This window comes from Rhinopithecus roxellana, chromosome 15 (assembly GCF_007565055.1).
Source record: "Rhinopithecus roxellana isolate Shanxi Qingling chromosome 15, ASM756505v1, whole genome shotgun sequence".
Lineage (NCBI taxonomy): Eukaryota > Metazoa > Chordata > Mammalia > Primates > Cercopithecidae > Rhinopithecus > Rhinopithecus roxellana.
Window position 1 is genome coordinate 90,355,770 of NC_044563.1, and position 144,179 is coordinate 90,499,948.

Sequence of the window (144,179 nt, forward strand, 5' to 3'; positions counted from 1 at the left end):
TTAGTATTAAATTAATATTATTAATGACATCTAGATACCTTCTCATCACAACAGCTTTCTTCTTACCTGAATTAATTATGAATATAATGAATTAATTAGAATATAAAACAGAACAAGACAGTAATAAAGATTATCTTAAAAACCAAAATAGAAGAGATTAGAAATCCTCTGTGGAATAGGAATTTTGAAGCTACTTTGCAGCAGAATAAGGAAACCTTTATTTTTCTTACATATAAAAAGGTATGAGAAAAATATTTCTAGGAAACCACATGTATAAATAGTAAGAGTTATGGAAGAAGAAACCATTAAGTTTTTTATAAGTTTTATGAGTTTTTTATAAGAAGAAGGATCATTTTGCCATGAGTCTTGTAATTTATATGTTCCGGTTTTCATAGTTTTTTAAATAAGTATTTTCCATTTAAAGAAAACACAGAGGCTTTGATAAATTCTAATAAACATGGTTCTGTAGTGAAGATCGGGAAAATTGGAGACTTTTGGAAGGGCATATTTTTTCATGTATTTATTTATTTATTTTTGAGGTGGAGTCTTGCTCTATTGCCAGGCTAGAGTGCAGTGGCACAATCTCGGCTCACTGCAACTTCTGACTCCCAGGTTCAAGTGATTCTCGTGCCTCAGCCTCCCGAGTATCTGGGACTACAGGTGCGTGCCACCACGCCCAGCCAATTTTTGTATTTTTAGTAGAGATGAGGTTTCACTATGTTGGCCAGGATGGTCTCAATCTTCCTGTGGGAATATATGAGGAAGACCCTGAGTGGCTATGGATTATAAACATTTTTTACTTTCTGTATGTAATTCATAAAATCATAAAGTTGAAAAAAGCTGCCTAACAATCACCTGGTCCAATATTCTTCTTTTAGAGGTGAGGAAGCTGAGACCCAAAGATGGAAAGTGATTCATCTAAGGACTACAGAGCAAGTTAATTAAACTGGGCTAGAATCCAGATTTCTTGGCCACTAGTCTAGTGCTTTTCCTAACAATTCATTACTGCTTTTAATTCTATCAGTGTAGAATAAGAGGAACACCTAGTCACCTACAATTAAGATGAAAGCTTCATCATTTTCTAGGACTTCGAAGCTTTTCTATCTCATTGATTTCTTCTTTCTGCCTGCATCTACTCAAAGTTTGTTCTCAGCCCTCTGCTCTAATTTTTTAAATGTTTGTGAGGGGTGGGGCAGGACTCGTGCACTCACAGCTTTAATTTTCAGCAGAATTCAGATGGTTTCCAAATCTACATTGCCAATTATTATCTTTCATTGGTGTTCTAATCCTGTATTTCCATATTTACACATAATATCTTCCATAGGAATGAATGTACCACAGCAAGGGTGCCTTGATTTCCATACTAAAGTGGTTTCAGAATTCCAGCGTATCCATGCTGGTGTCAGTCAATAGCAACCACAATAGTACTTGACAGAGATGGCAGAGCCTGGAGAATTCTGTGGTTGCTGTAGGAAAAGGCAACAGTCTCCAGTGGACAAGACATCATGTAGAGAAGTAGCACTGTTACTTGGTAGATGCCACCTAGGATATTACCAGGGAATCAGCAGTAGAGTCTGGCAGAGTCAGCAGTGCCTTGTGGGTGTGGCAGTGCCCAGAAGATATAGAAGCAGCTAGATGTGGTGATACCTAGAGGAAATAGTTATGGAGGAAAATAGACAAAACAAGTGGAAGTGGTCAGTATGCCTAGTGAGAGATATGATAGTACTCACTGGAGTAGAATTAGATCAAGAGCAGTGGGAAAACACAATGCCATATGGAAGCTGATCACACTTGTTTGTGAGCATATTTGAGTCACCTGCTTCCAGATATTTTAGAAGTTTGTTGTGTTGTGGGGAGCAGGATTCTGCTTTAATCGATTCAGAGAAAAGGTTACATTGGCACATCCCAAGCCATCATTCTGCGAAAGGAGAATAAAAGAAGTTTGGATATTACAACAAAAATAATTATCTTTGCCTCAATCCATACTTCATTAATATCAACTAATAACCCTCAGTACAGAGTTCTCTGAGAAAACTCTTTTAAGCATGTGGCTTAGGCCTGGAGGCCTAAGTAGGATCCACAAAGAGAAAGATGCAACAGGGGCTATGAGTCTAGCTATCTAACTCCATATGTAGAATAGAAGTAATGGTAGAAAGTGGCTAACCTGCCTCTAGGGCTCAAGTCCTGCCAGAGGCGGAGACAGGAAGCAGACAAGTGAGTACCATGAATGGATGCTGAGCTTTAAGGTAGCTCAGCTACCTAGAAGTTTAAGGATAACCTCACGCATCAGTAAAATGTGTGTGCTTACCAGTAAAAGTCTTGGTCTTTATCGGTAGGCTTAGCAACTCCTCTTCCTATGAGGGGGGAATTGGAAAGTGGACATGAAGAAGTGGGAGCAAGGATGGGAATATTCAATTGCTTATGTTACAGTCTGAAGTGTTCCCCAGCTCCGATTGTCACCACATGAGTTTTTTCCTTCAAGCAGATGCAGACTCCCCAGCTTTCCCACTGACTACTGAATGATTATTATGTCGTTTTGATTGAGTATATTGGTGCTTTGATCTACCTGCCTTGGGGTTTCAGGCTTGGGGCAAGATCTCTTGCAGGCAAAGTCTTGTTTCTGTCCCAATCAGGATCAAGTTTGCCTCTTGCCTCTGCCCAGATGCCAGTCAATACCAAGTGTGAGTTGACATCATCTCTGATGTCTTCTAATGGTGTATGCCTCATCCCACCCTCCTTTCCAGATTGACCACCCAGACATATTTTCCATGCTGGATCTTCAGATTTAAATATTCTTTCCCGATATTTTTACTACATAGAAATTTCTGTTATGTTCTCTAACTTGCTAGTATATCTTTGATACATTCTTTTACTAATATTTACTAATGGAGAAAACATAACATGATTTTAAGATATTTGGTTATACTATAACATCGTATCGATGTTATATAACATCAATGTTTTACAACATTGAAGTCTTTGTTATTACCGTTATCATTTATGATGTTGACTTTGCTGAAATGGTGATGATCTTCGTAGGTAAAAATATGCACAGTGGAGTCCTGAATTAGGTCTTTTGGTATTTTTTTTTTTCCGAGATGGAGTCTTGTTCTGTCGCCCAGGCTGGAGTGCAGTGGCTCAATCTCCGCTCACTGCAAGCTCCGCCTCCCGGGTTCACACCATTCTCCTGCCTCAGCCTCCTGAGTAGCTGGGACTACAGGCGCCCGCCACCACGTCTGGCAAGTTTTTTGTATTTTTAGTAGAGACGGGGTTTCACCGTGTTAGCCAGGATGGTCTCCATCTCCTGACCTTGTGATCCGCCCGCCTCAGCCTCCCAAAGTGCTGGGGTTACAGGCATGAGCCACCACACTTGGCTGGTCTTTTGGTATTCTTAATTGGTTTTGTCTTTTTTCTATCACAAAAATATTTTCAACTTCACTGAAGGCAAAATTCAAACGAAATAACAGTGGTGTTGTAAAATGAGTCTGGAAGTTATCAGAAAGGATTCTAATTTTCAGAAAATGATAGCATGTAGTGGAGAATTTCAGATTGCCAAGAAAGCATCCTAGGCTTCAAACACTAAAATAGAAATATGGAGACCAAGGAATCAAATTTTTGCCAATACTTACTAGCTTTGTTGTTACTGAGGGAACTCAATTTGTTCTTACTTATCCACAGTCCAAAACACACTGCAGTTTAGTTTCTCTATTAAGATAAATATCAGTTTGACTCACAGAAGTGAGTCAATGGCCAACTCAGAGAGTAAAGTTCAAGTATAGTAGCCTTTATGCATTCTTCTGGCTTGTTCGCAGTTGCATTCTACACCAAAATAAAGTCTTCAAGAAGAACAAAATTTAAGTGGACAGAAACAGTCCTGTACTGAGTGATCTTAGCACTTAATGCAGATAACTGGATAAAGGTATAACTTGCAGCTCATGAAATCTTAATGAATGAATGTATACATGATGAATGTATATACATGTATTCATTCACAATGTTTATTCACAGCCTACTCAGTAAATGTGCTAGATTTACATATACTATCCAAGTGCTAAGAATGCAAGGAAAAATAAAATATGTACACACTTAACATAATAGAATGTGGCATATAACACTGATATATAAACAAATTTTAAAAAGAAGGAATGAGAAAAATTCATTAATGTGGTAGGAGGCAGCCTTCTAAAATGGCTCCCAATGATCTCCACATCTTGGTATTCATGCCCTTCTATAATCCCCTCCCCTTAAACATGGGCTGGACATAGTGACTTGCTTCCAATGAATAAAATATGGCAAAAATAATTGGATGTCACTTCGAAGATCACATCTAAAAGATGATGACTTTCAACTTGCTTGCACACACTTCCTCTCTGGCTCTTCTTGCTTGTTGCGCTGATGAAGCAAACTGCTATTTTGTGAGCTGTGTCAAAGGAGAGGTCTGCTAGGAAAGAACTGAGGGAGGACTTTGGCCAACTGCAAACAGGGAACTAAATCCTGTCAACAACCACGTGAGTGAACTTGGAAGTTAATTCTATTCCAGTCAAGTCCTGAGATGACTAAGCTCTGGCAGACACTTGAATTGCAGCTTCGTGAGAGACCCTGAAGCAGGGGACCCAGGTACCCATGCCTGGTTTCCTAACCCACAACAATGTTAAATAATAAATGTTGTAAAAGTTATGAAGTTTTCAGATAATTTGTTTTGTAACAATTGATAACTCATACAATTAGGAAGAAAAGGAAGGTGATTAAAATAGAAGGAATGGCAGTTGCAAAATGAGAGGGCATTGTAGAGATTAAATTTTAGAATGGTAAATGGATTTGTGTAGCCATAGCATGAAGTATCCTTGCAGGAATGAATAAGGTTTGAGAAGAGGATTCAAGGTCAAATTGTAAAATGCACTCAGCGTCATTTATTTTAGTTTTCTCTTACAGAAACCTCGCCAACTATTTTAAACAACAAAAAAAAGTTTAAGACAGGAAATTAGGTACTTATAAAATCATTGGAAAGGCTGGAGTAATTCTAGTCTCAGCCCCAGGAATGCTCCCAGAACAATTATCTCTGAATGGGTCTACTAGGGAAGTTTCCATCTCCTCCATAATAAGAAAAGTAGGGAAGCAGGAGATGCAACTGTAATAGGTCTGTTGCTCAATGTGCATGGGAAGTCAATATGCCAAGACATGGGGGCTGCAGCAGAGAAAGAGGTTTAATCATACACAGGGCTGCTGAACGAGGAGACAGAAGGAAACTTCAAATCTGTCTCCTCAGGGAATTTGAGGCTAAGGTTTTTAAGGGTTTTGGAATGGGCCAGAGTATGGAGATCATTGACTGGTCAAGGAGTGTGGGGAAGTCATGTGACAGGAAGGTAAAGAAATGATATTTTCTCTCTCTAAAGAAAAGGAGGGAGCAAGAATTCCTTGAAGAAATGATTGATTCTAGAACCAGGGCAAAATAAGATACAAAAAAAAGATACAAAATAAGGGACACTGGAGCATCTTGTAGTGCCAGAAAGTAAGGAAGTGCCCAATAAAAACACAAAGAAGGGAGTATGTCAAAGGGATACAGGAGCAAATGGAAAGAGCTCCCAATAGTCAGTCTTGGAAAAAATTGAGCAACAGCATAAATAAAATAGTATTGTATTATTACCTAAAGTAGAAAATATTCTTGAGTCCATAGTGATATGAATAAATTATTTAAAGCATAAATTAATGAGGGGGAATAGATGAATCTCCTGTGCAGGAAAAGCCCAAATAATTTATGTAGATATTCCACTTTAGAGGAAGCAGAGCATAACTCCTGTCTAATTAGGTATGGGTTGTGCATAGTGATGTCTTTCCAAAGAATATGGTATAGAGAAGAGTAACTTTACAGTGGAGAAACCTGACAAACACTACCTCAGCGAGGTGCGTAAGGTGAACATCAGCAGTGATAGATCATGTGGATATTATGTACCCTTGATATAACACCATGAAAACGGCACTGTATTTCTGTGGTCTTCCTTCCCAAAACATATAGCCCCAGTGTAGTCATAAGAAAACATCAGAGAAATCCCAGCTGAGAGATATCCTATATAATACCCAAATAGTACACGTCAGAACTGACAAAATTATCAAGAGCAAGAAAAGTCAGAGAAGTTGTCACAGCCAAGAGGACACATGATGACTAAATGTAACGTGGTGTGCTGGGTGGGATATTGGAACAGTGAAAGGACATTAGGTAAAAACCAAGGAAATCGGAACAAAGCATGGACTTCAGTTAATAATAGCATATCAGCATTGTTTCATTAGTTGTTACAAGTGCACCATACTAATATCAGATAATGATAACAGGGGAAACTGGTGTGGGTATATGGGAACTCTTTGCACTATTTTCACATTTTTTTGGTAAATTTATTCTGAAATAAGTTAATTTTTTAAAAAGTAAGTAGTCTTCTAGATGCTAAAGGAGGAGATCTTAAATCACATCAGCACTGTTTGGAAATTTGGGCATTTCCTGAGGAACATAGAGAGAGGAGAGAATTCCTATTTGATTTCAGTATTACGAAAAATGCTCTTACATCAAACTTGACCTTATACATAGACTATTACAGGAGTAACCCACTAAATTTTATTTACTTTAACTAGAAAATCCAACTAACAAATAATTGCTTTTCCTCCTGTTTGGAGGCTATGATGTTATGATTATATAAATATTAATATATTGGTTTTTATCCACAGTTCCTGGCTCATAGCTCCCAGAGTCCTTGTTACAGTCTTTTGTTACAATGTTGAGGTGCTTTAGGGCTCAGGAGCAGGTCTCAGGAAACAGAATCTCTCTCTCTCTTTTTTTTTTTTTTGGAGATGGAGTCTCACTCTGTCACCTAGGCTGGAGTGTAGTGGTGCAATCTCGGCTCACTGCAACCTCTGCCTCCTGGGTTCAAGCAATTCTCCTGCCTCAGCCTCCCAAGGAGTTGGGACTATAGGTGCACGCCGCCATGCCTGGCGAATTTTTTTGTATTTTTGTAGAGACAGGGTTTCACCGTGTTGCCCAGGCTCATCTTGAACTCCTGGGCTCAGGCAATCTGCTTGCCTCAGCCTCCCAAAGTGCTAGGATTATAGGCGTGAGCCACCGCGCCCAGCCAACAGAATCTCTTTCTCTGACCTTCTCCTGTCCCCCTTTTACCTGCTTCAAGGCAGGACTCTAATCTGATTGTGGATCAAAAGACCATCATTCCAGACAGAGTTCTGACCCATACTCTGGAGGAAGAAAAGCTGCACAGAGAGGCCAAGGGGAACCCCAGGCAGAACATGTGGTGTTTGGTTTTCTGTCCTTGTGATAGTTTGCTCAGAATGATGGTTTCCAGCTTCAACAAGTATGCCTTGCTGGGCTTCCCAACTCAGTCTATTCATATGAGGTCATGCCCTTTTTGTCCAATCACATTTCTACTCAGTTGTCAATCATGCCTATGTGAAAAACAAAAAGGACAGGGTTTGGAGAACTTCTGGATGGCTGAACACATAGAGATTACTGGAGGATGACAAGGGCATGGAATCTCTGTGCCCCTTCCTCCCTACCTGGGCCTATGCATCTCTTCAAGGTTATCCTTTGTAACAACCTTTATAACAAATCTGTAAATGTGTTTATCTGAGTTCTGTGAGCAGCTCCAGCAAATTAATTGAACCCAAAGAGGGGGTCATGAGAACCCCTACTTAAAGCGGGTCATTGGGAGTTCTGGAGGCCCAGACTTGCGACTGGTGTCTGTGGGGTGGGGGGCAATTTTGGGGTCCGAGCCTTCACCCTGTGGGATCTGACGCTATCTCCAGGTAGATAGTGTCAGAATTTAATTAAAGGATACCCAGCTGGTGTCTGCTGCTTGGTGTATGGGGAAAAACCCCCTTACCTTTGGTCATTGAGTTCTTTGTTGATGACTGTTTTGGTGGTGTGAGAGCAGAGGAAAACCAAGGCTCAGGAGTTTTTCTGAAACAGAGGCTTAAAACATTTTCTTTTTTCTTTTCTTTTCTTTCTTTCTTTTTTTTTTTTTTTGTACAAGCATGATATTTATTTTTTGTCTTTTTTTGTTATTATACTTTAAGTTCTAGGGTACATGTGCACAACGTGCAGGTTTGTTTCATATGTATACGTGTGCCATGTTGATGTGCTGCACCCATTAACTCGTCATTTACATTAGGTATATCTCCTAATGCTATCCTTCCCCTCTCCCCCCACTCCATGACAGGCCCTGGTGTGTGATGTTCCCTACCCTGTGTTCAAGTGTTCTCAGTGTTCAATTGCCACCTATGAGTGAGAATATGCGATGTTTTGTTTTCTGTTCTTGCGACAGTTTGCTCAGAATGATGGTTTCCAGCTTCATCCATGTCCCTACAAAGGACATGAACTCATCCTTTTTTATGGCTGCATAGTATTCCATGGTGTATGTGTGCCACATTTTCTTAATCCAGTCTACCACTGATGGACATTTGGGTTGTTTCCAAGTCTTTACTATCTAGAACTAGAAATACCATTTGACCCAGCCATCCCATGACTGGGTATATACCCAAATGATTATACATCATGCTGCTATAAAGACACATGCACATGTATGTTTATTGCGGCACTGTTCACAATAGTAAAACATTTTCTTTTTGGTGTGAGAGACCCTCTCATTCTTTAGTAAAAACATATTTACTTGCATGTTATTATTGTCCTTACAAACTTGTTTTTCCCAAGAGCAATTGATTTTGCTTTAGGTACCAGCTGAAGGTCTAGAGGCGATACAATTTAGGATTCTTGTCTAGAAATCAGTATGATTCAATTCTGTTCAAGCCAAATGATATCCGTAGACTCCAATTGTGTGCAAGCCCTGTGTGGAGCCTCAAGTCATCTGCGTTAGTCCAGCTTCCTATTCTTGGAAATCAGCTTTGCTTGATTGGACCTATATTGGCAAGTTAATGTTTGATAGTGGCCTGGCCTTTATAAAAGCATACAATTTTGCAGACGACTCCTTCTCAGGCTAGAGTATCTTTGCTTGAAGGAGTGGATTTATTCTGTGTGAGCCAGGGAAGCAGGCATGAAGAAGGGGCATTCTGAAAGGGCAGGGAAGATCTTTTGCACCAGCTGAAAATGCCATCACATGGCTCTCCACCTGCCTCTTTTGAAGACTGGCTGTGGAGAGGTGGACTGTAGGTCTGAAGTGGGGAGATACCTTGTATTCTTCCAATTTCTCTTTGTTCAGTGGAGAATAAAGAAAATTTAAATACAGAGGAGATTTCTAGACCAAGCGCTAACTTTAGTTATCTGTGACATTGGGCTTCATTTTATTTACTCTGTGAATGAAGGGTTTAGAGGAAATTATTCTGGATCCTTCTAAGTCTTACATTTTCTGACCCTATGAGCTGGCTCAGGTAGGTCTTTGTTGAGGTTGGTATCTACATCAATGAGGAGGCAGTTCTCAAAGTTCTTTAGTGGTTCTCTTTTTCTTCTTGTCATTGCCAATGGATTTAAGATAGATTCTGTGAAGTTGACACAGGAGTCCTAAATTGTTTTCCTTACTTCACCCCTGTTGTTTTTGGTAAGTGTCCAATTTCAAGCTTGCATATCGGAATAGTTTACATTTCTATATTGTCATTTGCAAGAGAAGCACTGTGGTGTAGGGAAAGGAGCATGGGCTTTGCAGTCACTCTGACCTTTACCATTTAACTAGACCTGTGACCGCAGAAAGTAATTTAACTTCTCTAAACATCCAGTTTTCTAATTAATAAAAATGGCAGTAATTATCTTCACCTCTCAGGGAAAGTGTAGAGATTAAATGGGGCAACATGAAAAATGACTATCAGTAGATGCTCCATAAATCACCCCCCCCGCCTCCCCCCTCCCCCGTCCAATCCCCCCTCCAAGCTACCGCCTTCCTCCACGAAGAATCGGAATTCCTTCAGTCCTTACTTCCTTTACACCACCGAAGAACCGAATTTCTTCTGCGACCTCCCAGGCATCCTTACGGTCCTTTCGTTTGTGTCGTTTTCCTCCTTCCTTTCTTCCTCCTCCCTTCCTCTCCTTCCCCTCCCCTCCCTTCCCTCCTCTCCCTTCCCCTCCCCCTGCCCTCCTCTCCTTCTTCCTCTCCCCTTTCCTTCCTTTCCTTCCTTCCTTCCTTCCTTCCTTCCTTCCTTCCTTCCTTCCTTCCTTCCATAATGATGGAAGGTACATTTTTATCAGTATGTTTGCACATATTTGGGCTATCGAGTGATTCTATGTGGCTGGGTGGGGTTTTTCTTCTCCCCGCTTCCTCCTCCTGGATAGGGCACAAACCTGTTTAACAGGAGAAGATGGTAGCATTCTAATCTGTAGTAGATGCCCACAAGATGGGAGACGTGGTGTGGGAGATCTGGTTTTTTCAGCTAACACACAGAGGGAAGACCACTACTTAGGTGCTTTCCCTCTTTTCTTCACTCCCTGAGAACTGGACGAAGCCGATAAAGCTTAAGGATGGACAAACCAGTTTCAAACTCATAGACCTACAGGGCCAGGCAGGTGATATATATGAGGGACATGGGCTGGGTGTGAAAAAAAAGGCAACAGCATTACAAAGTTCATAGGAAAGGACACCTTTACTTTGGCATGAGTGTGCAATAGAGACTCATGGGGACTGTGCTGAAACAGAAAGAGCAGACCCCACTGAAAGGGGACAGCCACTACTCAGTATCAGATAATGATTGCTATGAGGGAACATGGGTTCTTTACTTCCAGATCTTTCCATTTTTAGAGGGAACCTAGAAATGTAAACATGTGAAATCTCTTGATTTTTAGTGCCTGGCAATGAAACCAAATTTTAAGATTATACTCCGTGGGCCAACTGAAAAAGATTATGCCAGTAGGTTGTGGCATCTGGGCTAAAGGAACCACGGAGCTGTGGGGGTCACTGGTGAGGGGAAGAAGATAATTAGCAGTCTAAGGGGGAGGGAAAGAGAAAACTAGAGAAGCAGGGCTGTCAAAAGTAAGACAAGTGAGCCATCCTGAATCTTTAGCTCCCTGGTGAATTCTGAAATGGATGGAAATGTAGGGCCAGCATCTCGAGTAAAGGACTGTTTAATGTGTATGTACTTGGCCAACTCAAAATAAAATGTTTGGAGCATGAGTAGCCCCATATGATATATGCTGTTTGGTTGACATATGCTTGTATTTTAACAACCAATGTTGTCCCTTTTATTTTTGCAAACAATATGGTATGATCTGGTCCTCACTTTAATTTTACATGAAAGGTATAATGCATCTGTGTAAATAAGAGAGCAAAGAAGTTTTCTAAATGCTTTAATTTTTTGTCACAAATATTTCTGCCTCTCTCAGGCCCTCCTTGCTGGAAAATGGAGGGCTAGTGACACATTTGTTAATGGCACTCTAAAAATGTGCTTTGGTATATAGAGGTAACAATGTACTTCTTGGGTATGTTAATAATAAATTGAGGTTATAATGGTTGCCATATTAGAGAAAATGAATAAGATTAGCCTCAGCAAAAGTAAAAATTAGTTTGGAAGTAGATAAGCTAGGGATATCAAAACTGAAAAAAACAATAGCTTCCCAGATAGCATTCTACTATATGCAATTTTTTGATGAATAATATTCAATTACAGAGTGTAATACCTTGCACAGCACTTGACATATAGTAGCTATTCAGCAAATGTTTTTGAATTTTATTACTTTTTAAACAAATTACTGAGTAATTTTCCTCAGTAATCATTTCTGTAACTCAGATAAAAATAGAAATTTATAAAAATTTTTATTTTCATTACTTATAAAAGTATATTTCCTAGAGAAAGTATCAGCAGTGGTAGAGACCAGAAAAAGTAAGTGTGTGTGTTCTAAACAGTGATTCCAACTCAGTGTGTTCAGAGAAGAACACTTTGACCCTGTCTGTGTTTACAGTCCCTGGTGACAGTGTTCTGTCGGTTTCCTCAGCCTTGTTGTATTTCTTTCTTTATTTTGGCTTTACAGAGATTAGGTCTCAAGTTATGAGAATCTCCATGGCCTTCAGGACCTAAACTTTTCTGTCATTCTTTTGCTCTTACTGGGCTCAGAAGGACATGCCAGGTGGGATACGTGTTTCTCTTTCAGAGCTGAAGAACGGGTCTGAGCTGTGGAATCAGTAGAGAAAGCCTTGGTCTCAGTGACCCCTTGGTTTTCAACCCACCTAGCCTCAGGCAGCCGGGAAGCCCTTTTACCGCTGGATACTGATGAGATGTTTTAGGTCCTTGCGCTTTGCAAAATTCCTTTCTCCCAGTGGGATATTATTAGGACATAGCCAGGCTAGAAAGGCCATGGGAAGCTTTGGAGGTAGGAGGATAGGATCCAGACAGGGTTGCAATAAGAAGTAGGGCATTCTCTTTGGTGCACTCCATAGTCCAACGGCAGTCCTGAGCTGATTCCAGTAAGGAACCAAGGGTGGACTTTCTTCTTTGGTTCTTTGGCCCTTTTGATTTCCTCAGCTGGGGCAGGGTGAGGATCGTGAAAGAAACCAGCCTCAGGTGTGTCTCCTCATGTCTGTCTCATCTAAACTTCAGCTTCCAGGCATCGCACGGTAGTTTTGCTTGGGCTCTTGGGCTCTTCTGGGTTTTTATCTGTTTTCTTTGATTCTTCATTAGGGTTGATATCATCGGTCTTCTCCTCCTTTACTACTTTGGTTTCAATCATTTCCTTCTGCTGATTCTTGTTTGTAAAAGGGAAGGCCTTCACATACCTTTAGGCATAAACATGAAATTAAAGTGAGAGACTCTGTGTAACACACATAATAATAGATAACACTTTTTTGGTCATGGTACATATTGGCACAGTACACTGGATACCTTTATTTCAGGGTGATGCTAGCACATGCATGCTCGAATATATTAACACATCACTACCTTAATGGATTCATTTAAATGGGACAATATGTTTGCAGGCCAGACTTTAGGCTGACCACATAATTTTTCCCACAAAAACAAAGAACCCAAAATCAAATAGAGCATATAAATTTTCCCCAGATGTCAATTTTTTTTATTTCTTGATTTTCAAAGGACACTCATTGACTGACAGCTGGATGACATGCATGTGCTGAAATAGAAAAGATTGGGTGGAGGGGAGAGAGATGAGATGAGGGAGAAATTTACAGTATAAGAGGACTGCTATCTCCATTTTGATCGGCAAAATGCCAATAGTGACCTTGAAAAAGCACAGGATAGAAACTTGACAAAGATTACAAGACTAGCAGTGCACCAGCAACCCTACCTTTTGACATAGCAAAATCCAAGACCAGCTGCAGCACCAAAAAAGAGGAGAGCAAGCACTAGCAGAGCCGTGGGGACACCTGCAAGGAACAGAGACATGGCCTGTTGGTCCTTCACTTAAACATTGTGTGTAATGCTCATTGAATGATCCAGGTGATTGAGACAGTACATAGTGCAGGAGAAAAACCTTCTCTGTAGCCCTTTATGATATTGGGCCCACACCAGCTTCTTTGCTTCATGCTTGTAGAATCATTGGCCTTGTCTCTCATACTCTGTCAATTCCATCAGTTGCAATATGACAGAGTTCATTTCTCCTCCATGGCCTTGAGACCTACTCTAGTCAACAAGCCTGCCTGAGAAAGAGATGACTAGAATAAAGTTATAGGCCTTTAGGGTATATATTTTAAAAAGAACTTCTACATAGGAACAGATAGTGATTTATTTTTAGAAGTCTTGAGTTGTCAACAGTGACATTCTTTTATACTTATACTTTTTCGCGTAATCACTAAGGTTCTTTACCCCTCTCAGATTCTATGACTAAGAAAGTTGAGTTTGTGTTAAGCTTTTATTAGTATTTGGCAGGTCCTGAGTGCCTCATCTAGAGACAGGCAGGATTCTACGAACTGTCTGTTATACATGAACATACATACACATGTAACATAGACACAGAAACCATTTACCTCCAAACCCAGCAGCTTCATTCTTGAATGCTGCTTTATTTTCAACAAATGGTTCAGTTTCTGTAGACATGGTGCTAGTTTCCATAAAAACTTCTGTAATGCAAATCAATTTTTTTCTCCGTGGAATAGAAGTGGAAGCTGGAGCAGGAGTAGTAGTAGGGGCAGGTGTTGTAGAGTAAGGGGACGTCACCGAGTAGGTACTGTCACTGACAATAAATTCTGTTGTGTGTGTTGCAGTTTGAGTGTTGAATATGGGATCTTTGGTGGTGATAATTTCTGGAATGCACGAGTTAGTCCAAGTATCTGTCGGGAGAGAGAAACATGAAATAAAAGTATTGCAACAGCCTCCTAACTGTTCTTCTTGCCTCTAGTCTTACTACCTCCAAACCCCTTATACTGCAGCTGGAATGGTCTTTAAAAAGCACATCTAATCATATCACTTCCATCCTTAGAAGCTTTAGTGGCTATCTCTGTTGTATGGCCTACAAGGCCTTCTGTGATTTGGCCCCTGCTGACATGCCAGCCTCATCTGCTCTTTTTCTCTCATTGCCCCTGCCATACTGAAATTACTTGAAATTCCTTGATACGCTTTATCTTACATCCAAGCCTTGCACCACGATGCTTTATTCACCTTTATAACTCTTTGCCTCTCTTTAATTAGCTTACTCTGACTCATCCCTCAGGTCTCAGATTGACCCTCTGTTTTTCTCAGGCAGACTTGTTGACTTGATTGGGTCCCTAGGCATATGTTCTTGTACCTCCTTGTCACAGTTCTCATTACACTGTTCCCCACTGGACTGCAAGCTGGCTGGAAGCAGAAACCCCATCTGTCTTGGTCATCATGGTATTAGCACTGTGTGTGGTACACAGCACGGGCTCAATAACTATTTGATGAATAGGGAAGGAAGGAAAAGGAAAAAGAAGGAAAGTATAGATTGGAAGACCAAATATACACATGTGGTGTCACTTCAGGACAAAGATATGCTAAGACCTATTATTTTTGGGCTCATTAAAAAAAAAAAGTGAACAAAAAGGGGCCAGGAGAAAGATAAGGGTTTGCTTTCCAATCTGTTGAATATGCTAGAGAGGAAACACTTGTTAAAGCATCTTAATCTGAGTTGACCATGGCAGTAAGTGTTTAAACAGGTATCTCATTGAACAATATTATCAAACCCTTGTTTACACAGGAGGGAACTGAAGTTTCGAGAAATTGAATAACTTGCCCAAAGTCACATAGCTAGTAAATGGCAGAGCCATACAATATATTATAATATAAATTTACATATATTTTAAGTCCCTAATTATTTATGGCAGTGGGTAGCATCAGCTGAAATGTTTGCTATGAAGAAATCATTATTCTATTAAGTTGATTCATTTTTGAAAATTAAAATAAATACCAATCAAAATAATGATACTATTGATAAAACATTTTGACCACATGTGTACTGTTTTTATGCTATTCATTTTACTTTGAAAAGACTTCCATTCAAATACATATAATCCTTGGCCTTATCTTCCCTGAACTGTTAACTACATTTCTCATTTTTAGCACATGCTAAGCCCTTCCCTCAGAAAATGAACATTTTTGAGTGTCAGGGGCAAAAAACATACTGAGCTCAATATAACATGTTGGAAACTGAAAATACAGAGAAAAATAAGACATCGCTCCCACATCCAGAAGAACAGAGGATGCATTTTGATAAGGATGGGGGAGATCACTAGGGAGTCAGAGGGCATGGCATTTGGGCAGAGTATGGAGGATTAATGTGTTCATTCTACAAATGCTTATGGAGCACTTACTCTGTGCCAGGCATGGTTCTAGGTGCTAGGGACATGGAGCAAACAAGACAAAGGGTCATTCATGCTATTGGAAGGATAGAGATAATAAAAAATAGTAATAAATAAGCCAGAAATTTCAGAGGATGATAAATGTTGAAAGGAAAATTAAGCAGGAGATGAATTAGACTGATGAGGTGGATAACGGAGGACAGAGGGTGATAAGAGAAGGTCTCTTGGGGAGGCGATATTTACACTGAGTCCTGAATGATGAGAAGAAGTCAGTCATTGAAGATCTGGGGCAGAAGCATTCAAAGGAAAGAGAACAGAAAGTTCAAGAGCCCATTTGATGAATAAGAAGGCCAGGATGGTTGAAACAGAGAAGGAGCACATCTAGTATAGAAGAGGGAATAGAATATCCCAGTCAATAGGAATAGCATGATCTGAGAATCCAGAAGTTTTAATGTGTAGTTATGTTAGAAAAATGACAATGAGCAAGTGTGACTGGAATGTAGGGTGTGTGTGTGTGTAAATGGAGATATGAAAGACTGCAAGCAAGAGATGAGACTGGGAAGATAGATTGGAGTCATAGACTATCAAGATTTATAATTGCTATGTTAAAGAATTTGGAATTTATTTTGTAGAAGAGGGAATTTTCAACTGAGTTTCACAAATCTTCCAAATTATATACAAAAGTCCTCATATATATCCACTTTTATGTACAAAATGCTTCACAATTTACATCATATTCTCTAATGGGAAGTTATCTGAGGCTATGGAGCAGAGCGGTAAAATAATTATCAATGGAAGTGTGTGGAGGATGAGATGCAGAGCAGAGAGGGTATAGTCCAGGAGCAAAGAAGGAGGTTATTGCAATTCCGCCGAAATAGGAAAAGCAGAAGTTTCTGGACTTCTAAAACCTAGAGATCTTCTAAAGAGGAGAGGTGATTCCCACCTCTGGCTGCAGGTTAGAATCACCTGAGAAGCTTCTAAAAACTACTGATGTCCAGGACTCACCCCAGGCCTTGTATATTACTGATGTGTGGTCATCATCCTGGAAGGTGCTACACTGAAATAGCATGACTCAATACAGTTTAGCTCAAGATTTAAATCCTGGCTCTGCCCCTTATTGACCATGACCACAAGGAAGGTACACTCTAAGCATCAATTGCTGCTCCTGAAAGTAGAAATGATTCACAGGTTTCATTTTACTGAGGATCAATGAGATAGTAAATGTCTAGGGCCTGGTATAATGTCTGGGCGTAATGGTAAGATCTGCAAGAATTTGTTTCCTTGACCTCTCCGTTCATACATGTACCTGAGAAGGACACAGTATGAAGGAGTAAAAGCAATTGGTGGTCCCTAACTGATTAAGAGTACAATGTATCTCACCTGGAAGTGAGATGCTCTCCTTCCCCTCCAAACTACAAATAATTTCTCTAGAATGTGCTGAGTGCTCTGTTAGATATTAAACACAGGGTGCAGTGGGAGCCCAAAGGGAGAGAGAGGGTTATGGAAAATGCATCTGGAGAAGATGGCACTTGATATGTGAATGAAGAGTAGGAGCTGGCCAGGTGTAGGAGCTGGCCAGATGAAGAGTAGGAGCTGGTCAGATGAAGAGGATGGGCATTGTGGCAGCAGGAACAGCACTACACAAGTGGTGTGTGCAAAGCATTAACAGCGCTTTGATCCCCAGACCTCACAGTAACAGCAATAAAAAAATAAAGTTAGGACTAGGAGTGGGGTTTGATCCCCTGTTCTCACAAGGATAGCAACAAGAAAGACAATTAGGATAAGGTTTGTATGGGGGGTCAGGGTTACTCCGATCCTCAAATCTCACAAGATAGCAATAAAAAGGAAATTACGAAAACAAAGAAAATCAAGGTAAGGTCAGGATTAGCATTAGGATCAGGGTTAGGGAACCCTAATTTTCACCAAGAAGTCAATGGACACACACACACATGCACACGCACGTGTGCACACACACACACACACACATTTTGAACATCTAGGTTTCTATCCTGATGATATATCTCCATAGATGTGAAACAACGTATTTTCAAGGTTATATACCTTAGAATTACTTTGAATAGAAAAAGATTGGAAATAGCTCAAAAGTCCATTAATAGAGGACTGGTTGAATAAACTATGATACAGCCACCCAATGGAGTACTATGCAGTCGTTAATAAAAGAGACAAGTCTGTATGAACCAATATGGAGTAATTTCTAAGACTTGAGTGGAAACAGCTAGGTGCAAAGTGGTGTATATAGTATGCTAGTTTTTGTAAGAAAGGGCAACAAGACCACATACAAACACACTCCTTTATACACAAAGCAACACAGAGGGATAAACCAGAAATGAATGAAAATGGTAGGTGGAAACTGTGGAAGGCATGAGAATAAGACTTCTTTGAATACACTTTTTAAAAAGTGCATTTTGGACCATTGAACCATGTAAATATTTTAGTTATTCAAAAAATAAAAATAGGACAAAAGTCAAACCCTAAAATTGATTACAAAGAGAAGTGAATGAACCTCAGCTATTTCAAAATGATAATATAATTACACAGAGAAGCAAATTTTTAAAGTCACTCCTACACACAATTCACTGACTGTACATCCTTAGAGGAATATCTTCTAAGGACTAAAAGATAGGCAAAGAAGTCTTAATTTTACTCAGTAGGTTTATTATTCCTAATGTTGGTTTTGTAAGTTTGAAACTTGTAGGATAAGACAATATATTAATATTATTCATTGTGAATTAATATTTTCATTATAAGAGACACAAACATAAAACAAAGTAGACTAACAAAGAACTTGAATTGTTAAATTTGAGTTGGAACTATCAATATAAACTTATGTACATAAAATTGTCTATCTGTCCACTGCTAGGACTGAAAAGCAATGAAAACTCCAGGAGGAATGAGAACAACTTGTATCCAAATCTTGGTTTCTAATTAACACTTCCCTTTAAAAGGAACTAAGGCTCCTTGGAGAAATAAGTAGCTGATTCCATGCCCGAGATACAGAAAGTATGAAGTGAGCCTGGGACATGGTATTGTGTATGGAAACCAGGAATTACCTAAAAGCAAATGGGATAAAGGACACACAAATCAACTAGAAGGGGCTCCCACTTGCCAGATTCAGGACAATTTGAGCATCCAAACAAACAAAAGAATAATAATTGTAAAATGGATTATAAGACATTGAACATATTGAATAAGTAAAATGCATGTGCCCATGATAGTGTAAGAGGGAGAAAAAAAGGGTGTGTGTGTGCATCTGTGTAGGTGTGTGTGTTTGAGAGAGAGAGAGACAGAGAGAGAAAGATTCTTCATCAAAGATGCCAACTAATAAATGTAAAAGGAAGGATAGATTTAGAAAAATCGCCATTTTCAGTCCCCCATATAATAACTGATTCCAAGAAGGATCATCAATGACTGCTTAAATGTCTAGATAAAAAGTAGTTGAAGATCAAGATATTTGCATGGTGTCAAAATATCACATTGTAGATCACCCACTAATTGCAAAGGGAAAGATACAGTGTTACAGTTTCATAAGCGAGATAGGGCAGTTGCCACTTTAATCAAACAATCAAAGTTAGCATAATTAGTAGTGGGAAATACTGACATTAAGTGTCTTTTGTTGTGATGTGATCCAAAATACATAATATCATCTATGAAGTACTTTTGCCAAAAATATTGAATATGAGCCTAATCAAGCCTCTAGACTTAACTTTCAGCATAAGAAATACACAGAAAATGTGGCACATACACACCATGGAATACTATGCGGCCATAAAAAAGAATGAGTTCATGTCCTTTGCAGGGACATGGATGAAGCTGGAAACCATCATTCTCAGCAAACTAACACAGGAACAGAAAACCAAACATCACATGTTCTCACTCATAAGTGGGAGTTGAACAATGAGAACACATGGACACAGGAAGGGGAACATCAGACACTGGGGCCTGTTGGGGGGTAGGGGGCTAGCGAAGGGATAGCATTAGGAGAAATACCTAACGTAGGTGATGGGTTGATGGGTGCGGCAAACCACCATGGCGCATGTATACCCATGTAACAAACCTGCACGTTCTGCACTTGTATCCCAGAACTTAAAGTATAATAAAAATAAAATTATAAAATAAAATTATCTCTGGAAAAAAAAAAAAAGAAATACATGGGATAGGAGTACAAGTTAAACGAAACCATGAGGAAATAGACAAATCCAAGTCCTCCTTCTCTGGCTCTTCTCTGTTTAGTCAGAGAGCTGGGTATCATCACATTGCGGGCTGGCAGGAAGGCAGTTAAAAAGCAAAGCCATTTGACAGGCATGGGCTGGCTATGAGGTATGCAGGCATGTAGCTTACCAATTCCCCAGCCAGTGATGATAGACCAAAGAGGCAGAGAAGGGAAGGAGGATGGCAAATACAATGTTAGGAGAAGCCCTATGTTCCAGTCTTGATTCTGCCACTAACTGACTGTAGGACCTTGAACGAGCTAAATCCCTGTTCTGAATTGTAGTTGTTTCATCCATGAAGTGAAGGAACTGGTCAAAGTTTCTCCATGGGCCTTTTCTGTGCCAAAGCCCTCTGGATCAGGGAACTACTTGGATCCTATATTGACTTTCTGGGACAGCTTTTGCTAATATTGGCTGGTGCAAATTTATCTCTGGGATCTTAGAGAATGATTTTGAAATCTATCCTGCGTATGACCTCTCAGCCACCTAACCTTCAGAAGGTCAGATAGATAAGTAAGTGTGAAGAGTAATAATCAGACAGGGGTCCTTATGACAAACTGAGAACAAGTGAGTATTTAGCAAAAGAAAAACTTTCTGAGAAGTACTTAGGTGAAGCACTTGGGCTAAGGCAGCCAAGGTCTTCAAGCAAGGTTAGTGGGTGACTTCATGACCACGAACAAATCAGTGCTACCCTCCAGGTGTCAATCTCTTCCTTCATAAAACGGAGACTGGGTCTGGTTCTTAAAATTATAAAGGAATGTTGAACAGTGGAAAGAGCGTGGCTTGAGTTAGACCTGAGTCTGAACCTTTACAGTAATGAGACCTTAGACAAATGCGCTTAAATCCTTTGAACTCGGTTTCTTTTTTTTTCTTTTCTTTTTTCTTTTCTTTTTTTTTTTTTGAGACAGAGTCTCACTCTGTCGCCCAGGCTGGTGTGCAGTGGCTTGATCCCAGCTCACTGCAAGCTCTGCCTCCTGGGTTCACGCCATTCCCCTGCCTCAGTCTCCCGAGTAGCTGGGACTACAGGCACCCACCATCACGCTCGGCTAATTTTTTGTATTTTTAGTAGAGATGGGGTTTCACTGTGTTAACCAGGATGGTCTCAATCTCCTGACCTCGTGATCTGCCCGTCTCGGCCTCCCAAAGTGCTGGGATTACAGGCGTGAGCACTGTGTCTGGCCTGAACTCGGTTTCTTTATCTGCAAAATGGGGATGATAAAGCATACCTCACAGGGAAGTTGTCAAGGTTCAGTGAGATATCCTAGTACAGTAAGCCCTATGGATCTATAGGTTCCATGTAGGCGGAATCAACCAACCTTGGATTGAAAATATTTGGAAAAAAAAAAAAAAGAACAATACAATGATAAAAAAGCAAATAATACAGTACAATGACTATATAGCATCTACATTGTATTAGGTATTATAAATAGCTTAGAGATGATTTAAAGTGTACAGGAGGATACGTGTAGGTTATATGCAAATACAACCCCACTTTATATCAGGGACTTGGGCATCTGCGGATTTTTGTATATGATGGGGTGCCGGAACCAATCCGCCACTGACATTGAGGGATGACTGTGCATTGCTTTGTCCATAATGGATGCATTACATAACATCTGTACCTTTGTTTCCTTCCCTTCTGCCTGCTTATCTTATAGGATGCAGGGATGGCAGCAGTGGTAATTGAGCCTCCTGAATGTCTTCTCCTGTGTTGCCATTCAGTCACATTTGTCCTAACTTTTTCCTCTGAGGGGCATATTGCCACCCCTAGCCTGGCCAGAGAGACAGTTCTGGGAGAATCAGATGACCGTGGCTGTGATTGTTTCTGCTGCTGCTCAGGGTTACTCTTCCCAGACAGGTCTCAGATTGAGAGATACCCAGAGAATGCCACATGGAAAGGCTGCAGATCAGACTCACCAGATGAGTTGTAACAATAGGCTGCAAACTGTCGGTTCACTGCAACTTTCCAAATCAGGACGCTCACCCCATTTTTCCCACACTTGGGATTTGGGCTAATCCTAGAGATGACCACGAATCCATCTCCAACCCAGCCATAGCTGTAAAAGAATACACACTAGTTGAACAGAAAAATGATTAGAAGGCATCATCTCTATTGCTGAACAAGAACACAGAGCTAAAAAAGAACTCCAGCAGTGACAGTGAAACCAGCTGTTTCTCACCTGCAAGTCTCGAAGCTAGCCTTCCAGGCTGTTTCAACTTGGTCTTTGCTGGCCAGAGTTAGTCCCAGCAGCCTACAGGCCTCCTTAGCTTCTGTGAAATTCAGCTGCGGGTTTGCTTTTTTGCTCACAAGGGTGATCCCCATAATTCTGCATGACACCTGGATGGAAAGCTCTGCAAAGGAATCACATAAGTCCTCAGTTTGCTGCTGTCCTTGTTTCCAGCCCTTAGACTCTCCTTCCTAGCAGAGCATATTGTCTTGATGCAGCAGGGAGGTCTATCTGGCTGGGACTGGGGTTTAGAATAACAGGACATAGACCAGGCATTTTCCACAAGGACCATCTGCTGGGCTAGATGGATGCTTGTTCTTGTCCAAGCTGTAAATGTCACCTGATCAAAGTCTATCCCATCCCACTGCATTAAGATGCCTTGCCTTGCTCACCACATGGGGGCTCTGGCGGTAGCCAAAGTTGTTGGGGTGCAGTCTAAGGGATGAAGTTACTGCAAACCTTTCTGGAGTCTATAAAATGAAGCATCTGAGACTTCGAGAAAGACAGAATTCAGGGCTCTAGTTAATAGAATAGTTAGCAATACTCCAAACCAATGTGGTTTGGGGACACTACTGTTTGTGAGATGGGCTGAAAATGTCACACTTGTTTTAAAAGAATGTGAGTGCTCTCAGTTCCAGGTCTTTTGGCCATTGGGGGGCAGGCTTACTCAGAAGTTCCTGGAGGAGCTGGCAGTAAACCTTGAATGGCAGAAAAACTAAATAAAGAAAGCAGAATTTTAGAGTCAGACTTGGGCTTAGATCTAGCATATGTCACTTGCTAGCTCTGTGACCTTAGCCCAGATACTTCATCTCTTTAATCTTCAGCTCTTTGAGCCTCCTTATTTATAAATCAAGAGAGTCACAGTGTCTACTGAACAGGGTAGTGAAAGTTACTTGAGTAAATTCTAATACAAATGTTTAGCATAGTGCCTGCCACATGGTAGGTGCTTAATAAATCACACATAACATTATCATTGTCTTTAAAGCATTTTCGTTTTGGTCTGCTAATGATTGATTACCCCGCAGAAGCTGAGGCTGTTGAATAGGTAAGATATGAATAATATTTCTACTCAAAATCTAATGGATTTGGGAATTCTTTTGAACCCTTTTCTCTGGGTTCTGGGATGTATAGACCTATATGTAATTGCCAAGCTGTATTGTATTCAAGTACATTATTCCTACTGGGCTTCATCCATGAACATTCATAAAAGGGCATTTAAATCTCTCAAATAATTTCTTGTATACAGCTCTGTGTATTGGATGCTCAAATGCTTTGACCACTTTCCAGGTTGATATCTAATGGAAGTTTCTTTTTGAAAACATGAAAGGAGCATTTCTAAGTCCTCCATGTGAACCTTGCTGTGGTGGCAGATTAGGAGCACACACTCAATTATGCCTGATTCTAAAACCCCAGTTCCTTTTCTTTCCTTCTTCTTTCCCGAGAGATGGATCTTGCTGTGTTGCCCAGGCTGGTCGTAAATTTCTGGGGTCAAGCCATCCTCCCGCCTCAGCCTCCCTGAGTAGCTGGAACTACAGTGTGCACCAGTACGGCCAAGCAAGAACCCCAGTTCTTTTTTTTTTTTTTTTTGAGACAGAGTTTTGCTCTTGTTGTCCAGGCTAGAGTGCAATGGCATGATCTTGGCTCACCGTAACCTCCACCTCCTGGGTTCAAGCAATTCTCCTGCCTCAGCCTCCCGAGTAGCTGGGATTACAGGCATGTGACACCACACCCAGCTAATTTTGTATTTTTAGTAGAGACAGGGTTTCTCCCTGTTGGTCAGGCTGGTCTTGAACTCCTGACCTCAGGTGATCCGCCCGTCTCGGCCTCCCAAAGTGCTGGAACTACAAGCGTGAGCCTCTGTGCCTGACCTTTTTTTTCTTTTTTTGAAACAGAGTCTCATCCTGTCACCCAGGCTGGAGTGCAGTGGCATGATCTTGGCTCACTGCAACCTCTGCCCCCCGGGTCCAAGCAACTCTTGTGCCTCAGCCTCCTGAGTAGCTGGGACTACAGATGCGAGACACCACGCCCAGCTAATTTTTGTATTTTAGTAAAGATGGGGTTTCACCATGTTGGCCAGGCTGGTCTCAAACTCCTGACCTCAGGTGATCCACCCACCTCGGCCTCCCAAAGTGCACAGATTATAGGCCCAACCCAGCCCCCAGTTCTTAACTATGACACTGTTTTACCTTTCACCGTGCTATAAGGAAATGAACACACACACACACACACACACACACACACACACACACACCCCTAGGCTGAACTCCCTGAACACACCATTTACCCTGAAATTTGGCTCTTTTAGCTCACGAGATTGCTATTGCTCAGGTCTCTTATAGCTATTTCTTTGGGAATGGATTGCAGAGGTTTATCTGTCACATTATCAGGTGGTCTTACTACCCTCTCATCATATGTCATTTGTACTCTAAATACTATTATTTAGAGCAGTGATAGACTTATTCTAGGTGAATAGACTTAGCTTTGAATATTTTTTTCTCTTGTTAACTGTCTGTTGGGACATCAAGTCAGCATTCTCATCTGAAAATGGGGATGGATATATCTTCTTCACGTGATTTTTATCAGAATTAAATTAGATAACTTGTACCTAGCAGAGGCGGGGCCCAGTAGGAAGTCAACAACATTAGTCATTTTATGCTTTCCTATTTCATTTAGGGATCAAAAGAGGCAGCTGGAATCTAAGGGGGACTCCAGTAACTCCTCCCTTAAGATTTCTCAGGAAACAGCAAACATAGTAGAAATAGTGTATGCTTAGGAGTTAGATATAAGGATGTGGAATCAGATAATAGCATATGCTTAGGACTCAGATAGGGCTGAATTCAAACCCATTATTTATTATGTACTGCCTGCATGACATTGGGCAAGTCACTTCACCTATAAACTGTCTTCTTGAAAGGATTAAATGAAATTGTATATACACACCTAGCTCTGGATCGCTATATAATTGGCCCTCAAAAATAGTTCCCACCCCCATTCACTTACCTTCATCAGCTACTTTATTCTGCAGTCATGGTTATGATGACTTTTGGTTGTTGCCAAAAATGTAATTTCCTTAGGAATTTTTTTTCCCTTGCTGAGTGTAGTCCAGAGTGTGATGGAGTCATTTTCAAAAAACAGTGTCCAATAGTTTGAATAATGGCAGCATTGTGGGGAAAAATAGTCTCCCCAGAGCATTTAAAAGAAGACCAAACTTATTTGAAAGTAACAGTATTTAAAAAAAACTAATCATATAACTCTGATCTCCTTATAAAATGTAATGCAACAATACATAAATCAACTCTGGATGTCTGTTTCTAGCGTATTTTATATCTCAGGTCATCTTCCAGCATAGGAACACACATTTTCCTATTAAAGTGCTCAGATTTTCATTTGCCCAGAGCTGCAATGAGTGATTTGTGGTTACAATTTTTTGCCTACAGTGCAAAATGAGGTTTCCATTTAGGCATCTCAAAAGTCCAGCAATCACTTTAAGTCATTCCTTTAGTAGACAGCCGATGGCTTAATTTTCAAACTTACATTTTTACAGATTTTTTTCCTGTTAACTTGCTATTTACTGAATATTTTTTTGAAAACATTGCACTTCATTCATGGTATGATAAAATTAAAATTAAAATAATTATGCTAACACTCCCAAAAACATAAAAATAGGCCGATTTTAGTGAAAGTTACCCATTATTCCCAAGCTTAGTGATTGCTTTACAGTTTTTACAATCATGGTTTCCTTCTTCAATGAAATACTTAAAAAAAATTATTACTTCTGGATGTAGTGGCTCCTGCCTGTAATCCTAGTACTTTGGTAGGCTGAGGCGGGAAGATCCCTTGAAGTCAGGAGTTCAAGACCAGCCTGGGCAACAAAGCGAGATCCCATTGCTACAAAAAATTTAAACACCACCCATACAAAAAAGAGTAAAAATCAAATGGTTTCTCTTCAATGTTTTATTTCAAAATGTCCTCATTAAAAATATTCCATAACCAAAAGTAAAAGTCAAGATGATACAAAGGTAAATGTCAATCATTTTGGTGAAGCTGACAATATGGTAAAATACTTTTGCCAGAGCAATACCACCAATTAGACCTGCTGTTGACATTGAGGGTCACCTTCATTCCCAGAAATCCATAGTCAACAGCTTAGGAGGCTTAGGACAGTTTGCAAGATCTTGCCTTGCTTCAGTTTGGAAATCTGGTAAGAAACCTACCTTCTGCATGCAAAGAGCCTTGGACCAGGAGCCTCGTGGTCCAGATGGAAGCGAGAAGCAACACCAGGGTGAAGCACCTGGCCATCGTGCCTACCCCTTCAGAGCCAGGGAAACACCTCAGATGGCCACTGGTGGTATGAGAGGCAGATGCTCAATCACTAGTCTGGATGGAGAGTTCTGGAACTATGCTGAGGCTCACGCTCACTGCTCCACTTCATAACCGAGACATCCGGATTTCCCTGCTTTCAAGCTTCTGACTTGTCAAGGTCACTGGGGGAAATGAGTGACGTCCCTTGAACGCCCAGGCTGTACTTTGTGGATGGTCTTCTGGAAAATTTAGCTAATGCTGACTCAGAAAACACACAAATGAGGAAGGCAGATAGCACAGTGTGAACTGCTAAAGGTTCTCCCAATTCCCATATTCCCTGCTGTTCCTCCTCCCCCAGCAGCTCAGTTCTCACACCATTCACTGTTACTGCCTGTTGAGTCCATCATTTATGTACTCCTAGAAACATCTCTGTCCCTAAAGGAGACTGAGCATAGGTTGTGCCTCTTTTCCTCTGACAATTAGTGATTTTTCCACCCAGCTGTTCAGCCTTGTGATCTGCAGGGTATGATGCTGAAGCTCATGAAAGTAAATGTCCATTGAAATACTGAGTCTAGAACCTTCTGCCTTCCTTTGAGTCTCCTTTTACACATTTGAAATCTCTACATCACTACAGGTGATTCCTTTTTCAAAGAAAGCAGGCACATATAAACATTCACACTTAACATAACACAACTAGGAGGGCAATTTACAAAATTAAACGTCTTACACTTTCCCCAAGGATTTTTAACTTTACAATAGTAACCACCGCAGGGGTGCTTTATAAAATAACTTTCTCTTAATAACTCCTTTAATATACTGGTAGGCCAGAATTCAAGTCAGACTCCACCTTTCTTGTTCGATGAACATGAGGTTTATCTGTGCTGTGTACTAGCAGAGTGTACTCTATGTTTTTCCAGCCGGATTTTCAGTGGTTTGTGCTTCATGGTAATTATGGAGTTCTGGCTTGTAAGCAATGCCTTGGGCAAAGGTTTATGAGATTTTCCCAAAATGAATGTCTTTTATAGAAAAAGTATATGGATAATGAATTCTTTTTTATATAAGTGGTACTGGTGATAAAGTTAGATATTTTTGTGAAAAATATCAATAAAAAAAAGAATCTGCTCTAAACAAATGCAGGGAACTTCTAAGAGACCAGGGAAACAGCCCTTACACATCTCCAATACAGACCTCATGACCTGGGTGAGCACAAGCTCCAGTTTCCCAGAGACATGCATGAGTCTATCATCACAGTACCAGGGAGGCAGACAGGCAGAGTCCTGGCCTCTTCATGATTATTCTTAAAACCTAACACCATGCCCGAAAGAGAGCTAGCTTTCTAGCATTTGTTCACTTATTACAATAAGAACGAAGGAAGACAGGAAGGGGAAGAATGAATCATGGAAGGCAAGGCTTTGTGTCAAGGAGGAGAATGAGAGCCACAGCGATCAGCAGCCATAGAATTTCTGGAATACCAACGAAGAGGCCTGAGAAAGGCCGCTGTGCCAGCTTTCTATTGCTGTCCAAAAAATTACGATAGACTTAGTGGCTTAAACAGTACTCATTTATCATTTCACAGCTTCTATATATCAGAGGTCTGAGTGGGTTCAATTGGGTCTTCTGCTTTGGGTCTCAAGAAACTGACATTAAGGTGCTAGGTGGGCTGGGCTCTTACTCGGAGGCTCTGGGGAAGAATCCACTTCCAAGCGCATTCAGGTTGTTGGCAGAATTCATTTCTTTGAGGTTGTGGGAATGAGGTCCCTGTTTCCTTGCAGGGTGTCGGCCGGGGACCATTCTCTTCTCCCAGAGCCCTTCCATTTTCAAAGCACCAATGATGCACTGAGTCCTTCTCATACTTCTAGTCTTTCTTTCACTTCTACAGTTAGCCAGAGAAAGCTCTCTGCTCTTTTAAGAGACAGGGTCTTGCTCTGTTGGCTGGAGTGCAGTGGCGCCATTGTGGCTCACTGCAGCATCTACCTCCTGGGCTCAAGCAGAGTTCTCTGCTTTTAAGGACTCATCGGCCCACCTGGATAACCTCCCTATCTGAAGGTCAACTGTACCATCTAATGTAACACAAGAGTGATAGCTCCCATTCAAAGGCTCCAGGGACTGGGGTGGGACATTTTTGGAGGGCTATTCTAGAAATTCCGCCTTCCACAGTCACTTAACCTTGATTTGATTCTGATCTGCTTTCTGAGAGAAACTCCCACATCCACTGTTTTCCTCAGTCCTTTGCATCCCTCTGGGAGATTAATTTGTATATAATATTCCTTGTCCACATTTGAAGTGGATATTAGGGAGTATGGCCTCCTTGGGAATAGCACAGCCTTTGCAGTCCGCTTCCTGCTGGCGTAAGCTAAGATCCTAAAAGTCTTCTTAATTTTTTTAAAATTTTATTTTTAATCAATACATAATTATACACATGTACATTTTGATGTTTCCATACAAACAAGATGTAGTGATCAGATCAGGCTAATTAGCATATTCATCATCTCATTTATCCTTTGTGTTCGGGGTGTTCAATATCTTCTCTTCCAGCTATTTGAAAATGTTATCATTATCTACAGTCATCCTATAGTGTCATAAAACACTACAACTTGTTCCTCCTAAATATAATTTTATGTACTTTAGCAAATCTGTCTTTTCCTTTTCTCTTCCCTTTCCAGCTACTAGTATCCTCCATTCTGTTTTTTTACTTCCATGAGGTCTTTTGTTAGCTTCCATGAATTAGAACATGTGGTAACTTTCTGTTCATGGCTTATTTTACTTCACATAATGGCCTCCATTTCCATCTATGTTGCTGTGAACGTCAGGATTTTATTTTTTACAGCCGAATACTATTCCATTGTGTATGTACACCATGTTTTCTTTATCTGTTGCTGGACACATGTTAATACCACATCTTGGCGATTGTGAATAGTGCTGCAATAAACATGAGGGTGCAGGTATCTCTTTGGTATATTTTCTTTCCTCCCAAAAGCTGTTTCCTCACTTGAACAATCAAAGGGGATTTTAGTCCTGACTTTTTCTTTGTAAATTTCCTCACAGAGTTAGATTTATGCTTCCATGTGCCAATAATCATACCCCAAATCCTTTCCCAGTCATAATTCCCAGAAGTATTTCTTGTTTCTCAGAACCATACCCCTCAAATTTAGTGGTGAATACACTAAGTTCATTTGTGCTTACAAAGGGCCACATCCTTAAACTAGCCTTTGCCATAAGGCTGAGTTGATCTGTTCGACTGAGAAATTTTATTGGCTCCCACTCAAAGCTCTTTTTAGTCTGGGATTTAGAAGTGGTCAGATTTTCTCACCCTTCAATCTTTCACATTTCTGAATACTCTATATTATTTTTCATTTCTGCTCCCACATAGCCAATTATTTCTCCTGTAATACCTTGCTAAAGGCAGCCGAGTTTCCATACTCCAACACTGATTCTTTCCACCATTTATAAAGCAATAGGCTAACCATGAGATGCTTTCCAAGTAATCACAGGTAAGACTTTACCATCTTACCATCTTTCTAGCAGTTTTCTTGTTTCTTTCCACGTAGCTAGTAAGCTAGAACCTCATATTTTGGAATTTTGCTATTAAAGTACCCAATTTCTGGTTCAAATGTATGCATTAGTAGGGTAGGCTAACTATTATAAACATCCTGGAATCTCTGTGGCTTAATACATAAAAATCTTATCTCTTATTCATGTCATAGTTCAAAATTGGGAGTGCTCATTCAAAGACCCAGCTTCCATCTAGTGGTTCTGCCATGTTCTTGGGTCTCAGTGTTCTCATCTGAATCCTTTGGCTTTGGTAGGCAAAGAAGGGAGTAAAAAAAGGTGTGAGGTATTGGGCAGGAGAGTTTATTTTTAGGGAACTAGATTTGGAGAGTCCACATTCCCCTGCAGCTAACTGTAAGAAAGACCAAAAAACAGTTCAGCTGTGGAAATCAGGTTGGTTAAAAACTCAGCAGACTCAATCACAGCAAAATGTGTTAATTAAAAAAATCATAGACCAGGAAGATACAGGAGACTAGGATCAGGAATGGGGAAGGGAAGAGGAGTAGGAACTGATCCAGTCCCTGTGAGGTAGCCCATAGTACAACGACCAAGGGTTGGGGACCTCTGACTTGGTTCTGGGATGCACTAATATATCCAAAGGCATCTAATTCTTGGTTGGGGTAAGACTGTAACTCAGCTCCATAAAATGAGGAGGCATTTGGCTGCTGCCAGAGGTTTGGAAATGTGCTTTTATTTTCAAACTCAGGTATGTGACACTCTACAGTTCAATGCTAGCACACCTGTGTGAGGCCTAACAACATGAGGAACTGACAGCCAGTGATACACAAATCCAGCACTCCCTCTCCATTTACTCTGTCAGGCTGTATATGGGGAGCAACACATATGGCTTTGTGGCAGCCAGAAAGTGAAGGTCTTTTTAGGAGGTGACATCAACAATGACACAAACACATCACTCTGCAACTGAAGGCAGGAAACCAGACTCCTAGGGCTAAGCAGAGATGTCAGACTTCAGAGGCATTTGGGGGACTCTTCTTTCAGATCCATATCCTCATTGAAAATCCAGGGCCTGTTTCTCTCCAGTTCACTACTGCCTGGGCAGCAGCTCCCACTGCTTCAGGCTGGTCTTTGCTTTCCAGAAAAGATGGACCCACGAGCACTTTTTCAGTCATGCCCTTGTACATATGGCTACTCTTATGCTCCCTTTTGGAGATGTCCTTTTCGTTGACCTCCCTTCTTACAAATGGAATAGGGTGGGAGAGGGCCTGTGCCTGGAAGTACTCTTGCAGGCCTTTCTGTGGGGCAGCTGGAGGTGCAGGAGTTCTCTACATCTGCCTTCCTGGCCTTTACTCATCCAGAAACAAAGGTGGGAAAATTGTGACCAAGTGAACAATGGGGCCAGTAGATCCTGGCCCTTCTTTAAGAGAGGCAGAGATTGAACATTCCCCACCCAGAGTCTTGCTTCCATGGCCACTCTCTGGAACTCCATTTGCATCCTGTCTTTGGCTCTGAGGGCCTCATGTAGCTAAAGCTCCTTCAGTTGTATCCAGACCCCCTGGAAGAGGCCGGGAAAATCATCCACTTGTGCCCCCAAAGTCCCTCTGCCCTGCTCTGTAACTCTTTACCTTAATGGCACATCCTTGATCAACCCTGGCTTGGGCCTCAGTCATTTTCTAGCTACTGTAAAGGATGCCCCCTTTGGTAAACATCCGGCTTTAAAGTGGGGCATGCTTGGGGTGGGGGTCTCTCTGAAGGAGTGACTGCATTGAGCCCAGTCCTTGAGCTTGGAAATGATGTTGCTAGTCTGGTCTCATTCCTGCTCTCTCACAGAGTAGACTGAGAAACAGAATAAGCTGAGGTTAAGAAAGATGTTGCTTTTTGCATTGTGATGGTGGTGATGGTGCTGGTACTGGGAAGCATGCAGCATGTCAGCTGTCCCCAGGCTGCTCTCCACCACCTTGAATGTTTGTTTGTTCTTTTGAACAACATTTACCGACCAACATTTGAACAACGCTCCCAAGCGTCAGCCACCATGCTAGGCACTCACCTGAGAGATGAGTAAGACATGGTTCTTTTCTTTGAGGAAAAATGCTAGGGGAAACATAAATAAATAGGCTGTGATATACTATAGGTAAAGGTCAATAATAATAATGTTTAAAAAGTGCCAGAAAACACGGAGGAGGGTGTGTCCTATTACATTGTGGCTAGTAAGGAGTATGGAAGGAAGGTCATCAAAGTTGGTATGGAGGGGATAATTTTTGCACTTGGTCGAGAAGAGTAACCTGAAGAAAAGAGAAGAACAGCTAGAGACAAACTAGTGAGTGGAGGTCCAGTGCTATGAGAGAAACTGTTTAGTTTGGGAGCCAGAGATGGAGTAGCTGATGGGCCACTTTGGGGAGTGAGACTGGAATGTGAGGCTTCCAGCTAGGAGACCAACAGAAGAGTCAAGGAGAGCACAGCTCTGGAGCCAGCCTACCCTGGGGTTGAGCTCCAGTCCCATGATTTACTAGTTCGGTGTCCTTGTCAAGTTACTTGTTCTTTTTGTGCTTCAGTTTCCTTATTTGAAAATGGGAAGGGTAGTATCCACTTCATATTTTTTTTCTTTTTCTTTAGGACTTAAATGAATTCATGCCTATATAATACTGAGAACAGTGCTTGGTTCATAGTAAGTCATATATGAGTTTTAGCAATGAAAGCAAACAATATCAATAACAAAACAAAAACGCAAAACAATGACAATAAAACCCACATGGAAATCAACACCCCTACAAAACTGATGAAGGCAGTGGCTGTAAAAGTGGGGAGAGAAGTCGGAGAGGGGATGTGCTCCTTCCATTTTGTGCTAAACAACTGGGGATGCTCTGAAACATCGCCAGTTATACTTGGGTTGGAAATCCTGTTTGAACTGAAGCACTGAGGTGTAAGTTTACCCTTGCATGTAGTCACACACAGAGTAAGAGACTGAAGCAGAAAGCACATCTTCTCTCCTCATTCACCTGTGAAGTGGGTTAACTGTTTTCAAAGAGAGAATAGGGAATAGATTGTGCTGTACAGCAGCTCAGAGTCAGCATTTGAAATGGAGACTAGTGAGTCTGCCATTGAAGCCATGAGTTTTCAGTGTTTTTAAAACATCTTCAATCCATGTGGACAGCTCATTGAACAGGTGCCTGGTAACTGCCCCACACTAGTGAAAATCTGTGGGTTGGCTTGGCATGCATCTTATTTATCCAGAGGTACACACCCAGAGCACACTTTTGAAGGGTTTTTGGCTCTGTGCATATGCATGTTGTATGTGTGTACACAACAGTGTGTGTGGACAGATGCATATATATAATAATTCATATCTTCCCATTTCAAGCACTGAGCTAAATTCAGCCTATACTTCTTTTTCTGAGAGCCTTTCCTACTTCTGTAAAAAGAAACTCTCATTCCAAAGGAGAGAATGGGAGGCTGAAGTTATTGAAAATGAGATGGGAAATGGGAAGACAGTCACTTTGCAACTCCAAATTCCAGGTCTGATCCTTAGGGTATTAATCATTAAGCAAATTCTTCCTGATAACCGATTACAGAGAGGAAAAAAGAGAGTAAGTTTTTTACTGCCCGCTACCTCCTTCCCCCCTATGCCCCGCTCCCTACCCTCAACCACCAGTGAAGGTGTTTTAGTTCTCCCCAGCCACCTGAGCTAGGGGCAGGAGACCTTCCCTTCCAATAGAGCTCCTTGGCGAAGGTGACTTCTTTATCCACTGGATGCTTTCCCAGGGCAGTTTTGTTGATCCTCAAAGAATATCAAGTCACTGTGTATGAATAGCTCCCACAGAAGTGCCGAATGTTAAAAGAACCCTTCCTCATGACCTGATGGGATGGGATGGGATGGGATGGGCGGCAGTGTATCCACACCTGGGCCTGACGTTATACTTGGGGAAAGGGTGGTAGTCTGAGTGTCTCACAGCAGGGCACTGGCTAGGTGTAAGGTTTCCTACTGCTCTGTAGGCTGCTCGTGCTGGAGTCCTGAGCTCCACCAGGAGTCCCTCTGGGCTGCCGAGCAAGTGGATCTTCCAAGGGGCCCATCAGCCTGCTCTGCACAAGAGTTATAGGAATTGTAGAGCCCCAGCACAACAGTCAAGACCAGCATCACTGCAGCCATCATCCAGATCACTTGCCAGTGCTGACACAGTTTGGGATACATGACTTGTAAGAAATGGACCAATTCTTCAAATTTGCTGTCAATGAAAAAAACAGGCAGAGGCTTTAGTATACGGGGCACACATATGATACGCAGACCCATAGTTCTCTCTGCGGATAGCTTCTATGCTGTCTTGAGCAATAGTTCTCAAACTCAGCTGTGCCTAGATTAGGTTGGCAGTAATTGTTCAAAATACTCCAAGCATACTGAATGAGGATATCCAAAGTTATGGTCTAGGAATCATTGGCTACACTTTCCCGGGTGATTTTGATTCCACCAGTCCACAGCCTTGATGTTGAGAGCTACTTGTCTAGATCATTCTACCTACTTGTTTGATCATCCATGCATACATGCCCTCATCTATTCATGGGGCGATTCCTGATATCTGCATTCTCCCAAGCCTGGGAGTACAGGTTTGGCTGGCCATGCATCTTTTTAGCACCTAGTTGCATTAATGGTCAGTTCCAAGCTCTAATCTGTCCCTTGCCTCAGATGCACAATTCATTGTTCTCAGTTCCACATCTAACTGTGTCCAGAGTGGAAGGACTGTGCTAAACTCTAAGAAGCTTGATATCTAGTGATAAATGACAAGGGACTAGATCAACCTCAAGAGTTCCCTTCAAAACATTCAAGAGCAGGCAGAAGATTAGAAGCCTCTTGCAATGTCTGGGTGGTTTGTTCATGATGTTATCTCGACCTCATTAATATTTATTCTCTAATTTCTCCCTCTTCCTCCTTTTCTTCCTTCACTCTCTCCACACTTCTTTCTCCTTCCCTTTCATCTGTCTCTTCCTCTCCATTTTTGCCCCTTTCCCCTCTTGATTCCTTCCCAACTGTCTTTCATTTTGTCCTCTCTCTCTCTCTCTCTCTCTCTCTCTCTCTGTGGTGTGGTGAAAAGACAACAGGCAGATGGCCTGCTTTGACAAGTCCATTCTAGAGCTCTCTGAAGAAGCCCTGAGCCCCTTCATCAAGCTAGGATTTCCTGCTGTTTTTAACCTCTAATTCAATTTAAAAAAATAATATGAAAAATGAGAATACTGAGGATTCCTAAACCAAGGAGGTGGGGAAAGTGACGGAAGTGCTTTCTGAAGATCCTGAGGCTCACACGCACACTGCAATGACCAAGCCATTGGCTGAGAAGCAGAGAGCTCAAATTTAGAGCTAGCAGAAAATGCATGACTTGCAATGGATTGAAAGACCCAATAAATGCCATCCTTAGAAAGGGACCAGATGCTCAGAGTGCCTGCCTTGGATGCTAAGGCCACAGGGAACATTGACAGGTTTCTCTTCCATGCGGGAACCCCATCAGATCATTTCAGTCACAATTAAGGGAAGCACGAAAGTGAGCACATTTGCTGATTTGAAAATCATTAACTATTTTCACAACTGTTGGGAAGGGAGGGTTTAGTAGTGGAAGCTTTTTTTCTCTCAGCCATTGGTAGATTCTCTAGATTCTATTTAGACAGAGTTGGATGCTAAAATGGAGACTTTGGGACTGTATTTCCATCCTCCAAAACAAGCTGCCGGAGTGGCCTCTCCCTACTCTAAACCCACTCTTAATTGTGGCTCCAAAGGAAGAGACTAAGATCTGGCTGTGTGACCTTAGCTGATCACCCCATGCCTGGCCTATAAAAGAGGTTAGAAATAGATTAGAAATAGAATTTCTTTAGAAGTCAATTTTTGGCTGTTATGAGTAAACTTCTGTTTCCTGAGAGTTATTGGAAAAGTAAAGGAACCAACATGTCCTCTTAACCCCACAAAGCTGGTTTGAACAGCTGTTGGGAGAAAAGACAAAAGTTTTATTTTGTCCCCTTATGAGTCTCACTTGTTCAATGTCAGAAGGCTGTGCTCTCTGTTTTAACATGGTTAAGATATTGGGGTTCACCCAAAGTTTATTTAAACTGATCCTCAGGAGAGCAATATTTGTAATATAAATTGTTATATATAACAGATATGTGACTCAGACAAAAAGACTTTAATGTGTGATGTTGAATCTCTTAAGTGATCAGCAGCTGGGCTGAACCCAGTGTTTTAAAAATGCACTAAGTAGGACATGGAACTTTTAATAACCTCAAACCTTGCTTGTGAGTGCGGTACCAACATTTCAGTGGAGAAATCATGTTTGAGAGCAGGTGCATGATAAATGTTACAGGCACCATTGCCACACACTGATGACCAGGAGCTGGACAGAAAGGAACCAACCTAAGCCTTACTTCCCCGGGGGTTTCATGAAATGGGAGTGAGCCAACAATTGCCTGAGATTGAACTAGCTAGATAAGACATTGATCGCCTTGCTTTGCAAACCAGACTGTTTATATTCCATGTACTTTCTCTCTCCCTCTGTTTATTTCTCTTTTGTTCTTTCTCAGTGTTTGGAAGTGTTAGAGGTTCCGGTTGGTTTCTGCTGTATTCACGGGTGCCAGAGGAAGGGCTTTTTGTCCAGGGCTTTGGTTGACCGCATTAAAGGAGAGGAGGGCAATGTGGTGGCCTGAGAAATATGAGCAGAGAACCCTCAGGAGGGAGGTGAAGCCTAAGGAGAACAGGATCTGGTTGCTTGGAGTAGGGATTGCACTTTAATTGTTAAACTTGGAGGTTCTTTCACTGGGGAGGCAGTGTGTGATTTGTTTTCAGTGGAGAAGCATTTCTCCAGTTCTCCTAGTGGCTCTTCCCTTGAATAATGGGGTTGACCTGCATGGGTGGAGACCTCTCACTTTAGCTGAATCCTGCACCAACTGGGCTCTGTTGGTAGCTCCTGTGTGCCTATCCATTTTGCTTCTAATCTTCACTTCATTACCTATTTGTTGCATGCATGTGGTTTCCAGAGTTTTCCAGCAATGAGGCACAGATACATACCTGGATTAGATAATATTTCAGCAGCTGATTAAATATTTTGTCTGGAGCTGCCCTGGACCCCAAGATAGCCCAGGGTTCTAAAAGCAAAGATTTTGGTGAAGTTTTTCCAAGGTGGCTATTACTACATTTTAAAAAATCAAAATTCAAGACTTGTGGTTTAAATACACTAATAGAGACAACACAGCTGAATAAATGAAATTGGGCTGTCCTGAAAATCCAGAATGTTGGCATGGTTATTATATCTATGGGGTAGAGTGTACCTCTTCTATGGGTGCTAGTCTATCCTATCCCTAAGCATGTACTTCTGCGGGATAATTCAGGCCAGGTGGGGCAAGACCTCATTCCCATAATACTTTATTGCATGGAGTGCCCTGGAACTAAATGAGGTCATTTCTATGATTCTGCATCCTAAAGGCCAGGCAGGAACCACAAGTGGGACAAGATACAGGTCTATATTCTCTTTATCTACATGTTATATCCTCCCCCAACTTAGGGGAACGTACCTTTGAAATAGAAAGTATTTTAAAAGAAAACCCCAAGTATTTCCAAACTAAAGTGAAAACACCATCTGGGTGACCAAGCTTGACTCACCTTTGCCACTGAGCTGAGTTTGCCCTCTATTCCATGTGTCCTCCCTGTCCCTGTTCTTGTAAGAAACACACTCCAGGCCTTCAAGTCAACTCTCTTGGTCTTGGGCCTTTTCATGGGGTGGCTACCCATAATTTCATCTGGGAAATGGGCTAACCATGGCTGGGCTGGGAGGAACTCCACTTAGGGCCCTTCTCCCTTCCCATGACTACCCCTGACCTCTCAAGCTCTTGCAAACTTCTCATTGCTAGCTATCTTGGCTCTTTGGGATTTCCTCTACTTCCTTCCCCACATGCATGCCCTCTTGGTTTCTTTGGCGACTCACTGGGGCCCGAGATTCACTGCTGCCCTGGACTGGCAATTCCAAATTAGACGAATTGTAACCCATTTCAGCAATGGCAAGGACTCCAAACACAGGCTTCCCACCTGCTTCTTGGGCCCTTTTCCTCTTCCTCAGTTTCTTCTACCTCTTCAGTTTCCTCAGGACTCTCACTCTTCTGTTCTTCCTCCTCCTCCTTCAGGTCCTGAAGTTCTTTGGTCTTCTTTAGACCTTCTTGGAATCTGGGGGGCAAAAAGGAACAGTTGAGTCTGGAAAGGCCAGGTGCAGTGCATCCTCTCCTGAGTTCCTAGGGGAGGGGACTTGAGCAGCTCCTCCAATAATTATGCACTTCCTGTGGTTCCACAAAACAGGAAAAAGCTGGGAAGTTCCACTGAATCCCAAGACAGCTCACGCCAGTACCATTTCCCCTCACTCCTCAGTCATCCTTCCTGTTTACGTGAAAGTGTGATAAAACTGACAGGGAAAAAATGTGGCACAGGGTCTCCTGACTGGGTTCTTAACCCACAAAACATTCTGTAGGGCTGAGATTGTATTTGTTCTCCACGTGACCGTGGAGCTTCAGCCTCTCATCTGTAAAAGAGGGAGGGTGACACTCATTTCGCAGGGTGTTGGAATGTTTTTTGGAAGTGCCAGGCGCATGGCTTAACCTAGAGAGGTACTCAGTAAATGTTTACAAAACCAATGAAGGAGTTTATGCCTATGCATTCCAAGGATAGAGGACAGTGGTGGGTGAAAAAGGCAGGCTTTCCAAGAGAAACCCTTGTGGTTTTTCTCCCCCAGGATCAATATTACCCCAAACATACTCTGTTCACTTGTCCTACGCTGAGTGTCTAACACTAGCAGTTTGGCTGGGCAAACCTACCACTGAAGTCCATGGGTTCTGTGTCAGTGGGAAGCTACGTCTTCCTCATGAGCTATGGAGACAGGAGACGCTTAGGGCACCATACATGGTTGGAGGTGATTCTCTACCTTGAGGCTTGGGCCCTGCTCAGGACTTGGTCTCTCCAGTGCTGACAACTGGCCATGGGTGCTATTGAAGCTCAAATGGAGGAGGAAGCAGTTGGAAGTTGAAGAGACTCCATTTATAGGAGGAAGGAGTAACCAAAGCAGTTCTAGGAAGCAGAGCTGCAGCTGCTCCTGGACACTGCTGGCTGCAACATGACTGCTCTGAGCACGTGTCAGGAAGCCTCAGGCACCACCAAGAGGAACCCACCCAGGGCCCCTGATTTCCAGACTATTCTGAGCGGTGGCATTCTGGTGGCTCTCTGCCTAAAAAGAGGGCAGTCTCGTTATTGTCTAACCACACCCTCTGACCCTGCTTCCTCCTGTCCTTCCTGTGGAACAGTTTTGCTCTTTCCAATGTAGTTCCTTCCTGTGGCAAGGAGGTCCTGTGGCCACTGGTTACTTCCCTAAAGCCTCTAAGAAATGGGAAGGACCTGTGGGAAGGCATCCTCTGAGACCTGCCAGGTGCCCTCGGGGTGGCTGAGGTCTGACTCACCCCTTGCTGTAGGCTTCTTCCTCCATCCTGGCCTTGGTCTCCTGACTAAGCTCCTCTAGGCAGCTCAGGGTCAGTGCAGGAGCACAGGCTTCACAATCTGGGTCCCCGTTTGTCTTTCCACTAGTGAGAAGAGGGAAGTACAGGGCATCATTTCAGAAAAAGGTGGAGGCCTAAAAACAAAACCATGTTTTTGGCCCGATTCCTGATGAGGAGTGAGGAAACTCAGGCTTTTTCAGTAGCTTTCAGATTTTTTCTCAATCCTTCTACCCTGAGACAAGATTTTATAAAGGTCCTAGTCCATGAATAGTCCTCAGCCCATTAAATACCTCACCAGCTCTCCTTCTCCTCATGCTCCCAAACTGGCGTTTATTCTTATTCCAGGAGGTGCTGTAATGGGTGCTCTACAGCACTGAGATGAGGAAAATGGGGGCAGACCAGCATGTTTAAGGTCATTCCATTCCTGTTGTCTTTCACCAAAAGACCCTCACTCATTTTTTCAAATATTCACTGAGCATGACTAAGCCACAGGCACATTGTAATGTGCTGGGGGCACATTAGAAAATAAAGAAATGGTTTTTACCAACATGGAACTTAGCAGAAGGAAAAACCCTAAAAAAGGAAAGAAAAAATATGTGATTAATTACAAATTATGACTTTTATGAAAGAAATTCTGTACAATGACAGAAAATAACAAGGAGAGAATGTGTTTAGAGTGAATAGTTAGAAAAGGCCTCTTTGAGGTGCTGAAGTTGAAGTACAGGCCTGAAGGATGAGAAGTCAGATGTATTAATAGCAGACAAGAGGGCTGGGAGCGGTGGCTCATGCCTGTAATCCCGGCACTTTGGGAGGCCGAGGCAGGTGGATCACCTGAGGTCAGGAGTTCGAGACCAGCCTGGCCAACATAGTGAAACCCCATCTCTACAAAAAATTCAAAAATTAGCCAGGTGTGGCAACACACGCCTTTAATCCCAGCTACTCGGGAGGCTGAGGCAGGAGAATCACTTGAACCTAGGAGGCAGAGGCTGCAGTGAGCCGAGATCGCACCATTGCACTCCAGCCTGGATGCCAAAGCAAAACTCAGTAAAAAAGCAGAGGAGAGATCATTCCAGGAAGATAATGCAGGTTATTTAAGGACTCTGAGACACAAAAGGTGCTGCGATGTTTGAGAACTTAAAAAGAGGCAGAGTGGCAGGAGTTAACTTTTGGACAAGAGATATTTGCAATGCCTGTGAGGTATCCAAAGGGAGATGTCAAGTATACAGTTGAATTCATCAAAGTGAGTCAGGGAAGAGTTTTAGGCTGGAGGTATTCATTTGGTATCATCAGAACATAAATGTTACTTAAAGCCATGGGGATGGACAAGATTGCTTAGGGAGATAATTGAGGAAAGACAAGAAGAGGACCCAGGACCAAGCCATGAGGCTTTGCCACACTTGGCTCAGGTGGAAAAGAAGGCATCTTCAGAGGAGGCTGAGCACTAGCAGCCTGAGAGGTAGGAGGAAACCCAGGAACGGGTGGAGTCTTGGGAGCCAGGAGATAAGAGCACATCAAGGCGGGAAGAGTTAACAGTGCCACACACTTCTGAGTTTGAAGCACACAGACAAGGTGACTATTAGATTTGATAATACAGAGGTCAAGAGGAGCCTCTATGTAATGGTGGGAGCCAAGCACAGGATGGAATGTAAAGTAAAGAAGGGGAGGTGGGAAAGGGGAAGTCACAGACACAGCAATTCGAGTAGGAAGGAGTGTAGAGGTGTGTGTTGGAGGGAGTGTGCAGCTGAAGTAGGTCAAGGGAGGATGCACATTTGAAGGTAGGAAGAAATGATCCAGTAGAGAGGATGAGAGAAAGGGATGCCCAAAGGAACTCAGTCTTCGCAAAACGAAATAGTGACAGACTTTGGAAAAGTAGAGAGTCTCTCCTTGTTTCTAACAAAGGGAAGATGATGATGAAGTTGTTGGGCTGGAGATCTGGTGAAGGAAAGTGAGAGGGCTCCTGTGGGAATGTAGCTTAGGTATTCTCTATAAAGTAGAGAGCAAGGTCATCTGCTGAGAGTGACAGGTAGAGGGGTCTAGGAAGGTCTGTGGAGAGAGGAGAGATATAAAAGAGTTATATGAGAAAGAAGAAAAACAGACATGCTAGAACATCATGGTAGGATGTCTGGGTGGTGCTGGGAGATCATTGCGGGTATGAGATTACAAGTTTAAAGGAAGTATCCAGACGGCTATGCTTTCCCTAGAAATCCTGCAGCCCACCTTCGTGTCCTGATTCTCAATGGGAGCAATGTCGTCATGGAGGAGTCCTCCAACAAGGCAACACTGTGAGCAGAGCTTTCTAGCCAGGACTCTGAAAGATCACAGCTGCCACCCCCCCTGACCTCTCAGACAGGGTTTATGAGTGAGCCTTGTATCTTCTCCTCATTCTTGGCATCAGTTTCCCATCTCTCAGTTTTCCTCAGACCTTTTAAAATTTACATTTAGTCAGGCTGGAAACCACAACCCATTGTGAACAAGAAAGATAACGCTCTAAAAATACCAGCTATTCATAACATTTCTCCTTTTGCAAATTACATTATCCACTCCCTTCCATGTGACCTTGGCCTAATGTGCAGTTTCCTATTTATCCAAATCACTACAGCAAGAGGAGAAAAACATAGCTACAGCCAAGGGCAGGGAAAGTAATTCTTTCATTATATATATATATATATATATATATATATATATATATATATATATGAAATGAGATACTGGTATCAGACTTTTGATTTATACACAGCTGTCAGCCTTAGAGGTTCCTTAAGGTTAAGCATGCATGAAGGAGGACAGTGTAGTATAGAGGAAAAAAACTTGCCTGAGGCAAACTTGGATTCAAATCCCAGCTCCAAGACATGCAAATTATTTAATCTTCCTGAACTTCAGATTCCTCAACTGTAAAATGGGGATAGTAATACATACCTGATGGTGGGGGTGTAAGAATTAATGAAGAAATGTAAATAAACTTTCTGGAATATGGTACTCAACAAATTATTATATCTGATATTATTATTGTTATATAGTAAATGTATTGGTTCATTTTGGGAGCAATCTGAGCTACCTCCAAATATGACTCATAAAAAATCCAGGCAATTATTTATATCATCAAGGAAGAATTTGTTATATATTACTGAGACACGTCAGAGTCAGAGGAACCCTAAATGTGAACCAATTTAAGGTATGGTAAAATTAACATTACATTTTCATAAAATGGCTTTAGGAAATTTCTCAGGTGCACATGTATTGTGTGTCATCACACACTATGCACCTTAGAATTTTGCAGAAGAGTGACCGTAAACAAAGCTTTCATTGTCCTTGGGTCATTGATCTCTAGAGAAGAAAACTTTTCCTTAGCAGGGCCAGGAAGCCCATTTCCTTGACCCTTTTACATGCAGATCTTCTGTCCATTTCAGCTCCCCTATAGGGCTCTCATATACATCCTCTCACTTGATCTTTCCAATGATGAGAAGAGCTAAAAATTAACTTATATGTATCAGACTGTGGTCTAACATCTCACTTATGGCTCACAAATGACCCAAGAAGGTATTATTGTTTTCTGTTTGACAGATGAGGAAACCAAGGCTCAGAAAAATTAGGCTGAGGCATGAGGATCGCATTTCAAGTGATTTCATATCTGTCATATGATCTTGGGACCAGCCCAAGATCATACAACCAGTGTGTGGTAGAACTCAAATTTTACCCTGTGCAGTCTGATATGCACCCATTCTTCTGACTGCACTATCTGCCACCTAGGTGGGGTATTACCCCATTTCACAGATAAGAAACCCGAGCTCAGGATGATTAGGTGACTTGCCTAAATTCACGTTATTGGTGCTGGGACTCTCATCTTGGTCTTCTACCTTTGTGTCAAGATGGACTTTCCAGCCCCCATGAACCCCTGCCTTTCTTTCAATAGAAGTCTCTTCCTTTCACTCTGGTGAGTGAAGCCCTTTCTGCCCTCAGACTGGACTGTGGCTTCTATGCTGTCCCTCTTTTCAAGACTGCTTGTCTAGAGTGTAAGTGGTTGGGAGGGCCTTTGTTTAATGTGTGTGTGTGGGGTAGAGGGGAGTGGAGGGGTTGTGGGTAGGGTGGGAAGTGGGGAAAACACAATATGTAAAATGTTTGCTGTCCTCTCCTGACCTCTGACTTGAGCTTGTAGTTTTTTAAATATCTTATCTAACTATCTGGAAGTTTCTCCCTAAGCATCTTTAAGACTAAGCTCAAATGCCTTCTCCTCTGTGAAACCTTTGCGGGTGTTCTCCCCTCCCCCACACCCTCTGGTTAAAGTTGATCTCTCCTTTTTTTTTTTTTTCTTGAGACAGGGTCTTGCTCTGTCACTCAGGCTGGAGTGTGGTGGCATGATCTTGGCTCACTGCAACCTCCATCTCCCAGGTTCAAGCGATTCTCCTGCCTCAGCCTCCCAAGTAGCTGAGATTACAGGAGTGCACCATCATGCCTGGCTAATATTTGTATTTTTAGTAGAAATGGGGTTTCACCATGTTGGCCAGGCTGGTCTCGAACTCCTGGCCTCAAGTGATCCACCTGCCTTGGCCTCCCAAAGTGCTGGTGTTACAGGTGTGAGCCACCGCACCTGGCCCTCTCTCTCCCTTTATTCTGCAACCACACCTCTGTGACATCATGACTCACAGGGAGGGCACTGATGTTTCAGATACCTGCATATGACTGTAATCATAGGAAGGAGGACTGTGTTTGGATCAGAATAGTGCCTGGCACACAGTGGGTACCTTTAAGTGCCTGTCAAGTTGCATCGGTTTCACTATGACTTATCCAGTCCCTACCTAGGAATGTTTTTAAAGGCACAAGTCCTCTCTGTAAATGGTTATTTCCTGAGAACCCAGTGTTTGGGTTGGGCTAAAGAAATCTGTAATCATGGCTGTAAACTGGAGCTGAGCACAGCCTGTGCCTACCCTACGGATTTCTGGCCCAAACGCTCATGGATCTTGGCATCTGTCCCCTGCCTGAAATCCTATGTGCTTTCTTTGAGATGATTCATGGAAATGAGGCTCATTGTTCTCACACATGCACCAGGTCAAAAATGTTTGTCATTGTGCTCAGCTCTCAGTAATGTGAAGAACTAGTTAGTCAAAATATGTTTTTGGGCAGGCAGGTATATTAGATTCAACTTTTCCCATGTGGAAAACAATATTTGAAAGTGACTACTATCCTTTGTGATGGGCATATCTTCTTGGGCTCAGCAATGTTTCCAAGTCACCCCCACTGCCATGGTTCCCTCTGACAAGCCCAGCACAGGGAACCCAAGCTTCCTTACTCCCCGTTACTCAGTCCTAGATACCTGGGGTCCTCCACAAGTTTATTGGGGTGGTGGCAGTGGGGGGGGGGGAATTCACTCCAAAATACCACCAGCAAAGGGGAGTTGCTGACTGTACAAATTTAGCGTCCTATGAAATCTTTAAGGAATTTACCCTGGGTGCTTCAAGAGTATAGAAACATGGCTAGTTTTAGACAGTTAAAATTGCTCTGTGCTACATTAACATAATAACCCCTTTTTGACACTAACCCTGTGCATCATCTACATCCTGGTTTTGCTGATCCCTCTGTGAACGGTTCCACGCATACCCTGTCTCTCACCCCAACTCTGCTCTCCACTCCATGCCCAGTCGGTCACCAGGCTCTTTCAAAAATAGCTCTTAAATTCATCCTCTTCTCTATGGTCACACTGAACTTCGTTTTATCCTTCCAGTTAGGCAGTCTATTAAAAGGGTAAGGGCATGTGCTCTGCTATCTACCAGCTTTGTAACCTCAGGCAAGTGACGATTTCTCTGAGCTTCAGTTTCCTCATCTATAAAACAGAGATATTAATAGTATACCTACCTCATGGGATTACTGTGAGGATTAACTGAGATTCTTAATACAAAGCAATTAGTAAAGCACTTGGCATAAAACGAGGTGCAGTAAATAGTTAGCAGTAATTGCCATTGTCAACAGTGCAGTAAATAGTCAACAGTAATTACCATTGTCATCGGTTATCATTGTCGTTGGTTATCATTGTCATCCTTATCATTATCATCATTCCTTGAATACTCCATACTTTGTCACATGGACAAAGCCTGAAATGTTGTTAACCTCCTGGTCACCTAGTTAATTATGTACCCTTTAGATCTTACTTTAAAAGTAAGTTCCTAGAGGGAAATTTTTTTTTTTTTTTTTTTTTTTTTTTTTTTTTTTTTTTTTTTTTTTTTTGAGACAGGGTCTTGTTCTGTTGCTCAGGCTCCAGGCTGCAGCGCAGTGGTGCAATCTCAGTTCGCTGAAACTTCTGCCTCCTGGGGTCAAGTCATCCTCCCACCTCAGCCTCTCGAGTAGCTGGGACTGCAGGTGCATGCCACCATGCCTGGCTAATTTTTATATTTTTTATAGAGATGGGGTTTCATTACATTGCCCAGGCTAGTCTCAAACTCTTGAGCTCAAGTGATTCACTCGCCTTGGCCTCCCAAAGTGCTGGGATTACAGGCGTGAGCCACTGCCCAGCTAAGGGGAATCATTTCCTAAACTCCCTCTTCCCCCTACTTCCCCACTTCCCCCAACCTTACACCAAAATCGGGTTAGGTGCTCATTTTCTGCTGCGTCATTCCCTTAGCAACCTACACTTCCTACGATCCCACCCGTCGTGTTGTATTAGAATAGGCTGCTTCCCATCTGTCTTTCCCGCTAGACTGTGAGCTCCCTGAGTACATATTATGTGCCTGGCCCTTGGGGATTAATTGTTAAAGGAATGAAAGAACAAAAGACTACAATTACATAGCTATTTCTACTTGCAGAACTGCTCTTGGGCTTTTGTTTTCTCTTCAAGACTAATTTTAAATATCACTCTCCACTCATATGTTTAAGTCTACAGGTTTCTAGGCCCTTGTTGAGTGTTCATTACGAAATGACCTCCAAGAACAAGGCTCAGCATTCTCTGAAATCTCATGGAGCAGTGTAATCAGCTCTCAAGTATTTATCTGTAAACTAGCCTCAGGGTATTTGATCTTCTTATCCTTTGCTTAGCCAGCACCCTTCCTGCTTCGTCACTGTATGCTTAGGAAAGGTGAAATCATTTTAATACGAAGCTGAATACAACAATCTCTGAAGCAATGTATATTAAACTATAACACATTATTTCTCTTTCACAATATGGCAAGGGCAGCTAGAATTGACTAAGTATTTGTGTATAGGACAGAAGATAAGAATTCACTTTTACTCATATATTGTCTCATTGTTAGTCCATTGGGAATCAAGTAAATGTTTCTAGTTTTTATTTATTTATGTATTTATTTATTTGCGTTTTTAGTAGAGACAAGGGTTTCACCATCTTGGCCAGGCTGGTCTTGAACTCCTGACCTTGTGATCCACCTGCCTCGGCCTCTCAAAGTGCTGGGATTACAGGTGTGAGCCACCAGGCCTGGCCATGTTTCCAGTTTTAAATGGAAATCACTTAACATCTTTGAGAAATCCAGAAGGGGAAGCTGTTGTTCATCCTGAACCCCTCTTAATCTGAAGATGCCCTCCCCTCTTTCCAACCATTCTTACATGGGTATATTCCCACCTGGAGAGTCAACCCCAGTGTGCTTGACTTGCCTTAATTCCCACTCTGTCCCTATCTCTTCAGGTTCTATAAACCCCTGGAAAGGTGATGGCACTATTGATCATTACCCATTGATGCTCCTAATTTGGGGCTGCTGCTTATTGTCTCCAATTTTGTACCTCAGTTTCCCTTACCAAGGATAATTCATGTTTTCATGATCCCCACTGCCTTGGACAGAAGTGCTCAACTGCCCTGGCATAAGTTCTACAGAGTTCAGGCTCTGCTCTGTCATGATTAGAGTCTGTTGCAGAGATCTTCTGCCTTGAGTGGCTTTGCAGGCCTAGAGTTGGGAATGGGGCTAGAGTTGAGGGTTCTCTGAAGTAGGGATTCGTGCACCCAAAGGGAAGGTTGGCAAGGAGAATTTTAGTGGGTTTCTCAGTCAGAGCATCAGGTGACCATTTCTGGAGAGATTCAGAGACCCTGGATGAGGCCCTATGACTCTAGGGACTTGGTAAGTTTCTGTAAACTCAGTCACTTCCACGTGGTCCACATGGTGGTGGTTGTGTCACCTCTTGACAATTTCCCTGTAGTGATCAAGAAAAGACAGAGAGAGAGACCCCAAGAGACCTTCTATAACACGAAGGACCTGTGAGCTTATGGGGGTGAGGTGGTAAAGAGAAGAAATGCTGGGCAAACTTCAAGACTAACAGGGGACAAATCACTGGGTGATAAGCTGGTGGCTGCACATAATGAGAGATGTAGGAAACAGGCTGGGTCTGGAGGTGGGAGCCTGTCTGTATTGAAAAGGGTCCCAACATACACTTTCCCGGCCAGATAGCAAAACTTTTCTGACAGCAAAGAAAAATGAAGGACTCAAGCTGTCTTGAGGCAAGAAAGAAGGAAGAATAAGGTATATGTTCTACCAAGTGAGAAAAGACACAAGGGGAAAATTCTGAGAGGCAGCAGGTGTGATCCAGATGTTTTTCAGCAAGCAAATGACAGAATTTGAAAAGTAATCTATGAAGTCCTCTGAGTGCATAGAAACAGCCTGCCTTACTCTGGCTGAGGATGAAAAGATCTGCACATTGCACAGATGCCTAGAAAATAACAGACACTGATGGCTGCTAATCCAATATGCATTTTCCTTCCTAGTTCCCAACAGCAACATGATTCTGCACAGGAATTTACTCTTCTTCATGGAGTCATTTTGCTTTTTGGGAAGCTGACCCTCTCACCAACCCCAGGGAATAGTGTAAATCCCATGATGACAATCCCATTCCCAAAGTGATTCTTTTAGAAAGGGACCTCCTTCCAGATTTGTCAATGAGATAATAGGGAAGACTGGTGAAAGGTTTCTAGGTTTATTCCTAGGAAAGGAACACGGCAAGAAACAGTCCCTTTCTTCCTCTAGGTATTGTCCTGTCTGGAGGGGATGCCAGGAACTACCTGCCGTTTGCCACAATCCTGACGATGAAGTTAACATACAACATGGCCAGAGGCAAGGAAGTTATAGGCATGCTGAGCTAGAGCCCTGCTATGCCGTACCAGAAGCAGCTCTACCTCTGGACTTACTAAGTCCCATTGAGTTGGGGCTTTCTTTTGTCTATAGCCCAAAGAATCCCAACTGGCAGAGAAGGCTCCAGTCTTCTCTGGGCTTTCTCAGATTGGGTACACTTGGCCTCAGTCAGGGCATCTTCCCGGTTCAAGAATCTTGCAAGCGGATTCTGAAATCTTTGTGGATCTCAAACTCTCATTCATTTCCCTTAAAACTTAATTTGCTTTCCACTGCATTTTGGGGATAAAAATGGGAGGAAGGAAAGTAAAATGGGGAAATTTTCCTGAGGGATCCCTGAAGCAAAGAGGAAAATCAACAAACTTACTTTTCCAAAAGTGCAGGCAGTGCTGAAGTGACAGGTAGGCTGCCTTTCCCATTGGGTGATTCCGACTGAATGAAAAACAGAAGACAGAGAACTGAGGGTGTGCTATGCAAGGAAGAAGCCAGAGCTGCTGGGTTTCTGATGATGCTGGGAGGGGGGCTGCTGCTTCTCCTTTTTCCTCCATGCCCCCACTTTCCAATCTTCATCTGAGCCCAGACCTTGGCCCTTTCCCTCGGGACTTCCCTGTCCTCCTTTCCTCAGCATTCCTTTCCTCTGCGGCACACGCAGCTTGCTCCTTTTCCTTCGCCTCTGCTAAGTTTCCTTAAGTGAAGAGGAGAGGTTACATCTTGAGGCTCCATTCTGGAGAGGAGCCATCAGTTTTTCTCTGTCCTGTTTACTGACTGTGACTGAACACCAGTGGGCCTCCTACAAGTGCAGGTCCCAGGCTCCCTGTGATAGAGTCTCACAAGCCCATCACTGTCCCGAGAGACACAGCTCCAGGTACAATTCTCAAGAGATGCCAGTCACTATTGAAAGCTCAATCAGAAATTTCATTACAATATGTTCCCAGGATTTCCACGTTGTGTTGTTGCAATGGATTTGGTTTAAGTAATGGTTCTCAATGTTGGCTGCACATTAGAATCACCTGGGGGAGGTTTTAAAAAAGTATTGATCCACTCCAGAATCTTGGTGTGGGGCCTGGGGGAAGAATGTTTTAAAAGTACCCTGTGTGGTTTTTAATCTATGGCCCTGATTGCCAGCCCCTAGTCTAAAGGAATATATATTTGGAAAATAAATTTATGCTTTTAGGCAAAATATGGGAAATAGATCTGTTAAAACACACTAACCAGTCCTCTCCAATATCCTTAAACATTTTTTTCAGGTTGTTCTATTTTAGTGGGTAATTTGGGAGTTTAGGTTGATTTCATACATGATTGAAATGCTTGAGGCAGGAAACAGTGAGTACCACCCATTGGTATTACATAGAGCTTGAATTTCCAATTGCTTACACAATCAGATTGTTTCCTTATAGGGTAGTGCTAGTCATAGGCAGGGGATAGAGAAACCACTGAAGAAAGAATTAGAGAGAATTAGCCAGATGCACAAAGGTCTGGGATACAGAAAATATTTTGTTATATCCAAACTGTCTTTGCCTAAAAGAAATGGAAATGTATTTTTCCGGTATATTACTAATATATTCGTATTATAGAAATATAAAAAGGCATCAGGAAGAAAATAGAAATGAACTATTTTACCATTGCCTAGAGATAACCATTATTAGCTGTTTCACGTATCTTCTACCAGAAATTTCTGTCTATGCAGAGAAACATACTCTTTTAAAAAGTACAAAACAGAATTATACTGTTTATACACTAGGCTTTGTATATCCTATTTTACTTGCTCTTGATTCATAATAAGTTATGGACCATTCTACAGAAACCCCTTATAGGGATATCCATTTGCTTAACCAGTCTCTTATTAGTGAACACGGAGTTGTTTCCTGCTTTTCATTGTTATGAACAATGCTACAATGAACTGAGGCAGGAGAACAATGGGTTGAAGAACTCAGGCTCCCGAAACAGAGAACCTAGGGTTCAAAGCTGTTCTACCACCTATCACACATTACAAACTTCAGCTACTTAAGCCCACTGCAGAGTAGAAAAAAATTATAACCACCTTGGCGGATTGTGGTGTAAGCACAAAAAGAGTTATCATTTGCAAAGAACGCTGAGCTGCCAATACCATGCTCAAGGGCAGTAGGACTTCCCAGAGTAGTAGAATACATGCAGCCTGGTCTATATTGGGTTTTTGAGCCATCACTCAGATTCTATTCTGGAAATTTCCTCTCCTTGTTGACCCTGCCCCCATTTGGTCACCCCCCTAGGACTGAGTGTGAAGGAAAGGTTATTTTACTATTCCATGCTGGGAGGCAGGCATCATCATACTTACCAAGGCTGGTAAGGAGGGGATGGGTGATGAACTGGGAGTTTGGCCAGGCAGATTCAGGGCATTAAACTTAGGAACAACGGCAACGCTGACCCTCCGGCGAGGCATATTCTGTGGGGAGAGAAGTGACCAGGCTCATTGTCTTGGAGGTAGCAATAGCCATAATTCAGAAGGGCTTGGGAAAAAAACCTACTCATTTCTAATGCTGAAATGGCATTCACTGGATATTTTGGTTTTGCAGTAGCAATGATAGAATTGGTGTGGAGAGAGTGGCCAAAGTTGACCCAAATTTTCTGTTGGTGGTGAGTGAACGCTCAATCTGTTCTATTTTAGCTTATGAGATCTTGGAGATACAGAATGGAAATGACCCCACAGTCTCTGGGTAACACCCTGGAGACTGTATTAAAGCTGCCTGTAGCAATATGAAGGCTTATGATCATTTCATGTTGATTTAAGGCACGTATACATAGTTAAGGAAACCACGAGCAAGAAAGGTAAGATGTCAGAGGCTAAACTTGAGACTGTGGGAAGCCAAATAGAAACTCTGTTCAGAGATTCTCTGGTATCCATGGATCCCAGAATGAATGATTGTTTGGGTGACCATGGAAACTTCTGTCATACTCTTTCCAGGAGCCCTGGTATTCCTTGAACATGCATACCTTTCCCAGCGTGAGGGACATGGACCGTGCCGTGCGAGGGACCCCATCTTCTGCAGCAGGAGGGAGCAGAGAAGAGAACACAAGTAAGTTTCAGACTAGGCACCAGCAGGAAACAGAAACTAGGCTATGGTATCTATGAGCCAGAACTGGCCCTCAAGGGATAGCCCAAGGATCTGGGTGTTGGGGACACTGAGTTTGGCACTTCATCCTTTGAGATTGGGCTGCAGAGTGGAGGTTTTTTTTGGACAAAACCTTTATCCTAACTCCGCTTCTCACTATAGGAAGCCCCAGTCTTGGACCTCTGATCTTTATCTGACCCCACTAAACACACTCTGCATAACACCCTAGATAGTGTATGACAACTACTCAGCAATACCAAGACTTATTGGGTTATTTTATGCTCGTTCAAGGATGTACAGTCAGAGAAACTATGAGCAAGGAAGGTGTGGTGCCAGTAAAAAATGAAAACTTGCTGACAGAAGTAGTTTCAATATGTTACCTACCAAATGACTCAGAACAAAGGAAGCTACCACCCCAGGATTTTCTTCTCCTTACTACGTACATTAAGTGATATAACTCATGTAATATGTTTAGCTTCGTGCCTGAATACTACTACTACTGGGAAACACCCGAGTACTTTCAGAGGCAGGTATTTGCTAGCTCAATTCAATTTGATTCAGTTTGACCAATATTATTTAGCCTGCATCTCTCTCTCTTTCATATCCATGTATTTTTGGTGTGTCTCTTGAAAAGCACATAGCTGTTTTTTTTTTGAGACTCTCTCCCTCTGTCACGAAGGCTGGAGTGCAGTGGCACGATCTTGGCTCACTCAACCTTCGGCTCCTGGGTTTATATGATTCTCGTGCCTCAGCCTCCCGAGTAGCTGGGATTACAGATGTGTGCCACTATGTCTGGCTAATTTTTGTATTTTTAGTAGAAACAGCGTTTTGCCATGTTGGCCAGGCTGGTCTCCAACTCCTGAGCTTAAAGTATCTGTCTGCCTTGGCTGCCCAAAGTGCTGGAATTACAGGCATGAGCCACCATGCGTGGCCTGTTTTTTTATAATCTAATCTGAGATTCTCTATTAACCAATAGGTTTATACTAGTTATAGTTCTTGTGATTAATATATTTGTATTTATTTCTACCATGTAATTTTATATTTTCTATTTGTTTTATTCATTGACTTTTTCCACCCCTCCTCCCACCCTACACATTTGTTTGGAACTTATACATTCTATTTTTAACCTTCAGCATGTCCTCTTAACTTTTGAACATATTGACTTTAACTTTAAAATTAAACAAGATCTCTATTCTTTTCTTGAATAAACCTTAAAATAATAACCCTCCCTCTTAATTATATTGCTTTCCAGTATTTTTATCTCACCTTGCTTTTGTATTCCTAAATTATTCATTATGTTTGTTGATTTCTACAGAGAGTGCTTATTTAGATTTACCTACATGTTTACAAATGTCTTTGTTGACTATTCCTTCGTGTATCCTACTTGTTTCTTTTGAGCTCAATTTTTTTTTAACTTTTATTTTAGGTTCAGGGTACATGTGCAGGTGCATAAACTTGTCATGAGGATTTGTTGTACAGATTATTTCATCACCCAGGTACTAAGCATAGTAGACAGTATTTATTTTTTCCGTTCCTCTCCCTCCTCCTACTTTCTACCCTCAAGTAGGCCCTGGTACCTGTTGTTCCCTTGTTTGTGGCCATATGTACTCAATGTTTAGCTCCCACTTCTTAGTGAGAACATGCAGTATTTGGTTTTCTGTTCCTGTGTTAGTTTGCAAAAGATAAGGCCCTCCAGCTCCACCCATGTTCCTGCAAAAGAGGTGATCTCATTCTTTTTTATGGCTGCATAGTATTCCATGGTGTATATGTACCATATTTTCTTTATCCAGTCTGTCATTGATGGGCATTTAGGTTGATTCTATGTCTTTTCTATTGTGAAAAGTGCTGCAATGAACATTTGTGAGCATGTGTTTGAATTCAATTTCAATCTTCCTTAGGTACATCCTCTAGTTGTTCTTTCAGCGAGGGTCTGTGAGAGGTAAACTTTCTCAATTGTCTCCAAATGGTCTTTACCAAGCCCTCAGTCCTGCATGGTATCTTAGCCATTTGTGTTATCTCTAGGTTGACCATTATTTTCTCTTAGTTCTTTTAAGAGTTTATTCCACTGTCTTCTTCTACTATTGCCATTGAGAATTGTCATTCCTTTGTAAATAATCTTCTCTCTGATGACTTTTAAGATCTTCCCTTTGTCTGTACTGTTCTGTAGTTTCTCTTTGGTGTGTTTTATTTTTCCTGGTTGGAATTCACTATATTTTCTGAATCCAATGATTGATGACTTTCCTTAGTTCTGGAAAATCCTCAGCCATTCTTTCTTGGAATATTTTCTCTCATTGGCTTTCCCCTTAAGGGTGGCCTAATAAATGTATTTGGGACTTTCTCATTCTACATTCTATATCCCATATCTCAATGCTTCTTTCATAATTTTAATCAATTTATTTCTCTGAACTGTACATTGGGTAACTTCCTCAAACCTATCTTCAAGTTAACTAATTTTTCTTCAGCTGTGCCCAGTTTGATTTAAATGTTATAATCAATCAGGATAAGCTAGGTTATACTAGTTTAATAGCATAGTAATAATACGCAACTCCAAAGTATCAGTGGCTGATAACAAGGAAGATGTGATTTGCTTATGCTACATGCCCATTTACTTCTGAGTCTGTAGCAGGCTTGGTTCAGTGTTTCCTCATTCTGGACTCAGCCTAATACTGGCCTTCTAGTATTCTGGAGCAATGATGGTTATCACGTTAGGAGAAGAAGCAGGGCAGACTGCATACTAGTTCTTGAAGGCCTAGGTTCAGATGTGATACGTCCTTCTACTCACATTTCATTCACCAAAGCAAGTCCCATGGCCTTGCCTTGTGACTTTAAGGGGATGGGAAAATGTGCCCAGAAGGAGATCCGGAATAATGAAGAATAGCCTCAAATATAGTAACTAACACACCTAAACTCGTGAGTTTTTAATTTCCGTGACTTTATTCCCCTCACTTTGAGAAGTTCTATTTTATTCTTCTTTGATAACTGTTTTCTTTTACTCTGTTTTTGATCCATTCTTTTATGTCTCCAATAATTTTTAAGTTAGAGATAGGGTCTCACTCTGTCATCCAGGATGAAGTGCAGTGGCACGATCACAGCTTACTGCAGCCTCGACTTCCTGGGCTCAAGCGATCCTCCCACCTTAGCCTCCTGAGAAGCTAGAACTATAGGTGCCCACCACCACATCCAACTAATTGCTTTTTTTTTTTATTTTTTGTAGAGACAGGGTCTCACTTTGTTGCCCAGGCTGGTCTCAACCTCCTGGCCTCAAGCAATCCTTTCACCTTGGTCTCCCAAAGTGTTAGGATTATAGACGTAAGCCGCTGTACCCAGCTACCCCTAATAATTTTAAGCTTATCTTTAAAAAAATTATTAGATCATTTTATTTTCCGAGGTTCTTAGGATATGATCCTATTCTTTGGTGTACCTGATGATTTTTGTTCATGATGAATTGTTTTCTTGCGTATTTTATAATTTTAGGTTGTGAAGTCATCTTCAGTGAAGCTTTATTAGAGGAATCCTGTGTGTCTGGGTGCAGCATCTGTCTCTCCAGAGTGCTTTTCTACTTATTTCTAACATGTCTTAGAGGCACCATCTTGCTGTTCTTTTCAAATCCTCTGCATATTGCATCATCACTGCTGTCACTTTGTGAGTATGTACTTTTCCTATGAGGAAGGAGAAAGTGTTTTTTCCTACTAGAGCCCAGGGTGAAAGAAATTTCCTTGTTTCTCTGCTGGTTGGTGATTATTATTTTTCCTTATCCAAATTCCATCTGAGGATCTAGTCTTTGGACAGCCTTAACTTTCTGTGGGAATCTGTATCAACTCTCTACCATAGGTGTTCCAGGCCTTGTCTCAGATCACAGGCAAGTGTAAAAGCTCAGCTCCCAGATAACTGAGGCTGCCACTTGTCCCCAAGGAAGCTGCAGGGTCAGCTTGGTTTCAGTTCTCTTTTCTTTTCTTGTATCTGGGTATTTCAATTTCTTTTCTTGTGGATTCAGCTATTTAGACATAGGTTTGCTTTATTTTGTCCAGCAGAAATTTCTAAGTGCTTGTGGTCAAAAGATTTTCAAGTTTTCCAGTCAGCCAAAACAGCAGAACCAGAGAATATTCTTTACATGTGAAGAGTTCATATACATTAGTAAACTACCAAGCTTACAAGTGGGCAAAGATCATAAATACAGAATTTTTAAAAGTAGAAATACAAATGTTCCATAAACATTTGGAAAGGCCAAGAAATACAATTAAACCAGTAAGATAAGACACAATTTTGGCCTATCGAAGTCATGGATACTTACAAAAAGAAAGAACAAGAATGGTGTCAATGGCACAGTGAATTGAGTATTGTAACCCATTCAGTGAAAACATAAATGGGTTATTTGAAAACAATTTGCTTTAAGAGCCTTAAAAAATTTCTTTCCCCGAGCTAGTATTTATACTTCTAGAAATCTACATTAAGGAAATAATCCAAAATGCAGACAATTGGTAAATTTCATATTCAGAAAGAAACATATTTTTTAAAAAAATGTATATCACCTTCCTTGAAATCAGGGATATTTTATTTACTGTAGTCTTCAAAACCCCAGGCATAGACAAAGATTGCAGAGGTTGTATAAAAGGCTTAAGACACAAACACTATTAGGGAACAGTCATAGAGTGTCTTATGGAAACACCTGCTGAGTGGTTATGACCCCTCTGCCTAGCCCAAGCTGAGGTATAGCTTGGAAGAACAACTAGAGTGGAAACAAATATTGGAAAAACATGTACAGCTATCGTTGACCTTTGCTATGGTAAGCGTTTTATCATCCTCCTAGACTGAATATGGGACTCTGTCGTGTGTTCTCCTTGGAAGTCTGCTTTCTTCTGTCATAGTACTGGCTACACTGCCTTGACTTCCCACAGGTTGGGAGCTCCTTTGGGTCTGTGACTGTGTGCCCTTTACCTCTATATTCCAGTATTATATAGGGCAAACCAAAGGTACTCAGTAAATGTCTGTAGAATGAATGAATGAGACTCATGGGTAACTGCTTATCCTATAAATCTTAGACAACGTAGTCTGCAGGAGGCCTTGTGCAGCAATAAATGTAGGAGCCCATGGCATCAGGATTCCTTTGACGGCAACTTCCCCAGCTTCCAACACTGACGGAAAATGGTTTGTTAGAAGCCCAGGTGCATGTGGGTCAGGAGCCTTGCTGACAGATCCAAAGCAGACAGTCTGGAGCATGTGTGCATGCTGCCTTTGGACTCTGGGACGTGTCACTGATATTCTCCAGGAAACTTGTGAAACCTCCTGTTTATAAAGGTTTCTCCATCTGTTATACTTTCTGTACTTTCCCTTCTGCAGCTCTTGGTAACACAGATGTTTGCATTCCACAGGGATTCCTGTTGCTAAAAGGTCTGTTTTCTCCTGCTGGCCACCCTCATCAGCCAGAGTCTAGACCCTGACAGTGCCCACAGAGATATCTGGTCCAAGGCACCAACCTCTTCCTGCTGGACTGAGAAAGAGTCTCCTACTGTGTCTCTCTTTACCTCAGCTTTTGCACACCTCCAATATATTGTCCACTGAAGTCAGAATAATCTAAAAATAAAGCCTGATTACATCATGAGGTATAAACTTACCATTGACTCCCCATTGCCTAGAAGTTTAAATTGCTAGCATGGCCTGGCATGTGGCCCTGGTCTACCAAGTCTCAACTTTCAACCTGTCACTACCACACCCCGACACTGCCACTATGGAAAATTGCTTGTTTCATCTTCTTTTCACCCCCAATCTCCACACCTTTGTCCATGCTGGTTTCTCCACCTGGGATGTATCTTCCTCTATTGACTGGAGAACTCCTATTTTTACTTTAAAACACCAAGATACCATCCCTCTTTGAAGCCTTCCTTGTCTCCCTTCAAGCAGAATCAGGTGGGCCCTCCTCTGTGCTCCTATAGCAATTCATATAGAACTTCTAAACAAGAATATTTCTTTGAAACATTTGTCTTATCCATGAGTCTGCTGTTTTTCTCCATAACATCTTCAGCCAGACTCTCACGCCACCCTAGCTGCCCAGGTTTCGCCCCTCACCTGGACTGTTGCAAGAACATCCTCATGGAGTTTTCTGTCCCTGGTTTGTCCCAGTAATGTAATTGCCACACCATAGTTCAAGGGAATCTTCTTAAGCTACATATATGATCAAGTCATTTTCTTGATTAAAATCATTGGCTGGATCCCTAATGCTTTCCAGAATAAAGCCCAAATTCCTTAGCATGTGCTGCCTAAAAGGGGGTCCCAAAGCACACAGACTTACAGGGTCTAGGGTCACTCTCAGACGCTATAAGTCCAAGAGTTCTAGTAGCCTGTGGGCTTTGTATCCATGGTCAGCCACTGTGATTTATTGCTTTGGGAGTTAGGAAGTCACTTTGGGAATGCTCATGTTTCCTGGTTCCAGACTGCCCTGCCAGGCCCACTGAAGGAGCTGCTGAGAGGCCCCTGTGGACAGTACTGGACAGGGGTGCTGCTCAACTGGAAATAAGTCATGGGGCTGCTCTGACAGCTCTAATCCTAGCCAAGAGCTCTTGGAAGTCTACCTTGTAGGGCCAAGATGGAGCAGAAGCCTAGGTCCTTACCAGAGGGGCCACAGCTGCGGCTTGAATTCTGATTTGCAAGCTTTTTAAACTCCATGAGCTCTGCATGGTCCTTCTCATACGTCCTCTTTAGATTCTCCACATACTGCATCATCACTTCTGTTGCTTTCGACATGCGCTTTTCCTGCAGGGATGGAGTGTGTGAGTACATGAGGCCACTGGAGGAAAGGCTCCATTGGCACTTATTTGCTCTGACCAAGCCCAAGGGTCTGGGCTAGGAGAATCAAAAGGATACAGGGACAAGACTCTGCCTGAGCTGAGAGGTGGATTCAGCACCTGCACTCAGGGAGAATGAGAAAAACACAGCCACTACACTGCAGGAGATGAGAGGCAGAGGAGAGTTGTTTCTGCTTGCAGAGAACAGGTCAGGGGAGGCTTCATGGAGATGGAATGAAGTGGATATAGAATGTGAGCAGCATCTGAACACATAGACAAGGGCAGAAGGGACAGAGCATTCAGGCCAGGGAACTCTAAGAGGATTCTAGAGGCAGGGAAGCACAGGGCTTATATGTAGATGAGGTTTCATCCTCTGGACAGGAGTCCTCTGGAGAGTGAAGAAAGGCACTATGACAAATTGTGCTGGGACAATCGACATAAACCAGGGCTGCCCAGAAAGCCCAGACACTACAGGTCTCCTGCCTCTGTAGGAATCAGCAAGCAGTTGGGTCAGTTTGTAAGTCTGGGTTGTGAAGGACCTCGAATGCTAGACAAAGGAACTTGAACTTACTCTGAAGGAAAAGGGAAGCCATTGAATATCTCCCTTAAAGTAAGAGAGTAACATAATCAGGTCACAGATAGAGATGGGACTCAAGGGAGTGAGACTGGTGGCAGTGAGAGCAGCACGGAAAGACCGAATGAAGCCTGACCTGGCCCAGTGGAGCCAGAGAGGAAGGCGAAGACTGAGGCATAGAAGCCAAGACGAGGGAGCCATTTGGAGAAGGGAGCAGATGGCATGAGTGGCAGTTGGGCTTAGGCACACCTTTGGGAAGCCTGCACACAATGAGAACAATTTCTTTCTGCTCATACCCTGGTTAGATCCCTCAGAGGATCTAGCTCAGGCCCTGCCTGGCCACAGAGGGACACACCCAGTGGCTTTGCAGGAACAGGTCCCACAGCCATGCATGGCTGAGACCAGCCACTTCCCTAGAGTCCTCCTGTGTTGCTGCTCCCAGCTGGAGTGACTTCCTGGGCACCACTGCTGAGTCAGGTGTTCTTGTCCTGAAGGACACAGGGTGGCACCGCCCAGCCGCAGGTCCTTTTATTTAACAGGAACTGCTCAGGGCTGCACCACCCCAAGAACCTCCTCTCTTGTAACCAGAGCAGCAGGACATATATTCATGTCATAGCAACATAATAACAACATCCAAACGCTTTACAAGTCTTTACAAGTACGGCAGCAACCCCCTATGGGAAATACTGTGACCATCCTCATTTTATACTTGAAAAGACTGAAGCAGAGAGACCTCGGTAAGCGGCCCAAGGTCACACAGCGAATGAAGGGTGGAGCCCAGATTGGAACTCAGGCAGTGTGCTCCTGCTAAAACATGCAGGGCCAGGGCAGGGCTCTCTGTGGTTCAGGACTTCAAAGGGGCCAAGAGAGAGCCAGACCTGGGCCTGTGTCCCACTCCGCCACTCACTAGTGCTTTTACTTTCTGAGACTCTGCATCTTCATCTGAGAAACAGGATATCTATAGGGTTGCTGGGTGGATTTAATGAGACAAAGCAGGTTTTCCTAAAGCATGTTTTGCCAAATACTAGCTCCATGGGAGTTGAATAGGTATTTTTTGAGAAAAATAAAATGGAGGGCTGTGGGGGGAATTCTTCAGTTAAATATGTTTGGGAACTACGTAGGTAAAGTGAACCAGCCTTCTCCACCACAGCCTTGATTAGGCCAATGTGTTAGACACCACTATCCTCCAATCAAAGCCTTGATTAGGCCAATGTGTTAGAAATTTCCAAGAAAGAAAGATAGCATGCAGTAGTACCCAAACTTGTGCGTTCACAGAAACCTTTTTCCACAAAGCACCTTGAGGGTTCAGTGATCTGTCAAAAATACTCTGAATAATACTGCAATGATGTACATAGGATGCCTGGCCCAGAGGAAGCCACCTCTAAGTGGTATCTGTAGTTGCCGCTGCTTGGGTGATTGCTCTACTTTATGTAGGTGGAGCAGAGTCCGCAAGACTGGGGGCTGGAGAGGCTCACCTGGCGGACGGCACCCACCACCTCAGCTCGACTGGAGAGGCGGGCAGCCAGGCGGTGCAGGACAGCGATGTCCTCCAGCAACTTCTGGTAGGTCTCCCGGTGCTCACAGTGGTGCCAGAGTGAAGCTGAGGACTGAAGAGGAGTAGGAGCATCAACTGGGGTCCTCAAATAGTGTTATGGAGTAAATCAGCAGTCCCCAACCTTTTCAGCCTCAGGGACCAGTTTCATGGAAGACAATTTTTCCACAAACCTGGTGGGGGCGATGGTTTGGGGATGAAACTATTCCACCTCAGATCATTAGATTCTTATGAGGAGGGTACAACCTAGATCCTTCGCATGTTCGGTTCACAATAGGGGTCATGACCCAACGGGAATGGAATGCTGCTGCTGATCTGACAGGAGGTGGAGCTCAGGTCACGCTCTCAGTCAGCTCACCTCCTACTATGCAGCCTGGTTATGGTTCGGTACTGGTTTGCAGCCTAGCCCAGGGGTTGGGGACCACTGGGCTAAATGTGCCCCCTACAAAATCATCTGCTGACTTTTGGGGGGACATATCCTAACTCCTCAATGTGATAGTGAAGTGGGGCCTGGGCGAGGTGATTAGGTGAGGAGGGTGGAGCCCCCGTGAATGTAATTAGTGCTCTTATAAAAGGGACCCCAGAGAGTTCTGTTCTCTTTCCACCACGTAGGATATAATGGAAAGGTGGTAGTCTGCAAGCCAGAGAGGGTCCTCACCAGAACCCAACCGTGCTGGTGCCCTGATCTTGGACTTCCAGCCTCCAGAACTATGAGAAATAAATGTTTGCCATTTAAGCCACACAATCCATGGCCCTTTGTTACAGCAACTCAAACTCACTAAGACACATACCAAGCCTAGACTCAGCTCTCACGAAACCAGCTCTGGGCCCCATCCAGGCTGAGAGAAGTGGCCTCTGCCAGGCCTGGGCCACAGTTTCTTCTGGTGCTTGGAGAAGCTCGATGTGAACACACTATCCCTGGCTGGTCTGAAAGGAGGAGTCATACCCAGGCCACCCTGCCCCCTTCTGAGAAGCTCCCATGGGTTTGGAGGACCTGCCCACAGCCTTGAGGGAACCAGGCCTTTGGGATCTCTGCCTCAGTTCCCCCCAGCTCTCTGAGGAACACTCTGTCAGAGTCTTGGCTCAATTTTTCACTTCAGGAGACTCTACTTGGTACCTGAGAGAAGGATGACACCTTGTATGGCCCTTGGAGACAGTTCCTGCTCCAAGGATTCCTCACAGCAGGCTCCACAATTACCGTAATGGAAGCTTTGAAGTTTTCCAGTTCCTTCTCAGTGTTCTCCTCTGTCAGGTTGCGTTCCCTTTCAGCCTGGTTAATTCTAGATTCCAGAGTGTAGCTGTCATTTCTAAAGGCCAAGGACAGTTGTACAAACACGTTCTGTTGGGAACAAGAGTGTGAGAGAGGTGCTAGGAGGAGTTATTGCAGAGGACAAGGCTACAGGTGTGTTCCTTGTACGAGCATTTTGCAGCAGTCCCTGGAACCAGCTGCCAAAGCAGCCATGTGCAAGTGAAATGCTCACTTCACAGGAAACCACAAAAAAGATGGTAAAGCAGTAACCCAAGGTCCGGGCCCTTCCCAGAACTAGAGGGCCAAATGTATTCTACCAAAAAATAAGAAGAGAATAACACTTCACTTTTCCCTGAATTTTAAGAAAATAACATCCTGTATCTGGATTTAGATAAACTCAGGCCAGCACAGCTAATTGTGTAAGCATTTGGATTTATGCTGGGATTTATTGCATAGGGGGTTTTGGAGATTTTGCATGAAAATACTGTGTTGAAAGAAACTCCATGTGAGATTTAAGCATTGGTGACTTAAAGCAAACTTCAACCAGCATCTAGCCCGAGTATTCCAAATTGTATATCGATAGAAGCTTTAAGTAGCTGCCAGGATATTAAATAAGGCCAGGTATGATTCTGTTAGGTTAAGCTTTCTGGAATAAATAAATATTTCATGCCAAAATTGCAGGCTGCATGAACAGACTTTGAAAAGGTAGTATTGGTTATACATGGAATTCCCAGAATAGTAGGAAACTACTAGGGAGAAGAAATAGACAGATGGACGTCACTCAGGAAGGAAGCAATGGTCTTCAATTTTTTAGCCATCATCTGCCCTGAGTGGTAGCAGATTTATACCCTGTGGGGTTAGTAACCACAGGGGCTTCTGAAGTTCATGTAACATGGCCCATGGAAGGCAATCATCTCCAGATACAGAACTGAAGGCACAGAATTGACCCAATGATGATGTTTATGGCAATATTGAAAACTACCCCTTGTTGAGCATCTACTATATGCCAGCACTGCTATTCACTCTACAAATTCATGTGATCTCACAATAACCCTCTGGGGTGGGAACTGTTATACCTGTTTATGGGTAAAGAGACCAAGACCAGAAACATCATTAACTTGTTCAAGGTGACACAGGGAGTAATGGAGCCAGGATTTAACCTCTGACTATCTGATTTGAAAGCCTGTTTCATTTCCACCATGCTGAAAGCTGTGTCCATATACATCTGCGGTCAGCATTTGCACATTAAACAAACCGCCCATGGCCCAGCTTCACAAATGTCAGTGGGTGGGCTTTGAACTCATAGCCCAGTGATGGAAATTTTCTGCCTTACCCTGCCTTGGTCAAGTCTATGAATAATGCTCAATGCTTAATTTTCTATACCTTGATTACCCCTTAACAGCAGTGTGACAAAATAAGTTCTGAATTCAGTGAGAACACTTGGATCCAGGTCTTGGTTTTGCCAACTACAGTATCTAGAAACTTGGTGTGGTTATTTACTCACTCAGTTTTCTCTTTTGTGCTGATTCTTGCTTCTTGTCAGAGCTGCTGGGAGGATCGGCTGAAAGGATGGCTATGAGTGTGTTATAGACTGCAAGTGCAATGCCTATGTGCAAGTTATTGATACTATCTGTGGTAGATACTTCATACTGTCTGTCTTCCTCTGCTCATCTGGTCCACATCAGCAGTTCTCACTGTCTCACCTCTGATAAGTTCTCTTTGTCCACCACAGAATGAAATGCAGATTCCCCTCAGCTCTCTCACAACCCTGCTGGGACAAGGAGGCCCCAGTGAGGAATCGGGGAAGGCCGGATTGCTGACAGCACAGCTTCCTGGCTCCGCTGAGCTGGCATTCTTGTAGCTGAAACCCTGAGGTGGCCAGCCCCCTTTCCCACTAAACCAAAGCTTAGAACTTGAAATCTGATCATTTTTCAGTAATTCTGAAATAAATTTGAAACAATTCCACAGGCTCCCAGCTGGTTTTGTGTATCTAAGTCGCACATTTAAAGAATATAAACAATCCTTACAGAAATGTAAAATTTCCAGCTACCTTCTCCCCTCTGCCCAAATTTGTCAAAATCTTCCATGAACGGACGTGGGAATGGGGATCTCATGGTTCAAGAGGGCTGGTCATGAATGTTCATATTATCCCACAGTCACTCTTTCTCATTTTTGTCTAAAAATGTCAGGGCTAGAGTCTGGAGGAAGAAATGTTTTGAATAAGCCCAGTCAAGCACAGGCACTAAATTTCATAACACACTTGAGCCACTTACCTCAACTTCCTTTTCAGTGAGTGGAGGGGCACTGTGAAAAAGAAAACACACAGTTGAACTTTATGCAATCTAGTCAGTAGACCCAAAGGTGACTGTGAATGACCAGCAGACCATGTGTTTCCAGGGGTGGTGTAAGCTGTGTTGGTGAGAAGGAAAAGATGCAATGTCCCCTTGCCTGTGCTCTGTCACCTGTGAGATACTGACTCTTACAGCACCACAACTATCTCTGTGACTTTGGACAAGTTATTTAATGTCTCTAAGCCCGGGCTTGCTCATCTGCAAAATGGGAATCATATCACCTACCTTACAGAGGTGTTATAAGCACTATATGTACTCATGTATATGTGTATATGTGTTTGTATGCATAAATATATGGCATCCACACTCAGTGGGCTCTCAGGAAATGTGACCTGTTCATGTTGACTATGAACTCACAGCCTTGCTGTAAGAAATAAGAAAATGCCTGTGATAAAGACTTTATAACTCACACACATCTAAGTTGCCATATAGTTGTTCTGGGGATATCCACCCAGGTCTGCAAAGCCTCACCCTCCTCAGTCTCTGAGGGCCATGACAAAGGTGCATGCAGGCCAGAGAATAAATGGTAGGAGAGAGTGACCAGGGTTCTTCTCCACAGCAAGAACTTCTGATGGCTAGAATCACAGAGTGGCAAGAAAGCCCCAGCTGACACAGAGGTGTCCTTTTGAGCAGCTCCTCCTCTGTGCCATTCCTACAGCCAGGGCTCTCCAGCCATAGGCTGTTCCTGCATCTGCACATCCACTTGGTGTTGCTGCTGCTGCTGCTCTTGCTGGTAACTAAAGCTGGTCCCATCTGAAGCCCAGACAATGTAAATAATACACAGGCCCTTTCCTGTGCTGGGGCGGGGAGGCTTGGGAGGGGTCCTACCAGCGTCACAGAACTTGGCAACAGAGCATGCCATTGATAAGCTTCTCAGGAAACACAGCTTCCTCTCTTGAACGGGTGTGAAGGGACCCCAAGAGCAAAGGTAAGGGTCAGCCATCTCTGCAAGGGGCTGGTTCTCACCCTAGGGAATGATATGAGTGCCTTCCTGTCAGGATGAGGTGACTAGACCCCATGGCCATGAAGTCAGCAGAGTCCAGAACACGGGACAAACAGCTGCAGGGATGTTTGATGCTTACAGTTCTTGTCACACCCATCAGGCCCTTGCCTTAACTGTCATCTACAGCATACACATGTGATTTAAATGATTTGGCAAAACTTGCCAAGTTTGTTTCTGACTCCTGGGTTTGTTGGGATATTATGTGAAATGTACGTATTTTCATAAATTATAAACCAAACATTTTTCTATTTCAATGACTAACATTCTGCTTTTTTGCTATAGAAGACACCCACCTTATTTTTATTTTATTTATTTTTGGGGACAGGGTCTTGCTCTGCTGCCCAGGCTGGAGTGCAGTGGCAGGATCACTGCAGAGGTGGCTTACTGCAGCCTTGAACTCCTGGTTTCAAGCAATCCTCCTGTCTCAGCCACCAGAGTAGCTGGGACTATGGGTGCATGCCACTACACCTGGCTAATTTTTTCTTTTATTTTTTCTTTTTGTAGAAACAGAGTTTCACTCTGTTGTCCAGGCTGGTCTTAAACTCTTGGCCTCAAGTGATCCTCTTGCCTCAAGCCTACAAAGTGCTGGGATTACAGGTGAGTGAGCCACCACACCCAGTTAGAATATACCCACCTTAAAAAAAAAAGTGGGGGTCGGGGGGAAGCTCTGAGGACTCAGAGAAGTATGATTTAGGCAGAGGAGCCACATGGCATGTCTGGTGTCTGATACAGATAACTGTGCCTCATAAATGAGCATAGGTACCCGGGGGCAGAACTGTGAGCCTCTAAAAGGACAGAGCATCTTTTTATGTGACCATTTGTATATCTTCTCTGAAGAAATGTCTATTTAAATCCTTTCCCCATTTTGAAAAATTGGTTATCTTTTTATTGAGTTGTAAGACTTCTTTATATGCTCTAGAAACAAGTTCCTTTTCCGATAAGTGATTTGCAAATATTTCATTCTGTGGGTTGCCTTTCACTTTCTTGACATTGTTTGCAGCACAGAAGTTTTTATTTTGAGGAAGTACTATCTATTTTTAAAATCTTGTCTTTTGTGTTTTTGGTGCCGCATCTAGAAAACCCAAAGACATGAAGACTTACATTTTTTCTTTGAAGAGTCTTATAGTGTTCTCTCTGACATTTAGGTCTATGATCCATTATGAGTTAATTCGTGTGTTTTGTGTGAGGTAGGGGTCCAACTTCACTCTTTTGTATGTGGCTATCCAGTTGTCCCAGCACCATTTGTTAAAATTATGATTTTTTCCTCTGTAAATGTTACCAAAACCCTTGCATGAGTGGCTTCTTTTTGTCATTTGTCATTTGCACATCTCAAATTATTACTTTATCACAGAGGCCTTCCTTGACCTCCTACCTAATGTCCCACTCCCATGCTATTCTCTAGATGTGCCCTATTTCATGGTCTTTCTACCAACTTTACTCTTTCAAATCATTCATTTGGTTACTTAAATGTTATTTGTACTTTGGGAGGCTGAGGTAGAAGGATCACTTGAGGCCAGGAGTTCAAGATTATCTTGGGCAACATAGCAAGACTCTATCTCTACAAAAAATTTTTGAAAACTTAACTAGTCATGGGTAAATGGTGTATCTGGGATTGAAACCCATGACTCCTGGCTCAAAGTCCATTCTCTGTTGCCATGAGCTTCTGGTGACCCTCATGCCTTCATGAGCTGTGCCCACCTAAGAAACCCACTGGGTCTTTGAGTTGAAAACACCCAGCCTGGCCTTTCATTATTCTTTTTGTTTTGAATGCATTATCCCTATCTAGACAATTGGACTTTGGCCCTTCTGGGTTCAAGAATTAATACTGGTGTTCCTCTGTGTCCCACCTAGAATCCAACACAGGGGCCACTCCGTACAGGGTCTTCTGTAACCCACATCCTGATTTTACCTTCCAGGGAGACTCTTGTGGACCCGCAGTTTGCGCAGCAGTATATCAGAAATATTAGGCATGACATCTAAGCCACTCTTTGACTCTTCTTCCTCAATAGCTGGGGAGAGTTCAGAAGGAAGCCCTGAAAAAAAAGTGCTTACTTATGAAATGTCTCTTTGAAATTACAGTAGTACTGTTGGCAGTTAGCTTCAGGGGGCAAGGAAGAGCTTTAACATTTATAAGTATCCAGTTCTATGTTAAGGGTTTTTAAATTGTTATCTTACATTATCCTCACAATGAGCTAGAATTTAGTCATCCCATTTTACATGTGGATAAGCCAAGGCTCAGCAAGGTTAAGTCACTTGCTCAAGATTACAGAACTAGCAAATGGCATGGCCAGACTTCAAGGTCTACCTGCTTCAAATGTTATGTTCTTCCCTTTGCTTCTCACAGTATTAAGCTGGCAATTGGAAGCTGGTTGGCTCTTTGGCTATAATGTTTGGGAAAAAAACCTACTCCTTGGCAGGCTTCTCAGGAGACCTGTTGTGCAATTATTCCTCCTCAGATAAATTCAATTGTTCTATATTCTGTATACTACTTAGAAATTAGCATCTGATTCCATACCCCATAGATAAGAGATTTTCCAGAGTAAACCTAAGGTTGCTAGACCTTTTACAGATCTCAGAAACATAAGTGCCTCCTAGTCAACAGAGACAATGAACAGCTTTTTGTTTTTTAACCTTCTAAAACTATCTTGGGTCTGTGCTTTGAAGACAGAATGAACAAACCAAGTATTCTCTTTTCCATGAATCTTTCTCCTGTTTGAAAATAGCTCCTGTGCCTCTCTAAAGCTTCTCTTCTCCAGACTCTAGCTCCATTTTTCCAACAGCTCACTGTGGTCCACTGTGGCCCATGGTCTCTAGACACCATCCCATTCCTGCACACATTCTGATTTGTTGCTGTTCCAGAGGCCCAGATGTTCTCTAACAAGCTCTTAGCGCAGGAGGACTTTGGTAAATGTCCCTGGCATTAATGTTTGTTATCCATGCAGCACAGATTTTGTATGCCTGACTACAGGCTTACAATATACTTAGCATTAAGCAAAACTCTCAACCTCTTTAGTTGACCCAAATCAGGCATCCTCATCCTGTACAATGGTTACTTTCCATTTGCATGCAGAACTTCATATTTATCCATGTTTTACTCTTTCTCATAGATTTTAACCTAGTATTTCTCCAATCTGCTCAGTCATTTTCCAGGATCCTAGGCTAGGCCAGAGACCAGGACTATAGGCATAGTTATAGCCACCTAAAGAGTTAAGATTGGGAATCATGTGAACAGAAAGAAGTCTCACCAAGGGAGACCATGAAGAAACAAGAGGATATCTAGTTTGGCTCAAGGTAAAATATGTTTAAATACTTTGAACTTGCCAATAAGAGAATGGTAGGCATGGATTCCTTGGTACTCAAGGTATCCAAGTGAGTTGAAGGATCATCTGTCAGAGATGGGTCAGTTAGCAATTCTTCTTTGGATATAAGATTAAACTAGAAGTTATCTTAGCTACCTGTTACCTCTGTGGTTCTGTCCTGGCATTTATAGCTCCCTGACAAGGTTTCTGCGGTAAACCTTGCGGCACCCCTGGCATCATTCTACCTTTATCTTTGTATCCCTACCACACTCAACAGAGAGTCAACTGAGCAGCAAACTCCTGAGATATCTATAGGATGATTGAAACATGTGAGGTCTAATAAAGTGAAATCCATACCAGGGTTTTTGCCTAGAAAAGTTTCCCAAAATGGTGCCTGAAGAGTAATGCCAGAATTGGTGGGTTCCAGGAACCAACCTCCTTCCTCTTGAATTCAACCAAATTAACAACAAAACATTTCAGAACAAAGAAAAAATATACCAGAAACTCTAAGATACAAGAAAAGGCAATAGTCTTTAAAAACATTGACTACAGAAAGAATAAACATGACTAGGAATAAACGTAGGGCTTCCACCCATGATAGCCCTTTCTTCTTCTCCAAAGAAACAGTATTGAAAGGAAGATGGGAGAGAAAAAATTCTTACAAAGAGTGCAATACCACAGAATAGAGAGGGAAAGGGATGGAGGGGGCAAGTAGGCAGTTGTCAGAGGAGATTCAGAAAGTTTCCCTAGAATAGAAGGTTCGCCATTCCATCTTGCCCGCATTTCAAAGAGAGAAAAAAACTGCCTGGGCTGCCTGCCATTTTGCTTTTCTTACTGATGAGAAGAAGAGAGGAAAGTCAGAATGATTGCACAGAGTGGATTATCTTGAATGATATGAAGGGATTTACAAGGAAGGAAGACTAAAGATAAAGTAAATAAAACATGCCCCTCTGAAGGAGTGAATGGCAGGAGACACATGGAAAGTCCCAAACACCATGTTCTCCCCCAACTCCTGAAAAACAGTGGCTAAACTCCTTGGAATTGTCTTTTTTTCCCTTCCTTTCCTGGCGGAGGAGTGAGAGGCTGTTGGGAAGCATTGGGTCAAGTCTGGAAAATAAACCCACGGACAGCCTGTCTCTACAATTCCAACCTAAATTGGTGAAACAATCTGAAACCCACTACTAACCACCTCCAAAGGAATAAGATGTGCCCCCAATTTGGTATAACAAACTCATGTTTTGGACTATGAACAGAGTTATGGAAAAAGAGCAGAAACCAATTCTACAAACAGCTTTATCTTAACTTCCCCTTTCCCCACTACCCAAGCAGTAACAAAACAAACACAAAATATACAATCCTCAACTAAAGCACTAAAGGGAAGGCAAAGAGATCTCAGCTAAGGTGGGAAGGAGTCAACAAAAATTAACCTAAAATACAATATATCTAGGGAAAGGGAATCAAGGTAGAAATGTACAAATCAGAAAGAAAGAAAAGGAAAACAGATGGCATGGCAACTATACAAAAATACGATAGACAAAAGAGGAAGGATGGTAGAAAGGAAGGAAAAGGGAAACTTGAAGGAGACAGATGTCAGGATGGAAACATAGTTGCAAGAAATACATCAAAAAATGCAAAAGTACACTTCTGTGCAAAATATATACCATAAATACTTTGACTCTAGAAAAAATAAGAACCTGAAAAAAAATTAAGAAATTAGAGTTGGGATGAGAAGATCATGCAAAGATGGAAGATGATTGCTATTTAAGGAAGCAAATTGAAGCCCAAAATAAAAGGACTAATCAAGAATTTGGGAAATATACAACCAACCAATTTATTGGAAAAATGAAGGAATAAAGCAGATATAGCTTCAAATGGAATTACAGGAGGGTGGTAGAGATTGGGTAATCATAAGGAATGCAAAGAAGGAAAGAAAGATTGAGGTATATAGAGATAAAATAATGGACCTGGAGTTGAGACACTGATGACCAATCTATGCATTATGTCGTCTCCAAAGTAGTGAACAAAACAAATGGAACAAAGGACATATTCAAAGATATAACAGAAGAAAAATTTTCCTCACCTGAGGAGAAAGTTGAACCCTTCAGGTTGACAGACCACACCATGTTGAAAAATATATTCAAATGCTTCATACAAAAAAAAAAAAAAAAAAAGACAGACATCTACAAGGGAAAGTGAAGATTAAGAGGTGCTAGAAATCAGCTGGTCCCAGCCTTCTCCATAACTTTGAATACAGTGGAGCAACATCTACACAGTTCCAAGGAAAACAGTCACCCAAGAATTTTATAACCATGCAAGATGTCCTTCAAGAATTAAGACAAAATTTTCAAAGGTGATAGAATTCAGGGAACATAGCACCTCTGACCTCTTTCCGGAAAATTGTTGGAAAACAAAATCCAGCTAAACAAGACATAAATCAGAATAAATTTGGGAAATATGAACCATGGTAAAAGGACCAGTGGTGAACATGAGATCCTTTTACATTTAAGTCTAAGGCTAAATAACTGTGGAAACCATAATTACAGAACATGGAATGTAAATGTTATAACCTTGATGATGTACAAAGAAGAATTCAAGATGTGTAGAGGTAGAAATGGAAAGGTAGGAAGAAACGTGAAGGTGGGAAGATATTCGGCCATTCTCATCTTTTCCTGCAGGAAGTCAGTAGGTACCACTGTAGTGACTAAATATTCTTATCTTCTGTATTCTTGATGTTCTGTCACTTGATGCCTTAATCCTGGAGAGACAGCCCCTCTCAAGGTTAGCTAATTCTTAGAGTTAGGAAACAACTCTCTTTCAAGTGCATCTTTGAAATACAAACCAATCAATACAGAACCCATACCTGCAAACATCGCCTTTATCAAATTCTCACACACCAAGCCAATACTCCCCCTAAATCACCCCAGGGCCAGTACCTGACAACTGGGGGCAACCCCTATAGCCTAGAACCTACCAAAATTATTCAAACTAGCCAACTGTAAACATACTCAGGGTACCTACCCTGCCTCTACCTTTCCTTCCCAAGAAAACCCCAGTAGAGGCTTGGGGCCATCGCTCCCCTTACCATTTCTGCCTTCTGACCCACCCTGGTCCTTCCCCAAGGGGCTCTGTGTGATGTGCCACATGTCCTGCTATTAGGGATCTGTGAGTACAAACCTATTCCTTCATGAGAATCATTTGCAGGTCTCTATGTCATGCCATACCTGATTAAAACAAATGCCAGGTCCAAAGTTTAGATCAAATTTAAAACATATAGTACAAAAACACTACCTCAGTAACTCCAAACCCTTTATGCATTTTATAATACATTTTTTGTACTTTTAGAAACCAATTTCTCTTTTTTGGAGGAAGCAATTATCAAAATTCAGCAAGTCTTATAGTTCTACTTCAAGTTCAGTAAATTCTAATACTTTTAATTTCAAAAAAGTATATGTAGTATAACCTCCCTCTTTTTCCCTTCCTCCTTCTGTATTTGTGGGGAAGGAGGTGTTTAGTGTAAGCTGTTTTTACTTTCTTCCTTGTATTTTTCACTATTGGTTGAATTTTTAGATATGAAGATAAGCCACTTTCAACAAAAGTAATATAATTATTTTCAAATATATCTCCCAGTACTAGCTCATTCCAATGAAAATATTTGTTTCTGACCATGTCAGCAACTTGCAAAAATTGCTTTTGGGGCTCTGGTTAAAGATGCTCTGAGTCCCAGGATGGTTCCTAAAAGTCAAAGCTGCTAGTTGGGGATAAACTTTCTTTACCTCTTTCTTCTTAGGGAGGCCTCTTTCCTGCCCGAGACCTGAGGCTCTGAGTCTAGACTGGGGGTTTTGGAAGGACTGTCCATTCAATGTACTTCTCTGCCTCAGCCTACGTGTCCCTCAAAATCCAGGTCCAGATAGCCAACTACCTCCTAGATATTGGCACCTGGATAAGGGGAATAAAAAATTTCAAGAGCCACCATTTACTGAACATCAACTATGCAGTAGATACACTTTGTTATTTCTTACAATAGTCCTGCAAATAAAAAATAGCTTAAACACGTCCTTACCCACAAATACAGAAGTAGCAAGGGAAAAAGAGGGAGATTCTACTAGACATACTTTCTTGAAATTAAAAGTATTAGAATTTAATTGAACTTGAAGTGAAGTGAAACTGTAGGACTTGCTGAATTTTGGAATTGCTTCCTCCGAAGAAGAGAAATTGGTTTCTAAAAGTACAAAGAATGTATTATGAAATGTATCTTCTGGAGAAACTGAAGCTCAGCTAAGTTAAAGTGATTTTCTAGGGTCCAGCTCATCGCTGTAGAGCCAGAATGCAAAACCACGTTTGTCTGTTGCATTCAAGCTGCTTTCCATGGGCATTTGACATGTCCAAACTCAAATTCACTGTCTTCCTTCTCAAGCAAACTCCTCCTCCTGCCTCACAATTCATAACCCTCACAGCCATACAGACAGGTACCTGGTGGTATTCCTGGTCTGCCTCTCAGCTCCATCTCCTCGTCAAGTCCTGACAAGCTGATCTCCAATAGCTGTCAAACTGTCATGTCCACATTCACTACCACCTCATCACCTCTCACCAGGCTATTTCCCTATCCTTTTACCTGGTGTCTCCCTGTCTTTAGCCTCTCCTGTTTCAGGCCAGCTCTCACAATCTGTTCAGAAGAATTATTCTAAAATATAGATTTGATCCTGATATTTCCTTACCTGCAGGCTTCTCTGACTTTCCAAAGTGTCCTAAATGAAATTCAAACACATTAATTGGCCTTCAAAGCCTCCACTTACCCTGGTCCCAGCCCACTCTTCCCACCGTGTTGCCCATCTCTCTGGGACATGTAGCTCACACTTAGTTCACATGACATTCCTTCTGTTCCTGAAGTATGCCAAGCACTAGAAGATGCCTACATGCTTTTGCTTCTGCTGTCCCCCGCTTGGGATGACTTTCTCTTCCCCAGATCAAGGTGGCTTCTCCTGAAAACCTTCCCTGACTCAACCCCACTGAGCTAGCTGCTTCTTCCTCTTTGTTCCTAGGTACTTTACGGCCTGTTAAAGTTTTATCATAATTTATTGTAGTGACTTTGTCTATTCTTATGTCTCCTCTCCTAGACAGTGAAGGTGAGCTCATTTGTTCACACATTTATTTAATGTTTATTGAGTGTTTACTATGTCCCTGGCAATGAGCTGGGAGCTAAGGATACAATGCTAGGCAAAACTGACATGCCACATACTCTGGAGCTCATTGTCCAGGGGGACACAGATTAATCAGAGAAACATCCAAACAATTTCACATGAGAGATTTTACAAAAGAGAAGGGATCTGAAGGTACCAGCAAACCCTTCCCAAGAAAAGTGACGTGAGCAGTTATCTAAAGATTGAGTGGGAGTTCATTAGGCAAAGAGGGAGAGAGGAAGAACATTCCACGCCGAAGACAGCATGTGCCATGCCTAAGAAGAGGAAAGAATGAGCTGCTGAAGGCAGGCCAAAATATTATGAGTGAGAGAGAGTATGGCCCTAGAATATGCTGGGGAAGTGGGTGGGGTTAACCACCCAGGAACTTGCAGGTTCTACTGAGGATTCAGAGCAGAATGAAGCCTCTGAAGATGCTGAAACAGATTTGCCTTTTAGAGATCCCTGCGGCTGCTATGTTGGCCATGGTGTGAGCTGGGTTGGGGGTTGGGAGTGCAGGGAGAGGAATCAGGTTGCAGGCTGTCGCGATAGCCAAGGGGACTGATAATGGTAGCTGGGACAAGGCCTTCTCCCTGATGGTGGGGCCTGAACCCTTTCCACTTAATGCATCCCCAGCACACAACCTAAGAACTGGCCCAGTGTCAGTCACATCTTTGGCTTGAAATAACCTGCAAATGATCAAAGATCAAAACAGCATACAATAGAGTTTCTGAGAAGGGAACTGATTGCGTTGTTGGAAAGACTAGATGCTGCACAGAAATGAGCCTCTCAGTCCTCACAAACTGAAGGAGACCCAAAATTCTTCAGACTCCAGAATGTTCTGATAAGTATCTTTTCCCATTTCTCAAAGGAACAGCCAACAACCATCATAAGAGACTGGAGTTTTCCCCACGAGTTCATATGCAGGGTTGTATTTAGAGCCTATAAACGTAATCTGAGCCAGCTCTCATAAAATGCTCCCAAAGCCTTTTATCCTGGGTATGGGAGGGGATGGGGCTCTTTGATGGGGCTTTCAGAACATGAGAAAAGAAAGTCACAAGTCTGCAAGTATTCATTAAACACAGAGGGTTGCCCACCACATCTCTAGCACTGTGGAGCACAGTGTACGAGAATATCCATTTGGCTGGCAAGATAAGAGTTCTGCAACCTAAATGACAGAAATGAAAATGTATGCCAGGTTCCTGCTGGAATAAAGACCAGTATCACATGCAAACATTACAGCAGCTTAGTGAAGTAGGTACTATTATTAACCTCCTTTTAAAGATGAACAAACTGAAGCGTGGAGAGAATTAGAACCTTGACCAAGGCCTTGCAGCTGGTAAGTGACGCAGTTTGAGCTCTTAAGCATCCAGATCCTAGAACTGACAGAAAATGAGAGGGAGTGTATATTGCTGGACACTGACCATGGTTAATTTTAGTTTTAAAATTTGTTGCTTATAGGAATCAAATTCATTTGCCTGATAATTTTACTTCTAAGATCCATCTTATGCCCTATTAATATTGGATAATAAAGTTTTGCTGTAGGTAGTGGATGTCTAAATTGGTATATTTTTTGTAAGTTAATCTGGCAGTATGCACATATATAGTTAAAAGTAAATACTTTTAATAAATCAATTGCAATTCTAGAATAGTAGCCCATGGAAAAAACAGATCTCTATAAAGATCTATGTAAGAGTGTATTCATTATAACATTGTTTTTAATAGAGAAAAAAGTGGAAAAACATAAATATTAATGAGATAGGTCAAACAATACAGTGTTTCTTACATAATACAATAAAACAGTTAAAAACGTTTAAAGTTCCATATGCTTTAAATGAGAAACTGTCTACAGTATGTTGTTCAGTAGAAACGACAATGCGACAGAAGCACCTAGTCATCCTCCAACATGTCTTGTCTGCCTTCCATGTGAATGGAGTTTAATTTGGGCATAGGGCCAGCTGTCCCGCCAGCAGCCACATTCCCCAGCTTCCCTTGCTGCTAGGTATGGACACGTGACCATCTTGTCACCCATGCAGTGGGAGCTGAAGGGGTATGTGCAACTCCTGTGCTAAGAAAGGAAGCTTGGACTTCCATTCTCTTCCCTTCCCTCACATGAGAAGCCAGATTTGCCCATAATCCAGCTTCGACCTTGTATCAAGTCTGACACCTCAGGGCATGGCAAAATGACAACAGGGAAGGAGTGAGGGTCCCCAAATGATCATATGGAGCACTGCCTGCCGCTAACCTGATCAGTTCACCTTGGAGTTGTTTCTTGAGAGTGAAACAATCTTCTCTCTCCTATACATTATTGTATTTGGGCCTCTATGTTATAGCAACTTAGATGTTATCTTAACTAATGCAGGAAAGTTGCAGAGTACTTTAAAAAAAATACTCATATATAGAATTTGGTAGTACATATAAAAGAAATAAACTATGATCAAATGAGTTTCACTGTCACACCACAAGGGTTTATTTCTATGGAAAATCATTTTCATATATGGGAAATATTTAATATATTAAATATAATACACGATTTTTTTCAGTAGATATCCAAAGCACATTTAACAAAATTCAACATATATCTTGAAACTTGAAAAATATTTTCTTAAAGAAATAAAAAGTATAAATTCTGTATTTTAATATTTTATATTACCTATCATATACTTTAGTTTATAACTATAAAATAAAAATTGAAATTGTGCCTCTATTTAGTAACAAGATACAACATGATGCTTGAGAGAAAAATATAAAAAACAACTCAGTTAAAAAGAGAAACAAGGCCGGGCGCGGTGGCTCACACCTGTAATCCCAGCACTTTGGGAGGCCGAGGCAGGCGGATCACGAGGTCAGGAAATCGAGACCATCCTGGCTAACATGGTGAAACCCTGTCTCTACTAAAAATACAGAAAATTAGCTGGGCATGGTGGCGGGCACCTGTAGTCCCAGCTACTCGGGAGACTGAGGCAGGAGAATGGCGTGAACGTGGGAGGCAGAGCTTGCAGTGAGCTGAGGTCATGCCATTGCACTCCAGCCTGGTTGACAGAGCGAGACTCCATTTCAAAAAAAAAAAAAATCAAGGCACATGTTCTCCTTATCACCATTATTGAATTACGGAATATTGCCAAAGTAGTAAAACATATACAGATACACACTGAGAAATACACACACACACACACACACAAGCATACAACTAAGACAAATGGCGAATTGGATAAAATAAAAATAACAGATGGTTTGATTGTGAATTTGAAAAAGAAAGGTGTTCTGCAAAGTGGTCAAGAGTCTTTTAAGTTAGACACATCTGGGCGCCAGTTCTGGCTTTAGCAATTAATAACCATGTGACCTTAACTTCCCCAAACCTCGATTTCCTTATTTGTAAAATGAGTGTAATAAGGTCACCTCCCAAGACTGTTGTGAGCATTAGGTATCAGAAGGCACTTAGCACAGTATCTGGCATGTAGTAATCACTCTAGTAATAATAATCACACTGATTAATCACTATAGTAATCACTCTACCATTTGGTAACAATATTTTTTATGCAAGAAACATGTATGACACCAAGCACCATTCACCTATGCCACAAATTATTAGCTAGAAAATCTAATATGAAAAGAGTCTTAAGCAAAAAGCTACATAGAATGTGCCCCAGTAAGAGAGATGGAAGATGTATACAATAGAGGAGAAAGAAGGAAATATGTAAATTAATAGAGGAACAAACCATGTGCCTGAATGAGAACTAAACGTCTGCAAAGTACTTTAAAGGTCTATAAACTGTAAAGCAAACAGAACTTAGACACTTCTTCTGAATTCAATGTGTAGGTTTACAGCAAACACAATTAGAATGTTATACAAAATAGTGTACATTTCAAATGGGAATGGAGGCCCACAGAGGTGGAGGAACACATTTAAGGACTCTGTTAATTGGTGTCTGGACTGGGACATGAGCTCAAATCTCCTGACTTATAGTCCAATTGCTCTGTTATTTTGCACTGAATCACTGTATCTAGAATATCAATGAATATTCTGAAAAAGAAGAGCAATGAGGAAAAACTAACCCCATTGCACACTAAAATATAAGGCAGCAGTAATTAAAATGGGTGGTATTGATCCCAATAAAATAGAATCAGGAGCCCAGAACTAGTTTTTGGTGTATATATATAAAAAAGAATGTAACATATGACTAAGCCACAAGAGAACTATAAACACTATTAAAATATTATTGAGGTAAAAAGACCTTAAATCTTAAAATACATATATATTAAAATAAGTTTCAGAGGTATTAGCAAAATAAATATAAACTAGTAAAAAATAGATCTATTATTACAACTGGGGAGAAGTAGTATTTTTATAATGATTGAAATAATAGAAGACTTCTCAAAGGGAAAGATAGGCAAACATGATTATATAAACTCTTTAAAATTCCTCTAAAAAAACACAAAACTTACTAAAAAGCAAAAAAAAAAAAAAAAAAAAAAAGACTGAATGAAAATATATTAAAATACAGACCCCAAAAAGAAATAAAGCCAGTTAAGGGCTATTATCTATAATATATCAAGTTTACATATATTACCAACAAAAAACAAACAAATCAATGAAAAATCCCAGACCCAAATGGATACATGGGCAAAGAAGTGAGAAGTTAATTCACCCAAAAAGAAAATAAAATGACTATTTTAACGTTTTAAGTTTGAGCTTCCTAGCAAATTAATTGAAATAATAATGAAATTTCACACTAATAATAATAAAGTTATAACAATGATAATTACTGATTATTCCTAATATATTCTGAATAACAAGGAGCAGAAGCAAACACCAGTGCGGGTAACGCATAAGAGAAAGATGTCCATTCAGTCTTTGTCAGTAGCATTATTCATTGCAAGTAATTTGGGAAATGCAAAGGTTTCTACTCTTTAACTTTGTGATTCTCAAGTCTGAACATTTATCTCAAGGGAATAATTTAAAGGAAGAAAGAAAAACAACTAACATTCCATAATTGTTTATACTAGTGTTGTTCATCCTAGTTTAAAGAACAACAGATATGTTAATACAAAAGGAATTATGCACCCATTAAATCATAACTGAGGAGAAGTTACTGAGTATAAAATAATAAGAAAAAGAAGCCATATCTATTCATCGAATCAACTGAAAACATTATAAATACAGGCAAATATTGCAAAGGAATAAAATTGTTTTTCAGAATTTATGGGGTTGTGGGTGAAATTTTAAAGTTAAGTTTTTTCCAATGTTTTAAATATGCTTTAGTAAATTTAAAATTATAAGTAGAGAAGTATATACTGCATTTTCAAAAGATCCCTCTAAAGATGGTTAATTTATTTAAAACATTTAGCCCTCGGGAAAAAATACTGTTTGAAATTTTACTTCTGGGAACCTTCTTACTAAAGCTGAATAAATAGGCAGGTGTAAGTTACTATTGTTCAGACTAGGGGCTTCCACCATTGTTAGTGACATCCTGGACACATTCACACAAGCATCCATAAACAGACGGCTCTTATGCTGAGACTGGCTCCCAGCAGCTTGAAGCGGGGCAAGGATTTTCAAATGGAGCTCTGTGAAGCCTGGGTCCCTGGAGGTACCTTGGGCCCACAGTCTCAGAAGATGCAGGATCCAAGCCCTTCTATCCCCTTCAACTAGAGCAGCCCCACTTATGTCTCCCCAACACACTGGCCTCCTACAAATCAGCTTGTCTGAAATGTTGTACAGCTAAAAAGAAGTTGTAAAACTGTTCATGAGATGGCCAACCATGAGATTTGGAGTCAGGAGATCCTTGGGCCTCAGTTTCCTCAACTATAAGAGCAAGAATCCCTGCTCCTCTTAGCTGACTGGGAAGATTACATAAAATCAGAGGTGCAAAATGGTTTATACTGTGGAAAATGCTATGGGAAATTTATTAATTAAGATTGAATTTAAAGGAGTAGGTGATATGGATGAACCTTGAAGATGTTTTACTAAGTGAAATGAGCTCGACACAAAAGGACAGATATTGTATGATTCCATTTCTAGGAGGGATCTAGAACAGTCAAATACACAGAGACAGAAAGTAGAAGATGATCACCAGCAGCTGGGGAGGGAGGGAATAAGGAGTTATTGCTTTAATGAGTATGGTGCTTCAGTTTGCGATGATGAAAAAGTTCTAGAAATGGATAGTGGTGATGGTTGCATAATATGAATGTACTTACTGCCACTGAACTGTATACTTAAAAATGGCTAAAATGGCAAGTTGAAAGTTATATATATTTACAATAAAAAATAGTCCCCCACCCCCTCTGAAAAAGGGAATAATATATAGAGTAAAATACAAAAGAAAGTCACGAAAGGAGGAAGATTGCAGAGCTGGTGGGATTAACCCACTGCTTTAAGGAACAGGTATCATAGATTCAGAGAGGAAGGTGACAGCCCAGCAGGAGGGAGATGCTGCAGGGACAGAGGCACAGAGGCAAGAGGGTGAGTGGCCACAGAGAAGGGGCCCTGGGAAGAGGGAAGAACCAGGAGTCTCGCCTGTTGGAAACACTCATTCCTCTCCATTTGCCCATGCCTCTTTGTCCACCTCACGACACTATGGTTACAATTACAGATTATTTTCACATACCTATCTCAACGCTGCTGTCACATCTTTTTAAAAATTTTTATTTTGAGACAGGGTCTCACTCTGTACACCAGAGTGAAAACCTGGAGTACAGTGGCACGATCACAGTTCACTGCAGCCTTGACCTCCCAGGCTCAAGCAATCCTCCCACCTCAGCCTCCCGGGTAGCTGGGACTACAGGTGTGCATCACCATGCCTGGGTAATTTTTGTATTTTTTGTAGAGATGGGGCTTCATCATGCTGCCCAGGCTGGTCTCAAAGTCCTCAGCTCAAGCAAGCCACCTGCCTCCCAAAGTGCTGGGATTACAGGCTCACCTAGCCCCCTGCCACATCTCATACAATTTCATTAGTTCATTCAACAAATATCTATGCAGTCCCTAGTAGTGCCAGGGATTGTTGTAAGCAGTGGACACACACACACACACACACACACACACACACACACACACACTGCTGCCCTTGGGGACTTCTTCTCTAGGGATGATAATAGCTGACACCTAGATAACACCTGTCATGTACCAGGTACTGTTTTAGGTACTTTACAGATATTAGCTGCTTTAATCTCCATAATCACCTAAGAAGGCAAGTACTGTTCTTAGCCCGGTTTTACATGCAGCAGGGATCAGGCCCAGGGAGGTTGAATAGCTCGCCCGGGTCACGTGGCTGAGTGATAGCGGGGCTTACAGTTCCAACTCGCAGTGGGGCTCGACATATTCATGCTGGAGAATGGGGCTGAGGAAGGGTGCGAGGGGCACTGGGAGCAGGGCTGGACCTGCCCAGCCAGATCTAGAGGGGTCAGAACCCTACTGAGAACATCGGCAAGGTGAGTGCAGAGAGGGAGGCAGGGTGGGGACTGAAGCCTCATTTTCAGAAGATGGTTCTGGCAGGAGGTGGGTGGGGAACTGGAGGCTCCGAGGAAGGGGCCTGCAGCTACCCAGCAGGGCAGGGCTGGGGTATGGACTTTGTGATGACAGCAGATTAGAAAGCAAGAGATGGCCGTGATGCCTCGAAAAGAGGAACTCTTCAATTTGGGCAGCTTCCTGGGTTTACGAGGAAAAGGAAGTGTCAAAAGTTCAGGCCTGAGGCACCCTTCCAGGTCCACTAGATGCCAGCAGGGCTCAGAGATGGCTGGCAGCAAGGCCTGGGGGCTGGCTGGAAGGAGGCAGGTTTGGAGGTGCTGAGGGGGCAGAAGACACAATCGGATTCATTCATTCACCTGCAAATGTTTCCTGAGGAAGACACAGGAAGTCTTGTGTTTACACATTCACCTTCCTTGATCTGGCACAGACAAATCAGCACTCGCTGAGACAGTATCTGCCCCAACCCCACCTACCTTTTTCCTGCTCAGTCGCTTCACTAAGGTCCGGAAGCTTGAGCCCTAAGTTCTGATTTCTCATCAGGATGTGCTCCTTTGTGGTAAAAGAAAGAGACAACATTTCAGATGATGACACTGGGCTGGGTTCTCTTGGCTCTGTCTATGGTTCTGTAACCACTATCTGAGGTGGGAAAGCAGGGCAGCCTGAGAGGTAGGTGGGCAGGTATGGCCATGGTGAGGCCTGAGAAGCACCAGGAAACAGTTCCTCTCCCAGTCCGTGAAGGTGCCTGAAACACCACTGTCAGCACCACATTCCACAGGTCAGGGACTATCCTTGGCATGGTCTTTTTAAACAAGTCTGTGGGCTTCAGAGTAAACGAACTGCTTGGCCTCACTGTGGCTGAGGTTTGTAAAGGACATACAGGGGCAGAACTAAGGGCTCTGGCACAGGAGGGTCCTCTGGGTGTGTATGGCGCTGCTCCTGGAAACAGCTTTGGTGATCTCATGGCTGGCTGGATCTTCCTGACTGCTCACTTCCAGGGGCTGCGATTAGCCCACACACTCGGGTCCTAAATGGCCTTTTATGGCACCTCTTGAGTTTTTAAACTCTCCAGAAAAGTGAGGCCTGAGAATTGCTGGCTTGGGGCCTCAGCTGGCAGAGCCCAGGGAGAAATGGGAGGCTGACCACAGGTATGCGGCCCAAGTGGGCTCACACCTGCTCTAAGCCAATTAGCACCAGACCAAGGACCTGAGTGAAGGCACCTGGCAGAGCTCCTTGGCCCTGTGACTTATAGATCTTCAGTCTGCTGTACGGCAGAGGGCACTTGGGAATGGTTTGTCCCCCGAGAAAAGAGGAAAGGAAGGAGCCAGCAGAGGGTGCTCATGATCCAAGTAGAAGTCATGGTCAAGGCTCCTTTACCCATTTGCTTAGCAAGTCAGAGGCCCACAGCCCATCAGCTTCAGCACACTGGAGTCGGGTAGGGGCTGGGCGCTCAGGTGCCAGGGTAGTGGTTAGTAACATGGGGCCTCCAGGTTCCCTGTAACTTCGCTGGGTGAGCAAAACCTACAAGAGTGTAGGGAGTGAGGAGGCTCTGATGACCAGAGGCCCATGAAGGCAAATCCCTGGCTGTCGGCCCCTTGGCTCCAACTTCTGCTAGAGATCTGGGACCTTGGCAACCCCTCTGGGCCCTGTGCTGTTTGATCCACTAGTTAGTTGGGTCTTTCTGACTAGATAGAGTTTTGTGTGTAAAATGTTAACATCAGCAGCCACGCCCCAGCTCCCCTGAGCCTCCAGTTCAGAGTATCATGAAGGTTTCTGAATAGGATAGTGGCCAGCATTAGAATGTGTCTGTGCCAGCACAGAAATCCCCTCACTTGTGCTTGAGTGTTATCGAGCACGTTCTTTTCTTCCTTGCCCTACATTCCCCTCTGTAGAGGAGCCAGGAGGAGCCTCCCGCTCTGGGGGTGCTGGGCCCCACTCTATGGAATCCAGGTGCCTTGGTTTGTATTCCAAGTGGGCCTTCTGGAGGAGACAGGACTGGTCAGGATTGCTTTGTCCTGTTATCTGGTCTCTATCTCTGGATGGCCCGCCATACCCTGCATAGGGCGGCAGCCCCATGGGAGACCGCTGTGCCTGGTTTGATGGCCAACAGAAGCTGGGGGCACACCATGGGCACTGGAAGAAACTCGCCATGGGCGGAGCAGCTATCACACTTGCAGATGGACTTAAAGCCTTTGTTAACAGGCATCAGGAAGGCAGGCTTGGGGCCATCACAAAGGAAATCACTATTTCACCCTTGCTAGCTAATCCTAGGCATGACTGGGCACTCCATCAAGGGATTCCTGTTTATGAGCCACTGCACTCCAGTTGGAGGAGGAAAGCAGCCCAGGACTGAGGGGCCCACATGTCCCTCCACATGTCTGCCTTCCCCTAGATTCTAAACTGAGCTCTGCCTGGTAACTGACATAAAAATCACCTAAAACGGGTGTTTAGGAAAGAGATGCCACATAAATAGGCCTGACTTCTCAGAGTGGAAAAATTTACGCCTCCACAAGGCCCAAGTCTAGGCCAGAGCTGCCCTGGCCAGGGGCCCTAAGTTTACTTTGTTCAGCCCTAAGGTCTTCAGCCCAGGGGGTACCTGGAGTACACATTCTGCCCAACTGGCCCCCAGGAACCCACCTCTCGGAGCTTGGTCAGTTTCTGCATCCGCACGGGCTGCACTTGTATCTGAAAGTCTTTGAGTCCAGGCGCTTTGGCCAGCTTGCCACCGGCTTTGCCTGCAAAACGCTTTTCTTCCTCTGCCAGTGGCAGCTTGGCAAGCACTTTCTGCAGCCGGGGGCCAGGTTCTTCAGGTCCACTGTCCCAGGAGAGCCCTCGCAGCAGGGGGGGGCGGGACACAGTGGGTGGAAGCTCAACTTTGGAGCCAGCGTTGGGCCCCATCGGCTCTCCAGCTGGGCTTCTCCCCTGGGGGGCTGGGGGAGCCACTCCTCCCGCATCCTGGGTTGGACTTCTCGGCAGAGGGCTGCCCTCCCAGGCCGTTTTCAAGAGCTGCTTCCCCAGCTCGCTCTCCACAGGGCCAGACTGAGGGCTGTTCAGGGCCATTTTCCCACTGCTGTTTGTGACAGGAGCTAGGCCTTTGGGTGTGGTCTCCCGGTACTGGAGGGGATCGAAGTTTTCCTTTTGTTCTATTGCAATCTCTTTGGACTTCTCAACTGGAGGAGGACGAGGAGCCAGCCTGCCCTGAGACACTTTCCTCTGGTCATTCTGCTTCCTGTCAGCTAGCCCTTTGGGGACATTCTGAAAAAGACAAGGTAGAGCTGGAACCCTGGGGGCAGGTTGAGGGGAAACAGGTGGGGCCACTTCTGCTGTGGAGTCTCTGCCCCCACACACCTTGCCAAGGGGCCCATTTGTATAAGTGTGTATGGGGTATGAGTGGATGATGTGGAAGGAGAGGGCTTCTGCCTGAGGTTTGTAAAACAGCAAAATGGAACCTGCAATTCAAAACCAGCCAAAAATTTCCCAAGGGATAGGAGCTGAGGAAACTTGAATAGAAAGCAGCTTTGGCCCTATCTCAGTTGCCCCAGATCTAGCCTTGGTGCTGCTTAGCAAGGCCCTTAACTCTTAGGGACCCAGGTTGGTGAACCCTCTGAATTATGTATGTATATATCTGTGTGTGGAGGGGTGTTTTTCTAGGAAGAGCATCCACAGCTTTCAACAATTTCTCAGAATTCCATGATCCAAAGAGGTTAAGGATCATTGGATGGGGTGATTCTTGCAAAGGTGATGTCTTCCCGCTCAGAAGCTCTAAGATTCTGCAGTGTTAGTTTACTTTGTTCATTCCCCAAGGGAAACCTGGGCTGTGAGCCGCACATGGGTCTGGGGGTCTGTGTGGCTGCCTCATGTGTGCTGAGACTCTTCCAGAGGACTGTATCCCCGACCCAGTTCCAGGTAGCACTAAATTCTACTGCTGGGCTTGAAACACTGAGCATGTGGGCCCCTCGCTGTGAGCAGGGTGGGGTGCTTCTGTTGCTCCTCAACAAAGATGAGGTTTTCCCAGCTTCTTCAGACAGAATTCCAGGCAGGGGCTGGCGCTTTCCTGCCCTTTCCACTGGAGCTGACAGGAGCCACAGTCTCACCTGGCCTGGAGGTCCCCCTTGTCTCCAACCAGCAGCCTGACTAGGGGTCAGCGCTGTGAGTATTGCCTCCACGGAGTTCATCCCCCGAATCCTGCCTCCCCACCCCTCCGCCTTAGACGTCTAGTCACTATAGGGCAGGGGAATCTGCTGTTTTCCTGGCCCTGACCCTCCACTCATACATGTGCATGCACATACACTTGAAGGCTGCCCAGGGGCCAGCCTAGGCTTCTAGGAGACTGTGCCTCCCACACTCAAATCATCCAAAGGGAGCAAAGCTCAAACTCACAGGCTCGCCAGGGTGAGGTGAAGAGATGTCGGCCTCATCCCCCTTCTGCTGGAGAAGGTGAACACGAGTCAGTCAGGAATGGGAAGAGACCATGTTTCCTCTTGAAATATCCCCAAGGAGGCCCCCTAGCAGTGGTGTTCATGCCCTCCACCCAGCACCCTCATCTCCAGTGGGTCACGAAGGGCCTCCTGGTATTCGGAGTAAGGGGAGAGACCCACTGGCATAGAAACAGCCCAGCAGGGGGTAGGGGTGGGTCCTGTCACCTGTGGTGGCGCTCCAGGCAGAGGGGATGGCGGGCCACTGCACACATCCAAACCTGGAAGGGTCCAGACACTAGTGAGTGAGGTCCAGCAGCCCAGGCCCTCAGCCGTGCTTTCAGCCACATCTCCCTCCCCAGACTATCCTCCCTTCACAATCTCAGGCCTGGAACATTTGCTGACTACTTCCCATGTGCCAGGTTCTCAGGTGGGCCCTCACCAAATGTTCACAGAGACCACAGGAGGAAACTGAGGCACAGAGAAATCAAAGTCTCATGGCCAGGAAATGTCAGCACTGAGATTTGGGCCCAGGCTGCCTGGGCCCGACCTGAGCATGCCCCGCTGTACTGATAGGGCCAGCTGCCCTTCCTGGCACCCTCCCCCTTTCCTTGTTGGCTGGAGGGTGTAGCTCTGGGCACAGCCTAATGAAAGGGAAGAAGTCAGACCCCAAAGAGGCCTTTCCGTATAAGCTCTTGGGGGCTTCTCTGAGCCTCCCTGAGCAAGAGAGGCTGTCCTAGTCCCCTTTCCCACTCCTGACCCTGGGGTACATCTGCCTCTCAACACAAGGCCAAGACACTAACAGAAAGTCTATCTGCCTCCTCTGGGTGGCCCAGCAAAAGCCCCCTGGAGAGGGGTCTTGCTGTGGGTGTGAAGGGGCCAAACAGAGTTCTTGAAGGGGAAGCCTGCAGGCTGGCAGGCATGCTGATCAGTCCAGGCTGAGTTGCCACCCAGAGCAAGAGGCAGGGCGGGAAGTCCCCGGGCAGCTGGGCCTCACCTGGCGGGGTAGGGACTGGAAGCGAGTTGCTTCGAGAGGATGTAGGAGAAGCGCTGGGGCTGAGGTTTGGGGAAACAGCTGTGAAGACAGACACAAATTGGCTGGCATTTGTGAAGGTTTAGGACTTCAACCTGGCAAAGATCCTTTTAGGTATTCCCGGGCCCTGGGAACTGGGTCTGCCTTGCTGGGCTCAGGGGCTGATGCTGGACTGCCATATGATGCTCCTGTTACAGCCCAACCCCTCCCTGCTGCTGCCCAAGAGAGGGGTGTCCTCAGGCCATTTGGGGGTTCGAGGATAGAGTCACACTCCTCAGCCTGTCTGGCCTGACCTCAAGGCACTGTCCAGAAACTGAGGCCTGGCGTTGGTTGGCAGGTACAGCTCCAGGGGCTGCTCCTTCTAGACTTCCCAGGGTAGCCCTGACTTCAAAAGCTCCCCTTGTCCTCCTAAGTACACTTACACACTTGCCCAACTTTTTGCTCAGGAAGAAAAGTGACTCTAGCATAGAGGAAGGGAGCCCAGGACAGAATCCCTACCTCTGCTGAGAAGAGCAGGCGAGTCCAAGGCGACCTCCTCAGAGGTGAGGTGCCCCCTGCAGCTGGTGCCAGGCCCTTCTCTCCCCACCCTAGAGGGGCTCAGGGTAGCCACCTGTACATCCCAGCCCACCCTACCTGATGGGGAGTCTCCGGGGCTGCTCCTGGACTTCCTCCCACGGCGGGTCAGGAATCGCTCACTCACTAACTTGGCTTCTTCCAGCAGCGCCAGGTTTTTCTTCTTGTCCTCCTCTGAGATGCTGATATCTGGCAGCTGGTCGTTCACCAGGTCAATGATGTGCCCCGTGGGGTCTGCAGAAGGAGGGTAAGCTGGGGTGAGAGCCACTGCATCTGTGGCCCCAGGCTGAGGCCATGCCACACCACGCCTCATCCCAGGGACTCTGCCCACAGCTGACCAGACAGCCAAACCTCAGCCCAGTGCCATCAAGAGAGTTGCATAGGGACAGACAGTGGCTTCCTCTGCAGGCCTGGCCCCTCTGGCTTATGGCCTGTGGTCCTCCATCACAAATGGTCCTGGAGCCATCTCAAGTTCACAGAATTTTCCTAAACTCTGTCGGGAATGGAAGGTCACCCAGGAGCCCTACCTCTGGTGCCATCTGTGCCCCCAGTGCATTCCTGCTTCCGGTCTGTTTCTTTCACAAGCTAATGCGCTTAAGGTTTGTGAATAAAAGAGGGAGACCAAAGATCATCAGCCACGGCCACAACCCCGTGACCACCTTCCCTCCACTCACATTGTTCACGCTCGTTTTTCTCCAAAACTGCCCCTCTGGATGAGGTGGGTGAATGGCACCACCTCTCACTTGGCTGTTCAGGATCACGGGAGTCATTCCCCACTTCTCCCTCTTCCTCCTTCCCCCAACATCCAATCAGTTGATCAAGTCCTCCCTGCATTTACCTATAAACATCTCTGGAGCCTGTTCCTCATCTCCATTCTTGCTCATTAGCTTTTTTTTTTTTTTTTTTTTTTTTTGAGACAGAGTCTCACTCTGCGGCCCAGGCTGGAGTGCAGTGGCACAATCTCGGCTCACTGCAACCTCCGCCTCCTGGGTTCAAGTGATTCTCCTGCCTCAGCCTCGCTAGTGCTCATTAGCTCTTACCTGGACAACTATGTCTGCCACCTAAGAGGTCCCTGCCCTCAGGCAAGCCCCTCTGTCCCATCCCCCACTGCCTATCAGAGTGGTTATCAGAGCCACATCTGGCCAAGCCATTCTCTACCTCATCTCCTGGGGATTTCTCATGCTCCTCAGTGTGGTATCCAAACCCCAAACTGGTCTCAGCCAATCTTGCTGGTCCCACATATTCCCGAGTCCTTCCACTTCAGCCCTGCTGGAGTGAACAGCTCCCATTTCGCCTCCATCAGGTTCTATTCTTCTTTGGGCAGCAGCTCCTTGGTTTTCACTTGGTAAAAACCCCTCTGATTCCCCATTAGCTAACTCCCCTCCCCTGTGCCAAGAGTGGGAACGTGGACCAGTCTTGGCCAATCAATGAACCCAATCCCCTTGGCCACAGAGATTGGCTCAGGGATGGCCATGTGAAGCCATTAAGAGGCAATCCTGGTGTGGAGTATATGGGGAAGAGGAACTCTCCACTGATGGGGTGTAAGCTTGGAGTTGCTGGTAGCTGTTGGCTACCATGTGTTGAAGAGTCTGCCAAGAAGAAAGCTAACACACAAGAAAAAAGGTTCAAGAGATGGAATGGGACTATTGCTAATAATCCACTTTGAGCACCTGGATCCAGCACTACCTGAAATCACAAGCGCTGGCTTTTGTAAATTTTTTTTGGTGTGAGGTAGTTTGAGTTGGGTTTCTATCATTTGAAAAAGTCCCAATTGGTACACATGGCAGAGTTTCAGTTGCCAGCAACATGCTCCATGGAGGTTCCTGCTCTTTTAGTGTGTTTCATATTCCCCCTGGCATGCCCTTCCTCCCTCACCTCTCTGTCCAGCTCTCTAAGGCACAACTCAAATGCCACCTCCTCTGGAATACCTTCCTAAAACTTCCTCTCCCCAGAGAGACTTGCTCGGTCCCCTTCTTGCCTTGGCTGGCCTAGCTCTTCTGTGCAGTCTCTTATCATACAGGGTCCCAATTATCTGCTCATTTCTCAGTCTCTTGAGCAGCATTAAGGCAGGGACCAACTCTGTATGATATCTATGTTCCAACAGCCCAGGGCAGATCGTGAGCCACCATCTGGGGATGAGCAGATGACCAGGGTAGCCAGCCTTACACTCAGGCACCCACTCCAACCTGGATGTGGGCCTCTCTAATAGAGGCTGGAGGACTCTGCCCCCTAAACCTCAAAAAAAAGCTTTACTCAGCTGTTCTTTCTTTCTTTCTTTGACTTCTGCATCTTCCTCTTTGTGCCCTGGTCTTGTCTTTTGAGCAACAAAAACTGAATTAAATATGTTTCTCCTAGACCCAGATGGGCTGATCTACCCTGTCCTGTTGGGTGTATAGGGAGGGACCACCTTGAAGAGAAGGAGAGAGTAAGGGGTCAAGCCCAGCTATGCTGCCAGACCTCAGTCTTTCTACTCAAACATGACTTAGATTGCCCTGGTCCTTACCCACAGATGTCAGGGAGGCAGTGGACACCTTCAAGTGTCGGTGAGAAGGCCTCTTGTGGGGACTGTGAACTCTGAAAGACAGAACAGTCATCTTGTTCAGAAAATCAATCCACGACTTGAAAATAGGTGAATAGATGCCTGTATATTATTTCTTTCTTTCTTTCTTTTTTCTTTTCTTTTTGTTTTTTTTTTTTGAGACTAAATTTTACTCTGTCACCCAGGCTGGAGTACAGTGGCGCAATCTTGGCTCACTGCAGCCTCTGCCTTCCAGGTTCAAGTGATTCTCCTGTCTCAGCCTCCTGAGTATCTGAGACTACAGGCATGCACCACCACACCCAGCTAATTTTTGTATTTTTAGTAGAGATGGGGTTTCACCATGTCAGCCAGGTTGGTCTCGAACTCCTGACCTTGAACTCCCCTGCGGTGATTTATGCTTTTCTTAAAGACTAGCCCTTTCCATGGGAGGCCAAGAAATGGAAAAATTCCAATTTCTTTCTCGTATTTTGAAAAACTGCTTGATTATAGTTTAGTCAATAAAATGATACAAGAAAAAAGAAAAGATTTATTTAAAAATATAGCTGTCAGATCCTCATGTTCTAGGACATATTGTTCGTCACAATGCAAGGATCAGGCACCTGTACCTGTTGGCCAGGTTTTTGTCGGTTTCTCCTTCTGGTGAAGTGGCATCCCCAGTCAGGACAATCGTGGGGGGTGGACTGTAAGATATTCCTGTGGTAGGAGGACCCTGCTGGTTTAGAACAAAAACACAGAGTTAGGCTTGGGCTGGTGGGAGCTTCCAGGGGCAGGAGCCAGAGCATTTATTCTCACATCATGATGATCAGAGCCATCTTGATTAGGAGACAAATGCAGTTTACTCTTTATTCCCCCAGCTTTATTGAGGTATAGTTGACAAATAAAAATTGTATATATTCAAGGCATACGATGTGATGTTTTCATTACCTCGATACAATGTTTTTATATAATGTCATATATTCCAGGCATACAGTGTGACGTTTTGATGTGAAATGATTACCACAGTCAGGCTAACTAATATATCCACCAACTCACATAGTTACCTTTTTGTATGGTGGACAATACTTAGCAAATTCCAAGTACACAATACATTATGCTGTACATTAGATCCCCAGAACATATTCATCTCATAACTGAAATATCAAGTTGAATCCTTTGACCAACATCTCCCCATTTCTCCCACCCCCAGTCACTGGCAGCCACCATTCTACTCTCTGTTTCTGCAAGTTTGACCTTTTTAGATTCTACATATAAGTGAGATCATGCAATATTGTCTTGCTGTGCCTGGCTTATTTCACTTAGCATAATGTCCTCCAGGTTCACCCACATGGTTGCAAATGGTGGCATTTCCTTCTGTTTTAAAAGTTGAATAATATCCTTGTGTGTGTGTATGTGTGTGTATACAGATACAATATTCTATTGTGTATACATTTTTCACATTTTTTAATTCATCCATTGACAGACATTTAGATTGTTTCCATACCTTGTCTATTGTGAATAGTGCACACATACAGGTTATTTGGTTTACTCAGAAAACAAAAAAGATAGGCAGTTTCTCCTTTATTCCCCCAGCAGGCTCTCACCTGAACTTAACACAGTTCACTATTCACGCACTAAGATTAGGGACACTACAAGCTATCCCTCGTTAGTTCTCACTAGCAATGCAGGAAAAGAATGATACAGAGTCCTCAGATTGAGGCCAGCCTGGCTAGGGAAGAATGATGGCCTGGAGAAAACGTAGTGGCACCCACACACCCCTGATGTTCCATGACAGTCCTACCTTTGGGTAACTTTGACATTTCAGTAATCGTAATTTGTTAGAAGAGACTCTCCTGGAATTCTCTCTTGGGTCCCTCCATCAACTTAAGAGGGTGCCTGTCATTTTCCTTCTCCTCCTTCCCACCCCCTTGACTGGCGTGTGCTGCCACTGCTCTCTCTGTGAGCACCCGACTGCCTTCGCCCAAGACCTGCCTCTGAGCGCCCCAGAGCGTGTCGCTGCCACCTCCACTATTGCTGCTGCCTCCTGCAGCTTCAAAGCAGTGGGTACCCACTGTCCCTATTGCCACTTCCCCTGGGGGGCCAAATCCTTCTAGAGCCCCTCCACATGAAATGTTTTCACCTCCACTAGCCCTGCTGGCAGAGGGGGCTGCTGATGGGCTGGAGCCTCTGGCAGAGCCAGGCTGTGTTCTTGAGCCCTCGATGCGCAGGTGTTGGTTCCCTGCAAGGTAGGGAGGAGGCCCACTCTCCTTTTGACATTACGCCTTGTTGTGAAATAGGTCTCATACTGCTATCTGGACTTCTTTTTTTTTTTTGAGACGGAGTCTCGCTCTGTCGCCCAGGCTGGAGTGCGGTGGCCGGATCTCAGCTCACTGCAAGCTCCGCCTCCCGGGTTCACACCATTCTCCTGCCTCAGCCTCTCGAGTAGCTGGGACTACAGGCGCCCGCCACCACGCCCGGCTAGTTTTTTGTATTTTTTTAGTAGAGACGGGGTTTCACCGTATTAGCCAGGATGGTCTCGATCTCCTGACCTCGTGATCTGCCCGTCTCGGCCTCCCAAAGTGCTGGGATTACAGGCTTGAGCCACCCGCGCCCGGCCGAATCTGGACTTCTTAAGTCCCACAATTTTAGTGAACCCAGCTTTTCCCATTTTCATTTTCATCTCTTCCCTTGTTTGGCCCCAAGCATAAGGCCACATGAGCTGGAGAAGTCTGGGTGAGAGTCCAGCCTGGGGAGCACCATGCTGCTTCTCTTGTGGAAAGGATGCTTTTATGTGGAAACTCAGAGACAGATCTTTGAGGAGATGTTCATGGGGCTCTGTGTTCTTATCCAGGAGCTCTTCAGTGCAGGGAGCTACAGTGGCTGAAGGAAAAGGAGGCACTCAGAATCTCCCGGGACACGGAAGGGAAGCTTGGGCAGGGACATGGGCTGTGTAGAAGCAGTAGGAAGCAGCATTGCCTATTGGAAGAGTCAGACAAACCTGGGCTCAAATTTCAACTACTAGCTGTGTGTCATGGACAACTTATTTAACCTCTCTATGCTCCATGATTATAAAGTCTAACTCACAAGGTTTGTGTGAAGATTAAAAATAACATTGATAAGGTACCTACTGCGTGATTGATATTTTTATTTATTTAATTTATTTAGTATGGAGATGGAGTCTCACTCTGTTGCCCAGGCTTCAGTGCAGTGTCACAATCATAGCTCGTTGTAGCCTCTGCCTCCTGGGCTCAAGGGATCATCTTGGCTCAGCCTCCTGAGTAGCTGGGACTACAGGTGTGCACCACCATGCCTGGCTGAACTTTAAAATTTTTTTTCTGTAGAGACAGGGTCTTACCATGTTGGCCAGACTGGTCTTGAACTTCCAGAATCAAGCGATCTTCCCATGTCTGCCTCTGAAGGCACTGGGATTAAAGGTGTGAGCCACGATGCCAGGCCATGATTGATATTTTTAATGTGCTAGGGTTCTAGCATATGATTAATATTTTAAATAAATGTTTATATTACTTCAGATTTCTTTCTCTTTCATTCAACAAACACTTTATGGTTATCCACCATGTGCCAAAAGCAAATTGAGATATGAAGAGAAGACCCTCAAGGGCTCGCAGTCAAGCAAGGGATACAAAGAATAACTCATAATAAATATAAGGTAACAAGGGACGGACCACATTCTGTGAAAGTTCAGAGGAAGGAAAGAAAACTCTTTAGTGAGAGGAGTTGAAGAAGACTCTATAAAGGAGTGGACTTTTGAGTTGGGTCTTGAAGGATGAGTAGGAGCTTGGACAGCAAAGATGTTAGAGGCCAGGATTCGGCCAAAGGGAATAGCATTAGCAAAAGGCATTACTGGGAATCAGGAATTTGTCAGTGTAGCTGTTGCAGGTGCATGGACTATGACATGTGAGATAGGAGAGGTCAGGGCTGGGGGAAATGTGAAACTACAATAAGAGATTGAGCCAGCTTCTGAAGGACCTTGAAGCTACTCTAATGAGTTTGGTCTTTATGGTTTTGAAGATGGGAAGTCCTGAAGGTTAGGCTTGAGAATAGCTTAACTACCCAAAGGGAAATACAGAAATGTTAACAGCAGATCATCCATGCATCCCTCTATTTATACTGGTTGAGATGACAGAAGAGGCCCAGTTATTAGAATATCCATCATCCCCTATAGGAATTCTGAGGAGTTCCCTGGTAAATTGGAGCTGTGTCGCTCTCCATTTGGAAACCTAGAGTTGGCCAAGAGGGAGTGACGAGAAGTCAGCATGGTGCTTGTGGCTGAAACCAAGACTGGCTGGCCTGTCCTCATGACCCTAGAGCTCCAGTCCCTCCGAGGACAGATACCCATCCTTCTGCCAAGGACTCCCCCTAGAAGAGACATCCAGGGAGTTTTCTAAAAAGCAACAACTCATTCTCTGGATAGTATGCCTTGAGGGGCTGGTGACAAGCTTGTCCTCCTGTGGCTTTATCCCTCCGTTCCTATAAGGGTAAAATGGCCAAAGGCCTGCTCTGTCTCACAGGAAGATTATGCAAGTAAAAAGAAATGACGAATGTGTATACACTTTGATAAGTGTCATATGGTCTATAAGTACCCTTGAGTCATGATCATTATTAAAATTAACGATGGTTCTATTCAAGGTGAGCCAGTTTTTCCCATCTTTTGTCCAGTGGGCTCCCTTGGTGGGAGGCCAGCAAGCAGCAGAGAAGCTGGGGGTTTCCAGGGGACCAGAAGGGAGGTGGAACAATGATCTGGGGCCCTGAGGACATGCAGTGGAACAGTATTCACAAGGGCTGGGGAGGTTAAGAAGGGGAAGCAGCGTGTCAAATGGCAGGTGGCCAGATAGAGGGGGCGGCAGCCAGGGCCAGGGGCAGGTGCCAAGCTTAATGGGAGAGCCAAGGAAGAAGAAGGAATAGGGAGTTTTCTACTGTGCGGGTTTTCTGGTGAGTAGGAAGAGCTGAAGTCTTTCCAGAGGAATCTCTTCACATCATTAAAAGGGAGTAGCATTAGCAAAAGGCATTACTGGGAATCAGGGATTTGTCAGTGTTTCTGGCAGGTGTGATCTCTTGGATGTCAATTAACCAATGAGCATCCTCTGACACATATTCTGAGCTCAGAGGTGCAAATTAGAGACCCATGTGCCTGTTTGCTAGCAGTGGTTACAAGTTTTTAAATTAGTTACCAATGTTCCATAATTGTAAGAATTCACATAAAGGTCTGGATAGCCTGCTTTTCCTTAAACTGAAAAGATGAAACAATCTTGGGCCCACATTTCTGCAGAGTAACCTGGTTTGAGCTATCCTAAATTGGCTTCCTTCAGTGATTTGTGCTCAAAGGCATCTGAGTTACTGCCCTGTGTCATGTAGTTTTCATCCTGGCCTGGTTTTCTAGAGCACAGGAGGTTTGTGCTTAAAATCTCTCCCGCCCACATCATCTGGGCAGCCTCATGCCTATCACCATGGGAACGCCAATGGAAACTCTGACTGTGCTTATAGCATGCACCGGCTTCTTTCCCTGGATTTTATTCTGACCGTGAAAATTTGAGCTCTGAAAGTTGCCTTTTTCATGTCTGTCATATTTAGAGAATTTCTTTCTTGTATGAGTCCTCTGATGAACAAGAAGAAATGCAGTTTGGCAAAAATATCATTTTTACATGCATTCTATCATATGGCTTCTGCCACCCCTCGTGGTGGGGCTTTACAAACTCCTGGCATGCATTGATGAGGATGAGCTATTTAAAGTGGCAGGAGGGCCAAGCGTGAGCTAACTCCATGTTGTAGTCTGAAAAAATAATTGTGGTGGTATTAGGAGAGTTATAGTACGTATCCATTTCCAAGAGTTTCATATATTCAGGCTGCTAAATAAGTAAAATACATATTTTATTTTATTTATTTATTTATTTTGAGATGGAGTCTCACTCTGTCTCCCAGGCTGGAGTGCAGTGGCATGATCTCGGCTCACTGCAACCTCTGCCTCCAGGTCAAGCAGTTCTCATGCCTCAGCCTCCCGAGTAGCTGGAACTACAGGCGTGCACCACCATGCCCAGCTAATTTTTACATTTTTAGTAGAGATGGGGTTTCACCATATTGGTCAGGCTGGTCTCCAGCTCCTGGCCTACAGTAATCTGCCCACCTTGGCCTCCCAAAGTGCTGGGATTACAGGCGTGAGCCACCACCCCTGGCCTTTGTTTATTTATTTTTAATCTTATTGACACTATCTACTTCTCAAAGCAATTTAAAGTAACCAACAATAAAATATAAGACATGAAAACATGAGACTATATAAATGCGGGAATGATGGATGATTTGACAAACACAAATATCCCGCAGACAAAGAGAAGCTCATGCTCCTAACTGTCTATGGTTGGGGGTTGTGGTTCAACTATTTGCCCTGAAACCTAATGAAGCCGTGATCCATGTGGCCCAGTCTTTGAGAAGGCTCGCCTTACAGAACTGTTCAACAGAAACAAAACCAACATAGAAGGAACTTCATTCTGTACTCTCACCTTTCAAAGGACATGGAAGGGGAACAAATCTTCACTCCCATCCTCACCTCTCCTCTGCTTTTTTCTCTTTCCTTCACTTTTCTCATGCCCCGCTCTCTGATGACTCTTCCCCTGCTTGCCTCGCTGCTCAGATCCTCTGTCTACCTTCTCTCTCAATTTCTCTCGCTCCAGCCTTTACTCCCACAGCTCCATCTAGTTATTTTTTGTGCAGATTATCGTCATTTGTTCATATGATTGACTCACAAACATTTACTGAAGAGTCTTGCAGAGCAAAGACCTTCTTGGAGAAGAGAGGGGCACCGGGCTGGCAGTGATCAGATTCTGTTTGGCATCCAAGAAAGGGATGTACTCTGTGAACACTCCCACATTATTGGACCTTATTCTGTCCATTCATCCAGCAAACATTCTTTGAATGCCTGTTGCGGTCAGGGTCTATGCTAGGGTCTGGGGAGACAAAGGTGAACTGGGCAGGCCTCTGCAATGCTTCTTATTCATTAGCATGATGGAATGGGGAGAGAAGGGGAAGTAACCTCCACTGTTATTACTAATAGTGTCCTTGGTGTTGATACCTACCAGGTAAATGGGTACAAGGCACTGGAGTGAGCTGCCTTCTGATAGGAATTTTCTCTGCTTGCTGGCTAATGGCTACTTGAAGCAAAGCTCTCCTGACTGTAGGCACCTCACTGGGGAGGAGGACCAGGGCAGAGGTGCCCACACAAAAAGACAGAAACAAGCCATGGGTGGCAAGTGCCAAGCATGTAACTGCAGACACTCACAATTCCAAGTGGCTTACAAGGCAGGAAGCATAAAGCAACCCGGGGGAAATCCTCTAATCCCTTGATGGAACATCCTGGAAGGCTCTTCACACTTGCCTTTTAATGTGTGCAAAATACCCAAGTCATAAAATCATAGTGTTATTTCCCTCATCAGCTCACAGAATCATTGAGCAAGCTCTGGGCGACTTCTCCTTTTCTGCAAAACTGTTTTTGTGGGAACATTCAGGTCTTGTGGAGGCTGTTTTTCACTCTATCAGGGACTGGGGAGACAGTAATCCAGGAGAGAGTGTGTGGGAAGATTCTAGGGGCCCTCTGGGGTGAATTCTGCCAGATTTTAATGCAGTGCACACACGCATCCCTGCTCCCGTTCTGAGCTGCCAAACACAAGGCAGGCGTTCAAGAAAGCTTGGGAGAACCGTGAGACCAAATATCACTGGCCAGGCAACTTACTGGCTTAGGGGCTTCCGGGCCTCAGGCTCAGAAGTCACACTACCTTATGGCATACTTTTTAGCTGTATAACCTTGGGCAAGTTACCTTGCCTCTCTGTGCCTCAGTTACCTAATCTGTAATGGAACTATCTCACAGGGTTGTTATAAGAATCAAACAGGTTGATATAGAAATAGGATTTCTGGATAAAGCACAGGATGTCCCTGTTATATTTGAATTTCAAATGTACAACAAATAACTTTTTAGTATAAGTGTGTCTCAAATATTCCATGGACATAACTGTATTCTCTCTCCCTCTCTCTCTCTCTCCCTCCCCCCCCCCCCCCCCCCCCCCCCGAATCTTGCTACGTGCCCAGGCTGGTCTCAAATTTCTGGGCTCAGGTGATCCTCTCAGTCCCACCTGAGTAGCTGGGACTGCAGGTGTGAGCCACCATGTACAGCACATAATCATATTTTCATTTGCCAAATCTGGTAACCCTAGATGGCAAGCCTGTGGAAGGGCATCTAGCACTGAGCAAATGCTCACTAAGCATTAGATGTTATGGTCCCTTATTATTCCCTTGGGGATTGAATTAATGACTTTGGCATTTGGTTTTGAGAAGATTGTTACTCTTAGTTCTGGGTCTCATCAACCATTTGGAGTTAAATTGGGAGGGCCCAGCATCTCTCCTGTGGCTTCTGACCACATAAGCCCAAGTGATGAAGGACCCACCTCTAAGGCCACCTTCACCCGGCTCCACTCCCTCTCTCACCCTCTGCTTCTCAAACCAATCAATGCCCTTCCTGGGTTACAGACGTGGAAGCACAGAAACAAACGTGGCTAGAGGGAAGTGGCAGTTACTCAGGTCCACTGTATGGTGGGCCCTGTCCCAGATCTTCCTTGTGTTTTCTCACCAAATCCTCCCAGAAACTCAGTGAGTAAACCTCAGGACACGATCTACAAATTGGGGGTGATAATACCTCTGGAACTCACAGAATTGTGAAGAGGAAATGAGAAGATGAAAGTGAAGGCCACGAGCATGGAGTAGAAGATTGTTATCTTTCTTTTTTCTCTTCTGCTTTTCTATTTTGATCTCCACTTTATCAATGCAAAAATTGACTTGTCCAGGGCTGTGCCACTTGTAAATAGTGGAAGTGACTGAACATAGACTGTGTCCTTCCCATGACACCATGCTGCTCTTACAGCTGCATCCCCAGTCTTTGGTCTCACCTCCCCTGGTTCCTGGTGCCCTGCTGGCCTCTGACACTCTTATTCTTCCAAGCTGCACTCTCCTTCGCAGAAGGTACCTCTTCCTCCAGGAAGCCTTCAAACCAGCACGAGGCTGAACACACAGCTGGAGAAAGGGACAGCAGGGGCAGAGGATGCCATTGGTTCACTGCCCTTCTCACTCATCCATGGGCCCAGTCTCCCCGGGGGTCCATTTCCCTTCCCTGGAATCAGCCAGGCACTGAGGTCTAGGTCATCTCCCAGACGCTCACCCTCTAATAAGCCAGCAGGCCACATTTTGTTCTCCTTAAATAAATCTTATAGAAACATTTAAATGCTTATTTCACTCGTAAATTCTCAGGAATGCACAATAGTTTTCCTAACCGCTTGGGCACAGAGATAAATATAGGCCAGTGTCATAGATGGGAATATTAGCTTCCTTTCCCCAGAGTCACACGGCTAGGCTCGGGCTAGGAAACTGTAAGGAATAGCTCCAGCCCCAGCTCCAGCCCACTCCAGCGCAGGCAGACATTGGGGGTTTAGATCCTGTAGATGGGCACTGGCAGATAGCCCAGGAGAGGAGGACCTGCTGGGAGGCAATGTGGGCTAGTGAAGAAGTTGGGTAGGCCTAGACCAGAATCCTACCTGGGTGACCTTGAGCAAGTTACTAGTTACTAAACTTCTCTTTCACGGTCTTAAACATTATATAGAGCTAATGATCACTATTCTCTAGGCTTGTTTTAAGTATTAAATGAGAGAAAGCAATAATAATGACAGTGAAGGTGCTGGTGGTGGGTGGGCACTGTGACACTGTATCCCCAGATCCCTGTCTTATAGCCTGGAGGGCAAACAGGGACTGCCTTGGTAGACAGGAGATCCAGCAGCAAAAGCAGCCAGTGCTCTTACAACAGGATAAAAGGACTCTCTGGGCCGGGCGTGGTGGTTCACACCTATAATCCCAGCACTCTGGGAGGCCAAGGTGGGTGGATCACAAGGTCAGGAGATCAAGACCATCCTGGCTAACACGGTGAAACCTCGTCTCTACTAAAAATACAAAAACAAAATTAGCCGGGCATGGTGGTGGTCACCTGTATTCCCAGCTACTCGGGAGGCTGAGGTGGGAGAATGGTGTAAACCCAGGAGGTGGAGTTTACAGTGAGCCGAGATCACACCACTGCACTCCAACCTGGGCGACAGAGCGAGACTCCATCTCAAAAAAAATAATAATAATCTCTGGGGACTTGAAAGAAAATTATTATCCCAGCGGCAAGTCCTAGGGGTACAGGAGAGAGCAGAAGTGACTCTGCTGAGGTGTGCTGGACATGGGACTCCTCTCTGCCAAGCACAGAGGGTCAGTTCCCTGGCTCTCCGAAGGCTCTGCGGAGTCCTCCCTTGCACCAAGGGCCTGCCCTGCCTCTGGTGGATCCACTTTCCTGCCATTGTCCATTTATTTCTAGAAGTCAGGGATAAAGAACAACTGCCTTGTTGATCACTGTTTTTACTCTCATGCCAACAGACTCTGGGAGTGTGGAAAAGCATGCAATGTATGTTAGCTTTATTCCAAGGAGAGCAAGTCAGCTAATCGTTCATCCGTCATATCTTCTATCCTCCCTTCCTTCCTCCCTTCCTAACACTACTCCACCCTCCATTTATTCTGCTTTTTAACACAGTCATTTAATCATCTAGCCAGCCAATTATCTACCCAACCTATCACAGCACAATCAAACATTCATCCACCTTTCTGCCCATCCCTCCCTCCCTCCCTCCCTCCTTCCCTGAGCTCCCACCGCATGCTGGAGCCTATGCTTATGGGTGGAGATACACATGTGAAAGGCACAGTCTGTGGCCCCCAAGTAGCTCACACATAGCCTGATGTGGGGAGACAGAAAAACAAACAACAGCCATCTGTTTCATTTGCTTACAACAGGAACTAAGGGAAAATAATTGTAACATGCATTTCTGACTGTCCGTAACCGTCAACATTTCTAAAACACTTTCTGCCTTGTTTTAGGCACTTCCACAGCTAAATTCTCACAGCTCTTACCCTGTGCCCAGAACCACTAGAGCCCAGTCTAGTGGAACTGTCCTCTTGAGCTCTTTTTTATAAGGATGGGGCATCAAGCACCTGCTTCCCATGCCTGGGGCCTCTGGTGTCCTCGCCAGGGCCAGGAAAGGAAGGACAACCTGGCAGGATGACATCAGCAGGAAACTTGAGTTTGAATCTCCATTTGACCACAGCACAGCTAGGGGATCTTTGACAATTACATAAACTCTCAGAGACTCCATTTCTTCATTTACAAGATAGAGATAATAATATCTACCTTGGAGGGATTAGACCACATACCAGGTGCCCAGTATTTGCTACCATTATCTTGTATACCAGATACTAATATTTTACTGATAATTTATTTTATTTTTTTGAAGGCCTTAATTGAGGCTGTTCTTGCACAGGATGTGATAAGTGGAAATGAACTCAGAAGATGAATTCAGAATCCTCGATGGAAGCATCCAAGTACTTCCTGGTTTCTGGTGATTACAGTGCCCTTACCTGCCTCAGTTTTCTCATCTATAAAGTGGGATAACAATCATGCCTGTGTCTTGGAGTTGTTGTGAGTTGTTATGTGTAAAGTGCCTAGAGCAGTGCCTGGCACATGGGAGGCACCGTATGAGGGTTCTCACTGGGAAAGTTGGGGGGCAAAGGGATCCCTACTCTACACAGTCCTTACCAGGTTCCAGGTGTTTTACATGCTTTGTCTGTTTCCTCTTCATCTCATTCCTGACAGATAATTGGTCCTTTGGGTCATATGCCTTTTCTCCAGTGGGGGAGCACACGGTTCCCAACGAGTTTCCAGGGAGGTATAGGCAGAACCTCTCTGTTGGCCAGTGAGGACAGGGCTTGAACAGCCAAAAGGAGTCAAATGGATAGAGAAGTTGGCAATCTGCCTTCAGCAGTAAAGTATATGGCTAAACTCGAGATATTCCCATAGACAGCACAGAACAAGGCTTCTCCAGGTCCTGATGGGAGAAGGCCGTGGGAGAACACAAGAGCAAATTGGATCTGACAGAACTGGCATTTGGTAGTAAATCTACCAGGAAGTGAGCTTCCTGAGAGCAGGACCTTAGTTAGTTAATGCTCAATAAACATTTATTGAGCAAAATTCAATAAACATTGACTGAGTAAATGTACTTCATTTCCTCAATTCCATATTTATTGAGTGCCTACCATGTGTAAGTGAGTAGTCATCCCTTGCCTCTGTGCTCAAGCTCTATTGCATATAATGGGGTATTTTTGGAATAGAAATAAGAAAACAATTAATTATAGCCTATTTCCTCAGCTTACAACCATGAGACAGTAGAATCAGGCCTTGCTATTTCCTTACTATGTGATTTTCAACAACTGGCTTAACCTTTCCAAGCCTTAGTATCCTGATCTGTGAAATGTACGTAGTCATCACTACCATGTAGGAGTGTGTTCTGAAGGTTAAATGCCTAGAAAACACTATGAACCTCTGTGTTAGTTTCTTTCCCTTCGTCTGGATGAGATACCTAACTTCTCTAAATTCACGCTTTCATGGGGGTGACTCTCTCTGCTCTGTCTACCTCACAGTGGTTTTGCACTTTCAATGACACATGTGGAAATTTTGCAAACCATTTTGTGCTATAGGGACTGAGCACCTCTTGTGAGCTAAGTACTTTGCTCACCACTTTATATATACTATTCTGGTAATTAAAGTCAAGCTGACTGGGTTTGAATTTAGCCTCAGTCACTTCCTTAGCTATGTGACCCACTGCATATTACTCTTCTGTGTTTAAATTCTTTATCTGTTAGTGGGAATACTAATAGTATTCCCAGGAGTATTGTCAGAATTAGGTGAGATAATGTAACATATAAAACAAGCCTAATATGGTGCCTGGCACATAGTGAGTTCTCCATAAAGGTTAGCTGTTGTTAGTGGCTATTCCTATAACTCTTAGTTTCTAGATGAGGAAACTGGGGCAAGGTGAATCACTTATCCAAGGTAGCAGTCAAGGATGTGAAGCCTAAGTTCTTCCTGCTCTGCCATGCTGCTTCTGCCTCACATTCCTATGAGCCTTTCCTGTACCTTCTGGAACTCCCGGCTGCTTGGTCATCCTCCTCTTCTAAAAGGACAGATGGGTTGACGCTGAGCCCAGCCCCCTGACAGAGGGTGTAAGCCAGGAAAGGCCTCCTACAACCTTGCTCACTGTTTTTACTCTCATGCCAACAGACTTTGGGAGTGTGGAAGAGCACACAATATGTGTTAGCTTTATTCCAATGAGAGTAACTTTATTCCAAGGAGAGGATATCTACTATCCTCCCTTCCTCCCTCCCTTCCTAACATTAGTCCTCCCTCCATGTCTTCTGCCCTTTAATGCAGTCATTTAATCATCTAGCCAGCCAATTATCTACCCAATCCCAGATTTCTTATGGTGGCACTTATGTCAGTCCCCATTTCTGAGCCAAAAGAGGAGGAAGGCTAGCAGCTCCATGGCCAGAGGTTCTAGGTGCTCCACAAGCAGATCCCTTCCTATCAGGGCCACACAAACAGGACTGCTTCTCCGGAGCACACTCCAACCTCATCTCGTTACTTAAAAGTTAGGGGAGGGGAGAGGCGAGGATGCCACTCATCACTGGAGTGCTGCAGTGACCTCAAGTCACAAGAGCTACTGCATAACAGGGCTGAGCATCCATGTCTGCCTAGAGCATCAACAAATGAAACACAATGTAGATGCTCCGGGAGACCCAGAGTGTCTCATGTATGTGGCCTAAACCAGGCAATAGCATGGTGGACTGTGTTTCTAGGAGTCGACGTGCCCTTCCCCTTCCTCAATGTGTCCATGCCCCTTCCTCATTCTTCAGCCAAGCAATCAGACAGCCCACTCCGGTTAAAGTTGGGCTGTTTGATTACCTGGCTGAAGGAGAATGAGGAAGGGGCACAGACAGGCATGTGACATGCAGCTTTGGTTGCTGGCCCCACGAGCTTGTGCTCCCAAGGGGCTGGCAGGCAGAAGGGGTTTGGTGGTGCTTTGGCATTCCCCTGACAGCGAGCTCTGAAGTTGGCCCCTCTGAGGTGAGTGGCTTTGGGAACACAGGACAACGTACTGTTGGCCCAGGCCCCAGAGCTCTCACAGAGGACCCAGGGGCAGTAACAGTGCTCAGTGCAGGGTATGGACTAAGCATGGGCTCTGGGGTCAGGCTGCCCGGGCCCAGATCCTGGGCCTGCCACTTATGAGCCGTGTGACCTTGGAGGAAGGTAGTTAATTTCTCTGTGCCTCAGTTTCCTCAGCTATATAATGGGAATGATAATACCTACCATAAGGCTAATTATAGGTTAAATGAGTTAATACGGTAGACAAGTACCTGGCACAGGGTTAGCTATTATTATTAAGTGGCTTTGTGTGCAATGGAGGTAGGGGAGCAGGGGGAGGTGGTAGCTGGGGTGCTAGAACTGGTGATATGAAGAGGTGAAGTCTGCTTATGAGTTCACACTGACCTGCCTCTGGGGGCTTCTAAAACCCTTTGGAGGAGGATGGGTGTTGTTCAGGTGGAAGCGAGAGCCAATGAAAACTGGGCTCTTTCAGTTAACGTTAGCCTCTTTGTACCCTCAGGTTTATGAGCACTTCTGAGGATGCTGCACTGTTTGGGTGAGTCAGCTTCCTACTGTGGCTGCTGGTCACAGTCCAGGAAATCATCCAGACCTAGGTAAGATTGCATCTGGAGCCTGGGGCCAGGTCTGGGACCCTACAGTGAGGGGGAGATGGGCTGGTATGTGTCCTGAGCGGAGGTTAGGAAGGCTTTGAACACTGTCATGGGAGCAAAGACTGAAGAAACTAGAGAAAAAGAGACTCTGGGAAGACTCAGAACTGCCTTCCTGCATCTTTAGGATTTCACCCCATTATAGGTTGTATGGAGGGCAGAACCAAGGGAGAGTCTTGAGGGAGGCAGATTCCAGCTTGACCAGGACAGAGCTGGCCAACCAGTGCACAGGCTTCCTTGGGAGGTGGTGAGCTTTTCATTATAGAAATATTCCTACAGATTCCTACACCAGGCCCAGTGGTACATGCCTGTAATCCCAGCACTTTGGGAGGCCGAGGTGGGCAGATCACTTTAGGCCAGGAGTTCGAGACCAGCCTGGCCAACATGGCAAAACCCCAACTCTACTAAAAATACAAAAATTAGCCAGGCATAGTGATGCAGGCCTGTAGTCCTGGTTACTCGGGAGGCTGAGGCATGAGAATCATTTGAACCTGGGAGACGGAGGTTGCAGTGAGCCGAGATCACACCACTGCACTCCAGCCTGGGTGACAGAGCAAGACTCCATCTCAAAAATAAAAAGATATATTCCTACAGATCCCTGAGACCTACCTCAAGAGATTCCAATTCAGTAGGTCTTGGATGGCTGAGGAATCTGGTGTTCAAAAAATTCCCAGGGTGACTGAGTGGGGTTCACATTATAGAGAGCTTTGCCTGCATGGGCAGAGCTTAGATGTGACCTGGGATTCTTCTAGCACTGGCAGTCTGTCATTCTGTGGTCCCCCAAGGTCCCACGCTTGTGTCCTGACAGCGTCTATTCCTGCTAGAACCCCTTGGCTACAAACTCTTCCCTTTGAGTCTCTCCCTGTTCAAGGGCCAGTGCAGAAAACCCCACTCAGGACATAGCCTTGCAGAGTACATTGTTGTGGGGCTTTTTTGTGTGGTATTTGATTGCAGCTTCTGACTAAGGACCTGAAGGGTATGTCTGTCTGCATGCATGTGTATCTGCACATGTGTCTGTGTGTGTGTCTGTGTGCGTGCGTGCAGAAAGAGAAACAGGATCTAGTCCTACAGATTTTGTTTGTGTGTGAGAAGGCCTCGGCTAGTGCTCATGCCAGTGATGGGAAATAGCGGCTGGGACCTGAGGAATCACAACTAGGGCTGGACCCCGGGGAGCTGTAAACTTAGAGGGATGCTCTGTTCTTTGCCTGCTTCACAGACTGGGAATTCGGGCAGGATTGGGACTTCCAGCTGAGTCATCCTGGCCAACCCCGCTTCCTTGGCTGCCTGGCCTCAGATGCTCCCAGGGACTCAGGTTCCAACCCCCTGAAGGCTCCAGGCCAGCTCCTGAGGCCTGACCCTCCCGAGGCCATGACTACCTGCGAAACCCAATGTGGGTTGTCTGGTGGGTGCAATAGTGGGAGAAGCACTTTACCCACCATGCCTGGTTCCCTTCTGAAAAGCTTTGAAATGCCCAGGGCAAGGCAGTAAGGGAAGAGGGCAAAAGAAAGTTGAGTTTGATGTGGACTTTGGTTGGGGAGTCTAAACTGCCCCAGCTTCATAGTCCCTCAGGCTATAGAAGGCACTTGAGGGCTGGGCTGAACAGGCAGAGTCCAGGAGGCAGCAACTAACCCTTGTACTGGGTAACACATAAGAAACCAGCAGCACGGCAAAGTTGACAGACTTGGTCTCAAAGTTTCTTGGCCAAGACAAGGTCTGTTGACCAGAACGTAGAAGAGCTAGGATTCAAGCCCAGCTTGGTATGACTGCACAGTTTATATTCTTAAATCCTGTGCTACGTGTCCTCCCTGATAGGACCTGGGCCTCCTGGCTCCCGGCTCCCCTGAATTCCTACTGGCCTTCCTAACCATCATGGTTTCAAAACGCTCATAGGTACAGCGCCATTAGGTTGGCATGATGAATTTCTAGAGGTTGCCACAATGCGGAGAGGGTTCCATGAGCCTGCCTGCCACGAAGGTGAGAGTAAGGGATACCTGATTGGCTAGTGGGAGCTCTAAATTCCAGTTCCCCACAAGTTCAGTCTCCCTGTGACCCTGAGCCAGAACCAGACTCTTATTAAATAATAGATGGTCTCTGAAGGCCCTTCAAGTGCCATGATTCTCTCTGCGCTCATGGGTTATCAAGACTATAGAGAGAATGTTTGCAGGTACTGATAGCTTCTGCATTATTGGGGCCCAGCAGAAGGACCCATGAGGGAAGAATGCATGAGGGAACATTATTTTTACAAATGGGTAGATTCTTAGTGAATATTCTCAAGTTATGATTACATTTGTTTTCTTACACATTACAACTCTGGGAACTTAAATAACAAACACTTTAAAAAGAATGGCCCTTTGGATCTCCATATCCCAAACCCATGGGATCAAGATGTTGTAGAACTTGGCAGTCTTGTGGGTGGGGAGATGCCCTTCCCTTGAATGTCTAAGTGACAGGTGTTTATGTTGTCTGTTTTGTGTTTCCTGAGGATATACTTTGAAAGAACTTTTAATTATAAAGCTTTGTAACCAGGAAGAACTTAACTCAATATAAAAGCCTGTCTTCACTGACAGCAGAGGTGCATCTTTGCTGGTCTTTCATTATCTTATATTTTAGGAATGCTTTTATTCTTGGGGCAGCTGTTTGGGGGAGTTGCCCAGGACGTAGGAGCTAGATTTTGCCTGAGAATCTGATTCAACGGCACTACCATTGTTAGTGAAGTAGAAGGGGCCAGGGATGGCCATTTTAGAGGAGTCCAGGGTGAGGAAATAGGGATGCTAAGGAGACAGAGGCCAAGAAAGTCACGGCCTGAGGGTCTGGAAGCAGTCGCCTTTGAACACAGTTGTGAGTGTCTTGTCTCCTTTCCTTAATCCCCGAGCTTTTGGAACTTGGCACCCTCCAGCAGCAGGACCCACTATTTCCCAGAATGGGGGCCTGGACTTGATAAAACCCTGGGCTGGGCTGCCTGAGGCTGAAGGGCTAGGAGGTTGGCCCACTGTCACTTAGACATTCAAGGGAAGGAAAATCCCCTCACCCCTAAGGCTGCCAAGTTCTACAACATCTTAATCCCATGAGTTTGGGATATGGAGCTACAAGGGGCCATTCTTTTGTAAGTATTTACTATCTAAGTTCCCAGAGTTGTAATGTGTCAGAAAACAAATGCCACTATAACATGAAAATATTCACTAAGAATCTGCCCATTTATAAAAATAATGCTCCACTTACAGATTCTTCCCTCACTTAACAAGTGTCTATCCCACTGGCTCAGTCAGTTTGGACGACTGTTTGATATAACAGGACAATACCATTTCAATGCAAATCAACTGCAAAGTTCATGAAGTCAAAGAAAACAGTGATGGAGAATTTCACATGCAAGGTCTTTGACCAAGGAGATCAGATAGAGCTTATCAATTAAGTGAAGAAAATACAATGAGGATGATGCTCAAATAAGTTCTTCAAAAGGGAATAATTTGAATATTGAGGGATTGAAAGAGATCCTTAGGAAAATGGATGAAGCCCTTAAGTATTATATTAAACAGACAGAGTCTCTTAATTAGGTGCTGTAAAGTAAAATGTGAAGAGCGTGTTACTATGTGAACAGATCATTTTGCTGGTATAATAAATAAATATACCCACACCAAAATCAACATTTTATTCTTTCTTCAATCTGAAAATTAGTACATAACCTATATTTCATAATCTGTATAGCTAAAAATAGCTTGTTTTGAATGCCTCATTTGTACAATAAAAATCTCAATGTCCCTTTAAATTAACTTGCTTTCATCATTTCCTTTCTATTATAAAATTTCACTGAAAACCTTTTTTGTTATTTACTATACAATTTTGATCTCCATTTCAAGTGGATTCACTTTAAGTGGCCTTTTCTCATGCCCACTCCCCTGACATAAGAGGTTCTCAGTGCTAATGGTTCTCATCTAAGTCTTTCCCCAGTTTCAGAGGGAGCCTGCATGGTTTATGGTTTGACTTCTGAGGCCTCAGTCAGACACAGCCTAGATGGTTGGTTCTATATTCAGAATATTTGCAGCCTCGGTCAATTCAAATCAACTCAGAGTAATTGATTCCTCAGTATGGAAGCCACATACCTTCTCCAGGTACCCACTGCAACCTACATGAGCTGTCAGCAAACCCTCTGGCCAGCCTAAGAGCTGTGGCCTCAGCCCAGGGTGCTTGGCTTGGCCCCCAGCCAGGCTAGCTGAGGGCAGAGAGGGGGCACTTACTTGGCCGGCAGGGCTCTGGGCTGCCTGTGGCTCTCCGGGGGGCTCCTCATCCTCAGGAATGTGGGGCATGGCAGCCTCCTGCTGGGAGTGGCCACGTGTGCCCGGAACCTCCGCTGTGTCAGCCCCAAAGATGCTCCAAGAGGCCTGGGCTCCACAGGCTGGGGAGACGCCAAAAGGACAAGTCAAATCCATTCCCATCCCTGTCCCAAGCTGGGTTCCATTTCCCGGAGCCACAGGCCACAGTGAGAGCCGGCTTGAGTTTGCATCAACACCGGAGGTCAAACCAGGCTAGGCGAGGGCATTTGGAATTTCATTTCCTCCGGCTCTCTGGCTTTGTTTACAAAGTCAGAGGTGACCTTAGAGATTTTGCATCTAATTTGGTCTTTACAGTAAACACAGCTATCCCAGAAGGGAGAAAAGTGCTTCAAACTCCTCAAAGCTGTAGCTAAAGGAAGATACTCCATTGAGATCAGATTGGCAGTTGTTTACCACTTACTGAGCACCTACTGGGTGCCAGGCCCTGTCCTAGGAGCATCACCATGATTTAATTGAATCCTCAAGATGACCTCTGATGTAGGCATTAATATTCCCATTTTACAAATGAGAGAACTGCCACAGAGAGTGAAAGTCACTTGCCCCAAATCATACAGAGAACCAATAATTTGAAGCCAGATCTTCCTGATTTTGAGGCTGGGGCTCTTTCTGCTGTACCACACAGTGTTCCTCAGCCATGTGGATGGGGAGTAAGGGGTGCTGTTTCCTGACTTCTTCCCTGACACCGCCCCTCATGCTCTTCTTACCCTCAGCACACTCTCTCTCATTTGAGTTCGGCCCTCACGGGGCCTACACCAGCCCTGCTAAAACCTGGAGGCTCAGGCAGGGTGAATTCCGTGTGCCCTGTGCCCACCCCCAGCAACCTTAGATTGACTCCCAGAAGCCAGGCTATCCCCTCCCCATGGTGCAGCAGCCCGGGGCCACTGGGGTCCCAATGCTGATTGGGACTGCAATCAGCATAATCTCATCCACCTCCTACAGTGACTGGCTCAGGGACAGACAATGGACCCAGCCTACATCCATGAGCTTCCAGTAGTGTTCTAGGACCAGATGTTTTCTCCTGCTCTGAGTGGTGGAGTGTGAAGATATGAGACCCGGTGCTACGGACACCATTTTGCTTCCATGAGGAAAGCGAGACAGAATCTAAATGACACACACAGAGGAGGGCAAAGCTAAGGCACCTGCAGAGAAACAGAACTGGAGCCCTGATTAAAGTGTGCCTGAAGCCCGAACACTTTCGGGGCTAGCCAGTTACATGAACAATTAAGCCTCTTGGTGTTGAAATCACTTTGTGTTGGGTTTTTGTTACTTGTAACTGAAAACATACTCCACTACTCTTTCATGCTTCTTGTCTGTCAAGATGCCTAGGAGTATGATCCTGCCAACAAACCTGAGCCAATGGGTCTAGCTCCTCTGCTTCCTCTTAGAAGAGGAGACTGGCAATGCCAGTTTTCCATAGGGAAAGGCAGGATAGCAATGTAGAAAGAATACAGGCTTTGGAACCAGATATCTGGGTGTGAGTCCTCACTCTGCCACTCACTGGCTATATGACCTTGGAAAGTTGGCTTCATCTCTGAGTCCTGCTTTTCTTGTCGAAACAGAGATAAGAATGCCTCCTGAGCAGGATGCTCCAAGGATGAAACACACTCAGGTCAGAGTAGGTTCCCATAGAAGCCACCTGCACGGGGGTCTGCAGCCCAGGAAGCTTGGCCCAAGCTCCAAGGACTCTGCCTGGCTTCTCCCCATCCTTAAACTCCCTTCTTCTTCTCTTAATGGGGTGGGCAATACCTTCAGGGATCTATAGAACTAACAACTGGCCTGGTTCTGCAACTTTTAGAGATTCCCAGAAGGAGCTGCTCCACTGGACAGTAGATTAAGACCACTATGCAGATAACAGAGGCAGGTGAACTTTGGCTGATGGAACACATGGTGGGTGGGCATGGAGATGAAGGACACTGTCATTTACTGAGCTCCAACTGTGTTCCAGGTCCTCTGGGAGGTACTGCTGACTGCTGGAGGCTGTAGGAGGAAGAGCCAGAAAGCTCTGCACTTCCCATAATACTTGGTGTTCTTCCTGTCCTTCAGAAAGGGCTCGGAAAGGCCCTAGAGCCAGACTGCTGCAGAACAGGCCTGAGCTGCCATCAGCCCAGCTCTGACAGACCCCCCACTCCCCACCAGCCAACACACATACCTCTAGAGTCCTGGACTGGGCTCATTGAGATAGGCAAGGTGTCAGATTCATCCTAGGTACCCAAAAGATTCAGCAAAGAATGATTGTTCCTCCCTAACTCATTTTATGAGGCCAACATCATCCTGATACCAAAAAAAAAAAAAAAAAAAAAAGAATGATTGTTGATTTATGTTTAAAGAACTAGGGACTTTGAGTCCCAGGATTGGTCAAGGTGACCACCATCTTGACTGCTGTCTTTCTCTGCAATGAACAAGTTAGCCCACTCAGCTCTGGAACAGTTAGGGTAACCCCTACTGGTCACCTCAAGAAACCTCAAGTAGAGCATCCATAGAGTCATTCATTCTTTCACTGCCAACACTTTACACCTACTCTACCAGGCCTGTGCCAGGGGCTGGTGATACAAAGATGATAATCTTGGCTCTCAAGGAACAGAGTCCAGTGGTAGGAGACACTGGAGAACAGTATAATGGGGTAAATATTTTGAAAGTGAGACGTTGCAGGACCCCAGAAAAGGGTTGCCTAACTATGGAAACTGGGATGGTGGGACATGATTTCAGCAAATATTTCACATTAGAAATGATGTTTGAGCTGAACCGTGAACACAAATGCTGAGTGGAATTTCTTGGAGCAGATTAGCTGGGTGTCTAGTGGGGAAGATAAGACAGGATGGGGAGAAGCCATACTGGACAGACTTCACCTGGCTCTTGGGAATGAGAACTATGGGGCCAGGGCATGCTGTCTGTGTCTTCCATGCCAAATTCTTACTATATGAATAAACTGAGCATCAGGTTCACCCAAAGGTAAGCTCTGTGATTAATTTCTATCATCTTTACTTGAATTTCAGCAGCAGTGGCATCAGTGGTGCTGGGTAAAGTATTTGGTAACAGGGGTTGAGGGTAGCAAAAGAGTAGCTACAAACCCTGATTCTACTAAAGGAAGTTGACTACATCTCCTAGGAAACCTTTTTAAGTTATGTGTGATGTATGTACAGGTCCAGGCTGTCTTAACAGGTGTACGGTTTCTAAAACATGGGAGGTGACTATTCCACTTTTCTTTTGTCTTAATCTACACAAAGTATATTGTGCTCTGCCTGTTAAGAAGGATTTAGACAAATTGGGACATGTTTTGAAAACAGGAAGCAGAAGCTAGCAGAACAAGAATTTGTGTTTAAAGAACTAGAGAACTTTAGCCTGGAGAAAAGGAAGTGCAGGGAGAAATAAAAATCTCTTCTCAGATGTTTGGAAAGCATTCATGTGGTTCTACAGTCCCCAAAGGATAGACATCATAACTAATGACTGAAAGGTCAGATGACAGCAAGGGACAACCTTCTAGTGGTTGGAACCACCTGAGGATGAAACAGGCTGTTCTTTAAGGTAGTGAGCTCCCCATTCCTTGGAGGGTTCTGGTAAAGGCTGGGACAAGGGTCACAGGATTCCTAACCACTTCAGGGGCCTTTTCTAACTCTGAGAGTCCCCGAAATCCTGGACTCTTTTTAGCTACAACAAACTGAAAGACCTGACAATTCCATCCCAGGATTCTGGGATTGTGGTCTGAAGTCTCATGAGACATAGCTCATTTTCTAACCCTCCACTTTCTTTCCTCCACCTCCCTTTCTTCCAAAAAGAGCTTAAGTCTGTCTCTGTGACAGAAAGCAAAATAGAACAAATAAATTAAGTCAGATGTCAGCTGCCACAACATAAAAGTAGAGTGGATGCTGGCTGAGGCCCCACTCTTGACAAGATGGAACCCCAGGTTCCTCAGGGGGAGCCCCAGCAGCCCTGCCTGCCAGGGCCATTCCCACGCTGCTCCTGCCCTGTTTGCTGTCTCTCCCATCCATTATTATAAACTCACTGCTTAAAATAGCAAGGTAAAAGCAGAGTCCCTCCCCCAGGGTGACATCTGGGTTCTGCTGGAGCTTGTGGGCACACGGACCTCACATCCATCACAGCAAAGTTTAGAATATAATCTCCAGGAAGTGGTGATCTAGAGCACCAGCCCATAAAAGGAAAAAATATTTAGCAATGTTTGGTCTCCAAGCTGTTCCTTCTTTAACCCATGTTCAGGGCCCTTCTTGCTGCCTCTGTGGTCTGGTTAAGAAAGGGTTAGGTGGGCCAGTGCCAAGAGCTAATCAGCTCTTATGACTCTACTCATTCTGCCCCCAGCTAGTGCCTAAGTAGAACCTGGCCCATTTTACAGGCCTGGAAACTGAGGTGCAGAGACGAAACAACTTGACTGGTTCAGCTACCCTTGTATCTGGTGCAAATTTTCCAAGAGACTCTGCTGGGATAACTATCCAATCATTTGTGCAACTGAAGAGGCTAGAAGTTCCTAAACCATATTTAAATATTTTATCTGCCCCTGCTCATGAAAGAAAACAAACTAATATGCTTTTGTTCATGCTTGCATTCTTCAGTTATTTCTAAGTAGGCTAGTGAACATCAGACACTATGCTAGATGTATTTCAAGTGCTATTTTCTTTAACCCCCATGAGATAGGTTTTATTATTTCCATTTAATATATTACGGATCTAGGGCTCAAAGAGGTTTCGCAAATTGCTCAAGATCACACAGCTCGTAAGTAGCTGGTGAAGGGTTATAATCCAGGCTAGTCTGACTCCTAGGCCCATCATCTTTCCTCTCTTCCACTCTGGCTTCTTCACCAGGAGTTCTGCTTGAGTGTGGCAGAAAAGCCTGCCTCCCAGGGGTGGGCTGGAGTGAGTACTCCCAGTGAGGCTAAAGATGGTGGGAGGCAGAGGGGAGGAAACAGGACCTATGCTTCGGTTGTCGGGCCAGGGGTCTTATGAGGGCTAAAGAGTGGCCTACAGTTGAGCCTGCATGTCCTCTGGAAGGTGATAGCAGCAGGTGGAGGAAGGGGAGGTCAACCCTGCCTTGTAGGCTTCAAAGGCCTTACAGTATCCTAGAAAGTACAGAGCCATCATCAGGATGCAGGGTTCAGGAACAGAATTCACAGAGACTATCTCCTTCAGTGCTTTCAGCAACCCTGTGAGATGGGGAGAGTAAGTATTATTATTATTAACATTAAAATTAGACCCATGTTATAGATGAGGAAACAGAGGCCCAGAGACTTGCCCAATGTCATCACTCGTGAATGGCAGTGCTGGGAATTCACCAAATCTGGGTCTGATGCTCCCTTTTCTTACAGGGCCAACACTATTCTCAGCAGGCAGCAGCAGTCTCTCATCATGGCCCCAAAGATGCCTTTCCCAGAGCCTTGTGACCTGCCTAGAAGAGACCAAACTCCTCTCTGAAACCACAATATCTCAGGAGCATGGCCCGTAAGCTGAGCGGCTCTCAGATTCTCTCTGTGAATCTTTGAGCATTGAGGGAAGAGCTAAGAAGCCTTTTCGGGAAACAATGGGTTAACCTAGCCTCCGCTGACCTTTCTGGAGTGACTCAGTATTCTCAGAAGGGAGTTTTTTTGTTCTTCCAGCTTTGAATTTTTGCTTTCATTTTAGCAGCACAAAGAATGTGAAAGAGATTAGGTTGCTATTAATACCACGGGTCGATCTCTAGATGAACAACTGATGGGGGGAATTGTTTGGGGTGACTACACATGGAGCTCTCTTAGCCCTTCTACAAATCCAGAGGGTGACGGAGGGGCCACTGGGAGCCCACCAGTCTTACCCATGCGCCCATTTTTACCAATGGGGAACCGAGGCCCAGAGAGGGCCAGGCACGTGACCAAGGCCACACCCACGGGTGAGGGGCAGAGTCAGAGGAGGCCCTAGAGCCCCCACGCCCCAGCCCGGCTGCTTGCGGCAGCTTTCTGACTTTTCATTTTGACGGTTTTGCTCATAGTAAAGGGTAAGCCATTGTGTCTGTGCTGTGAAAGCAGGTGTCCTTCGGCAGTGGCTCGTCATTGTCCTTACTCTCATGGTCACTCTCGCAGGAGAGAGGATGGTCCCCACAGGAGATCTGCTGAAAGTGCTGAGAGGTGCCTCTGGGGGTCCTCTGGGCCTGACCAACTGCAGAACTGGGTTCTGCACCTCCACACGTGAGCCGGACGGGGAGCCCGCCTTGGGAAAGCCCCATCCTGCTTCCTAACCTTAACCTGCTCACGGGGCTTTGTTGCTTTGCAGATTCTGTTCTAATCCTTTCTCTGCCTCTCCCTTGCTGGATAAATCTCCCCTGGCCTCAGTTTCCTCATTTGAAAATGGAGGTAACAGCACCTACCTTTTAGGATTGTTGTAAGGATTAAATCAGGAAATACATGCAAGGTGCTGGCACACAGAGTACACTCAGCGCCCTTGCCATTCTCCAAACAGGGTAACTGAGTTCTCTAAGCACGGCATCAACAAAACCAAGCCAAGGCTCAGAGAAACTCTGGTGTTCATCCTAGTTGGCTCAGAGCTCCCAGATTTGTCTCCTGCAAGTAAAAGAGACTCAGTCCTGGTCTTTGCTGTGGACAGTCCCAGGTCTGTGCTGTGCTCAGTCCCAGGTCTGTGCTGTGGTTGTCCCAGGTCTGTGCTGTGCTCAGTCCCAGGTCCATGCTGTGCTCAGTCCCAGGTCCATGCTCTTGTCAGTCCTAGGTCTGTGCTGTGGTTACCCCATGTCTGTGCTGTACCCTGTCCCAGGTCTGTGCTGTGCTCAGTCCCAGGTCTGTGCTGCGCTTGCCCCAGGTCTGTGCTGTGCTCAGTCCCAGGTCTGTGCTGTGGTTGTCCCAGGTCTGTGCTGTGCTCAGTCCCAGGTCCACGCTGTGCTCAGTCCCAGGTCTGTGCTGTGCTTGCCCCATGTCTGTGCTGTGGTTCCCCCATGTCTGTGCTGTACCCAGTACCAGGTCTGTGCTGTGCTCAGTCCGAAGTCTCTGCTGTCATTGCCCCAGGTCTGTGCTGTGCTCAGTCCCAGGTCTGTGCTGTGGTTGCCCCAGGTCTGTGCTGTGCTCAGTCCCAGGTCTGTGCTGTGGTTGCCCCAGGTCTGTGCTGTCGTTGCCCCAGGTCTGTGCTGTGCTCAGTCCCAGGTCTGTGCTGTGGTTGCCCCAGGTCTGTGCTGTGCTCAGTCCCAGGTCTGTGCTGTGGTTGCCCCAGGTCTGTGCTGTCGTTGCCCCAGGTCTGTGCTGTGCTCAGTCCCAGGTCTGTGCTGTGGTTGCCCCAGATCTGTGCTATGCTCAGTCCCAGGTTGGTCTGGTTTCAAAGCCACAGTTTTTCCACTATCCCTGTACTCATGATGACTCCTCGAAAACAGGTTTTCATTCCACAGGTGAGACATGAGGCCTAGCGTGGACTCCCTCCTGGAAGAGGGTCAGCCACAGTGTCTGGCCACGTAGGCATTTGTGCTGTGCTGAACAAGTGGGTAAGTGAGTGACCGAATGGGGTAGAGCCACCTCCAGTGTGTGGTAGAAGCCCCCAGGATTCTCTCTTAAAAGTGGATCTAGATTGAAGGGAATTGTGGGGGAGCAGGAATGGTGAAGGGCAGAGATGCAGGGAGAAAGCCTCGGTGGCATCAGAAAAGGGAGGATGAGGAAGTGGAAGGCACTACCCCCATGACTGTGTCCCTAAACAAAGTCGTGCACCCCAACACTCCTGGGGTTTGCACCTCTGTGGGAAACCTTCTCAGCGCCCGATATTCTCCAGCCCTGCTCTCCACTCCTGTGGATCTCGTATAGGCTTTGTCGGCTGGGGGTGCCCTGGGAAGGAGCCAGTACTTGCTCAGACCAATGACAGGAAATAAGCCCAAACATCTCCCCAGGTTTCCTTTCCGGCTTGTTCACTTCAGGAATTCTTTTTTTAAAAACAGGTCCACTTGAAAAAATTTTTTCTTCTTCAAAATATGTGCAATTGCTCAATCGGAGGCAGTTCAAAGGTACCGAGAATAGCAGCAAAGTATCTGAGCCTCCCATTTAGTGCCTAGCAGATATAAATCTTGCCCAGTTCTGTTTGTTCCAGGCTGCTCAGCAGCCTCTTCCCTGAGTCACTCACTCCAGAGTGACATGAGTCATCATCCTGGGGTCAGGGACCACACGGCATTCCCGGGTCTGTGAGATCCCATAAAGGGCAGGGCACCTAGGGGTCTCCAGGAAGACATGGAGGATCAGGAACTGTCTCCTAGGCCCTAGGCTTGGCTCTGCCTCCCCACATAGGTGACTTTAGAGAGTCACTGAGCCTGAGAAGTAGGTGGATTTCTGGAACCTTCTAACTTGTACTTTGGAGGAATCTCTTTAGTGGTGCACAGGAGCCTGCTTGTTCCAGCTCATAAGAGTCTAATGTAATTTTGAAGAATTTTGTGAACTGGCGGTTAAACACAGACATTATTAAAAAATAAATTATAAGAACTTACATTAAACAAAAAGGAGATACTCAAAATAACTGCTTTTTAATTATTTTACTACAGTTTACTATTATCTATGCTCTTAGGAAGATTTATTTCTATTGTCTCTGCATGGTGGAAACACTCTATAATGATTTGCTACTGCCCATCTCTTCTCAGTTCCATGATCAGTGAGGTGGAGTTAGTAGCTTGCCATTGGTCATAGCGGAGTATCTATACCATGGAAATCGGCAAATGCTACATACATATCAGGGCCTTTTCCCCCAGAGAGCTGGCTGTGAAACATTGCCAGCACACAACTGAGCCACTCAGCCCCAGGCTCCCTGATTCTTGCTCCTACCAGAATCCTACCAGAAGGAACACAGATGACTTTAATATCACCCCAAGATAGCATAGTTATGGAGATTTCATTGCCAATTGTCTTTGGACAACTTTTCCCAAGTGGACCATGGATCCCTTACACTCACCATGTCCCTGACAGAGCTCATTGTCTCTTTCCCTCCCCAGCCCACTCCTCTTGTGCCCTAGAGAATGGCACTCAAGCTACAAACCCAGAAGTCACCGTAACTCCTTCATTTCTGTCATCTTCCACATTCAATTAGATGACTCTGAGTCCTGTCAATCCTAGTTCAGAAATGCCCTTCCTCCCATCCCCGCCACCCCTGCCCATGGCTCTGTGTGACCTGAGTCACTGCAACAGCCTCATGTGTCTCCTTACCTCTGGCTTGGTCCCTTCCAATGACCCTCCATAATGATACCAGAGCAGTCTGTTTGAAACATAAATCGGATCATCCTTCCCCTTCGTAAACTCTTTGAGGATTCCCTTTTACCATGGGGCTAGTTCTGAGTCAAGCTTCTAGCCCCTCTCTCGGGGCTGATCCCCTCTTTCAGCCTTCATACACCTTATGCCCCAACCATAGTGGACCAAAAGCCAACCTCCAAACATGCCCTGCTTTTTTTTTACATCCTTTGCATACATCCTCCTCCTTATACTTGGACTGCCTTCTGTCCTCTTTCTATACCTTATGGGTTCCTACTTATCCTCCAAGACCCAATTCACATATCCCCTCCTTCCTAAACCCATTCCTCCTCTTCAGCTCAGGAAAAGTTACTCCCTTCCTATGTTAGTTTCCTACTGTGTCTGTACCAAATTACCATACATTTGGTGACTTAAAACTGCACAACTTCATTATCTTACAATTCTTGAGGTCAGAAGTTCAAAATCCATCTCAGGAGGCTAAAGTCTAAGCATCGGCAGGGCTGTGCTTCTTCGGGAGGCTCTGGGGAGAATCCATTTCCTGCCATTTCCAGCTTTAGAGGTTGCCTACATTCCTTGGCTGGTGACCCCTTTTTCTCCATCCTCAAAGCTGGCAGAGTCGCTGGCATCTTTTCTCCCCTCTGATCTCTGCTTCCCCCTTCACATTTCCTTCTCCTCTGACTTTCACCATCCTGCCTCCTTATAAGAACTCATGATTACATTGAACCCGCTCAGTTAATCCAGGGTAATCTCCATCTAAGTATCCTCAATTCAATCATGTCTGCAAAGGCCCTTTTGCCATTTAAGGTAACATCTTCATAGGTTCCTGGGTTAGGATGCAGACAGCTTGGGGAGGGGGTAGTATTCAGCCTACTGCCCTATCCTTCCTGGGTACTTTGCACAGAACTCAACCCAACTAGAATTTGAACACCTCAAGAGCAGGAACTCTGCCTTATTCATAGCTTTATGAATATTCTTATAAATATTCATATTTTTATGACCTGCCTCCAATACAGTGTCAAACACAGGGTAGCCATTCACTAAATGTTTACTGAATTAATAAATGAATTACACCATATTTCTAAAAAGAAGATAAGAAGGTTTTACATAGGCCAGGCGCAGTTGTCCATGCCTGTAATCCCAGCACTTTGGGAGACCAAGGCAGGTGGATCACTTGAGGTCAGGAGTTCAAGACCAGCCTGGCCAACACGGTGAAACCTCATCTCTACTAAAAATACAAAACTTAGCCATCATCTGGGTTGCTATATAAGCAGGTGGGTAGCCTTGCCTGCCCTCATTCTCATTGAACTTCCCCAGGTTAATGGCCAAGTTTTTCTCTCGATGTTGTACCTGGGTCTCATGTCTTCCTTGTCACACAGATGTGCAAATTTCCCCCATAGTATTCAACAACTAAAACCTCACAAAAGGGCAGGGCCTCCTTCTCTGACACCTTCATGCTTCTATCCTACCACCTAGGAGTAATTTGCAAAGTGAGTTTTCAGATTAACTTATCAATGGCTCTTCTAGCTTTAACTTAAGCCCAACAGAAGGCCACAGAGCAGCCACACTAGCCCTTCTGGCTTCGCTTGGAATGCTGACCAAAGCTTTTCCTCAAACAGCTGGTTGTGTGTGTTCGAATGAGGCAGCACCCTCGTGTCTGCTGCCATGGTACTCTGGAACCATCTCCTTCCTGACAGAGCAGAGCCAGGAGGCTTTGCAAGGTGGTCACTGTCTCTAAACCCAGACCTGGACTCATGGCTTGATTCCTGCTTCAGCAAAGGCACAGACTCTGGTATTAGGGGTCCTGGCAATCCAGCACCTGGGATTGCCCATTCCCATGAAGCAGACCTCTGGGAAATATACCTTATTTCAGGGAGAAGGCAGGAGGCATTGCACCTGCCTGATGGGATCTCACTAGGCCTTGAGGGCCTTGGCTCTTTCAGAAGCCAACACGTGGGCTGAATCTGAGCCAATGGCCTCTTCCTTGGATCTCCTGGCCTCTGAACCTGAAGGTGCCTTTTTCTTAGGATGGGGGCAAGGATGGATAAAAGCAAGCTGGTGTTTTGTCCAGGCCCAGAGATCTGTCAAGGGCCATCTAGACCACCAGGAACCAGAAGCGGCACCCTATTGCCTTGGATTCTTTAGAAATTTTGTTCCAAATAAAAACAAAATTTCCTTGCCTTAGCAACACCACAGCCCAATAAGTAAATAAATAAGTGAAAAAAGAAAAGAAAATTAACACCCAGTTCCCAGTGTGGCTCTCTCATTCAGTTCCTCCTACTTCTCCTCCATCTCCCCTTCCCTTCCCAGTTTTGTTCTAGGAAGAGGTCATCAGGGTCTATTAGGAACATGTAGGAATACATATAGGAATATATGTAGGAACTGGTTTGGGAAAGTTAGAAGGAAAAGATGGCCTCCACGGTGCCTGCCTAAATCATTCAACCATTCTAGAAAAGCTTGTTGAATGCCTCCTATGTGTCAGGTACTGTGCTGGGCACTGGGGCTCTGGGGTGTGTCCTCCAAGCCCACCTCCTCCAGGAGGGCCTCCCAGACCTCTCCCGGAAGCTATATTCTCTCTGCTCTGTGACAGCACTGTGTGGCTATCCCAGTCTGCCAAGCAGTGGTTTCTGTATCTCATTTGCAAAGTCTGAGGCCAGATAACTTTCTTTTATGCTGAGAACATAACACAGGTACAGAGAAAGTTCTCAATACCTGGTGGATCTCTTCTTTTGAAAGCAAGGACTCTAGGAATCCAGCCTCACTTTTCACATGGCCTACTACACACCCAGCACAGTGTAGATATGCTAGCTCTTGAACCATCTCAGGTCTGTGAGAAAGGAATTATATCTCCATCTTACAGATAAGGAAACAGAGCCTTAGACAAGCAAAGTGACTCGCTCTAGGTCACATAGTCAGAAGGCAGAGACAGGATTAAACACTGGGTCTCCTGTGCCCAAAATGGGATGTTTGGCTCTTCCTTAGAGAGAGCTTATTCCTATGCTTCTTTAATCCTAGCAAAGACAGAACAAGGGTATTAAGAGATATTTTTTGACAGGGCAGGGCTCTTGATCATTCCAGATCCCAGCCCTTCTTCAGGGCCAGCACAGCCGACAAGAACAACGCCAGCTGAGACGCAGCCCCTCTCTGAGGAACTGGAAATCCTTCTCACGGCATCCCCTGGGGTAGATAGGAAGCAGCTGTGACTGTGATCATCTAAGACCAGGAGAAGAGAGTGTTCTTCCCTGCTGGAATGGAGCACCCCAGCTCAGGTCCCTGCCTCCTGTTCATCTCCACTCTGGGAATCCCAGTTCTCCAAAGCCATGAAATAGGCCCAATAACCTTGGACTGGGCTTCTGGGCAGAGTCTGGTGTAAAGTGTGCTACAGAAAGCTAAAACAGGATTGAGATGGGGGTTCAGAGACAGGGCCTTCTGGGGAGTGAAGAGCAGACTGCCGTGTTAACTGCCTGTGTAGGAATGAGTTCCTTCACCATTCAGGCCTCAGTCTCTCCATCTCTATAGTAAAGGCTGGGGTAACTTGCCAGCCTGATCCCTGCTTTCTGTCCCATGAGTTCAAGTCCATGTTGCCTATTGAAAGCAGTCACACAGGAGGAAGTTAGGGGCCTTCCTGGCATCCCAGGGCTGGAAGCAGCCATCACATCCCCCTGATCACAGTGATTGGCTGGAGGGTGAGCATGTGAGCTGACGAGAGCCAATGACATGCAAGAAGACTTTACTGGGCATCCTGGGAAAGCCATCCTTAACTGCAACCTTGAGTTCCAGAGGGTGAAAACAGAATCCCTCTTAAGATGATGAAGAAGAACTTGTCTAAGGATGAAATCAGTGTGAGACAGAGCACAGCTAAAAGCCAGAAATAAACTAGGTCCTGAGGCTTTCTTCTCAGGTCCTGATCAAGCCATGCCTGATATCCCCAGCCTTTTCTGTTTTGAGAACTAGTGAATACCCCTTTTTTCTTAAGTTGGCTTGTATGAGCTTTTCTAGCACTTGCAATAAAGAGTTCCAACTGGTGCAAACAGCCTATCCTTTATAATGCTGCCTGTGGGGTCTTTCTTGGCACCAAAGTCTTCTCTCACCTCTCTGCTCTGCTGCTTACCTGAGAATTTAAGCTGGGAACTCAGATCTAGAGCTGATGAGCTCACCCTAAGTTATTCCCTAACTTAGAATATCACCATGGCCTTTTCCTCAGAACCTGTTCCTCTTTCTGCATTCCCTGCTACCATTGATGGGCCCAGCATCTGGCCAGAAATGCCAATCCAAACCACAGAACCTTCTCCCACCTCTCCAGGATGCCTGTCCCTACTTCTTCCTACTAATACACACATCTAAACTCTTAAGGCTCCAGAGGAGGGACTTGATTTGACCAACCTCCATGTTCCTGCCTAGAAGATAGACTGGTACACACCAAGATATGTTTGTTGAGTCAAATTTCAACCTTCAAATGACTTTCAAACATCATTACTTCCTGGGGGTGACCACTCAACCTACCTATCCCTCAGCTCAGAGTTGGATAGGCTCTCACTCTCAGTCCTCCCCAGAAGAGCAGACCCCAAGACCTGGACAATGATTGACTGTGTGAACAGGCTCACAGCCCTTCGCTTGGAACCCCAGCGCCAGAGTTTAGGGTGGGGACTCCCATGCACAGGACAGGAAGGAAGCTCACACCTTGCCCACTGAGGCCAGCAGCAGGGTGGGAGCAGCTGTGGATGTTGGCCAGGGTCTTTTTGTCACCAGTAGACTGAGCTGAACTGTAGGATGGTGGGTGTGTGCACAAGAAGCTACATGATAAAGTAAAAGTGAGCAGTCCCTTGGTTATCCAGATCAATGCAACCAGCTGCATTCGCTGAGTCTTTAAGCCCAAGTTGAGAACAGGCTTTGGCGAACAGTGATACGCAATGGCAGGGGTGGGTAGAAACCGGGAGGGTAGAGCCTGGGAATGCCTCTCCCAACAGCAAGCTTTGGTGATTGGAGGCACATGTATTTCAAGGTCCCACATGCAACTGTCACTGCTTAATGATATGAGATTGGAAGTAACCATAGAGAATTTCTCCCCATGGGAGCCATTTTTCCACCATGGAGAGGTGGGGATGGTCTGGGAGTGATTCTGAGGCATTAGCAGGAGAGAAACTGATATTTATTGTACCAGGTGCTCTAACTGACTCTTTACATCCTTTATCTTATCCATTCCTTACAACAGCTCTGTGTGGTACAATTTTTCCCATCTTACAGGTGAGAAAATTGAAGCTCAGAAAGGTGAAGTAATTTGTTTCAGACATCACAATTACTAAGTAATGTAAACAGGGTTTGAGCTCAGGGTAGCCTGACTCCAAGGCTAGGGTTCTGCTCAGTGTACCATAATGGAGGCTTCTAGGCCAGGCGACAGCAGCAGCAACAACTTCAACCAAAAATGAAAGGCTGACATAGGACCAGAAGAGGTTTTCCTGGCTGAGGCTTCACCAGTTTGTCATTGTGGAGAAGGTATCATCCCTAACAATCAGATTTACCTATGTTCTCTGTTAGCCTGCAGTTTGTTATATGTGCAATATCTCTGCTTAACTGGTAAATAGCATAGAGTTCATCCAAGGGGTTAAGCTGAGTCATTCTCATGAAGCATTTTCTTGTTTTTAGAAAAGCCTGAGTAAAGAGAGATCTGAGGGCAGGTTAAGGCCAGGGTCTGCCGGGAGATGCCTCAGCAGTTTTGCAGGAGCTGTTCTGGGCTGTGAGTGGGCAGGCAGGTGAGCAGACCCCCTTCCTGGCCCAGGTTCCACAAGGAGCATAGGCAGTGGAAATCACTGGGTTTTGGCAGGGTTTTCTTGGATCACACTAGCAACATTACCAAGGCCTGAGTGGAGCTCCTGCACCTTGGGGAACATTTTCCCAGGGTGGCCCCCACGCTCCTTACGTCAGCCCAGGCACCCCTCTTTCCTGTGCCCACAGTTGGTATTTCCTAGTTATAAAATGATTTTTTCATTAATGCTATGATAGAATGTAGAGGAATGTAGATACTTTTAATACGACAACATACATTTATAGAACAGAAGTTTTTTTTGTTTTTTTTTTTAAGCACCTAATTTGGAGTCACCCTGGATCCTAGAAGCCCCAAAGGCCTGGAACATTGTTCTCTTGGCCTTTCATCTCTTTTCCTCTGATCTTCTGGATCCTCTACACAGACCCTTCCTCTAGGGTTGGTAGAGTTTGGGAAAAGCAAAGGCCCTCTAGGGCCCTGGGCTAGAATGCTGGCTGGGGTATGGCTGGCAGGCTTTGTGGTTGGGACTGGTTGGGAGCAGCAGCTTTGCTGCTGCTCAGCCTGCAGGTCAGCACTGGAAGGCCCAAGTTGGGCAGGGGACCCAGGACAGGAGGGAGGGAGCAGCTACTTAATGCTTTCCTGATATCCTTTTCCTGCCTCAGTTACCTCCCAATTTCCTACTCATCAAAATCTAGCCATCCTGCAGCCCTGTTCATTCTGCATGTCCAGATGAGAAAAGCTGATAACCAGAAAATCAACTCCTGGGGTGGGTGGAGGGTGGTTCTCCTATGAAGTAATCCATCTTCCACACAGCTGGAATTCTAAAACATAGCTGTGGTTGCAGGCCTCCCTCAAGTCAAACACTTAAGTGGCCCTCTGTGTGCTGACTCCCAAATCTGGCTGCTTACTAGAAGCATCTGAGGTGCTTGATAAAACGAAGATTCCTAGACCCTTCCCAGATCTACTGAATCAGAATATCTGGGAATAAGGCCCGGAAATCTGTATGGCTAAAAGCCCCTAAAGAGAATCTGATCCAAAGACCAGAGCTGGAGAAACCCTGGTCCACAGATGAAGTCTGGGTTCCTGGGCACTCATGCAAAACTTTCTGCTCTGAGACTGCCAAACCTCTCTGTTTTTTTCTCCAGCCACTAGCACCAAGGGATCCTGCACCCCAGCCTCACCTAATGCTCAGTTTCCAGAATATTCCATGTGCTATCAAACCTCAGTGTCCCTCCCTCTGCCTAGAAGGCCATCCCCCCCATCTGTCTCCATGAAAGACCCTACTCACCCTTCAGGAGCCACCTCATGATCCTCACCAGATTAAACCCTCTGCCCCATTTCCTTTTAGCATTTTAAATTGTTTAGTTGGAAATATAGACTTTAACCTTCTATTTGCCACTTTCTAGCTCTATGACTTTGGCTCTTGAATTTCAATGTCCTCACAAACTATTATGAAAAATATTCAAATTTGAAAAGTATGTAAATATATGTAAATTTGATATACAGTGTCTAGTACAGGGTCTAGCACAAAATAACTAACCAAATGGTAACTTTTATTATTATTATTCCTATATTATGATGGCATTCCTCTATTACAGAGTTCAACAAACTATGGCCTTTGGGCCAAATCTGACCAACTAATGGTTTTTGTAGATAAAATTTTTTCAAAATACAGCCACAACCATTCATTTGTATATTGTCTATGGCTGTTTTCATGCTATGAGGGCAATTGAGTAGTTGAGGCAGACACTGTCTGACCTACAAAGCCGAAATATTTACTAGCTGCTTTTTTTTTTTTTTTTCAGAAAAGTTAGCCAACCCTGCTCTAACATAATTGCAATTATTTGTTTTTAGTTTGGTCTCCTCCATTTGACTGAGAGACACTCAAACATCTTCATGGCAGACTCCTATTCATCCTTTAAAACTAAGTCTTTCTCATCTTTGTATCTCTAACATTTGGTATATAATTAGGGCTTGGTATATGTTAAATTAAAGTGAATAATTTTTTAACCCAGTTTAAGTACACACATCTCCTGAAAGCCCTGGTGGGAAGATGGGGTAAGTGCAAGTGCCAGCAGACCTGGCTCTGAGCCTGCCTCCTTCCTGGCTTCAGGATCCCACAGTCTCACTGCCTCCCACCACCCAAAAGCCAGCACTCTGTGCTTTGCAGCTGTAGTATTTCTCCTGATAGAGAGGGGAGGAAGAACTCCTTCTAGGAAGTTGGCTTTTCAAAGGTTAGTATATTCCCATTATCCAAGAGTATACAAATGGATGGTCTAATGGTCCCCATGGTCCTTACAGGGGGCAATTTGGTGGACCCATTTTTAATAAATGAACTAATGGACTGGTATTTTTTCTCTGGAGATTTATGTTTTGTTTAGTTTTGACTACCCATGAATTTGCATTTCCTGACCAAAGCTCCTTTGGAGAAGAGAACTAGGATTTCCAAGCAGTCAGACCGTTTCTTTGTGAGCTGGTTATGAAACTACTCTGTGACCTTGGGCCAGTCACCTGCCTCTCTGGGCCTAGCTTTCAGCTTCTGTATAACAACTTTCAGACTTGACTCCCTGGAGTTCTAGCCAGAGGGATGAACCAACTCATGGTGAGTGAAAACAGTGGCCTGGCAACATGCAGCTTGATAGAGAGTCTTCCCTCTTCCATGCTGCAGTAACACATTCCCTGTCCTCCCCAGCAAATACAGCGACTCATTCCTACTGCCTTTTTCTTGAGACTTAAAGAAGATGCTTTAGCCCTGAAGTAGATCTTCAGAAGATAAGAAAATGCCCTGGTGTGGAAAACTCTGTGCTGGATGAAATGGAAACACTCAGCTCTCCCTCGAGGCCAGATGAAAAGCACATGGATGAAAGCCAAAGTCCATCCCTTCCTTGAGCCTTTGGGAGCAGCAACCCACCCCCTCTTTCAGAAAGTAGTTCCCCCGCTTACCCTTCACCCTCCTTGCAGACACCCCCATGGGATAAAATACTGAGCCTGCAGGATTCTGGTTATCTGGGGGCAAATCGGTGTAACTGTGGATTGAACTGACTTTTATTGATTTCCCAGCAGGTGATTTATAACTGCCTGCTTCCTAAAAGGGCTTGTGGCCAGATGGCAATAAAAACACTCAGAGGCCAAGTGAGTTAAAAATAAATGCTGAAAAAGAGAGCAGAGGAAAGAGGGAGATAGATAGCTCCACTAGCTGAGGTGGGATGCCTGCTCAGTCTGGATGACAGGGATGGGAATCTTGCTTTTCAGTTCCTACTGACATAACAAATTGAGATCAGCAGCATCTTGTTTTTGGCTATTGCAAGAATTGCAGAGCAAGGAGTAGCTACATCTTGAGCTTCCAAAACTAACCCTTAGCCCAACAGAGAACAAAATTAGAGTGAGATATTGCATTTTAGAACTTTATAAAGCTCACTTCATAGAGGGACTCCTCATACAACTATGTCACCATACTGTTCACACAACAGGATCTGGAAGTATTTTAAAGCCGGCAGTGTAAATCAAAATTCTAGGTGTTATGTGCATGTCTGAGTCTAACGGCTGGTCATCCACCCTCCCTGACATGGCTTTAGAGTAGTCCTTAACTGAAACAAGTTCTAGGATCATGCAAAACCATGCACAAGGATCCTTTAGCTCAGTGGAAATAGGCAGTGCTTTCTCATTCTGGCCATAGGTCACTGTTATTTCGTGGTCATGGAGAATGGGTTATTTAACAAATTCTGTCTTCACTAGTTGCAACTAACCAGAAATCAGATCTCTCAAAGGAAAACCAAGAAGGCTACTGTTATGGGCTTAATTGTGCCCCCCAATCCTCCTCCTAGTTCTTATGTCAAAATCCTAACCCCCAATACATAATAATGTGACTGTATTTGGAGACTGGGCCTTTAAATAGGGGATTAAGTTTAAATGAGGCCATTAGAATAGACTCTAATCCAATCTGACTGGTGTCCTTATAAGAAGAGGAAATTGGGATGCAGAGGCACCAAGGATGTGCCTATACAGAAGAAAGACCATATGAGGACACAGAGAGAAGGTGGCCATCTATAAGCAAGGAGGGAGGCCACAGGAGAAACCAGGCCTGCTGATACCTTGACCTGGGACTTCCCTAGAACTGTTAGAAAATAAATTTCCATTGTTTAAGCCACCTGGCTTGTGATATTTTAATACAGTAGCCCTGACAAACTAATATAGCTATTGATAGAATCTCTCAGCCATATCAGATTTAAATTCAAGTCTGTTTCAAACACTTAATCTTTGAAGTTGCGATCAATACATTTTGGAGAATAATTGCTTTAGTATTTTTCCAGGCCAACCACAAAACTCCTTTCAGAACTTTTCTAATAAAATAAAAATTCTCTAGACTAGGTCCCAATAATTCTACCTTTGAAGAAGTAAAATTATCTCTATTTGCAGGTGATATGATCTTATATATACAAAATCCTGAGTAATCCACTAAAAAACTATTAGGACTAATAAATGAGGTCAGCAAGGCTACAGGATATATGATTGATATCGTACAATTAATTATATTTCTATACACTAGCAATGACCAATCAAAAAATGAAATTAATAAAGCAATTCCATTCAAAATAGCATCAAAAGCATAAATATTTAGGAATACACCCAACGGCTGGCCGGGTATGGTAGCTCACACCTGTAATACCGGCACTTTGGGAGGCCAAGGTGGGTGGATCACCTGAGGCCAGGAGTTTGAGACCAGCTTGGCCATCATGGCAAAACCTCATCTAAACTAAAAATACAAAAATTAGCAGGGCAATGATGGCGCACACCTGTAGTCCCAGCTACTCTGAAGGCTGAGGCAAGAGAATCGCTTGAACCCAGGAGGTGGAGATTTCAGTGAGCCAAGATCACACCACTGCACTCCAGCCTGGGTGATAGGGTGAGACTCTGTCTTAAAAACAACAACAACGACAATAACAACAAACAAACAACAACAAACACCAGAAATATACTTAACAAAATAAATGCAAAACTTTTACTCTCAGATATATGAAATATTTTTGAAATAAATTAAAGCCCTAAATTGTTGGAATGCCATCTCATTCCAATTTCATATGGAAGCACTAGGAAGCAACAATAATCAAAACAATCTTTAAAAAGAAGAAAAAATTGAATTATCTACACATCGCAATTTCAAAACTTACTATAAAACTATCGTAATATAGTATGATACTCTACACTATACAAGAAGAGACATACACATCATACACATCAATGGAACAGACTTGAGAGTTCATGAATAAGCCCTTACATTTATGGTTAATTGATTTCAACAAGGATGCGGAGACAATTCAATGGAGAAAGAATAGTCTTTTCAACAAATGGTTCTGGAACAACTGGATAACCACATGTAAAAGAGTAAAGTTGGACCCCTTCCTATACCATACACAAAAATTAACTCAAAACATCTAAATGGGAGAGATATAACTATAGAATTCTTAGATGAAAGCATGTGAGTAAATCTTGGTGTCCTTGGGTTAGACAATGCCTTCTTAGATACAACACCATAAGTGCAGGCAACAAAAGGAAAAGTAAATACATTGGACTTCATCACAATAAAAAACTTCTGTATTGAAAGTGATGCTATCAAAAAAGTAAAAAGACAACCCACAGAATTGAAAAAAATTTGCAAATAGCATATCTAATAAAGGACTGGTATCCAGAATAAAGAACTCTTATTACACAATAATAAAAAGATAAGTAATACAATTTTAAAATAGGCAAAATATTTGAATACACATATCTCCAAAGAACATATGCAAATGGCCAATAAGCACATGAACAGATGTTCCATATCATCAACCATCAGGGAAATACAAATCGAAACAGTAATGAGATACCACTTTACACCCATTAGGGTGGCTAAAATAAAAAGACAAGTAACAGCAAGTGTCGACTAGGATGTGAAGAAACCAGAACCCTTATATATTGCTGGTAGAAATGTAAAATGGCATAACCACCTTGGAAAATAGCTTAGCAGTACCTCAAAAGGTTAAACATAGGATTACCGCATGATCTACCAATTCTCCTAGATATGTACCCAAGAGAAATGAAAATGTATATCCACATAAAAACACGTACACAATGTTCATAGTAGCACTATGTATAATAGCCAAAACATGGAAACAAACTAAATGTCCATAAAGTAATTAATGGCTGAATAAAATGTGGTATATTCATACAATAGAATCTATTCAGTCATAAAAAGGAATGAAGAGCCAGACTCGGTGGCTCATGCTTGTAATCCCAGCACTTTAGGAGGCTGAGGTGGGCAAATCACTTGAGGTCAGGAGTTTGAGATCAGCCTGGCCAACATGGTAAAACCCCGTCTCTACTAAAAATACAAAAATTAGCTGGGCTTGGTGCTGCGCGCCTGTAATTCCAGCTACTCAGGAGGCTGAGGCACGAGAATTGCTTTAACCCAGGAGGCGAAGGTTGCAGTGAGCTGAGATCATGCCACTTGCACTCCAGCCTGGGTGACGGAGTGAAACTCCGTCTCAAAGAAAAGGAATGAAGTAATGATATGTTTTAAGTTTCATGCTAAAGTATGAAACTTAAAATGAATGAAAGGATGAACTTGAAAATATTATAGTAAGTGAAAGAAGCCAGTCACAAAAGACCACACGTATTATTTTATTTATATAAAATGCCCATAATAGAGAAAGCTATAGAGACAGAAAGTAAATTAATGGTTGCTTAGGGCTGGGAGGATGGGGAAATGAGACGTGACTGTTAATAAGTATGGGGTATCTTTTTGGATGATAAAAATATTCTGGAATTAGATAGCTGCATAACTCTCTGAATATACCAAATTCAGAGATGATGGCTGCATAACTCTCTGAATATACTAAAATCCATTGAATTGTACACTTTAAGTAGGTGAATCATATGGCATGTGGATTATATTTTAACAAAGCTGTTTAAAATTTTTTTCTAACTTTCATTAAAAAAAAAGAGAAGGAAGCTAGCTTTGGTCCTTAGTGCCTTGTGACCTCTCTGGGCATAGATTCCTCAAACATAAATATCAGACATTAAGCTCGGTGATTTATAAGGTGCCTTCCATCTCTGAAATTGCTGAGTGTACATAATGTAAAAAAACAGGTTGAGGAAAAGAGATAGATTATGTGTCTAGGATGGGCTTGTGTGAGGTGAAATGAAGGAGGAGGCAACAGTAAGAAGATTAAGAGAAATAGAGATGAAGGGACAGGGACACGGGCTCAGAGAGACAGAGAGATGGAGACAAGACTACACCGCAAAAGAAAGACAGACTCATTGGGATGAATGTGCAGATTACTCATGTGTTCTTCCATTTAACAGATATTTACAGAGCACCTACCAAGTGCCAAGCTCTGTGCAGTAGTAAACCAGGTAGACCAGGGCACTGAGCTCGGAGGTAAGGGACATAGCAGTAAGCAGGCAATTTGCAAGCAAGCACAAAGAGCGAGAGCTGGGATGCAGTAGTTCAAGATGCTCCAGAAGTGCACAGATGCAACACACACCCCACATCACACTCAACATGCACAACATTCCCAAAGGTAGAATCATTTTTGTAGGGAGAGCCATTCTTCATCTGAGGCATTTAGAGTTCTGCTAGCAAAGACATTCAAACAAACGGGTTTTTACAAGCATGGGCACGAATGGGGGTGACACCTTTCAGTTCTCACCCTGAAGTCTCTATAAAAATGAGGCTGAAGGACAGGATTCATCCCTCACTCCAGAGCTTCCCAGTACTCTTTCCCTCTCATTGGGAGAGACTGGCTTTGGAAACAGAGAGGAATGTGGCCTACGACAAGCACACCAGCACTGCTCCTCTGGGCTTTCAGCTGGAAACTTCCCAGAACACATTCTGTTCCACGCTCCTTTCATGCCATCCAGACCTGGCGACCTGGCCCAATAAAGGTATCACATGTTGCCCCTTCCTCTGTCTTGTGGTTTCTCTGCTGCTGACAGGCTCATGAAAGGGAATTAAAACTCCACAGAAACGTGACTGCTCCCTGCACAGTGTCAATTCCCTGCCTGACTCAGATTCAGCCTACTCTGAGGAGGGAAGGTCAGAGACGTTTTTGGATATCTCTTGCCCGGGTCTGTCTTCTTCTAACTCCGGATTTAGCAAGAGTCCAAGCTGCACAATATTCCTGAAATAGCCTCAAGTCACATCCTAAGATGAGGGTTCATCCCCTCATATGAAGGATTCTCTTTGGAGAAGATGTTGGGGGCTTTGGACACCATGTACTGGCACACGAATAGGAAATGCAGGGTGACCTACAGCAGAAAGGAGTGGGCACCGCCCTGTGGATTCTGGACAAGCTGCACCAGTGCTGGGCTGGGAAACAGCCCTTGGGCTCCCTGAAGGCCTCCCTGGCTGTGCACCATTTGGAGCAGCAGTGAATTAATGTGATTCAGGCTCCAAAAATAGTAGCCAGAGTATCTAAAATTGCTTACCACCCTGGGCTGGGCCAGTCTCCTGGGAATGTCAGTATTTCTAAAATGTCCCCATTCACTCAGAGTGCCTTTGTCAGACCCTAAGTGGGATCTGGGCCACTGTTAAGCTCTCCTGGGTCTGTTGGCTCCTACCCGGTTCCCCTCTACTGTGTCACGTGCTCTGCCTCCCAAAGAGGAAATGCTAATTTATGCCTGCCACTTGTTGTTACCAGGTCCAAGAACTTTAACACTGCAAATGGCTTGGAAGGGCAGAAATGGCTCCTTGCAGAAGGAGCCTGGGTGGCTCTCTATCATTGAATTGGGACTTAATTCCTAACAATGATGACTGGGGAAGCAGAGTCACCTGAGGAACCCTGAGCCTCTGGTCTGCTGCTGATGCCACAGGGAGCCATTTCCACAGTGGCTTGTCTTTCTCTGATAAAATTATTTTGGAATCTCAGGGAATTTCATCATCATGAAGACTTGTCACTCTAGGCCTACCTCAGTGCCTTTGCACATCCTGTGCTCTATGCAGGAAACACCCTTTTCGACCTCTTCCCTGACTGACAAATGTCCCTTCATCCTCTTATGTAGCACCTTCCTAAGAGTGGGAAGCTGCAGTCTTTACTAAATTCGTCAGCAATGAATGCTCTGGAATGGCCACCTTCGCCCAGGTTATACTCCCATGCCTAGAGATTCACACCCTGCATTCTCCTACACACTGATCAACCATGGTTCTCAGCTGCCTTATTCATGGACAGGAGTGAGGAAGGAACAAGCCTCTCCCCTGCCTCATGGAGGCTGGCCTCCCATCTAACAACTAAATGGCCAGGATCTGTAACCACTGCATGGGCTTCTTGATTTAAATGCACTTTGGGTATCTCTCTGGCTAGAGAATCGTGATTTGATCTTTATGATCATGTGCTTTAGTTCTCAGGTTCTTAGCTGTGATGCTCGTACTGCCTCTTAGTGGCTTCACTTTGCCTCCCTAAGAGATTCCAGAAGCGCAGAACAGAGAAAGTGATGGAGGGGTGAGGAGGGAGGATAAGTTAATCTACACCTTGGTTTCTTCCTGTGCAGTGGGAGAAAACAGTTTCCACCTCAGAGTGGTTGAGAGGATGACATGAGATGTGTAAATGACTCAGCACAAAGTCAGTACTTTGTGGGGACAGCTGCCTTTTTGCCCATGTGGCCCCCAGTCCCCCTTCTTCTGGTAACAGCAGCATATTCATCACACTTGTGCTTTGGATGGGGGTGATCGACCCCACTGTAGGATTGGAGCTATAACACTGCACTGGCCCCACAGAATATCCCATGCTCCCAGCTCTGGGTTGTAATTGAGGAATGAGCACATGACTCAGACCAGGTCAATACATTCAGTTCAGTGGCTTCTGTTGGAATTGTTGGAGGAGTTCTTGCTGCAAGCATTGCTGAAAGGATAGGCTGGGAACTGCAGGTGCCACAGTGCCACCACGCAGGAGAGGTCACTTGAGAGTACTTCTAATACCAAGGAGAGCCGAGAGATAGAGGGAATGAGGCCATGGATCCAGCCATGTCCGAAATTGCCCTAGAACTCTCAATGATACGATCCAGAACATTCTGCTAATTTGCTAATCTAATTTGAATCCGTTTCTACTCCAGGCAAACCAGAATCCTGGCAAATGCAAAACTGAGTATGTTTGGAGGTTTACCCTTCTCACGGCCATTGCTCTGGGGCAGGGGTGCTCCTTGGCCTCTGCAGAGACAATGCCACAGCTCATCTCTCCGTCCTCAGTCTCTCGTTCTTCAGTCTTTTACTGCACTGACTTCTCAAACACAGGTTTAAAAGATGCCTTGACTCCCCACTGCCTGGAGATCATGTCCCAACTTCCTCAGGACCACCTGCAAAGCTCCACATCTGACCCTAATTCCCTTTGCACGTCTCTCCCATGACCTTCCCCTCTGGGTCCATGCATACTCTGTGCCCCACTCATGCCAACCTCTTCCCCACTCTGAAATGCTCCCTCCACTCTCCCAACCCTGTACCTTTCCCGGGAAGTTCCTCACTTCTTTCTTACCTACCTGGCAGATCCACAACTACCTTCTCTTCCAAGAAGGCTTCATGGATGGCCCCAGACTGAGTCAATGTCTCCTTCTCCTGAATCAATGTCTCCCTTGTACATACTATAGTACCTCTTGGTGTTTATGACGTGAGAGTAATTTATATATTTTTTGAGAGCAGGGAGCATGTCTTACTCCTTTCAGGATCCCCTGGGACACTTGCACAAGATTTGCTCACTCTAGACCCTCCGTGAATTTGCTGACAGAAGACCTTGGCTTCCAGCTGACAAACTCTGACTACCCTGTCACCTCCCCTCAACCATACTGTAGGAGAGGGGTGCCTAAACTTTGGGTCACGTTTCCTTTTCACCAGTAAACTTCTTTTAAAAAAAAAAAAATTATGGTAAAATATGTGTGACATAAAATTTATCATTTTAACCATTTTAAAGTGTACAATTCAGTGGCATTAAGTACATTCACAATGTTGTGCACCTATCACCCCTACCTAGTTCCAGAACTTTTTCAATATCCCAAATGGAAACTCTGTACCCAGGAAGCAGTCACTCCCTGTTCCCCCTTTCCCACAGACCCTGCCAACCACGAATCTGCTTTCTGTCTCTGTGGCTTTAACCGGTTTTGGATAGTTATATGAATGAAACCATACAATATGTGACTTTTTCTGTCTAGCTTCTTTCACTTAGATAATGTTTTTGAGGTTTATCCACATGGTAGCATGTATCCATACTTCATTCCTTTTTATGGCTGAATAACATTCCATCATATCTATCTAACTATCTGTCTGTCTGTCTTATCTATCTATCTATCTATCTATCTATCTATCTATCTATCTATCTATCCATCCATCCATCCATCCATCCATCCATCCATCCATCCCAGATTTTGTTTATTCATTCATCAGGTGATAGGCATTTGGGTTGTTTCCTCCTTTTGGCTATTGTGAATAGTGCTGTTACATTGTTATACAACTTTTGTTTGAACACCTGTTTTCAATTCTTTTGTATATATACCTAGGACTGGAATTTCTGGGTCATACGGAAATTTTACATTTACCAGGAAGCTGCTTATCCTTGCTATCTCCAAGCCTCATCAGCATACTGGGTCTATTTAACTGCCTTCACCCTGAGAGAGCCCAAGCTTCTCAGAAGGAAGGGATTTCATCTTGTCATCTCCCAATGGCAGTCCTTAAAGGATGTTCTTAGTTTTTAATACTGATCTCTTGCTGTTTAGAGCTTTCCTTTGTCTAAGATATTTCAGACATATTATTTAATTTGTTCCTCACAGAAATACGATAAGGAGGAAACTATTATGTCTGTATTTTAGGTGCGGAGGCTGACAGATTCAGAGGATGAAGTGATGCGGCAAGGCCACACGGCCATTAGGAGCCCAGCTGAGACTGACCCCAGCCCAGTGCCCTTTCCACGCCACCACAGTGGCCCTCTCTCAGTTTGCCTTTTTTCCCAAAGTCTTTGTAAAACAGCTACCTTCTGAAATGTATTCTCAGACCCACCATTGTTTAGAAATGCCCTCTTGGTAGGCGACTGGTCGATGTTGGCACAGACCTCTGCACACACTCTACCAGTTGGCACCTCATTTATAATCGAAGCTTTTTTCCTGGGGCAGATTCTGCCTGTACCAAACAGACCAATGTTTACCTTTTCTGTGTCTTCTATCACCTTCTGCAATCCCAGGTTAATGTTCCCTTTTGATGCTGCTATAAGTCTAAATCTGAGTGTGCCCCACAAACTCAACCTCAGCTCTCTAAATTTCCTCCCTGTTCTTTTGTTCAACCCAAGAGTATCCCCTTCCCTTTCTCAGGAGGAAACTATCCTTGGACCGAGGGATCCCCTGACCTCTTTGGAGTAGAAAAGAGGCACAAGGTCCTTCAGCCTGACGTGATGAAGTTGTCTATCCTGCTCCTTGGAAGCTTCCAATCTTAGTGTCCTGTTCTATATGAGACCAGGAGACTGTAGAAATAAGCAAAACAGGCAATGATAACAATAACAACATTCTCTATCCATCAGAAGCGTAGAGCTTTTTAAAAGCATACGATTCAGTGGCATTAAGTACATTCGCAATGTTGTGCACCTACCACCCTTATCTAGTTCCAGAACACTTTCATCATCCCAAATGGAAACTCTGTACCCATGAAGCAGTCACTCCCTGCTCCCCTTCCCCCTAGACCCTGGCAACCACAGATCTGGTGCTTGGTGCTTTAGGCATATTTACTCATTCAATCCCCCAACTGCCCTATGAGGTGGATGCTACTTTGCAGATAAGGAAACTGAGGTTCAATGTGATGCTGTGACCTCCAGAGTCACAGAGCTAATGGGTGGCCAAACAGGGATTGAAGCCTTCAGAGCCATGCCTTCCCCACTCTGGCCCACTGTCTATCTCTCAGGCAGAAGCTTTGTGAGCTGACCTGGCTCACTGAGAGCCTTTCTTAGCAGTTCTGCAAGCAGCGAGGACTCTGTAGATGCCATGTGATCCATCCTGTGTCCACCCAAGTAGGGATACCACTAGCCACTTTTCCCAAAGTTGTATAGAGTTCTATACAACTCCAGTTCTGGGCGATGTTGTCAGGAGCTCTGAAAAGAAAGGTTATGTGTTTCACTATATTTGGGAATATCAGCAGGAGATAGGTTTCTGTCTTGCAGGACATCTCAGAGCCTTTAAGAAGCAAATGTGCAGTATAATCTCCAAGAAGGGGTGAAAGGATATAATATTTCCCAAATTTATTTGACCACGAAATGTTTTTTCAAGGAGTATCTCAAAGTGTCCTCTTTAAAACTCCACAACTCCACTCTGGGCCAGGCACAGTGGCTCGCACCTGTAATCCCAACACTTTGGGAGGCCCAGGCAGGCGGATCACCTGAGGTCAGGAGTTTGAGACCGGCCTGGCCAACATGGTGAAATCCTATCTCTACTAAAAATACAAAAATTGGCCAGGCGTGGTGGTGCATGCCTGTAATCCCAGGTACTCAGGAGGTTGAAGCAGGAGAATCAGTTGAACCCAGGAGATGGAGGTTGCAGTGAGCAGAGATTGCACCACTGCACTCCAGTCTGGGCAACAAGAATGAAACTGAGAAAGAAAGAAAAAGAAAGAGAGAGAGAAGAAAGAAGAAAGGAAGGAAAGGAAGAAAAAGAAAGGAAGGAGAAAGAAATATCCACTCAGAAATGCCCTAAACCCTCTCAGGTTAGAGGGTGTCCAGAGGTGAGAGGGGACAGTAATTTTGTCCATTGGCCCTGGAGCTGTGCTGCCTGGGTTCATATCCCAGCCCTGCCATGTGACCTTGGGCAAGCTGCTTCATCTCTCTATGCCTCAGTTTCCTCACTTGTAAAACATGGATAATAATAATCACATGAATTATGTAATATAAACTTCTTAGAACAATGCCTTTCGTGACATAGGGCTCACAAAAATCCTAATAAGGTCCTTGGGGCTGGGCAGATTAGAGGGGGCAGTGAGAGGGGTTATGTTACCTATGATGCATAAAATTGTAAAATCCAGATAATTCATGAAAGATTACACAGATAGCATGGTTTCATGGTCCTCAGGGAGGGTCAGTGAGTTCCAGTGGGAGGAGAAAGTGCTATGCAGATGTTAGTTAGTTGTTTGATCCATTTTCCTGGGTCTTTTCAAGTTCACCAGGTCTCATCTACTTAGGGAGCTCTTAGGGGGTGCCCAACGCCTTCTGGAGGCCCCTCAAATTCTGGTGCCTAGGAGTTTCATCCCTTCCAAGGAACAGAAATCCTGTCCTTTTGTCACCACCCACTACTCCTGTAGGGCATAGTCATCTGCTCCCAGAGCTGGAGACTTTGGAGAAGCTGGCCCTACAGTGTGAGAGGAGAGGGGCCAGGTTCTAGTGGATGCCTGGACCATCATTTCCAATCTGAGCAGCAAATATCTAACGCATGAGTCAAGAGCCTTGTTAATAAAAAAGAGAATAAATAGACATTCCCTTTAGCAGTAAATTTAAAAAAACAAAAAACAAAAAACACAACCTTCCATTAACTTTGGACCCGATGCCAGTTCTAAGTGTCACCAAAGGACTTGAATGGGATTGTAGAAAGTAAACAATAACAGTTGACTCTTCAAACACACCTGCAGTCCTCCTGCTTGTCACTGACAGTGCCCAGCACAATTATTGCTCTGTGACGGGCTCCATTATGCAACTATTGGGGTGAATCACTGGGCCTTGGGGGGTGAATGGTTCACAGATGAGGAAAATGAGAACTTGGAAAGAAGATTTGATTTGCTCAAGAGCACAACATGAGTTGAAGGCAGAACCAGGTCTACAACTCAGGACCACTGCTTATATGCTGTCTTCATTTCAGCCTAGGAAGTGGCACCAGGGATGGATGCTGGAAGACCTTAACTGCCCTTAAACCTGAGCGGTTTCATTCATGCATGCATTTGTTCATTTACTTAATGTCTCTACCAAACGCCTGCTACAAACTTGCCATGGTGCTAGCTTTCCTTAATACCTTTCTATAAGCCCATAATGATCTATTATGGGCTTTTTTGAAATCTTATTGTCCCAGCTCTACTCTCTCCTGGCCTGATAAACTCCAAGTATGAGTTTCTATCTGTTGATGGGCTGCATGCACTTTGCACCAAGGGCAATATGGCCTTGGCTCTGCCACTTTCTAGCTGTGTAATCCTGAGTGAACTACTCAGCCTCACAAAGCCTCCATTTTCTCATTAGTAACATAGAGATATTATTATAACCTGTATCATAGGATGCTGCAAAAATATGGGATAATGTACGTAAAGAACTTAACATAGTATTTAGCTGGTGCTCAATAAATGACAGGTGTTACAGTAATAAGCACATTATTATTGTTCTTGACATGTGAAACAAGTCTCTGGAGATTCACCAAATGGAATCTTCCCCTCTGGGACTCTAAAAAGTCAGGCTTTCTTTGTTCATGTGCCTAAGCAACTTTTGTGCTTTATAAACTATAGGAATCGTGATATAGGGACAACTTGCCAAATGTTTTCAGGTCTAATGCAACAGATCCTTGATGTCTATAACCAACCATATCTTTTTTTTTTCATTTCTGGGCCCAGCTGGCCTGAGAAATAGTCTTCCTCTAAGTCTCATAAGGTCTGTGAACCCCAGACCTGTTAGGAATGTTGGCTATACGTGGAGATAACCACAAGGAGATGGGGCTGCCCTCCAATGTATTAACAAGGTTAAAAAAAAAACCCTATACCCAATGGACATGATTAGTTATCTATGGAAGTAACCCAAGAAATTCTCTGTATATGGGGTTGCAGAGTTGGGAGGCTTAACAGACATCTCTAGAAGACAGGACAGAAAGACAACTTTAAATAAGTAGGTGTTGACATTCTTGGAAGACATTTTTACTTTAAGCAATTTTCCCTTCTTTAGTACGAACCCCTGTATATGACGGATGGCTTCCCCATGACCACATTTATACCCCACAATCCTGTCCCCTGGCCATGACTGATTGATTCTGATCAAAGCTGGACTTATCAGATTATTTCTCTCAAGAACTTAGAGACCAGGAGCTTCTGGAACCTAGTCAAACTGGGCCTGTGGCCTGGGCAGTGGTCTTCAGAGTAGAGTATGTCATCCAGGGAATGCAGGATGATTTGGTGGGATATAGGAAGGAAATTTAAAATAAAAACCTTCAATTTTTAATTAAAAATAGTAACAAGGTACACTTCTTAATATTTAATAAACAGGTTGGCAATGGTGCTGGTTCATGTATTGAAAGGCCACTGTTACGTCCAGTTTGTGAGCTGTTATAAGGGCTCACGGGGAGTTCTACAATGTTACGGAACTGATGTAGCACCCTCATGTATCCATTTGCTTTCCCTGAAGGGTGACACAGTTTGTGGGTGCCCAAGTAGGTTAATAAAACATATTTACCTAGTTTTAACCAAACCTACTATCATAAAATGGGTATGTGGCTTAAAAGGCTTATGCAAAAAAAAAGTACAATGAAAATACTTCTACCAATAAAGCTAAAAGTAACTCTCAAAAATTTTTTTTACAAACTAGTGGATGAAACTGAAAATTTAATATAATAATTCAGGAAGTAAGGATGTCCCTCTTCCACATGAGGTATCTGAGTTGGTTTTCCTCTGCCCTCCTTCCCTTTCTCCCTGCCCTGCCCCCTGGTTCTCTGCTGTGTGCTTCAGGATGACACCTATGGAATGTATAACCTGGGCTCCTTTGCTTGCTGGCTGAGTTTGGCCAATGGACCAGTAGGGGATGGGAGGAGAGAGAGGCCTGGGCCTTTCCTTCCTTGCTCCAGCACCACATCTCTGACAGTGACTGTGCCTCTCCTTAGCTACAGCTCATTCTAGATGGACCCTCTTCCCTGGCTGTTGAGCTCACTAGCTTCTGGTAACACGATTTTCTTCTCTTTCCCCTTGAAGAAGCACACAGAGTCATGACTAAAGAATACTTATTTAGGGAAAGCAGAAAAGTCATTGACACTGTTTAAAAAAGATAAAGCATGATTTTCAAAATACTATTTCATCTTTCTTATTCTTTAAAAAATTCTATTTTTATATGTTTTATAAAGTAAAACATTAGTACAATAGCTCATGAATACCATTTATAATAAAGAAATATACATAAATTGGAGGTGCATGCTAAAAAAATTTTCTCTAAACTAATAAGATGCAACATCCAAAACACTTGAAGACCACTCCTATAGAGAAAAGGCTGGCAAGTTCCTACTGCTGGGACCCGAAAGCTGCCCTGGGTCCTGCCTTCCTGAGGCATTGCTGTCTACCTACCTTTTCCTTTGATTTTCTCAAATACCTTATAATAAATCCCACTTTCTCTTAAGTGAGCCAACATAGGTTTCTGAGACCTGGCAATCAAAGAACTTTAACCAATATATAGGTGGGATCTGCAATTTCTTGTGTGCTGGAACAGACTATGTAAATATCACATAATAACCACCATTGTATAGAGCATTTTTCTACAGCAAAGAGAAAGGCTTGTCCAAACTTCCCAGAGGAAAGAGGCCCTTCCTGAGCTCTGGGGAAGTCTCTCTGCTGCAGGCAGAGGTGGCTCATCAGGCCGCATCATAGCCTAGGTGACCCACCCCTCAGAACTTTCTGCCTTCCCCTCATTGGAAAGGGTTTCTCTCCCATTATATATCGGCACATAGACATTCAGCATTGTATACTTGGCTGGGTGCAGTGGCTCACATCTGCAATTCCATCACTTTGAAAGGAGGCTGAGGCAGGTGGATCACTTGAGGTTAGGAGTTCAAGACCAGCCTGGCCAACATGGTGAAACCCTGTCTCTAGTAAAAATACAAAAAAGTAGCTGGGCATGGTGGCACACGCTTATAATCCCAGCTACTTGGGAAGCAGAGGTTTCAGTGAGCCGAGATCACACCACTGTACTACAGCCTGAGTGACGCAGAAAGATTCCGTCTCAAAAAAAAAAAAAAAAAAAAAAAAAAAATTAAAAGAATTGTATACTTTAGTAATCTCAGTGCTTTAGGAGGCTGAGGCAAGAGTATCACTTGAGGCCAGGAGTTTGAGACCAGCATGGGCAACATAGCAAGACCCTGTCTCTAAAAAAAAATGTTTAAAACATAAGCCAAGCGAGGTAGTATATGCCTGTAGTCCTAGCTACTTGGGAGGTTGAGGTGGGAGGATCACTTGAGCCAGGGAGGTCAAGGCTGCAAGTCAGCTGTGACTATACCGCTGTACTCCAGCCTGGGGGTCAGAGTGAGACCCTGCCTCTCTTGAAAAAAAAAAAAAAAAAATTTATACTTCAGTCTCTTGTGAGTTTGATTACTGTGAGTCGGTCTCTGCATAAGCAATCAACTAACCAATTCCAGGTCACTAACCAGGCTTAGGGATGGGTCCAGGACTCTAGAACATCCCCAAGGTGATGCTCCTTGGGGAAGCCTCTTAGAAGCCAACTAGCCAGGTTTCTCTTGACACCTAGTCTTATCATCATTGCCTTGCAACCTACATCAGGGACCAGTTAGATCTCAGGTGGGAAACAAGAAAGATGTCTTAGGTAAGAAGCCCAGGAAGACATTACATTCTTTCTACCATTCTTTCTACCATACCCATACAAGTCGAAAATATGACAAGAGAGTCCTTGGGGAAACCTGACCATTTGGGGGTATCCAAAATAGAGGAGACCCATGTGTTCAATATTAATCTGGGCTCCAATAATAATAATTACTTATTGGGTACTTATTCAGGTATAAGTTCTTTAGATCTAGCAATCCATGTCATAGGTAAGGGGACTCAGAGGTTAGATCATTTGCCCAAGTCAAACAGTAAGTTGTGGGGCTGGGATTTGAACAGACTGGGTGACCTTGGCAACATTTATAGACTTTTAGGGCACAAATCTTGGTGAGCCATAGAAAGCGACTCAAGACACACAATGTAGGACATGACATTTCTTGCCAGTAAAAAGCTTATGATTCTAAATTTGTATTTTTCCTTCCAAATAGAGGAAGGAACTTGTTCATAAACAAGATTAGGAGACCTGATAAAGATCGTTACATACTGAAAGAAACCAAGAGAGGTGCAAAAAAGAGCAAGCCTAGTGGGGAAGCTGCTCCAGTGCCCTGCCCCAAGAGCTCTGGACCTCAGCTCTCAGCAGCAGCACTGGGACCTCCAGGGCTTTGTTCTTATAGGGGCAGGAACGAAGGGTCAGGCATTATCACTCTGTCCCGCAGCCGGGTCTATAGGCCACAGAGACATGGAAAGAGATGGGGCTTGGTGGTCTGATGGTTTTGGTTTGACTCTCATTCTTCTCATACTAGTTACTATCCTCCTTGAATCAGTTTGTTCACAAATACCTCCCTTGCATGGCTAAAGTACAGATTTAATGAGATATTGTATAAAATGTGCCTGGTACATACAAACTTGCTCAAACAATTGTAGTTCCTTTCCCATATATTTTCTCATCTACCTGTAAGAAGTAACCCAGAAGAAAGGAGTTAAGTGATCACTTGCTCCCTGTCTAGAATTGCCTAAATGAAACTTCTGTGAAAAAAGGAAAATTCATCCCCACAGATACTTCTAGTCAGATGCTTGCCTTGTCTAAGGAAGGTCTCTGCATTAAACAAGTTCCCCACCAGGCATCTCTGGAGAAAAGGTGAGGATTGATTAACTGGAAAAGGGAGGAGAGGGGGTGCCCATGGGACCATGTGGCAACTCCTGCAGCCTTGGCCCTGCCTGTCTCTCACTAGGGCAGGGCACAAGTCTCACCAGGTGCCCATGAGAGACCAGCCTTGCAAGTGGGCTTTAGCCAGGCCTTCACTGTGGTACCCCAGAGTTCAGTGCCAGACTCTTCCACGCCTGGAGAATGGCTATCTGATGGTGAGTTCTGAGAAACGTCTGCATGAAGAGCTCAGCCCTCCCTCTTCTGTTTCTCTAGGGAATTAGCTGCTTTCAGGGGACACGCTTTCTGCTCTGTTTCTCCAAGCTTTAATATTTAAAGGGCCCTACTTTCCCCAGTGAGCATCCCATAGGGCTGGGGGATAAATCTATTCGATACAGTATTAGAAAACCTACTTGCCTGTTGATCCAAACCACATTCTCCAATACCAGCTTCATCAGTCATAAGGGTGATATTAGTCTCTGAACTCCTAACAAGCCTTAGAGCTTCAGTGAAGGAAAAGGTGTTATTTATTGGGCCTCCTTAAAGACTTCACCAGATACAGATGCCCAATCCTCTTGAGAGTAAGTCCACCACTCTACTTTGGGTGTTCTTGGAGTTGAGAATAGGACCCAGGATTGTGGATGGTCAGAGCCTCAAACCCAGTACAGAAGTCTTCTTGCTGGAATCTCTGGAGGGGAACAGACAGGGGCTAGAAATAATAAGAGCTAATGTATACTGAGTGCTAAGAATAGACACTGGGCTAAGTGATTTAACTTTGCAAAATGGACACTATCATTACAGGGTGAACATCCCAAATCTGAAAAATCTGAAATCTAAAATGCTCCAAAATCCAAGACTTTCTGGGCACTGACGAGACACTCAAAGGAAATGCTCATTGGAGCCTTTCAGATTTTGGATTTTTGGAATTGGGATGCTGAACTGGGTAAATATGCAAATATTCCAAAGTCCA

General features: G+C 44.1%; 2 protein-coding genes across 2 annotated transcripts; both read right to left on the minus strand.

Moving 5' to 3' along the window:
* Window positions 1-10,559: 10,559 nt before the first annotated feature.
* LYVE1 (lymphatic vessel endothelial hyaluronan receptor 1) lies at window positions 10,560-26,860 on the minus strand. Its single transcript, XM_010384810.2, has 6 exons — window positions 26,367-26,860; window positions 22,105-22,276; window positions 21,842-21,981; window positions 13,908-14,210; window positions 13,229-13,307; window positions 10,560-12,701 (listed from the first exon to the last, which is right to left on the minus strand). Exons 1-6 carry the CDS (start codon window positions 26,449-26,451, stop codon window positions 12,515-12,517), a joined length of 966 nt encoding a protein of 321 aa, XP_010383112.1. The 5' UTR covers window positions 26,452-26,860; the 3' UTR covers window positions 10,560-12,514.
* Window positions 26,861-30,674: 3,814 nt separating this feature from the next.
* On the minus strand, window positions 30,675-108,749 carry MRVI1 (murine retrovirus integration site 1 homolog). The gene is given in 21 exon segments (XM_030917497.1): window positions 30,675-34,181; window positions 38,012-38,146; window positions 39,424-39,543; window positions 48,877-48,941; window positions 50,824-50,931; window positions 51,480-51,529; window positions 58,204-58,345; window positions 60,427-60,558; window positions 61,702-61,842; window positions 64,026-64,056; window positions 67,016-67,139; window positions 81,518-81,593; window positions 83,679-84,296; window positions 85,422-85,469; window positions 85,685-85,737; window positions 86,454-86,531; window positions 87,123-87,296; window positions 89,566-89,636; window positions 90,207-90,313; window positions 108,529-108,723; window positions 108,726-108,749. Coding segments are annotated over 21 exon segments (2,736 nt in total). The 3' UTR covers window positions 30,675-33,937.
* Window positions 108,750-144,179: the final 35,430 nt, after the last annotated feature.

Bases quoted from the DNA above. Each gene is read 5' to 3' on its own strand.
- LYVE1 (XM_010384810.2), bottom strand. From the start codon at position 26,451: ATGGCCAGGTGCTTCACCCTGGTGTTGCTTCTCGCTTCCATCTGGACC. The intron at 21,982-22,104 runs GTGAGAAACAGC...ATTCTTTTACAG, and splicing joins GCTAGCTTCGAGACTTGCAG to CTATGGCTGGGTTGGAGATG. The intron at 14,211-21,841 runs GTGAGTCTGATC...CTCTCCCGACAG, and splicing joins CTATTGTTACAACTCATCTG to ATACTTGGACTAACTCGTGC.